At 36.7% G+C, this 144,179-nt stretch overlaps 1 protein-coding gene, 1 non-coding gene and 1 pseudogene across 2 annotated transcripts; 2 read left to right on the top strand and 1 right to left on the bottom strand.

Moving 5' to 3' along the window:
• The first annotated feature begins 43,864 nt into the window (after positions 1-43,864).
• On the top strand, positions 43,865-43,972 carry LOC120069914 (small nucleolar RNA R71). Its single transcript, XR_005479721.1, has one exon. It is a non-coding gene; the product is annotated as a small nucleolar RNA R71 (small nucleolar RNA).
• Positions 43,973-71,485: 27,513 nt separating this feature from the next.
• LOC120069910 (phenylcoumaran benzylic ether reductase Pyrc5-like) lies at positions 71,486-73,229 on the top strand (annotated as a pseudogene).
• Positions 73,230-74,475: 1,246 nt separating this feature from the next.
• On the bottom strand, positions 74,476-141,550 carry LOC120069912 (ABC transporter C family member 2-like). The gene is made up of 27 exons (XM_039021752.2): positions 141,016-141,550; positions 140,381-140,767; positions 139,936-140,114; positions 139,509-139,548; positions 133,957-134,113; positions 133,712-133,826; positions 133,552-133,632; positions 131,613-131,637; positions 123,780-123,836; positions 116,350-116,415; positions 115,040-115,114; positions 114,609-114,716; positions 111,713-111,847; positions 100,191-100,297; positions 100,010-100,103; positions 99,226-99,393; positions 96,780-96,920; positions 95,723-95,923; positions 85,115-85,213; positions 84,876-85,028; positions 83,830-84,221; positions 79,646-79,826; positions 79,063-79,386; positions 77,303-78,059; positions 77,049-77,170; positions 74,992-75,237; positions 74,476-74,898 (listed from the first exon to the last, which is right to left on the bottom strand). The coding sequence occupies exons 2-27, from the start codon at positions 140,711-140,713 to the stop codon at positions 74,740-74,742; spliced, it is 4,515 nt and encodes a 1,504-aa protein (XP_038877680.1). The 5' UTR covers positions 140,714-140,767; positions 141,016-141,550; the 3' UTR covers positions 74,476-74,739.
• Between the last annotated feature and the right edge of the window lie 2,629 nt (positions 141,551-144,179).

Below are 144,179 nucleotides of genomic sequence, written 5' to 3'. Positions count from 1 at the left end.
CTATTTTGATAACTTAGAGGGACTGAACTGTCTCTTTAGAAACTTTACAAATTATGGTTGGAACTTGTGAAAAACATGGTGAAAAAAACTGGCAATTTTAACTTTAAAAGGTGTTTCATGAATTAAGTAAACTATTAATCAAATGCGTACAAAATGGAAAACTTTTAAACAAAAATGACATTAGAGTTTTTTCTCTTGCAAAATATATGAATTTCAACAAAGGTATTAGTTAGTTAATTTGTGCACCAATTAAACTTATTTTTCTAGGATATTTAGTTTTATTGAAATAGATAAATTTCTGAAAATTTTAAATCAATTTTTTTCTTGCAAATATGATGTTGGAATAAGTTATTCAAAAGTTAATGAATTAATCAAGCTCCAATTTGTGCAAAATTTATCATAATATTTTTAATTTTTTGTTGTTTTAGTGATAGAACAAATATTTTAATCAATCAATTGGCTATATCTTATCACATAGTAAACCTTAATTTATGCGAGGCCTCTCTCTATTCAACATCTTCCATTGGAAATCAAAATAAACACATTCGAAAAATCTGACAATGTTAAAAACTAATAATAATACACCACATTTGGAAGATAATAGTGGTAATGAATTGAAGTGCTATAATTTTTTGTAAACAACATAAGCTTGGAAATAAAGTGCTCTAATAGTGAAATAAATTCATGTATTATTTATGTATGTTATAGAAAAGTACATTTTTATTGTATTAAAAATACATAGGTTAATTACCATTCTAGTTCTACTTTAAAGTTTGTTCCATTTCTGCCCATGTACTTTCAAATGTCCAATTTGAATCTTTAAATTTTAAGAGCTTTAGCAAAAAACAATGGTCTCATGACATGGAAGACTAAGAAGAAGATTGAGGGAGAGAAGAGGGGAAGGAGATAGGAAAAAAGGCTTGTGAGATTAAAAAATAAAATATAATATTAGTAAAGTTTTCCAACTCATCTAAAAATAGTCACCTCAACTTGCCATGTCGTTTTAAATTCGTCAAACTAACCGTCAAAAAAAGTTAATGACCACTTAGAACTATTTTGAAAACCTAGACCGACTAAACTGTCTCTTTAGAAACTTTATAAATAATGGTTGGAACATGGTGAAAAAAAAAAGTTTCCATTTTTTCAAATCAAGTTTCTATTTTGGCGATATTTAGTTTATCAAATGATTATGTTAGTAAGTAAGATGTCATTGGTTTGAATCCCTCATCCTTTATTGTAGTAAAAAATCTTAGGTTAATTATCATTATAGTTCTACTTTAAAGTTTGTTCCATTTCCGTCCATGTACTTTAAAATGTCCAATTTAAATCTTTAATTTTCTAAACTTTAGCAACAAACAATGGTCTCATGATACGGAAGAGAAAGAAGAAGATGTAGACAGAGAAGAGGGGAAAGAGAAAAGAAAAAAAACATGTGATATTAAAAAAAAATATATAATATTAGTAAAATTTTCCAACTCTTCTAAAAGTAGTCACCTCAACATGCTACGTCGTTTTTACATTCGTCAAACTAATGGTCAAATTAAGTCAATGACTATTTAGAGCTATTTTGAAAACCTAGAGGGACAGAACTGTCCCTTTAGAAACTTTACAAATAATGGTTGGAACTTGCGAAAAACATGGTGGAAAAAAAAATGGCCATTTTAACTTTAAAAGCTTTTGGAATGGTAAAAAAAAAAAGGTTGTTTCATGGATTAAGTAAACCACAAATCAAATGCATACAAAATTGAAAACTTTCAAACAAAAATGACATTAGAGTTTTTTCTCTTGCAAAATATATGAATTTCAACAAAGGTACTAATTCGTTAATTTGTGCACTAGTTAAACTTATTTTCTATGAAGTTTAGTCTTATTGAAATAGATAAATTTATGAAAATTTTATGTCAATTTTTTTTCTTGCAAATAAGAGTTTGGAATAAAATATTCAATAGTTAATGAATTGATCAAGCTCCAACTTGTGCAAAATTTGATCATAATATTTTTATTTTTCATTTTTTTTAGTGATAGAACAAATATTTTGATCAATCAATTGGCTATATCTTATCGCATAATAAATATTAATTTCTATGCGACCACTGATCCTCTAATGAACATCATGTGCTTATAAATTAGAAGAAATGTTCTTCATAATGACAAGTAGGTCAAATGTCTATTTTACCCCTGAGATTACCTCTTGTTCTTTAAGTCCCACTGATCTCTAATGAAAAATTGATTTGTGATATGATCAACAAACCAAGTCCCTCTTGAACCAATGAGAGTGTGAGGCCCCTTTTTCTAGACACGGAGTCAGCACTTAAGGTAACAATCTCTCTACTATCCCTAGAAATGGGTAGGAGTGAATTCCATCTTCCACCCTATGTCCCCAGCTATCTACTCGATCATATCCCTGAAATGGAGGTTTATTTAAATGGCGCAGTTGAGCCAACCCTTACCTATGCAAATTTAAGAATAATCCCAGATAAACAGGAGTTCAGATTTAGCTTAGGATTAAGATCAAGTTACCTAGGTATCGCTTTAAAGTAGTCAGTCTTCCAATTTAAAAGAGTTTTGTAATTATAACTTAAAACTTTAAAAAAAATATGGCCTCTTTTAACTTTAAAAGCTTTAGGAATGATATAAAAAAAGGTTGTTTCATGGATTAAGTAAACTATGAATCAAATGCATACAAAATTGAAAAGTTTTAAACAAAAATGACATTAGAGTGTTTTCTCTTGTAAAATATATGAATTTCAACAAAGGTATTAATTAGTTAATTTGTGCACTAGTTAAACTTATTTTTCCACGAAGTTTAGTTTTATTGAAATAGATAAAGTTAGGAAAATTTTACATCAATTTTTTTTCTTGCAAATATGAGTTTGGAATAAGTTATTCAATAGTTAATAAATTAATCAAGCTCCAATAGTTAATATTTTTATTTTTCATTTTTTGAGTGATAGAACAAATATTTTGATCAATCAATTGGCTATATCTTACTAAGTGGTAAAATTAATTTCTATGCGGCCCTACTCTATATAACATCTTCCATTGTAAATCGAAATAAAGACATTTTAAAATTCCGAGAACATTTAAAACTAATAATAATACACCACTTTTGGAATATAATAGTGGTAATGAATTGAAGTGCTATAATTTTTGTAAACAACATAAGCCTTGAAATAAAGTGCTCTAATAGTAAAATAAAGTCATGTATTATTTATGTGTATTATAGAAAAATATATTTCTTCTAATTTATGAGTACATGGATGTATGTATGTGGATCCAAACAGGGGCGGGAATGGGGAATGGATTATCCTTCCATAAAGTCTTTAAGGAGTTATCTTTTCTTCTCCCAAATATTTAGAAAAGGCATTGTCAAGAAATTTCTTTTCTAATCCTTGGTGACAAAAACAGATATTAATCTTGCAATCACAGTCCCATGGATCAGAACAATCAATGCAACTTTTGCATGGAATGTTTAGACATTTCTGGCATCTGATACGGATAATGTTTCTGAAATATTTTAATTGTTAATTGTCATACAATTAGATAATTATTGCGAAAAGAGATAAAATATTGGCTATAATTAATTAAAATCGATTTATATACCTATGGAAATTAAGAACATTAGGAGCAAGACAGCAAACTTTGTCGAGGACTTCTGCATATCCAGTCTCTAATGGGTGAGTATTATATGATTTGGAAGCTTTTGTATTTGTTTGTGTGTATTTGCATGAAAATATACCAGGATTTATAGTAAAATAGTTTAGCTTAAAATGGTAGAAAATATATGGGATAGTTGCAACAATAACAAAGGAAATTACTAAAATTGAGTCTTACCAACCATTTTTAAGTTTTGTAAATTAACATCGCAGAACAAGGAGTTAGGCTTAACCCAAAATATAAATAAAAAAAGACCAAAAAACACTAGAAAATATGGAGACACACAAAATGAGGATATCTCTCCTGTAATACTATTTTGATTTTTATTCTTTTATATACCATTAAAATGAAATTTAAAATTTGACAATATAACCTAAATCAAGGAAAATCAGGCCAATTTGAAAAAAAAAAAAAAAAAAAAAAACTTTTAGACTAAAGCAAGGGGTGGTTTCAAAATTAGAAAATTGGGTAAACTAAATATAGTAAAATATTACTACCTATCATTTATAGACTACGATAGAAATTTATGAGTGTCTGATAGATGTTTATCGCGATATATCTTCCAGTGATAGATATCTATCATAATCTATCTCTATCTACCACTAATAGGCAATGATATTTTTTTATACTTGAATTTTTTTCAGTAGTTTACCATTTAAAACCAATTACCTTTGAAACAAATCACAAAAAAATCCCATACCGGAAAAAAGAAATCAAAATGGTCAAAATAAAAAATGAAACAAATAGAAATTTAAGAGCAGGATTAAAGGGGTAAAATCTAGATATTAAAAAAGAAAAGCATTTTTTTTATATGTTAAAAAACCTAAAAAACTATTACTAAAATGATAAATATACTAATTAATTTTGCTACCCATACAATTTTCCATAATGTACGATGCATTAAAATATGAATTTCGTTGTTGATCGAATATAATAGTAAATTTAATGTCTATGTATTGTGGAGAAATGCTATATACGTATACATATGTTATGAAAGTTTTTCCTAAAATTTTATCATCTTTATTGATATTTTAGTGTTTATTGATAATAAGAACATAACCATTGAAGTTGAATATTTTGTTTAGGTAGGTTCCTAATCCGAAATTTTATATATTTTTCTTTTTCATACTATGTATACAGGGTTTTCTATATATTGCCTTTTAGATTGCATGATTCTCTTTGATGATCAAATCAAGTTTCCATTTTGGCAACATTTAGTTTATCAAATGAAATATGTTAATAACTAAGATGCCCTTGGTTTGAATCTCCCATCCTTTATTTTACTAAAAAAACTTAGGTTAATTACCATTCTTGTTCTACTTTAAAGTTTGTTCCATTTTCGTCATTGTACTTCCAAATGTTCAATTTGAATCTTTAGATTTTCTAAACTTTAGCAACAAACAATGGTCTCAATGTAGGGAGAGAAAAGGGAAAGGAGAACTCTTTTGCTCAATCTTTGACTTTCACTACCTACGTGCACGTGGCCATACTAAGTACCGTCATACCTTAAGTACTTTTGTTCAGATACCTTCTCAAAATTTGTCCTTCAGTATCGATTTGTTCGGATACCTTCTCATATGTCCTTCGGTATCGAGTTTCAAGTAAAACTAGTCATACAATGACTTTCTCTTTAACGTATAGAAAACATCTCTTTAAAGATACTAACGCATGCTTGGTGTATTTAAACATACATAAATAGTTTTTCAATAAACTTTCATACATGGCATGCGTTTAAAACATAACTCATGGTTTACTTGGAAATTACTTTGTAAAACTAGCTAGCATGAGAATAATCTTTCTTTAAGGCATGGTTTCTTTAAAACATTGTAAATATTTAGTCACTCACAACTTTTATAACTATTCCTCAAGGGTCGATATGCTTCTATTACTGGTGTCAATCCTGTGGACACAAAAGCATATATTAACTACTAGCATAAGTCTCCCTTTTAAGAGTAACCCTTAAGTAAGCTTTGTGTTTATACTTCCTCTTGAAGACTTTCACAACAATGCACCTCGCTGTAGGTTTTGACACTTAGGAATTTCTTTCATGCAAAGCTTCCAACTGCTCTTCACAAACGCAACACCATTTATGCAACCAACACTTTTCTCTCTAAGTGTTCTTACAGCTGCATATGGTCGTCCTCAAGGATGCTTATGCATATGAGACTCCATTGCAAGCTCTCCTCAGCGTATACAGAAGGTCCAACGCATGGAAAAACTGAGCCCTTGGTCTTTCCAAATGTTTCCTTCGAACTATCAGCTTACTCAACTCAAGCAGCTGCCTGCTTGTTCATAAAATTCCAGATTCATCATACGAAATTAATAACTCGAATTCTAGAGCTCATCTCAAGAAATTTCCTTCTACAAACTTATTAAGAATCAACTCAAGAATCTGACGTCAAAATTTCAGCTTCAGACTTATTGGGGTCTGTCCTAAAGACTCAATTCTTTAACAATGGCCCGGATTCACCTGAGAACAGAACCTCTAGTTCTTTTTCTCCTTCTTTGGCTTTAATCCGATGAGGACTTCTTCTAGCAGTGTCATCTCTAAATGTTGATTCTCTAAACTTTCCAACGATACCATGGGCTCTAAATTTGCACGGAGGAATTGATCACACTGATCGTTTGAAGTTTGACCTCCCTCTTAAAGTTCGCATCGTCTAGCACCGCACATTGCCGCACGATCGCCTACCACATTGCTGAGCTCCGCGCATTTGCTACACGATCGCCTACCGTATCACTTAGCTCCGCGCATTTACTACATGTCCAGCACCAGCCTATACGATCGCCTACCTCATCATGTAGTGTCGCTTACTTACTAGACGATCATATATCCCATCGTGTAGGGCCGCTCATTTGCTACACTATCGTCTACCTCATCGTGTAGCACCGCTCACTGCTACATGATCGTCCAATGAGCACAACTCCAACGCCCACCACCCATGTCCAAGCACACTTGGGGCTGCTGCATGCTTTGCTAACCTCTCAAAACATTGGCTGCCGCATGCTTTCCTAGGAATAGCTTTTCTCTTGATCACACTTTGGCTTCCTTCAACAACCAAATAACTTCTCAAATGAGCATGGCAAATGCATAACACAATACTTTGGCTTCCTTCAATCCACAAAACCATGGCTCACTATCCTCTAATAGCATAGAATAAAGAAGAATTAAATCCTAGGGTAAGATTAGGAAGGACCCCAAGGGATAAAAAGGAATGGAATACTTTGGAATTTAAACCCTAAGTGGTGAAGATGTGGTTAAGTGAAATCCTATTACAAAATTAACTAAGTGTTTAGGTTTGTGCATGCGTTGGCCATAAGGTCTTGGGAAAAAGGAGAAGTGTAGTAAGAGTAACACATGCTTTAGAAGTTAGGTCAATGTATTAGGCAAAGGATGCATTGAAGGGTGGTAGGTGGCTGAAGGATGGCATAAGGGCTGGAGGGTGGCATGCGTCGAGAAGGCTCGGCCAAATGTTCAGCCATGAGTCGAGCAGGCTCGGCCAGACGCCCAACTATGCGTCAAAGCACCTCGCCTAGCGATGCATCAAAGCGCCTCACCCAGCCATGCGTCGAAGCGCCTTGTCCAGCCATGCGTCGAGTGACCAAGCGAGCACTGCGAGCGGGCCCAGCTGCCGTGCTATGCATTGATGGGAGCGCTCATGCGTCGAGTGGCCGAGCAAACGATGCAAGCGCCCATGCGTTAAGCGGCCAAGCGAATGATGCATCGATGGTTGCGCCCATGTGCCGAGCGGACGAGCAAGCCCTGTCGAGCGATGCGTCGATGCCAAGCTACCGGCCAAGCGCCCACGCCATGCAACCCATGTAAGCCATCAGTTGATGCTAAGCCATGCGTTGATGCTAAGCCATGCATTGGAACCATGCGACCTTGCGATGCATTGGAGGTTGGTGATGGCTTGCACGAGGGATGCATTGGACATAGGCCATGCGTTGACTAGGTTGGACGCATGGTGTTGGCTCTTGCGAAGGTTAAGGGTTGCGATGGTGCTATATTGGAAATTAAGGGAAACTAAGGATTTCTATGCGTTGGAATCATACTATGCGTCGAGGACCAACTATGCATTCTAAGTGCACTATGCGTTGATACCTTAGGCTAGTTGTATGCATTAAGAATCACCCTAGTGAACGCATATTGAAGGGAATGAATGCATAAGAAGGCTGAGCTCATAAGGAAGACGTCATCCTAACATGTGGCTCGTTGAGAAGTAACCTTCAGACTTAAGGAATTGAGGTGGAGGCTTGAGGAGACATGCAAATTTAGTCTCATGCATTGACATTGTAGAAGAGAGACATCCAGCACTTGCATGGCTCAAACCTTGCGTTGGTAGACAACTCAAGCAAGAGGTGGAAGGGGCTGTAGGTTGGCAATCCTTAAGAACAACACATGGAGAAGTAGGTCATGTCGATCTTGGAAGTCTTTTCTCAAAGAGTATAAAGAGAGGAAAAATAAGAAGAGAGAAAAATTAAGTGTGGGTCGGGGATACTAGCAAGGACGCTTAGGAGCCAAACTATTTGGACAGCCGCGAAAGGCCAACTTCAATCCACTAGTTCTCCCAAACCACTTGTGCGAATCAGATGATTCTTAGACCAAACGTTTCTAAATTAAGTCTAGTTTCTGTGTGTAGACTGTCTCAGCAAAATACTAAATCTAAGGCTGTCAAAATTAAGGAAAACCGAGAGGTGCTCACCAAAAAGAAGGCAGCCAGGCCAGGAGAAGTAAATTTGATACTTAGAACTTTCGCCAAAGAATTTGGAGGCAAAATTTTAAGGTATTGTAGTTAAGAAATTTTCACACATTTTGGAAGAATGAATTGTCTTGAGATAAGGCTCGAAAGTGATAGTAATCTAAGCTTCAAACTGAATAGGATCCAACAGTAGAATCAGGGAAACCAAGTGAACTACGTGGAAAGTTCTCCATAACTTCACTATGAGTGGTTAATTCTTCCCTTGTTATTTTGAGCATATTGTAAATTAATATGCTGTTGGTTATATATGATGATTGGGATGGTCAGGAGGTCTAAGGACCTAGAACCTAATCCCAAAGTAAATCCTTACAGGATGGTCAGGGTACCGAGGAGTCTAGTGCCTGAGCTTGTGGGATAGAGAATCCTTGAGGCTTGATGGTCAGAGGACCGACGGGCCTAGTTTCTGAGCCCATGATAGGATGATCTATGTGCACATAGGCTGGTATTATTTTTATGATATTGTATGTTAAACATCTACCGTGTGTGTAGGTGGATTTCGTGAAAGCTGCATGCTTTATTGGAGGTTCACCTGTAAACCTCACGTTTGTTATGGAAGATTTATATTTGTGTTACCACTCACTGAGCTTTGTAAAAGTTCATGGTTTGTCTCTATGTTTACCTTGCAGGTAGCTGGAGAGCCAAGGTTGCGGTATTGGTTAAGGTCTACCACTAGTTGAAAAATAGCTTTAAATAAGACGGATTATCGGGATAGGGTTTCCATGTGTATTTTATAATTTGAACTTGTAAACTAGTTTCTATTAAAAGCACGTAGTATTTTCCGTTGCGAATATACTAAAAGAAACTAGTAGTTGAGCTAAAGTATTAACAGATTATATCACGCCTCACCACGTGTCACATCTCGTACCAGATTACCCTCCTAACTGAGATGGAATGGTGAATGCAACAGTTACCAACCCTTTTGCTGGCACTTACTGCCTATCTTACCTGTTAAATCTTGCTCAAACCTTGAATACATACATAATAACTCAAAACTTAACACATTTACATTATCGTGTTTCGCAGCATTATTCATACATGAATATTAGAACTTAGTGAGCCCTATCAAGATTACTAGTCACTAGGCAGAGACATGTGTACTAACTAATACAGATCTTCAATTACGCTTCCTTCAACCTGTGTCTTGAGTGGCAGAGCAGCAGCAAAAAAGTCTTTTGGGAACTGACCGCTACCTGAAAAGAAAACATTTGAAAACGTGAGCTAGAAGCCCAGTGAGTGACTTAATAAAACGTAAATCTCATGCTTAAACTGAAATCTTGAAACATAATTCTAGAACTTAAAATATACCAAGCAAACGTGTATGTAAAATCATTTAAACCAATGTATCTGAAACCTGAATCATAGCTGAGAATGAACATTAACTGCTCTAATTCCCAACGTCAAGCCAAGGCCATATGAGACCTCTACCTGTCCTGTTCATATTAAACTGTGGCTAGAAGAGATCCCTACATGGATCTCTTTAAATATATCGATGGCATCTCAAGCAACATCCTTAAAATATAAACGCTGATAAAAACTCTTAAACATCAATAATCATTCATTATTCCCTAGTTGAGAACGAGCATACACTGCTCTAGCTCCCAACATCTATTATCGGCCAAGAGACCTATACCTCGGCCACTCATTCAAACCTACTTACATACACATGGAGTTTGCTATGTACCGTCAACACCTTAGTTACATTTATTCAGATATCTTCCCTACCTTCAGTATCCCTATTCATTATGTTTAGAAATACAATGCATGTACTTTGGCAACCTTAGGTATTTAAAACGTAGTACGTCAAGCTTCATTTAATCTTAGCTTTAACCCTAACGCATGCTTCATACTTTATGAAATAAGTTGGCTTAAAACATATTGAACTAGCTTGTCAAACCACTAGCATGCATTGGACAAGGAAAACATACTTGGAAAACTCATACATTAGTAAACCTCATGCGTTGATAAACATTCATAAACATTAGAAATTACAAACTATCCTTCTAGCCTAGAAGAATATATGACAACCTTTATCCTTATTTGAGAGTGAACTACTAGTTCTAACCCTCAACCTCAACCTTACTCAGGGAGAACCCCTTTTTCTCAGTCCCTCGACGTTGTATTACCTACATGCACGTGGTTTTAACTGAGTACCATCATACCTTATGTACCTGACTAGGATACCTTCTCAATGTCCTTCAGTATCCTTAAGTAGTTGACTAGAATACCTTCTCATTGTCCTTTAGTATCCTTAGGTACTTCTGCTCAGATACCTTCTCAAACGTCCTTCAGTGTCGAGCTACTAAGATACCTTCTCAAATGTCCTTTGGTATCAAGTTGGTCTGGTACCTTCTCGAATGTCCTTCAGTACCAAGTTGATCAGATACCTTCTCAAATGTCCTTCGGTATTTGGTTGGGTGGATACCCTCTCAAATTTCCTTCGGTATCGCGTTTTAAGTAAAACTAGTCATAAACATTTAGTTGAACACTAAGGCTTAGTGCTCAAATCATCATACTAATTCATCCATCATACTAATTCATCATAAAAATGGAGTTACGTAAACATGCTGAAGGTATTTGAACAAGATAACATATTTAAATCATATCAATTCCATGGAAAACATGCTTTACTTAGCATGAGAAATAGTTTCACAAATATGTTGCTTGGCACTTCAATTAAACACTTAGCGTGAGGAATATCTTCAAGAAATCTTAGTTTCAAAATCATTAAAACAGTAAGTCATCACATAGTCTTTCACAGCTCATTGGCCTCTTAACGGATTATACGCCTCTATTAGCTCTTCTTGGCCTAAAAGAACGTAATTCCCGATTAAACTACTTAGAATTCTTAGAAAAATATCTCAAATAGTTCATTCACTAATGGAAATTTTATCATTAAAAACAACTTTACTAGTGAGATTCTTCTAATGAGCGAGATCCTCATGAGCGAGATCAAGCTTTTCCTAGCGATACTCTCTTACCAGCGATACCAACGATACTCAGCCCAATTTCTAGAGAGATTCAACCCAATTTCTACTGAGATTCCCTTTTAGAGTGAGATCCTCAACACAAAATTAGCGAGATTGCCTTCATATGCGAGATCCTTCTTCTCCATATGAGTTGTTTGCTTGTTCTTCTGAAGCAGTTGTCTACTTATGCACAGGTCCTCTGTTACAAATTCAAAAATTCATAACTCAAAATCTAGCCCTCTTTTGAAGAAACTTCTATGTACAAAAATGTTTAGAATTGCGTTAGCAACATTACCTTAAAATTTCAACTCAAAATTCTCCATCATTTAATCTAAAGATTCAAAACTTCATCATTGGCCCCAATTCAAGTAGTTGCCTACTTGTTCAATAATTTACAATTCAAACTTCAAAATTATATAACTCGATTTCCAGGCCTCATCTTAAAAAGTTTCATTCTAAAAAGTTATTTATAACTGAGTTAACAATATTACCTCAAATGTTTAGCTCAAAACGCTTCGCAATTCGTCCTGGAGCTTCAATTCTTCACTGATGGCCTAGATTCACCCGAGAAACGAACCCTTCATTTTTATTTTGCCCTTTGGCCTTATTCCGACGAGTTTTCCTTCCAGCAGCCTAGCTACAGAAAATAGACACATAGAACTTTCAAATGCCACTAGAATTACATTGTCCAAACCGACCAATGAATTTGACCTTCTTGCTTATATTATCGCCCAAAATCCAGCATGAACCCTCATTGTGCCACCTAGCCCACTATTGGTGATGAAGGGCTAGGATTTAGCAAATTTCCTTTTGCTAACTTCACTAACATTATTACTTCAGCATTACATCTCATTAGATGGCATGGTCTCATTCCTATGTTTATTATGCATTCCATCATCAAGCATGACCTTCCTTAGCCTAGTCGGGTTTTGTCCTACTTTTACACTTTGCTACCCAAGAGCCTATTTATTCTTGCTTCCATCTTCCACCCTTCCTAAGACATGACTTCATTTAGCTCATTAGGAACATCTCATTACTTACTCTTACTTAACGTAATTAGGGTTCGGGTTTTACACCATGGGCTCAAGAGCACGGGCTTGGGGCGGGGTGTGACAACTTGGTATCATAGCATAAGATTTTGGGAAAAGGGGGTTAACTAGAAAATAATATAGTAATGCTATAATAAGTCTAAATATGTGATTTATTATAGGAATCATGACACGTGGCAGACCACGCAAGCAACTAGTGGGGACTCCAGATGCTACCTCGAAAATAATGGGAAGAGACTAGGGCGGATCGAGCCATCTGCAGCCGGAGGCTGGAGCTGATGAGTAAATGATGGGAAGATTTGCTTTGTGCCTAGCTGAAAACCTAGGAGGGATTACAGTAGACCCCGAAAAGCGGTTTAGTATTGAAAGTTGAAGGCCTTAGGAGCCTCAACTTTTGAAGGAACCACGAACCCAGCTGATGTTGAAGCTTGGTTCGTGATGATAGAGAAATGCTTCAGTGTAATGTGATGCTCTGAAGATAGAAAAGTAGCCCTAGCCACTTTCCTACTCCAGAAAAGAGCAGAGAATTAGTGGCGAGTGTTTAAAGATAGAAGAAGAGGAAGCGAAGAAGTAACCTAGGAGGAATTTGGAAAAGCCTTACATGAGTAATTCTATCCTCAAACATTTCGCGATGCAAAGTGAAATGAATTTCTGAGGCTCGTACAAGGCTCACTGACAGAAGCCAAATATGAACAGAAATACACTAAGCTTAAAAAATACACCTCCTGTATAATACTGGATGAAACTCAGAGGATAAAGAGATTTAAGGAGGGGCTACGGGGTGAAATCTGGACACACGTAACTACCAGCACGGATGGGCAGGACTTTCAAAAATTAGTGGAAATGGCATTGCATGTGGAAGCTAGCCTAGAATCACTAGCAGTATCAGAACCTGCGTGGGAACGAGGAAGAAGCCAAAAATACTCCTTAGGAGTCCTAGATAGAAAAATAAATAAGACGAACTCTGGAAAGCATAAGGTAACCAACGAGCTTACTCTGGAGGAAGCATACAAACCCAACGAATCTGTAGCCAGCACCCAAAGACCGTGGTATTTGAATTGTAAGAGATATTGCTTTGGGCGTTGCTACAGAGGGGCAAGTGTATGCTACAGCAGTGGAGAAGTTGGTCACTATAGACGGAACTGCCACCAACTAGGAAAGGAGGACTCCGGCAAGGGAAAAGCCCCCACAGAGTAAAATGGATGTGTATTATTTTTCTGTTATAAATATTATATAGAAACTTTCTCTTTGTAGTGTGCTATTGTGATTAATAAATATTTTTTAACAAAACCTGTTGTTTGTTGAAATGTGTGATAGCTAGATGGGATTAATTCAGGAAAGAAACCCATCGTGCACGAAATGTGAGAGGTATCACCCTAGCGAGTGCTTAAAAGGGACCGATAAATATTACATCTATAGGTAGGTGGGGCATAAAGGAAAGCAATGGCCAGAGTTCCAATGTTTCCTCAGTCATCGAGACCCAACCCTTGATGCAACCAAAGATTTCCCCTACCATAGAAGCCATAGGAACCACCGGAGAGACCAGGAGGGAAGAGAGGGTCTGTGCCTAAAATATGAGCAACCCGGCCACCAGTGCAAGGATTGTCCAACCAATAACCCTGCCAGTAGCTCAGGAGAAAATAAACCATGGATGGACTACTGGTATTGAAGGAAGGGGGTACTTGGGGAAGGAAATGATGTACATTTTGAATAAGACAGGGTGATGAAATAAAAATGTAACACGAACCGTAAATAAATAAAAAGAATGTTTGTTTTTGCTGCCTTAAATTTCGAGGGCGGAATTTTTTTTAGGGGAGGATAAATGTAAAACCCATGATCCATTTTCCTCTAATAGCATAGAATAAAAAAGAACTAAATCCTTGGGTAAGAGTAGGAAGGACCCTAAGGGATAAAAAGGAATAGAATACTTTGGAATTTAAACCCTAAGTGGTGAAGATGTGGTTAAGTGAAATCCTATTACAAAATTTACTAAGTGTTTAGATGTGTGCATGCGTTGGCCATAATGTCTTTGGCAAAGGGAGAAGTGTAGTAAGAGTAACACATACCTTGGAGGTTAGGTCAATGTATTAGGCAAAGGATGCGTTGAAGGGTGGTAAGCGGTTGAAGGATGGCACGAGGGCTGGAGGGTGGCATACGTCGAGCAGGCTCGGCCAAATGCCCAGCCATGCATCGAGCAGGCTCGGCCAGACGCCCAGCTATGCGTCGAAGCGCCTCGCCCAGCGATGCATTGAAGCAACTCGCCTAACCATGCGTCGAAGAGCCTCTCCCAGTCATGTGTCAAAGCGCCTCGCTCATGTGTCGAGTGACCAAGCGAGCCCTGAGAGTGGGCCCAGTTGCCGTGTCATGCGTTGATGGGAGCCCCCATGCGTCGAGCGGCTGAGCGAATGATGCAAGCGCCCATACGTCGAGCGGCCAAGTGAATGATGCGTCAATGGCAGTGCCCATGTGCCGAACGAACGAGCAAGCCCTGTCGAGCGATGCATTGATGCCAAGCTGCCAACCAAGTGCCCATGCCATGCGACGCATGTTAGCCATACGTTGATGCTAAGCCATGCATTGGAGTCGTGCGACCTTGCGATACATTGGAGGTTGGTGATGGCTTGCACGAGGGATGCATTGGTCATAGGCCATGCGTTAGACTAGGTTGGACGCATGGTGTTGGCTCTTACGATGGTTAAGGATTGTGATGGTGCTATGTTGGAAATTAAGGGAAAATAAGGATTTCTATGCGTTGGAATCATACTATGCATCGAGAACCAACTATGCGTTCTAAAGGCACTATGCGTTGATACCTTAGGCTAGTTGTATGCATTAAGAATCACCCTAATGAACGCATATTGAAGGGAATGAACGCATAAGAAGTCTGAGCTCATAAGGAAGACGTCATCCCAACATGTGGCTCGTTGAGAAGAAAACTTCAGACTTAAGAAATTGAGGTGGAGGCTTGAGGAGACATGCAAATTAGTCTCATGCATTAGCATTGTAGAAGCGAGACATCTAGCACTTGCATGGCTCAAACCTTGCATTGGTAGACACCTCAAGCAATAGGTGGAAGGAGCTGTAGGTTGGCAATCCTTAAGAACAAACATGGAGAAGTAGGTGTCAATCTTGGAAGGCTTTTGGATGCTTATAAAAGGAGGGACCCCCCACTCCGACCTATACACTAAGTCTTTTCTCAAAGAGCATAAAGAGTGGAAAAATAAGAAGAGAGAAAAATTACGTGTACGTCGGGGATACCAGCAAGGACGCGGAGGAGCCAAACTGTCTGGACAGTCGCGAAAGGCCAACTTTAAACCACAAGTTCTCCCAAACCACTCGTGCGAATCAAGTGATTCTTGAACCAATTAAGTCTAGTTTCTGTGTGAGGGCTGACTTAGTAAAATGTTAATTCTAAGGCTGTGGAAATTAAGAAAGACCGAGAGGTGCTCACCAAAAAGAAGGCAGCCAGGCCAGGAGAAGTAAATTTGATTCATAGAGCTATCGCCAAAGAATTTGAAGGCAAAACTTTAAGGTATTATAGTTAAGACATTTTAACACATTGTTGAAGAAGGAATTATCTTGAGATAAGGCCTGGAAGTGGTAGTAATATAAGCTTTAAAACTGAATAAGATCCAACAGTAGAATCAGGGAAACCAGGTGAACTGCGTGGAAAGTTCTCCATAATTTCACTGTTAGTGGTTAATTCTTCCCTTTTATTTTGAGCATATTGTAAATTAATATGTTGTAGGTTATGTATGATGATTGGGATGGTCAGGGGGTCTAAGTACCTAGAACCTAAGCCCAAAGTAAATCTTTACAGGATTGTCAACCGAGGAGTCTAGTGTCTGAGCCTGTGGGATAGAGAATCCTTTAAGTGGGATGGTCAGAGGGCCGACGGGCCTAGTTTCTGAGCCCACAATAGGAGGAGCTATATGCACATAGGCTGGTATTATTTTTATGATATTGTATGTTAAACATCTAGCGTGTGTGTAGGTGGATTTTGTGAAAGCTGCATGCTTTATTGGAGGTTCACCTGGAAATCTCACATTTGTTGTGGAAGATTTATATTTGTGTTACCACTCACTGAGCTTTGTAAAAGTTCATGATTTGTCTCCATGTTTACCTTGTAGGTAGCTGACGAGCCCAGGTTGCGGTATTGGTTAAGGTCTACCTCAAGTTGAAAAATAGCTTTAAATGAGACGGATTACTGGGATAGGGTTTCCATGTGTATTTTATAATTTGAACTTGTAAACTAGTTTCTACTAAAAGCATGTAATACTTTCCATTGCGAATATACTAAAAGAAACTAGTAGTTGAGCTAAAGTATTAACAGATTATATCATGCCTCACCATGGGCTCAAGAGCTCGGGCTTCGGGTGGGGTGTGACACTTGCACCCTCGCATGCCATACCAACGTATCACCCTCAGCTGTCTTCCTTCAGCCGTATGGACGCATTCCACCATGTCTAATGTATGCCACACATCCATCAAGCCTAATGTGTTGGTCTAACCTCCAAGGCATGTGTCACTCTTGACCCTACTTCAACTTCTCCCTTTTCCCAAGTAATCTTTCCAAGATCTTATGGCCAACGCATAACAATGCTTAGTCCAACACGTCGTCAATTTCACAGTAGGGTTATACTTAACCACATCTTCATCAATTAGGGTTTATTTCCAAACTACTCAATTTCTTTTCATCACTTAGGGACCTTCCTACTCTTATCCTAGGATTTAACTCTTAGTTAATTCCTTTTATTTTATGTTATAAGGGGAAATGGGCTCTGGGTTTCACAGTTAGCCAATTTTTCAAGCTTTACCCAAGAGTAAAGCTTTCAAATTCAAACTTTTCATCTAACTTTTCACCATTTTCTCTACAATTACACATTAATTCTCACATCCACCTACTCACCACACTAGTCTCAATAGGGAATATACTTAAGTAGAAAAATTAGGGCCAAGGGTTCACAACTGTCTCTTTAGAAACTTTACAAATAATGGTTGGAACTTGTGAAAAACATGGTGAAAACAAAAAACAAAAAAACTGGCCATTTTAACTTTAAAAGCTTTAGGAATGGTAAAAAAAAAAGTTGTTTCATGGATTAAGTAAACTATAAATCAAATGCATACAAAATTGAAAACTTTTAAACAAAAATGACATAACAGTTTTTTCTCTTGCAAAATATATGAATTTCAACAAAGGTAATAAATAGTTAATTTGTGCACCAGTTACTCTTATTTTTCCACAAAGTTTAGTTTAATTGAAATAGATAAATTTATGAAAGTTTTACATCAATTTTTTTCTTGAAAATATGAGTATGGAATAAGTTATTCAATAGTTAATGAATTAATCAATCTTGAACTTGTGCAAAATCTGATCATAATATTTTTATTTTTCATTTTTATAGTGATAGAATAAATATTTTTATCAATCAATTAGTTATATCTTATCGCATAGTAAACGTTAATTTCCATGTTGCCTCTCTCTATACAAAATCTTCCATTGGAAATCAAAATTAAGATATTTGAAAAATCGGATAATGTTAAAAACTAATAATAATACACCACCTTTGAAAGATAATAGTGGTAATGGATGGAAGTGCTATAATTTCTGTAAACAACATAAGCTTGGAAATAAATTGCTCTAATAGTGAACTAAAGTCATGTATTATTTATGTGTATTATAGAAAAATACATTTCTTCTAATTTATGAGCATATAGACGTATGTATGTGGATCCAAACAGGGGTGGGGAATGGGGAATGGGTTAACCTTCCATAAAGTCTTTAAGAAGTCGTCTTTTCATCTGCCAAAACCAGAAGGGGTTAGGCTTAACCATAAATATAAATAATAAAAAAAAGTCCAAAACGCACTAAAAAATATGGGGACACACAAAATGAGGATATCTCTCTTATAATACTATTTTCATTTTTATTGTTTTGATATACCATTAAAATCAAATTTAAAACTCGAAAATATAACTAAAATCAAAGAAAATTGCACCAACTTGAAAAAAAACTTTTAGAATAAAACAAGAGGTGTTTTCAAAATTAGAAAACTGGGTAAACTATTTACAACTATAGTAAAATATTACTTCATATCACATATAGACCACGATAGAAATTTATGAATGTCTGATAGATATCTATCGCGATATATCGTCCAGTGATAGATGTCTATCACAGTCTATCGCTATCTACCACTAATAGACAATGATGTTTTGTTATACTTTAAAATTTTTTTGGCAATTTACCATTAAAAACAAATTACCCCTAAACAAATCGCAAAAAATCTCCCAAATCGGAAAAAAGAAATCAAAATGATCAAAAAAAAAAATGAAACAAAAACTCAGTCTCATGCTAGATACTCATCCATAACATTAGCATATATAATTTACTCAAAAAGATATTCTTTAAGACTTAAAGGAAAATATCACTCACCATGGTAAGGTAGGAACCTTTCTCTAGAAGTTCCTTTGGTCTTCGAGGGTTCCTCTTTTGAACCCTAAATTTCAGATACAAATTAAAGCTCAGATTACTCATTGTTCCAAGCCTTATATCGAGATACTTCCTTCTAAAAACATGCTCTACAATGTCTCAGGAAGCTTATCTTAAAATCTTAGCTCAGAACATCTCGTGGTTTTGCTGCAATTATCAAAATATCAAGACTGGCCCAAGCTTACCTAACAGCTCAGCCCTCTGTCTTTTCCTCACTCTCCAACCCGAATCCTTGGATTTTTCAGGTGCCCTATTCTGAAGACTAGACTCTCAGAGCTTTCAGGTGGCTTTAGAATCACTCAAAACGCACTAGTATTTTGGGAGAAGTCCTCGTCCCAATTCGATGCTACTTCTAGACTTCACTGTCCGACAACATCTCCTCCTTTTCGAACTTCATGACCGAGGCATGGTCTCCTCCAAATCCACCTTCTAACACTCTTCCTTATGTTCTTTGAATAGGATTTGGCTTATGAATAGAAGAAACATCTTCTGGTGATATTTATAGGCTAAAGGAAATCTAGGTTTCACAAAAAAGCAATAAAAAATATGGGGACACACAAAATGAGGATACATCTCTTGTAATACTATTTTCATTTTTATTCTTTTGATATAGCATTAAAATGAAACTTAAAACTAAAAAATATAACCTAAATAAAAGAAAATCGCGCCAACTTGAAAAAAAACTTTTAGATTAAAACAAGGAGTGTTTTCAAAATTAGAAAATTGGATAAACTAGTTACAAATATAGTAAAATATCACTACCTATCATATATATACCAAGATAGAAATTTGTGAGTGTCTGATAGATGTCTATCACGATATATTGTCTAGTGATAGATGTCTATCACAGTCTATCGCTATCTACCACTAATAGACAATGATATTTTGTTATACTTGAAAAAAATTTCAGCAATTTTCCATTTAAAACCATTTACCCTTGAAACAAATCACAAAAGTCTACCAAATCGGAAAAAGGAAATCAAAATGGTCAAAATAAAAAAATGAAACAAAGAAAATTTGAAGAGTAGGACTAAAGAGGTAAAATGGTTCAAAAACCTAAAAAACTGTTACTAAAGTAATAAATATAATAATTAATTTTGCTACCCCATACAATTTTCCAAAATATCATTAAAAGATGAATTTTGTTGTTGATCGAATATAATAATAAATTGAATTTATATGCATTATAGAGAAATTCTATATACGTATACATATGTTTTGAAAGTTTTTCCTAAAATTTTATCTTCTTTATTGATATTTTTGTATTTATAGAAAATAAGAACGTAACCATTGAAGTTTAATATTTAGTTTAGGTAGGGTCCTAATTTGAAATTTGGTATATTTTTCTTTTTCATACTATGTAAACATGGTTTTCTATATATTGCCTTTTAGATTCCACGATTCTCTTTGATGATCAAATCAAGTTTTCATTTTGGCAATATTTAGTTTATCAAATGAAATATGTTAGTAAGTAAGATGTCATTGGTTTGAATCCCTCATCTTTTATTGTACTAAAAAAACTTAGGTTAATTACCATTCTAGTTCTACTTTAAAATTTGTTCCATTTCCGTCCATGTACTTTCAAATGTCAAATTTAAGTCTTTAGATTTTTTAAACTTTAGCAACAAATAATTGTCTCATGACACGGAAGAGTAAGAAGATGTAGGAAGAGAAGAGGGGAAAGAGAAAGGAAAAAAGACTTGTGATATTAAAAAGTAAAATATAATATTAGTAATGTTTTCCAACTCAAGTAAAAGCCGTCACTTGAACATGTCACGAAATTTTTACAAAATCTTCCATTGGAAATCAAAACGAAAACATTTGAAAAATCTGATAATGTTAGAAACTAATAATAATCCACCACCTTTGGAAGATAATAGTCACAATGAATTGAAGTGTTATAATTTTTGTAAACAACATCAGCTTGGAAATAAAGTGCTATAGTGAAATAAAGTCATGTATTATTTATGTGTATTACAGAAAAATACATTTCTTCTAATTTATGAGCACATGGATGTATGTATGTGTATCCAAAGAGGGGCTGGGAATGGGAAATGGGTTAATCTTCCATAAAGTCTTTAAGGAGTCTTCTTTTCTTCTCCCATATATTTAGGAAAGGCATTGTCAAGAAATTTCTTTTCGAATCCTGGGTGACAAAAACATAGATTAAGCTTTCAATCACAGTCCCATGGATCAGAACAATCAATGCGACTTTTACATGGAATGTTTACAACATTTCTGGCATCTGGTACGAACAATGTTTCTGAAATATTTTAATTGTTAATTGTCATACAATTAGATAACTATTGCGAAAAAAGAAAAAATACTGGATATAATTAATTACAAGTTATTTATATACCTGTGGCAATTAAGAACATTAGGAGCAATAAAGAAAATTTTGTCGAGGACTTCTGCATATCCAGTCTCTAATGGGTGAGTATTATATGATTTGGAAGCTTTTGATTTCTTTGTGTATATTTGCATGAAAAATGTACCAGGATTTATAGTAAAATAGTTTAGATTAAAATGGTAGAAAATATATGGGATGGTTGCAACAATAATAAAGGAAATTACTAAAATTGAGTCTTACCTACTATTTTTAAGTTTTGCAAATTAACATCTGTAAACCCCGAACTTAGGTTCCTTAGATAAGCATGTTTATGCCAAAAGGGATGCTATATTACATATATTTTTTTTAAAGTAGATAAATATGTTGTTTATAGGGATTTTGAAGTAAGGGAAGGAAATATATTAAATGAAGGAACTCAATCATTATCTGGCAGGAGGCACTAAGAGAGGATGACGTGACAATTTATTCCTTGAATTCAGGAAGTGGCAGAGAGATTAAAAGGGAAGAGAAACTTCAAAGGCATGATTTCTACAATTGACAAGAGGAAATCTAGTAAATTCGATGCCATTTGAAAGCTAGGAGAATCTAGTTTTCGAGGTGGTCCTGTTGTAGAACGATTACGAGAGGAGAAGAACAAAGGCGGAGAATTTTCAAAAGAGGTAGAACCACGGATTAATCTGAACCTGTGGTGAAGCTTGGAAGTTCACGATTAGTCGAAGGGAATTTGATATCGGTAGTGAAAGCTCGAAAGTTGTTGAGCCAGGCATGTAAAGCATACCTAGCTCATGTGATGGTTACTCAAAGGAAGAAACTGAACCCAGAAGATGTCACAGTGGTAAATGAATTTTGGGATGTATTTCTTAAAGAACTATCGAGATTACCACCCGACAGAGAGGTGGAGTTTACTATTGACCTGGTTCCAGGAACGACTCCTATGTCACAGGCACCATATAGAATGGCGCCGACTGAGTTGAAGGAATTAAAGGTTCAGTTGCAAGAGTTAATTGACAAGGGATATATTCGACTTAGTGTATCGCCTTGGGGAGCTCCGATATTGTTTGGGAGGAAAAAAGACGGTACACTTATATTGTGTATCGACTATAGGCAGCTGAATAATGTGACGATTAAGAATAAATACCCGTTACCACGCATTGATGATTTTTTCATCATCTAAGAGGAGCCGGTGTTTTCAAAGATAGACCTGAGATCGGGTTATCATCAACTGAAAATGAGAGAAGCCGATATTCCAAAAACTGCATTTAGAACGAGATATGGACATTACAAATTCCTGGTAATGCCATTTGGATTGACAAATGCCCCTGCCGTATTTATGGATCTCATGAACAGGATATTTCATCACTACTTGGATCAGCTCGTGATAGTATTCATTGATGATATACTAGTGTACTCTGGTAGTAGGGAGGAGCATATTACCCACCTGAGGATAGTACTGCAGACGTTGCGAGATAGGCAGTTGTATGCTAAATTTAGTAAATGCGACTTTTGGTTAAATCGGATAGTATTTCTTGGTCATGTTGTTTCAACAGAGGGTATTAGTGTAGATACCTAGAAGACGGAAGCAATAGTTAATTGGGAACGACCCACAACTATTTCAGAGATACGCAATTTCCTGGGTTTGGCAGGTTATTATCGGAGGTTTGTGGAGGGTTTCTCTAAGATAGCCCTTCCGTTGACAAACCTGACCAAGAAAGGCATGAGGTTTGAATGGTCGTTGGAGTGTAAACATAGTTTCCAAGAGCTGAAACGGAGACTAGTACCACCACTAGTGCTTACCTTGCCTATTCCAGGAAAGAAATTTGAGATTTATTGTGATGCGTCCCGACAAGGATTGGGATGTGTGTTGATGCAAGATGGAAAGGTGATTGCATATGCCTCTCGTCAACTTAAGAAACACGAGGGCATTTATCCCACGCATGATCTGGAGTTGGCAGCAGTTGTTTTAGCACTGAAGTTGTGGAGACATTTACTATTTGGAGAATGCTGCAGGATATTTACAGATCACAAACGCTTAAAATATATCTTTGATAAAAAAGAATTAAATTTAAGACAATGAAGATGGATTGAATTAATTAAATATTACGACTATTCCATCAAGTACCACCCTGGTAAGGCTATTGTTGTGGCAGATGCACTAAGTAGAAAATCCTCAGGACCCAAGGCCATTGTCGGTTCCATAAGAGGAAAGCTATTGCAGAAGTTCAAGAATTCCAGAACCGCCTTATCAGTGGAACAGTCAGGGGGAATGATAGCTACTTTTAAGATAAGGTCAACCTTAGTGGAAAACCTTAAGCGTAATCAGTTGAAAGACCCTGATTTTCAGAAGATTGCTGATGATGTAAGTAAGGGCATCAGGGTTGACTTTCAACTAGGAGCAGACAATGTGCTAGAAAAGGGAGGGAGAATGTGTGTGCCTAACAAGCTACAACTTAAACAAGCTATTCTAGAGGAAGCGCATAGTTCCGCCTATGCTATGCATCCAGGTAGCACCAAGATGTATAGAACTTTGATGAAATCTTACTGGTGGCCTGGGTTGAAAAGAGACATAGCAAAATATGTGAACCGATGTATAATCTGTCAACAAGTAAAACTTGAAAGACAAAGACCGGCAGGATTAATCAATCCACTTCCTGTGCTTGAGTGAAAGTGGGAGCATGTGACAATGGACTTTCTATTTGAATTGCCTAAAACACCCTCAAGATTTGATGGTATTTGGGTAATAGTCAATAGACTGACTAAGACGGATAATTTCATACCAGTAAAAGTTACTTTTACACTAGACCGTCTAGCTAAGATTTATGTGGATAGGATAATCAGTTAATATGGAGCCCCAGTTTCGATAGTGTTGGATCGGTATTCGAGGTTCACATTTAAATTTTGGCCTAGTTTACAGAAGGCTATGGGCACTAAATTGCATTTCAGTACGAATTTTCATCCGAAAACAGATGGACAGTCGGAAAGAACTATACAGACACTGGACGATATGTTAAGAGCGTGTGTACCATAAATCAAAGGAAGTTGGGATACACACCTACCGTTGATTAAATTCGCCTATAACAATAGCTACCATTCTAGTATCGGAATGGTTCCCTATGAAGCATTGTACTGCCGACCTTGTAGGACTCCAGTATGTTGGAACGAAGTCGGAGAACAACAATTACTAGGTCCAAAATTAGTTCAACAAACAACAGAAAATGTGAAACTCATCAGGGATAATCTTAAGGCGGCTCGCGATAAACAGAAGAGCTACGCTGACAAACAAAGAAGAGAACTAGAATTTGAAGTTGGAGAACGAGTATTTCTCTGACTATCTCTATGAAAGGAATTCTTCGGTTTGGGAGAAAAGGGAAGTTAAACCCACGATACATCAGGCCATATGAAATTGTGGAACGAGTTGGTCCAGCAGCCTATAGATTGCAGTTGCCGATGGAGCTAGCTCGTATTCACGACGTATTTCATGTGTCGATGCTAAGGAAATACGTGCTTGATCTTATGCACATACTAGTAACACAACCATTACAGCTTAAAGAAGATTTATCTTACCAGGAAGAGGCCATCGAGATTTTGGACAGGAAGGATCAGGTACTCAGAAATAAGACGATTCCTTTGGTGAAGGTGTTATGGCATAATCATGGGATTGAGGAAGCAACCTGGGAACTTGAAGAACAAATGAGGAAGAAATACCCTCAACTTTTCAGATGACAAATTAGGTAAATTTCGAGGATGAAATTTCTTTTAAGAGGGAGATGATTGTAAACCCCGAACTTAGGTTCCTTAGATAAGCATGTTTTGGCCAAAATGGGTGCTATATTACATATTTTTTTTAAAGTAGATAAATATGTTGTTTATAGGGATTTTGAAGAAAGGGAAGGAAATATCTTAAATGAAAGAACTCAATCATTATCTAGCTAGAGACACTAAGAGAGGATGACGTGGCAATTTATTCCTTGAATTCAGAAAGCGACAGAGAGATTAAAAGGGAAGAGAAACTTAAAGGCATGGTTTCGACAATTGACAAGAGAAAATCTAGTAAATTCGGTGCCATTTGAAAGCTGGGAGATTGGAGGTGGTCCTGTTGGAGAACGATTGCAAGCGGAGAAGAACAAAGGAGGAGAATTTGCAAAAGAGGCAGAACCATGAATTAATCCGAACCTGTGGTGAAGCTTGGAAGTTCCAAGCCAAATTACAAGGAAGTTTAGGCTGAAATTTTAAGATAAGAAAGCTAACTCAAATATAAACAAGTTTGTAGAAGGAATTTTTTTGAAAAGAGCTCTAGATTTTGAGTTATGAATTTTTGAAATTGTACCAGGGAATTAGGCTTAAGCAGACAGCTACTTGTGAAGAACAAGCAAGCAGTTCAACGTGGAGAATTACAGGGAGACTTTGTAAGGAGGGTATCACTCTCAGGGGAAATCTAGCTAGGAATTGAGGTGAGTATCGCTAAGAATTTCACAAGAAAAGCTTGGTATCGCTCTAGAGGGTATCGCTGGTTTCGTTCTAGAGGGTATCGCTGGTGTGCTGGTATTGCTCTAGAGGGTATCGCTGGTGTCACTCTAGAGGGTAACGCTGGTGTCGCTCCAAAGGGTATCGCTAGTATCGCTCCAGAGGATTTCACCAGTATCGCTTGTGGGGATCTCGCTAGTGTCGCTTGTGGGGATCTCCCCAGCATCGCTTAGGGGGATCTCGCCAGTGAAGCTGTTTGTGTTGATGGAAGTTCTTTTAATAAATAAATTATTTGAGATAAGCTAGGAATTCTATGTAGTTTTAATCAGGAGTTATATCTTTTCAGGCCAAGAGGAGATAGGGGAAGCGTATAAACCAGTAGGAGCCTGAAAAACTGTGAGTGACTAAGTAAACTCTAAGTTTTTAATATTCACGCATATCTGATCAAGTAAAGCACAGTGACATTAATGATGTATTTACACTTCCTCAAACAACAAATTGTGGAAGAATAACTTAATGCATGTCTCCTGGTTTGTATGTGTGTAGCACAGGCCAAGGTATGTTGTGTAACCTTTACAAAAGCTATGTTCTGATTTTGATATATACTTTCTAAAGGAAGGTTACGGGAGAATGAATTCTTGTGTAAATGAGTGGCAATGGAATAACTCTTGTGTTATACTAGGCTATGGAGCTTAGTGTGTGTTACAAAATACACATTTGATATCGAAGGACTTTTGAGAAGGTATCCAACCAATTAGGTACCGAAGGACACTTGAGAAGGTACATGGCCAATTTGATACGAAGGACTTTTGAGAAGGTATCTGGCCAATTTGATACCGAAGGACATATGAGAAGGTATCATAGAAGCTCGATACTGAAGGACAAATTCGAGAAGGTATCTGAGTGAAAGTATCTAAAATATGATAGTATTTAGAGTGGCCACATGCACGTAGTCAGTTATGAATGACAGACCGAGGTATGGGTCTCTTGGCTGGTTGTAAACATTGAGAGCTGGAGCGTTTAGGCCTGTTCTCAATTAGGGAATAATAACGTTTAATGACGTTTTGAGAATGGCTTAAGCTATATTTAGGGACAATTGTTGAGTTTACCCGTTTGTGTGTTTACATGTTCATAGTATTGCTATGCTTGTTGCGTTATGACTCTATAGTCAATCACTGGGCTGTTAGCTCCCCAAATTTTTGCATTCTCTTTTCTCAGGTAGCGGTCAGTTTCCTCAAGATTGATCCTGCTGCTGCTTGCCACCAAAAGTCTCAGCTTATTAAGAAGATTTAGGTTGATAATCTGTTTATGTACACATGTTTTGTAAAAGGGACTAGGGCTTCTTTAGGAATGATTGGGCCTTCTGGGAAGTTTCCTTTTTGTTTCCTGTAAAAGTAATGTTATGGCTGTATGCGTATGTTTATAAAGTTTTGTAGAATCCTTCTGGGAGTTTTGCTGTATGTGTAGATTATTAGTGTTTGTAACAAGTTGGTATTAGATTAAAAGACTTGGTGGTAGTTGTGGGTAGTTGGGGCTAGTAAATACGACGATCATGTCCTTTTCCTGAATAAAAGAGTAATCTGAGAGGGGGTGTGACAACGTTGCAAAACTAGAAGGAGTTGGGCTTAAGCCAAAATATAAAGAAAAAAAGAGTCCAAAAAGCACTAAAAAATATGGGGACACACAAAATGAGGATATCTCTCTTATATTACTATTTTCATTTTTTTTCCTTTTGATATAACATTAAAATCAAATTTAAAACTAGACAATATAACCTTAATCAAAGAAAATCGCGCCAACTTGAAAAAAAAAATAAAATAAAACCTTCAGATTAAAACAAGGGGTGTTTTCAAAATTAGAAAAGTGGGTAAACTATTTACAAATATAGTAAACTATCATTATCTATTACATATAAACCACAATAGAAATTTATGAGTGTCTGATAGATATCTATCGCGATATATCGTCTAGTGATAGCTGTCTATCACAGCCTATCGCTATCTACAACTAAAATACAATGATATTTTGTTATACTTTAAAAAAATTTCAGCGATTTACAATTTAAAACCAATTACCTTGAAACAAATAAAAAAAAAAATCTCCTAAATCGAAAAAAAGATCAAAATGGTCAAAATAAAAAATAAAAAAAATGAAACAAACAAAATTTGTAGAGCAGGACTAAAAGGGTAAAATCTAGATATTAAAAAAGAAAAGCATTATTTTTTATATGTTCAAAAACCTAAACATATGTTACGAAAGTTTTTCCTAAAATTTTATCTTCTTTATTGATATTTTAGTAATTATAGAAAATAACAAGGTAACCATTGAAGTTGAATATTTTGTTTAGGTAGGTTCCTAATTTGAAATTTTATATTTCTTTCTTTTTCATACAATGTATACATGATTTTCTATATATTACCTTTTAGATTCCACGATTCTCTTTGATGATCAAATCAAGTTTCCATTTTGGCAATATTTAGTTTATCAAATGAAATATGTCAGTAAGTAAGATGTCCTTGGTTCGAATCCTACATCCTTTATTGTACTAAAAAAAAATTAGGTTAATTACCATTCTAGTTCTACTTTAAAGTTTGTCCCATTTCCATCCATATACTTTCAAATGTCCAATTTGAATCTTTAGATTTTTTAAACTTTAGCAATAAACAATGGTCTCATGACACGGAAGAGTATGAAAAAGATGTAGGGAGAGAAGGGGGGAAGGAGAAAGGAAACAAGACTTGTGCTATTAAAAAAATAAAATATAATATTAGTAAAGTTTTCCAACTCATCTAAAAGTAGTCACCTCAACAAACCACGTCATTATTACATTCGTCAAACCCACATCATTTTTACATTCGTCAAACTAACGGTCAAATTAAGTCAATGGCCACTTAGAACTATTTTGAAAACCTAGAGGGACTGAACTGTCTCTTTAGAAACTTTACAAATAATTGTTGGAACTTGCGAAAAACATGGTGGAAAAAAGAATGGCCGATTTAACTTTAAAAGCTTTAGGAACGGTAAAAAGAAAAAAAAAAGTTTGTTTCATGGATTAAGTAAACTATAAATCAAATGCATATAAAATTGAAAACTTTTAAACAAAAATGACATTAGAGTTTTTTCTCTTGCAAAATATATGAATGTAACCAAAGGTATTAATTAGTTAATTTGTGCACTAGTTAAACTTAATTTTTCACGAAATTTAGTTTTATTGAAATAGATAAATTTTTGAAAATTTTACATCAATTTTTTTCTTGCAAATATGAGTTTGGAATAAGTTATTCAATAGTTAATGAATTAATCAAGCTCCGACTTGTGCAAAATTTGATCATAATATTTTATTTTTTATTTTTTTTAGTGATAGAACAAATATTTTAATCAATCAATTGGCTATATCTTATCACATAGTCAACGTTAATTTCTATGTGGCCTCTCTTTGGAAATAAAAAACGAACACATTTGAAAGATCTGATAATGTTAAAAACTATGGAAGATAATAGTGGTAATGAATTGAAGTGCTATAATTTTTGTAAACAACATAAGTTTGAAATAAAGTGCTCTAATAGTGAAATAAAGTCATGTATGATTTATGTGTATTACAAAAAAATACATTTCTTCTAATTTATGAGCACATGGATGTATGTATGTGGATCCAAACAGGGGCGGGTAATGGGGAAGCTTTTGTATTTGTTTGTGTTTATTTGCATGAAAAATATAGCAGGATTTATAGTAAAATAGTTTAGCTTAATATGGTAGAAAATATATGGGATAGTTGCAACAATAACAAAGGAAATTACTAAAATTTAGTCATAGATACCATTTTTATGTTTTGCAAATTAACGTCGCACAACAAAAAATATAAATTAAAAAAGTCCAAAAAGCACTAAAAAATATGGGGACACATAAAATGAGGATATCTCTCTTGTAATACTATTTTCATTTTTATTCTTTTTATATACCATTAAAATCAAATTTAAAACTAGAAAATATAACCTAGAACAAAGAAAATCGTGCCAACTTGAAAAAAAAAAAAAAAAAGATTAAAACAAGGGGTGTTTTCAAAATTAGAAAACTGGCTAAACAGTTTATAAATATAGTAAAATATCACTACATATTATTTAGACCGCGATAGAAATTTATGAGTGTCTGATAAATGTCTATCGCGAAATATAGTCCACTAATAAATGTCTATCAAAGGCTATCGCTATCTACCACTAATAGACAATGATATTTTTTTTATACTTGAAAATTTTTACAGCAATTTATCATTTAAAACCAATTACCCTTGTAACAAATCAAGAAAATCTCCCAAATACGAAAAAAAAAAAAAATCAAAATGAAAAAAAATGAAACAAACAAAATTTGAAGAGCAGGACTAAAGGGGTAAAATCTAGATTTTAAAAAAGAAAATCATGTTTTTTTTATATGTTTGAAAACCTAAAAAACTTTTACTAAAATTATAAATATACTAATTAATTTTGCTACCCCATACAATTTTTAAAAATATATCATACATTAAAGGATGAATTTCGTTATTGATCGAATATAATAGTAAATTTAATGTATATGCATTACGGATAAATGCAATATACGTATACATATGTTATGAAAGTTTTTCCTAAAATTTTATCTTCTTTATTGATATTTTAGTGTTTATAGAAAATAAAAACGTAACGATTGAAGTTAAAAATTTTGTGTAGGTAGGTTCCTAATTTGAAATTTTATATATTTTTCATTTTCATATTATGTATATATGGTTTTCTATATGTTGCCTTTTAGATTCCACGATTCTCTTTGGCGATCAAATCAAATTTCCACTTTGGCAATATTGAGCTTATCAAATGAAATATGTTAGTAACTAAGATGTCTTTGGTTCGAATCCTCCATCTTTTATTGTACTAATAAAATTTAGATTAAAAATTCCACGATTCTACATTAAAGTTTGTTCCATTTCCTTCCATGTACTTTGAAATGTCCAATTTGAATCTTTAGATTTTCTAAACTTTAGCAACAAATAATGGTCTAATGACACGGAAGAGTAAGAAGGAGATGTAGGAGAGAAGAGGGGAAGGAGATAGGAAAAAAGACTTGTGATATTAAAAAATAAAATATAATATTAGTAAAGTTTTCGAACTCATCTAAAAGTAGTCACCTCAACATGCCACGTTGTTTTTACATTAAGTCAATAACCACTTAGAATTATTTTGAAAATCTAGAGGGACCCAATTGTCTCTTTAGAAACTTTACAAATAATGGTTGGAACTTGCGAAAAACATGGTGAAAAATCTAGCCATTTTAACTTGAAAAGATTTAAGAATGGAAAAAAAAAAAAAAAAAGGTTTGTTTCATGGATTAGTAAACTATAAATCAAATGCATACAAAATTGAAAAACTTTTAAACAAAAATGACATTAGAGTTTTTTCTCTTACAAAATATATGAATTTCAAAAAAGGTATTAATTAGTTAATTTGTGTACCAATTAAAATTATTTTTCCACGAAGTTTAGTTTTATTGAAATAGATAATTTTATTAAAATTTTACATCAATTTTTTTCTTGCAAATGGAATGATTTATTCAATAGTTAATACTAAAATTAGGCATTTGATACATGTTGTGAATGAAAGATTAGAGAAGATGAATACAGATGATGCAATAGAGATTAGAAACAAATACAGAAAGAGTGTCATCGTCTTGACACAAATCCTGAACGGAGATTGTGCTTGCCGGCGTGTGGAAGTGGTGGAGAGGAAAGCTTCCCTCTTAGGCTTGTTTTCCCAGTAGAATTGACCTTCACACAGAGCTTCAGCTACAAGAATTGGAAGGATTCTCTGCTTGGAGATTCACCTCTCGGCCTTGTCTCGTGGTTCTCCCGGATCTACTCTGGACAGTTCCTTCAAACCAGCCTCTCACTCAGAATCAATATATGCACGTCTCTATGTATACATATATAATTTTCAGTGAATTTGCAAAAGCTATTTATAGGTGAGGCTTGACTCTTTCCATTTGTGGTCCCCATTATATAGTTATGGTAGTTTCTGAAATGGCGGAATGAGAAATTCCTTCTTTTATGCAATCAACCCGTCAGAAATGCACAACTGAAAGTTGTACACTTATCAAAATCCTCTGCAAATGCGTTGCTCTTTATATCTTTGATCTATCGCCGCATACAGTGTTGTTTTTTATTACCACATGCGGTTGAAATTGCGTTGATCACTAGAGCTCTTGATCGATTGTCACATGTGCCGTCATTGCCTTGATCGTCTCTTCGTTCTTGATTGATTGTCGCAATGCGACGTAGATGCGTTTTTTATTTTATCTTTGAGTCATGAACGCATGCGGTGACTGATTTCCTACAAAACAGAAACTGAAACATTCTATTCTACCATCGCAATGGTGTTAGTGGGTATATTAACGACATTTCATAATTTTCGCATTTCTTAGCCAATTTGTATACGATCGATGCAACTTTCCTTTCTTTTTGCCACAATATCTAAATAAAACAGTATAAATAACTTCTATTTCTACAAGTTATCAATGAACTTTACATTGTTGTAATAAAATAGGCCTACTTAATCCGTTGTTGTTTGCCTCCTTGACTTAATCAGTTGGTTGTTGAATTTGTTCATTGGTATCAGAGTTATTTCCGTAAGAGTTATTAGGCAGTAAGTGTCAACAAAAGGGTTGATATCTGCTGCAGTCATGTCCTTTCCTAGGCTCAGAGAGTAGTCAGGGGCGGGGTGTGACATGTGCACATTCGGCGGGACACTGGGGTACTAACATTGTTTCCATATTCAACAATTTGGGTTGTTTGCAAAGAATATCGAAGGACTGGGATCGTATTATCTTGCCAGAACATCTAGCTGACAGGCCAGGGAGATTACATTTATTATATGTTTAGCATCGTTTTTTTGGCACTGTGTGTTTAAATTAAATGTTTCTATAATTAAACTTGATGTTCGAACATGCCACTCACTGGGATTTTAGTTCATGATTTCTCTGTTTTTTTTCCTCCCCAAGTTGCGGATGCGAAACGGTTAGGGAAGCAACTAGAGGTCTAAATAAACTCTAGCTATTCAGACGAGACTTGGATCATAATAATTGAAAGTCAATAGGGTTTAAGCGAAACATATAAAATGGCAGGCCTAAGAAATTACGTACATTATAAGTTATAGCGATCTAGTTGTACAAAAGAATAGTATTGGTTGTCTTCACTTCCTCCCCCGGATCTTGGGTAGGGATAAGATTCGGGAGAGGGCGTGACAAGAGATATCCTCATTTTGTGTGTCCCCATATTTTTTAGTGCTTTTTGGACTTTTTCTAATGTATATTTTTGGTTAAGCCCAACTCCTTCTGGTTTTGCGACGTTAATTTGAAAAACTTAAAAATGATAGGTAAGACTCAATTTTAGTAATTTCCTTTCTTCTTGTTGCAACTATCCCAATATTTTCTACCATTTTAAGCTAAATTATTTTACTATAATTCTAGTATATTTTTCATGCAAATACACACAAATAAATACAAAAGTTTCCAAATCATATAATACTCACCCACTAGAGACTGGATATGGAGAAGTCTTCGATAAAGTTTGTTGTCTTGCTCCTAATGTTCTTAATTGCTATAGGTATATAAATCAATTTTAATTAATTATAGCCAAAAAAATTTCTCTTTTCGCAATAGTTATCTACTTGTATGACAATTAACAATTAAAATACTTCAAGTCAAGCACATTCATCCAATCGAGAGAGAATCAAAGGATCAAGTACTAGAATCAAACCACATCACATCAAATCAACTTCAACATCAACATCAACTCAAGTTCAACTCCACGAAACACGATTCTCTGGAAACCTCGTGTGAACAGACTTCTTAAAGACTTTATGGAAGGTTAACTCATTCCCCATTCCTCGCCCCTGTTTGGATCCACATACATACATCCATGTGCTCATAAATTAGAAGAAATGTATTTTTCTACAATACACATAAATAATACATGACTTTATTTCATTATTAGAGCACTTTATTTCCAAGCTTATGTTTTTACAAAAATTATACCACTTCAATTCATTACCACTATTATCTTCCAATGGTGGTGTATTATTATTAGTTTTAAACATTATCAGATTTTTTAAATGTCTTTAGTTTGATTTCCGATGGAAGATGTTGTATAGAGAGGGGCCGCATAGAAATTAACGTTTACTTTGTGGTAAGATATAACCAATTGATTGATCAAAATATTGTTCTATCACTAAAAAAAATGAAAAATAAAAATATTATGATCAAATTTTGCACAAATTGGAGCTTGATTAATTCATTAGCTATTAATAACTTATTCCAAACTTTGATTTGCAAGAAAAAAAATGATGTAAAATTTTCATAAATTTATCTGTTTCAATAAAACTAAACTTCATAGAAAAATATGTTTAATTGGTACACAAATTAACTAATTAATATCTTTGTTGAAATTCATATATTTTGCAATTTTCAATTTTGTATGCATTTGATTTATAGTTTACTTAATCAATGAAACAACCTTCTTCTTCTTTTTTTTTTTTTTTTTTTACCGTTCCTAAAGCTTTTAAAGTTAAAATGGCCATTTTCTTTCACCATGTTTTTCACAAGTTCCAACCATTATTTGTAAAGTTTCTAAAGAGACAGTTTAGTCCCTTTAGGTTTTCAAAATAGTACTAACTGGTCATTGACTTAATTTGACCGTTAGTTTGACGAATGTAAAAATGACGCGGCATGTTGAGGTGACTACTTTAGATGAGTTGGAAAACTTTACTAATATTATATTTTATTTTTTAATATCACAAGTCTTTTTTCCTTTCTCCTTCCCCTCTTCTCTCCCTACATCTTCTTCTTACTCTTCCTTGTCATGAGACTATTGTTTGTTGCTACAGTTTAGAAAATCTAAAGATTCAAATTGGACATTTGAAAGTACATGGACGAAAATGGAACAAACTTTAAAGTAGAACTAGAATGGTAATTGACCTAAGTTTTTTTAGTACAATAAAGAATGGGGGATTCAAACCAAGGACATCTTAGTTACTAACATATTTCATTTGATAAACTAAATATTGTCAAGATGGAAACTTGATTTGATCATCAAAGAGAATTGTGGAATCTAAAAGGTAATATATAGAAAATCATGTATACATCATATGAAAAAGAAAATTATATAAAATTTCAAATTAGGAACCTACCTAAAACAAATATTCAACTTCAATGGTTACGTTTTTATATTCTTTAAACACTAAAATATCAATAAAGAAGATAAAATTTTTGGAAAAACTTTCATAACATATGTATACGTATATAGCATTTCTCCATAATGCATATACATTAAATTTACTATTATATTCGATCAATAATGAAATTCATCTTTTAATGCATCATATATTTTGGAAAATTGTATGGCGTAGCAAAATTAATTAGTATATTTATAATTTTAGTAACAATATTTTAGGTTTTCGAACATATAAAAAAATATGCTTTTCTTTTTTAATATCTAGATTTTACCCATTTAGTCCTACTCTTCAAATCTTGTTTGTTTCATTTTTTTATTTTGACCATTTTGATTTGTTTTTTCCGATTTGGGAGATTTTTGTGATTTGTTTCAAGGGTAATTGGTTTTAAATGGTAAATTACTGAAAAATTTTCAAGTATAACAAAATATCATTGTCTATTAGTGGTAGATAGCGATAGACTATGATAGACATCTATCACTGAATGATATATCACGATAGACATCGATCAGACACTCATAAATTTCTATCGTGGTCTATATGTGATATGTAGTAATATTTTACTATATTTGTAAATAGTTTACCTAGTTTTCTAATTTTGAAAACACCTCTTGTTTTAATCTAAAAGTTTTTATTTTTTTTCAAGTTGCCGCATTGTTCTTTGATTTAGGTGATATTTTCTAATTTAAATTTTTTTTTAATGGTATATCAAAAGAATAAAAATGAAAATAGTATTACAAGAGAGATATCCTCATTTTGTGTGTTCCCATATTTTTAGTGCTTTTTGGACTTTTTTTTATTTATATTTTGGGTTAAGCCCAACTCTTTTTGGTTTTGCGATATTAATTTACAAAACTTAAAAATGGTTGGTAAGACTCAATTTTAGTAATTTCCTTTGTTATTATTGCAACTATCCCATATATTTTCTACCATTTTAAGCTAAACTATTTTACTATAAATCCTGGTATAGTTTTCATGTCAATACACACAAACAAATACAAAGGCTTCAAATCATATAATACTCACCCACTAGAGATTGGATATGGAGAAGTCCTCGACAAAGTTTGTTGTCTTGCTCCTAATGTTCTTAATTTCCATAGGTATATAAATCGAGTTTATTTAATTATAGCCAATCACTAGAAGAAATTCGGGCTTTAATGTCGGTTGGTAACTTGTTCGGTAGGAAGATAAAAACACTACGATCTGATTATGATGGAGAGTATATAGACCTTCAATTCCATCTATATGATAGAACATGGAATTACGTTCCAATTCTTGACCTCAGGTACATCTCAGCAGAATGGTGTATCAGAAAGGAGAAACAGAACTTTATTGGACATGGTTCGGTCTATGATGAGTTAATTACTCATCTTCCAGACTCGTTTTGGGGTTTTGCAATGGAGACTGCATGCTACATTCTGAATAACGTTACCTCGAAAAGGGTTTTTGAACACCTTTTGAGTTGTGGAAAGGCCGAAAGGTAGTTTACGCCACTTCAGGATTTAGGGGTGTCCGACCCATGAGCTTGTGACTAACTCAAAGAAGTTGGAACTGCGTTCGAAAGTTTTCCTCTTTGTAGGCTACCTCAGGGAAATGCAGGGTGGATACTTTTATGATCCGAGTGAGAACAAAGTGTTTGTTTCTATAAATTCTATTTTCTTTTAAGAAGACCACATTCGGGATCATAAACCACGAAGTAAGCTTGTTTTACGTGAGAGTTCTAGTGAGACTGAGACTACTGAGGGTTCAACAAGAATTTTTTAACAGACTGATAAATCAACAAGAGTTGTTGAGGTCGGTACATCTACTCAACCAGCTCAAGAGTTGAGACTGCCTCGACATAGTGGGAGGGTTATGAACCATTGGATTGCTACATGAGTTTGACTAAAGCCCAGAACGTCATTTCTAATGAAGAAACTTTCTCACTTGTTGTCATGGTCAATTTTATAAGGATATTCCTATCCATAGCTACATTTTATGATTACGAGATATGGAAAATGGTTGTCAAGACTGTCTTTCTTAATGGTAATCTTGAGAAGACCATCTACATGACTCAACCAGAGGGGTTTGTAGTTCCAGATCAAGAGCAAAGAGTTTGCAAGTTTAATAGGTCCATCTATGGGCTGAAACAAGCATCTAGATTGTGGAACATTAAATTTGACAATGCGGTCAAATCGTTTAGCTTTGATCAGAACGTTGATGAGCCTTGTGTTTACAAGAAGATCATCAACAGCTAGTAGCTTTCCTTGTATTATATGTGGACAATATTCTACTCATTAGGAATGATGTAGGGTTTTTTACTGACATTAAAAAGTGGCTAGCTACCCAATTCCAAATGAAGATTGGGATGAGGCACAGTATGTTCTAGGGATCCAGATCATTCGGGATCGTACGAACAAGAGGCTAGCCTTGTCTCAGGCATCGTACAATGATCAAATGTTGATCAAGTACAGGATGTAGGATTCTGAAAGGGGTTTATTACCCTTCAGGCATGGAATCGTTTTGTCTAAGAATCAGTTTCCTAAGACACCTGAAGAGGTTGAGGAGATGAGAAAGATTTCCTATGCTTCAGCTATTGGAAGCTTAATATATGCGATGTTGTGTACTAGACCCAACATTTGTTATGTAGTAGGGATTGTTAGTCGATATCAGTCCAATCAAGGATTTGATCACTGGACGGCAATCAAGACGATTCTCAAATATCTTCGGAGAACGAGGGACTACATTCTCGTGTATGGAGATAAGGATCTGATCCTTACATGATACACAGACTCTGACTTTCAAACTGATAGAGATTCTCACAAATCGACATCGGGGTCAGTGTTCACTCTAAATGAAGGGGTTGTAGTGTGGCGGAGCATCAATCAAGGATCCCTCGCAGACTCCACTATGGAAGCCCACGAAGATTGTGCATCACGATGGTGTGATAGTAACGAAAATCACATCAGAGCATAACGTTGCTGATCCATTTACAAAGGCTCTCACTACTAAAGTTTTTGAAGGTCACCTGGAGAGTCTTGGTCTACAGGACATGCGGCATCTTGTCTAGGGCAAGTGGAAGATGATATTGAGGTATAGAGTATGCCCTGGTTTATTGTATATTGTACTTGTATTTATCTTGTATTGTACATTAGTCTCCCGAGGCATTAGAAGAAGTGGGAGATTGTTGGAATTGTTGTTCTACTTCTCTCAGAGTCTCGTAATTTGTAATCTGTACACATTGTTATAAATAAAATAAGAGATTTTATTTGGCATTTACTCATATCCGAAGCAGGGGTAAGTAGATAGATTGCTCCCTTAAGGGTTGATTCTGGGTCTTGAACATAGTGGCCATAGCTTCTCTTTGGAAGAGAGAACTCAATCATGGTAGGACTATGACTTATGTTCATTAGAGGGATTAATGGCTGATAACTTGTAGAAATACAAGTTATTTATACCATCTTATTTAGATTATGCGACAAAAAGAAGGAAAAGTTGTGTCGAACGTATAGAAGTTGGCTTAGAAACGCAAAAATTGTAAAGTGTCGGAAACACACCCGCTAACTCCATTGCGATGGCAAAAAGGGATGTCCAAGTCTTTGTTTTGCAGAAAACAGGTTACCGGATGCGACGATCGCTCGAATGAGAAAAAAAGAGCAACGCATACGCACTGCATGAGACGGTCAATCGAGAATGAAAAAAAGCAATGCAATTGCAGTGCATGCGACGATTGATCATGGATGGACAAATCAACGCATTAACACTGCATGCGACAATCGATCCTGGATAAAAGATCAACACATTTGCACCACATGCGGCGATCGATCGTAGATGAAAAGATCAACGCATTCACGGGGATTTTTGAAATTGTACAACTTTTCTGTTGTACAATCTGACAAAATGAACTTGGAGCAGAGCGGACGTTTCCACCAAGCCATGGCAAGAAAAAGCAGCTTTTATGAGCAGGACCATTGACGAAGGAGGTTCCAAGGTCTATAAATAGGTACATTAATTTCAAAGAGAGGAGGCTGGTCTGAAGAGACAACTGAGGGAAAATCCGGGGAGAAAGACGAGATAAGACCGAAAGGGAAGTCTCGGGAGCAAGAAATTCATTCCTATTCCCGATGAGAAGCTATGTGCAAAGATCACTTCTACCGGGAAAACAAGCCTGAGAAGGAAGTTCTCCACCACATTCCTCCAACACACCGACAAGCAAATCGTCTCCGATCGGGATCCGTGTCAAGACATTAGCACGCTTTCCTTATTTGTTCTCACTTTCTATTCATCAACTGTGTTCATTTCTTATCTTTAATTCATCCATCTTTAACAAACGTTTTATCGTTATCTTTAAATATCATTATCATATTCATCATCATTTCTCTATTCTCCACCATACATTCATCTTCCATTTCTCTCACTATGTGTAACTAATCCCCAGGGTAAGAGGGAAGGATTAAGTGAGTAAGTTAATCTTTGTTGAAGAAATCAGCTAAGTTTAGCTAATGCATGCTCAATGGCATCTTCACCTGTGAGAGCATAAGTGAAGATGTTAACAGGATTGACGAACTTATGATGTCCTTTCCCCCAACCCATTCTCTTTCTGGCGCATTTCACAAGACTTGTCACCGTATTCCATCAAATACTTTTGCACATCTTCACAGACAGCCCATTTATTTGTTGTTTATCTGTTTATTTATTTATTTATTACCGCATCGTATTTTATCACCGCAATTTATTTTATCATCGCTTTTTATTTCATCATCGCATTTTATTTTGATGGAACACGAGACATACACAGCGGAATTAGAATCTAATTACACTCTAATTGCTTTTAACTTAAAGGTAAAACATGCAATTTGAAGGAAAAAAAACAGTAATTAACTTACTTTTGAAGCTCCCGAAAACCGATTCTCCTCGCTGAATCTCGACCCGAACTCTTCTGACCCACCACTAGAGTTGACCTACTATCCTCTGGACTCAGAACCGGATTGTGGGACCCAGTGGATGAAGAAAACGAGAGAGATAAAAGAGATGGAAAATATGATAGATCTTTGGGTTGGGTTATGAATTTTCCTCAAAGAAAATAGTTTTTTTTCAGCCCAAATTTGAAAAAAAAATTTGGCAAAAATGGGTAAAACTCTTTTCATTCAAAATGAGAGCCCATTTTATAGAAAAAAACCATGCAACAGTTGCATAAAACAAATCCATAAAAACCCAACACCTATAATCCACTATCTTAGTGGGCTTAATGTCTCCACTATAAGCCAACACCTAGCCCACTATTTTGTTAGTTGAATTATCCAACAAAAGTTTGGATTTTCCCGCTAACTATAGTCAAAGGGCAAAGTAGTCATTTGGTCAAAGTCAAACTTTGACCAAAAAGTCAACATTTTGACTTTTTATGATTTTTTCCATGTTGACTAATTTTAACCTCCTGAGCATGAATCCGCATTCATTTTCTATAAATGCAAATCACATTTGAATATAAGGTCGGTCAAAGTTTGACCATTTCCATTATTTATGAGCTTCTGAATATGAAGGTATTCATATTTTTTATATTTAAATCACATTTAAATATTAAAGATGTATCTCTAAACTAAAAAACCCGACCACTATTTCACTTAGGCTTGTCGGTTTCTCTCTCTTCACCTAATTCGAACAATTCGAATTATTCTATCATACTGTTCTAAATTTATTCCATATGAGCTAATAGGGGAACCTAATGGACCTATAGATCATGGGCTCCAACGATCCGAGCTTAGCTAGCTAAACTCTTTAGACAGAGCTAATCAACATTCGTTAACTAACGGGTTATTACACTATAGTCCCGTAGTTGCACTCTCCTCACTATAGATATATTTGTGTCCATTTAATATAACCATGATTAATAAGCTAATCCTTCACAGGTTGTTCGTAATCTCAGCTGGGTCATAAAAACCGTTTTACCCCCAAGACTACATCTTGTTCCTTAAGTTCCACTGATCCTCTAATGAACAATTGGTTTAAGGTCCAACCTATAAACCGAATCCCTCTCGGGCCAAGGAGAGGGTGGGGCCCCTTGTTCAAGACCTGGATTCAGTACTAAAGGGAATAACCTATCTACTATCCCTATAACGGGTAGGAGTGAATTCCGTCTTGCACCCTATGTTCCCAGTTATCCACCCAATCTTACCCCTGAAATGGGAGGCTTATTGGGCCAGCGATGATGAGCTGCCCTCACCTTCAAAATATTTCTAAGACCTAGGGATCACAAGCTTAACCTTCAAAAGAACTTTACTCAATTCCGGGACATTGCATGATTTATTTCAAAAAGAAAACTTTTCCACCAGGGTGTCAAATGATTTTTTATCCTTGCATATTTGTTGGCATTATTATTTTTTCTAACCTTGCACTGATCCAAGTGCCTTGCCTTCGTTTTGGTTTACACCCACGTGTGTCATGCAAACATCCAACTACGAGCAATGCATTCTTTCTCAGACTAAACTCATACCTACTTGACAGTGAAGTTGCAGTCATTTTATTTATGCGTTGATCCTGGTGACTTACTTTCGTTTTAGCTTGCCCCCACGTGTGTCATGCGGACATCCAACTACGGGTAAGTACCCTTCACAACTTCACTCTTATCAACATGGGTTTCCCATTTCATTGACAGTGGAGTTGTTATTCTCAAAATTTTCCTCTTTTTTTTTAAAAAAAATAGCAACGTCGTAAATAAATACATCACCCTCAAATTTAAAATGTGGCAATGTCCTCATTGCCAAAAGATTGAAAGAAGTCATGTGATGTTCTTAGAAAGCTTCGTAAAGAAAGTTTGAAAGAAAGCTAGCAGACCCCTAACTTCTAGAAATATTTCATGAGCTAACTATCTTAAAATTAAGTTGACTCTAGTATATACGAAAGGAATAGAAATATGTTTTTCATCATTGAAATCATAATTGGAAAGAGACAGCATGCGGTAACTTAATAAATTTATCCATGTCAAATGATTGCGGTAATCAAATAGGATGCGGTGATAAAATTTTTAAAACTAAAATGCGATGCGATAGTGCAAAATTTGAAAAAAAGTGAAGGAAGAATACAACCCCCAAATTTGCATTGTCGCCCACATTGTGTATTAATGCATCCCTCTTTACAGCGATCTATCTTCTTTGGGTTGCGATGACGGAATAAAATAAGTTGCTTCTTCGTGTAACGCCTCTGCAATCCTGCGCCTCGATCGTTGCAAGAAAAACAGAGAGGGGGTCAAATAAGATTAAACAAAACAAACTTTTTTTTTTTAGAATAAAAAAGTAGATTTGTGATAATAAATAATAACAAGATGATAAAAGTTCATGAAGTATTGATGCAAGAAAAGGGATATTCAAAAGGATTGCATCCCTGATGAGGTTGAGTTATGTAGTAACTCAGGGAATGTTTATTCCAAGCTAGACTTTTCACATCCACGGTGGCTTTTCCCTCTTTTCTTTACCCTCTGGGATCTTGACTGCCTTAATCCGGAGCTTTTCCCCATGAATGTTCATTACAATCTCCCATTGCGCACATCAATTTGAGTGTGACCGGTCGAAAAGAATGGTCATCCCAATATGACAGGCGCATCTTCATCCGCTTTATAATCTAAAATGAGGAAGTCTACCGGCAAGATGAATTTATCAATTGAGATTGTGGCATTTTTCAGCTCTCCTTCAGGATGTATTCAGGATCTGTCCGCAAATAGGAGAGTCTCTATCGTGGGCGTGAATGTGCCAATATTCAATCGTTTGAAGATTCATTGCGGCATGATGTTTATACTTGCCCCAAGATCACATAGTGCTTGGCCATTGTAGACCCCTCTAATGGAGCATTGTATCGTGAAGATTCTTGGGTCGCACATTTTTTGTGGGATCATAGCATTTTGCGTTGCGGCCACTATTTCGATATTTTCTTCATCATTTTGTTTTTCTTTCAATCTTTGCGAAGCTGGTGGTAGCTAGACTTCTTCTGTCTCATGTTCTGGAGGTTTGAGAAAGGACGCAACTTCAAGGTTCATTTTCTCGACCTCTTTCGAACTATAGGTCAACAGGTCCTCGGTTGTCACCGCATTCAAGCTGGTTGTGATGGGTTCCTCCCTTACTTCCACAGTCATTTTGTCGCCCATTGTTCCTTCTTGATACCCCCAGCATTGCGAGGAAGCTATGTTGAGCTTGGCAGCGCTCCTTGCGGTCTATTTTTCAGCTCGCCCGTAATTTGTCCCAACTGAATTTCGAGATTTTGAATGGGCGTTGCTTGAGTCTGAAGCACTGATTCGTTTTTCTCGATGTACTACTTCAACAAGCTCTCTAAAGACGAAGATTGCGGTGTTTGTTAGCTACTAGCTTGATCATGCGTTGGACCATTGTTTTGCGGGAACAATCCGGATGGCCCTCCTTTTTGCGCCACTGGTTGGAAGCTCTGTTTTTTATTTTTCCACGCAAAATTTGGGTGGTTTCTCCACCCGGGGGTATATGTATCGGAATAGTGATTAGTCTTTATGAAGCATACTGACTGCAGGTTTGCTGGGCATTCTTCCATCGAGTGAGCATCTCCACAGATGACACATCTTGCAGTCATTTGAGCAATGGTGTTGACCTGCCCTTTCTTCGCTCTCGTGCTGTTAATTGCGATGCCTTGTATCAAACTCATCGTCGCAGTCATTTGATTTTGAAGAGATGCATGGCCCCATCGTTTATGTCGTCACTGTCTTTAATTCTTAATCTCTGATCGCTTTCCCGCCAATCCTCGTAATTTTTGGAAATGCGATCAAGTATTCTCTTTGCCTCCTCATATGTTTTCTCAAGCAGACCACCAGCTGCTGCCACATTGGCAGCGGTCTGCAAAGAGGGATTTAGTCCTTGATAAAAGATCTCCATCTGCAAGAAGTCTAGTAAGCCATTATGTGGACAATCTCTTACCAACCGCTTAAACCTCACCCAAGCATCGCTAAGCGATTCATCAATATTTTTGTTCAAAATTTGTTATTAATTTCCTTCTCCTGGCATTCTCGGTAGGTGGGAAGTATTTTTTCATAAACTTCTCGACGACTTGCTCCCACGAGGTTATCTCTCCCAGTTCGAGAGAATACACCCATTTTCTTGCTTGATCGCACAAGGAAAATGGGAACAGAGTTAGTCAAACTTCTTTGGTAGAGATATTTGGGAACACAAAAGTGTTGCAGATTTCTATGAAGCTACGGAGGTGGGCATGCGGGTCTTCGCTACGCCTCCCTTCAAACTGCCCAGTAGGCTGGAACATCTGCAACATTACTGGCTTCATTTTAAACCTCGATCCGTTTAACGCTGGCCTCATGATTGTTGGAGAGAAATCATAGAGGTTGGGCGACGCATAGTCCCGAATGGGTCTATTGCGGTCATTCGCCAGAAGGATGGGGTTGGCCATTATATTGTTTGTGTCCATGGCCCTTTCTGCCAGTTCTTCCGCCATTCTTGAGGTTTTGTCTTGCTATTCGTGGTTGTCTTTTAATCGTCGTTGAAATGTTCTTTCAATCTCTAGGTCATAATTCGCTAGAGATTGAGCTGCAAAGAAATTAGAAAAATCACCGTTAGCACACTGCTTTCCCGAAGTCCTCGGAACCGGTGCCAAAAACTTGATGCGTTATTTTAGTAGGTGGAATTATGGATGAAATGCGATGATGAAAATGCGTTGAGCACTCAAGTTTTCTTAGTGGAATCCAAGTGTAAACCCCACTGAGTTTTCTAGTAAGTCCAGGGTCGAACTCAGGGACTTGGAAAACAATATGCGGTGGTGGTAATTTCTCTGAAGACTTTGCGACAACCGATAACTCAAATAATTGTTTGGTTTTGTTGATTGTTATAATGAAAAATAAACAAATGCAGCAGATTTGAGAAAAGTTTGATTGTGTGATAGATGCACTGAGTATGCAGATGAACAGGTTGAGAAGGTCTTTAGCTAGCGTTACTTGGGAATGCATCAGACTATGCGATCATGCTACACCCATGCACAACGAGTCATTTCCCAATGCAAATGCGGTGCTCCTAAATATAGGACGCATGTGTTGAATGAAAAAGTGTCCATAGAGCTTATTCCTAAGTCTCTACTCTTTTCCTATGCGATGATGCAAGATGCAAAAAGGCAAGGTGACCGCACACAATCATATTCTATCTCTAGGATGCATACGATGTGTTAATAGCAAACAGTGCTTATTCCTAAGCTCTTATCTCTTGATTATACATTCTAATCTGACTCTTCCGAGCCTAGATTCTGACCTGACTTTCCCAAACCTAGATCATGTCCTTCGACTACCCTCCCGAGTATCTCTAATGGACAAATGAAGCATACATAATACAAGATAATCGCATAGAATGAAGATCCCCAGTTGTGCTAGCTAAATGTTTTTCAACCCATTCAATAGATTTAGCTACTCATGCGTGATAAACAGAGAGTGAACAGATATAGAGAAGTAAATTCTATTTCCATAAATGAGTTTGAATACACAATAACAATGGAAGTTAAAGGTAAAGAGCCTTATAGCAATCTCTTGCTGTCCAAGGCTTTACACTGGCAACTCTGTTCAGTTCAAAAGATATTCATGCTTCTGCAGGAGCTGGCCCTCTCTCTGATTTTGAACCTTCCAACACTCTCCCAAGCTTATCGGAACGATCTGTCGGCACAACCTCCTTCCCTCGCGTCCACCTTAAAATAAAAGAAAATCTAAGAACAAGGCTAAACTATGAACAGATCTTGTGAACTCGTAAGCAGCTGAACCCCTTTTCTGAAGGATGCCTTTGGTATTTATAGAGCTTCGGGGTGAAGGGCGGCTTCTCTCTTATGATTGCAGAGATGGGATGGATTTAATTCCCTGACTGATGTGCCAAATATTTGTCACCAAAAAGCTAAATGTACTTGTTATCGTTAGTGGCTGTCAACTTAATTCGGATTTGACCGTCATCAACTTTCTGTCCCATCATGATTAATTATGCCTTTCACTTAGATGCGCCCACCAAGTTGCGCCAACTCTATGTGGCAATCCTTCTTGAGCAAATGTTTGCAAACACAATCACCAAAAAGCCTTGCGGTAATGCTGCTCTCAACCAATGATTTTTTATGATCGCTATTTCTGCCTTGTGTCAACGCATATTCTGCATAAAAATACAAAAACCAACTGTTTCTATGCAATGAACACATGCGACCGCAATGTTATAGACTTAATGCTTTTGGACGCAATCTAACATATTTTATCAACATAAACCCTCATTGTTTAATAACTTAGCAATGCAATAACGTGCATTTCTACTTGTTATCAATACACTTTGCGCCCGTCCTGCAAAGATGCATTATGTTGATGGATGTGTTGCGCGAGTATATACATTGTGCCCATCCTCTGCAAATACGCACTATGTTGACGGATGTGCAGTGTTGGTAGAAATACCTTGCGCCCGTCCTCCAAAGTTGTGTTGCGTTGACGGATGTGTTATACTAATGTATACATTGCACCCGTCCTCCACAAATATGCATTTGCGATAACGAATGTATTGCGTTAACAACTAAACATTGCACCTGTCAACCCCGTACTATATTTTTCCTACAAAATTGAGTAACAAGCATGTTAAGTAAAATTATGAAAGGAGATAAAGAAATTAGGAAGATGGAGGAAGAAAATTCTAAGTGTTAGAAATACTTAGATGTGTGAGTTTTACATAATATAACAAGTGGAAATTTGGCTAAGTATGGAAGCAAAGTGTACGCATGCATTGATGGAGAAGTGTGGACGCATAAGGTTGCATATGTAGCAACCAAGGTTTGGTAGAGGCTAAGTGTTGAAGGAAAGGATAAGCTATGTGTTGGTACCAAGGGTGAACGTATAAGTGAAAGCTATGATGCGATGGTAAGCAGTCGAAGGCATGCGACCAAAGGAAATGTGTTGGTAGTTTGCGTTGATGCGAGGGCATGCAGTGCAAGGGCATGCGATGACGCAGTGCAAGGGCATGCGATGATGCGGTGCAAGGCATGCATCGATGGATGGCATGCAACAAGGAAAGCATGCGCCGTTGGAAACGGCAGTGCTATGCGATGATATGCCGTAATGGATGCGATGGACGCAATGGACGCGGCAGTGCTACACTATACGTTGGTTAGGTACTATGTGTTGGTGTTGGCGCTATGCGGCAACGCTATGCATTGGTGGTATGCGGCAGTGGTGCTAGACGATGAGCTAGACGATGGAGTATATGATACATGTTGAAGTCATGCTACGAAACGAGGAAGGCTTAATGCATGGTTGATATGATAAGAGTTATGCGTGGTCTAGGACATGTGTTGGCTTAGAAGTATGTGACCAAAGGAGGGACGCAAAAGCCTCTAAGTGAGCTATGCGTTAGTTAGACTGGGCGATACGTCGAGGAGGTATGCAGCCAGGTGGTTGCAAGTGTTGGCTTGGGAGCTGACCCTTGCGTTGATACCGATGAGGGAAAGATCATCTTGGAGATTGATCAGCTAAGCCAGTTGTCATACTCAAGTTTGACATTATCCTCTAAGGATGAGGTGGCAGCCTGATGTTAAAAGGAGAGCATGCAGCTGTTAGTTTGAAAGAGAAGCTCGACTTCAAGTAGAGGTTTAGAGAAATTCGCTTAAGAAAATGAAGTAATTCTAGAGCCATTCAAACCCTGAGTATGTCTAGTTACTCAGGTTGATATTCCGGAGGGAGATTCTAGCGGAATCGAGCTAGAGTATGAAGAATCTGGCTGGAGGTAGAATTCTTGGGTAAGCTGAGCCAGTCTTGATAATTTAAGGATTCCGGCACAACCATGAAGAATTCTGAGTTGAAATTTTAAGTTAAGCTTGTTAAGACAATTTAGAGAATTTTTTTAGAAGGAAATTTCTTGAGAAAAGGCCTGGAAAATTAGTTATTAAAATTGAAAGTTAAATATGGAATCTTGAGCAAGCAGGCAGCTGCTTGGGTTGAACAAGCAAGCAGCTTTAAGGGCTTGACGATGATGATGAGCGCATGCATTGGAGGTTGAATTGGTGCAAGGATGCACTGAGAAGCATTAGACCATACAACACATATTGAATCCATAAGTGCAAGGTTGCGTTGGATGATGGGCACAACCGGACGAACGCATGGGGCATGCATTGATGTGCCACAAGATGGGCGCATAAGCTAGACGATAGGCGCAACCGGACAAGCGCATTGGGCATGCATTGATGTGCCACAAGACGGGCACATAAGCTGGACGATGGGCACAACCGGACGAACGCATGGGGCATGCGTTGATGTGCCACAAGACGGGTGCATGAGCTGAGCGATGGGTGCAAAGGTTGCTATGCGATGGGCAGTAGGCATGAGCTGAAGGCTTGGATGCATAGGAAGCTTGAACGCCTAACATAATGCACGGACACAAGGCATGGACGCATGGTATTAACGTGGCTGCCTAGTCAAGTAAGGACCTAAGGATTTGGCTAGGTGTTCAACGCACAGTAAGCATACATAAAAAGGATTGCCAAAGATTGTGAGTGAATCTAAATGCTTTAAATGTTTTAAATAAATTGCTAATGCTTATGAATGTTTAACAATGCATGTTTACTAAAAGCTATTTATGACAACTATTCTCAAAATAGTTACCAAGCAACACATCTCACATTAATGCTATACTTATGCTATGATTTTCAATGACCATGAGGATGCGTCAGTATAGAATCTTTTGGGCAACTAAGTCGTTAAGAGATAAGAATATGCAAGTTGAGTATGAGTAGCTTAGTACTGAAGTACACGAAGAAGGTACTGAAGGTCAGCCTTAGAATGTGAATAGCTCAGTACTGAAGTACATGGAGAATGTACTGAAGCTTTGTCTTAGAATTTGAATAGCTCGATACTGAAGTACACGGAGAAGGTATCTGAGCAGTAGTACCTAAGGTATGACGTTACTTAAACTAGAATTACATAAATGAAAGAAAAGTTGTCATTGGTAGTGCCGAGTTCACTCCACATTAGCTACGGATTGACATTGAGGAATTGTGTAAAGATTCTCTTTTAATTAAGGATGCAAGTTATGATTGTAGGAAGTGGACAAAAAGGGTTCCTTCCTAGTTAAGTAGTAACGCAGTAAAGGATGATAAAGAATGAGCAAGAGGGACACTCTAGACTGATAGACAATGGCATAGTCTAACAAAGTAAGAAAAATGTTATGTGATGTTGATGATGACATGAATAATAGTTACCAAGTTTATGTTTTCAGTTAAAACTTTCAATTTTAATATGAAATTTATGTATGAACGCTATGCTTTAATGTTAGTCACTCACTAGGCTTCTAGCTCATGTTTTCAAATGTTTTCCTTTCAGGTAGCGGTCAGTTCCCAAAAGAGTTCGTTGTTGCTGCTCTGCCACTTAAAGAGTCAGGTTGAAGGAAGCTTAATTGAAGACCTGTATTAGTTAGTACACATGTGTCTGTCAAGTTACTGGTATTTTAGTCGGGGCTCACTAAATTGTAATATTCATGTATGAACAATACTGCAAAACCCTGTAATGTAAATGTGTTAAGTTCTGAGTTAATTGTTCAGTGTATTGATGAAATGTATGTATTCAGGGTTTGAACGAAATTGAACAGGCTAGATAGGCAGTAAGTACCAGCAAAAGGGTTGATAACTGCTGCAGTCACCACTCCATCCAGGTTAAGAGGGTAATTTGGGGCGGGGTGTAACAGCGCCCGTCATATAAAAATAAAAAAATGATAAAATAGTCACGAAGAGGGTAATCGAACGATTTCTTTAGCTCCCGACCGAATAATTACATAGCAGACGAAAGGACGTCCTTTCCTGCTATGTCATAATGGGAGGGGCACGGTAGGATTTTTGGATTACCAAAGCCTGCCGGAGCACGGATTGCGTTGGGCCCATCAAGGCCCAACCTATAAATCGCCCCTCCTCAGCCCGTTGGAGTTTACTTTCATTCTCTTCGCGAAAACCCTAAGAAAATCTCTCTGCATACCTTGATCGTCGTCCACCCTTTCTTCCGAGAAAAGAAAAATTTCCAACTTCTTTCCCTTAACCGAACTCATGGCCGAACACTCATCCCATTCCTCTTCCAAACCATCATCCCCTTCCCACGCCCCTGTTACCACGTGGGAGGCGGCTTTCCTTGCCGCTAGCCGCCGCCTCACCGCCCAGCCTAAGACAACCCCTAGAATCGCCGGGAAACCCAGGCGAAAACCCTCTAAAACCGCAACTTCGTCCACCCACCGTGAGGGGCCGAGCACGGAGTGTGCCTCTACCGAGGTGGCGCTTCCAATACCCTCAACCGAAAGTGAGTTGAAAAGAAAAGACGACAAGGAGGTGTTCGGGAGTATCCTGAGCCATTTAGAGAAGGATGGGGGGTTGCCGGAGGCTGGATTAGTAAACCAGCCCTTGTCGTCAGAGGAGAAGTTAGCTTCATTGAATAGTAAAAGGTACACGATTGTTGCTAAACAATCACTTAGCTCTGGGAGCATTGGTAAACAAATGAGTAAAGTATTTACTCTTTCGTGTAGACGATCACTTGGGTTTTGGTACACAATCAGTGGAGACGCGAACTTCGACCGAATGGTTCAAGACCCAGTTCGCCTGTTTGAACCGAAGACTCTTTGTTTTTGTAATACTTAGCTTTAGTTTTGAGGATTTGAGGCAATTTTTCTCGGTTCATAAACTTTTGATTAATATACATAAGATGTATGTGGTTTATATTGCATAGTGTATGACATATAGATTTAAAACCTAGCTTAGGTTGTGCAATTATTCATGCTTTATGTATTATAAGTGTTATAATATTGCTTGATGAAATTACAAGAAAGTATGTGCATGCATCATGAAATATAAGAGTTATATGTATACATTCAGTAAGCATATTCATTCATCATCTTTATATTATAAGCGTTATGTTATAAGGGTAAATGGAAGCATGTTTTGCTTGGTTTGTTGTTGTTTTGTATAAGTGTAATATAAAAAGTAGCAATGAATGAACAATGTATGAAGCATGACACTTAGGCTGTTTATAAGCGTTATGAATGCCTTTCATGTGTTTGATTTGCATTGTGGTTGATTTTGGTTGTTTCTATTATAAGCGTTATAATACAAATTAGAACTAAAATCAATAAGAAGAGTTGCATAGGGACTTAGGTAAACTCATGTTTTAAAAGGGTTTTGAAATTGGATTGAGATAGACCTAAGTTTAAAGGTTCTGATGGGAGTAGCAACCTAGTTTAATATTTTTAAATCGGTTAAATATGATTAAATTGATTGGCATAAAAGATTAAAATTGCATTATATCTATCTATAAGGGACCTTTTTTCTAAGGCAGGTTCTGTCTAGGCTAGGGTACTTAAGCTAATGGAAACGAAACACCCCTACCTAAGAACCTACCTGGAAAGGTGAATTAGATAGATTTTTTGCAAGCATGTGACAGTTGGTCAAAGACTCTATCAAAAAGTTTAATCGATGATGATCAAAAGTTGTTTCCACTATCTAAGGTAAAAGTTACTCTTGGGAAAACCTAAAAAGTCACTTAGTTAAAATTCTTAGCCATGTTTTTTCTAAGTAAACTAAACCCTAGGTTATAAAATACTAAGTGGGAGGAAGATATGTATTTGATATGTCAATGATTCCACTCACGTTTCTCCTTGAATGTTCACGCCGTGAGATTCATGCTTGGCCTCGTGGTTCCCTTGGAGCATTCCCCTTTGGATGGTGTTTGCATGAGTCAATATCAAGGTGGACGAAGAAAGTGTTTATAGTAAGAAGGTGAAAGGTGTGTGTCAAAATGTCCTACAATCTCTGTCATTGGTTTGCACCGTGAGATCATTATGTACTCCATCTTGGCTCCCTGGGAGCGTCCCCCTTTCGAAGGGTTTTATACAGTTGGTTAATATCAAGGTGAAATCTAGAAATAGATAGAGTCGCTTTAGTTTTTGCCCCAATCGGATTTTTTCCCTTTGGATTGGCGGCTTGGGGTGGAACTCTAGGGCCTAAAATGGCGGGTCTCACTTACGGGACATGGTCATTACACGTGAGATCATGGACTTGTTGCAAGGTTTGTTTGAATGTGAGTTTTTCGAGCACAAAGGGATGGATGACAAAACCAATAGTGTCAGTTCCCAAGTTAAACTCAAGGAAGATAAAGCAATTGTTGCTGACTCTATTGAATTTCATAAACGAGAAGTGTTCTCTGACATTGAAGTTGGAGCTTATTTAGGTTCTGATACTGATCCCACTACTCTCCAAAGAGAAGGATGTCTAAAGACAGTAAATATGATTTATTGGTCTTAGAGACATGTTTTGTAGAGAATGATGATTCTGCCTGGATCCTTGATTCGGGTGCTACTAATCACGTTAGTTTCTCTTACCAAGGATTCAGTTCATGTCAAAGGTTGCCACAGGAAGAGATGACTCTTCGAGTCGGTAATGGTGAGGTTGTTTCAACTATTGTTGTAGGTAGGCTAAAGTTATTTTCGGACAAGAAACGTTATTTGTTACTAGATAATGTTTTCGTAGTTCCTTATATTAAGAGGAACTTAATCTCGGTTTATTGTCTCATTGAACAAGGTTATACCATCTCCTTTTCTGAGAGTAAAGTGTTTATTTTCAAGAATGAAATGGATATTGGTTTTGGTTTAATGGAAAGTAACTTCTATGTACTAAGGCCATTAGTCATAAAAGCCTTGTTTAACACTGAAATGTTCAGCACAGCAACAATAGCTAAAAGACCAGAGCATTTTCCTAAGGAAAACGCCGGCATCTAAGGTTAGGTCACATCAACCTCAGTAGGATGGAGCAGTTGGTGAAATATGGACTTTAAAGAGTTTAGAAGAAAACTCCTTGCTGGTGTGTGAATCATGCCTCGAAGGCAAGATGACCAAACAACCTTTTACTAGAAAAAGTTACAGAGTCAAGGAAGCCTTGGAGCTCATACATTCTGACATCTGTAGCCTGATGAGTGTTAGAGCTCGAGGTGGGTATGAATATTTCATCTCTTTCATAGATGATTATTCAAGGTTCATCTCTACCTAATGCAACGTAAGTCTGAAGCCCTTGACATGTTCAAGGAGTATAAGGCTGAAGTTGAAAACTTGTTAGGTAAGTAGATAAAAACACTACGATCTATTCATCGTGGAGAGTATATGGACCTCCAATTCCAGAACTATATGATAGAACATGGAATTACATCCCAACTCTCGGCCCACGGTACACCTCAGTAGAATGGTATATTATAAAGGAGAAACTGAAGCTTGTTGGATATGGTTCTGTCTATGATGAGTTATGCTCATCTTCTAGACTCGTTTTGGGGTTTTGCAGTAGAGACTGTTTGTTACATTCTGAACAATGTTCCCTCCAAAAGTGTTACTAAAATACCTTTGGAGCTGTGGAGAAGCCGTAAAGGTAGTTTTATGTCACTTAAGGATTTGGGGGTGTCCAACCCACATGTTGTGACTAACCCAAAGAAGTTGGAACTGCGTTTGAAAGTTTGCCTCTTTGTAGGCTACCCTAGGGAAACGAGGGGTGGATACTTCTATGATCCGAGTGAGAACAAAGTGTTTTTTTCTAAAAATGCTATCTTCTTGGAAGAAGACAACATTTGGGATCATAAACCACGAAGTAAGCTTGTTTTACATGAGATTTCTAGTGAGACTAAGACTACTGAGTGTTCAACAAGAGTTGTTGAACAGGTCAATAGATCAACAAGAGTTGTTAATGTCGGAACATCTAGTCAACTAGCTCAAGAGTTGAGACTACCTCGATGTAGTGGGAGGATTATGAATCTGTCGGATCTCCATATGGGTATACTGAAGCCCAGAACACCATTTCTAATGATGGGGTCGAGGATCCATTGTCTTTTAAGAAAGCAATAGAGGATGTTGACAAAGATGTGCGGATTAAAGCCATGAACAAGGAGATGGAGTCTATGTATTTCAATTAAGTCTGGAAGTTTGTGGATCAGCCTGATGGGATAAGACCTATAGGGTGTAAGTGGATCTACAAGCAAAAGTGAGGTGTAGATGGAAAGGTGCAAACCTTTAAAACTATACTTGTGGCAAAGGGTTATACCCAAGTTGAGTGAGTGGACTATGAGGGAACTTTCTCACTTGTTGTCATACTTCTATCAGGATACTCCTATCCATAGCTACATTTTATGATTATGAGATATGGAAAATGGACATCAAGACTAACTTTCTTAATGGTAATCTTGAGGAGATCATCTACATGGCTCAACCAGAGGGTTTCGTAGTTCCAGATCAAGAGCAAAAAGTTTGCAAGCTTAATAGGTTCATTTATGGGCTGAAACAAGTGTCTAAATCGTGGAACATTAGATTTGACAGTGTAGTCAAATCGTTTGCCTTTGATAAGAACGAATTCGTAGGTCGTGGAACAAGAGAGAAAGAAGGGACCCTACCAAGACTTTGGGTTCCACTAAAGCTTCTGGGCTTGGGCACCCCCCAAATAGATTGAATCTTGATGAGTCGAAATTGCATTTTTTGGCATCCAAAAGATGAATGGGATTGTGGCACTTTACTCGCCGCCTATGCGGAAGGATGCCGGGTGGAAGCTTTCTCTCGTGCTATGGCATGCTTTTGAGCGCATTCATTGCTTTGAGGGAGGTTATGCCTATCATGACGATTACAATGACTAACTTGAGTGAAGTTCAAGCTTGGATTCGTGTTTGCCTAGTTCTTGGGCCGTACCACATTAATCGTCAGCCACAGGAGATTGTCCTACCTAGCTCTCCTTCAGAAGGCACATCGAGACTAGATTGATGCCTCAAATCAAGCTTTTGTTGCGACATGTTATGTTTTCTCCCCCATTGCTAGTGATGAACTGAGTTGTAGACATGAAAGCATAAGAACTCAACAAGATCCCCCTCGAATGAAAAAAAAGGTTATGATAAACGGGGAAAATTTGAAATCGAGCGCCTTCTACAGCCGAATAGGCCATGAACTAGATCAGAACCATTCTCAACAAGTCCATAATGGCAAAAATTGGGATACATTCTGGGAAAATCAAACATCCATCAAAGAGAAGCAAATGAAAGGACTTCATCAAAATTCTCGTAGAATCTCAGATGAATGGGGTCTTTGCTCTGCCAAATAAGGCAGATGAGTATACCATTGAAGATTTTGATGGTGGTGAGCCTTGTGTTTACAAGAAGATCATCAACAGCTCAGTAGTTTTCCTGGTACTGTATGTGGATGATATCCTATTCATTTGGGAATGATGTAGGGTTTCTGACTGACATTAAAAAGTGGCTAGCTGCCCAGTTCCAAAGGAAAGATTTGGGTGAGGCACAGTATGTTTTAAGGATCCAGATAATTCGGGATCGTAAGAAGAAGAGGTTAGCCTTGTCTCAGGTATCCTACATCGATCATTGATCAAGTACAGAATGCAGGATGAGGGGTTTGTTACCCTTCAGGTATGGAATCGTTTTGTCTAAGGATCAATGTCCTAAGACACCTCAAGAGGTTGAAGAAATGAGACAGATTCCCTATGCTTCAGCTATTGGAATCTTAATGTATGCAATGTTGTGTACCAGACCTAACATTTGCTGTGCAGTAGGGATGTTCAGTCGTTATCAATCCAATCCAGGATTTGATCACTGGACTACGGTCAAGACGATCTTCAAGTATCTTCGGAGAACGAGGAACTACATGCTTGTGTATGGAGATAAGAATCTAATCCTTACAGGATACACAGACTCTGACTTTCAGACCGATAGAAATTCTCGTAAATCGAAATCAAGGTCAGTGTTCACTCTAAATGGAGGGGTTGTAGTGTGGCAAAGCGTAAAGCAAGAATGCATCATAGACTCCACTATGGAAGCCAAATATGTTGCTGCTTGTGAAGCAAGGAGGCTGTTTGGCTGAGGAAATTCCTTACAGATTTTGAAGTTGTTCCAAATAAGAATTTTCCAATCACTCTTTATTGTAATGACAGTGGGGCTGTGGCAAATTCGAAGGAACCTCAAAGTTATCGTCGAGGCAAGCATATCGAACGAAAATATCACTTGATCAGGGAGATTGTGCATCACGGTGATGTGATAGTCACGAAGATCGCGTCGAAGCATGATAATGGGCAGAAATGCACGTTATTGCAGTGCTAAGTTATTAAACAATGCAAGATTACAATGATAAAAATATACAACATTGCGTCCAAAAGCATTAAGTTCACAATATTGCGATCGCATGTGTCCATCGCATTAAAACAGCCAACTTGTGTATTTTTGTGCAGAATATGTGTTGATGCAAGGTGAAAAATACGATCCAAAGAAATCAACGATCGAGCGCATTAAGAGATTTTGTTAACGCAAAGCTATACGATCAAATTGTGCTTGCGAATATCTTCTCGAGAAGGTTGCCACTCAAAGCCGGCGCATCTTGGTGGGCGCATCTGGGTGAAAAGCATAATAAATCACTATGGGACAGAAAGCTGATGACGGTCGATTCCAAATAAAGTTGACAAGCTATTAACGATCTACTGTAGCAAGTACCTCAACTTTTCGGTGAAATATTCGGCGCATCAGACAGAGAATTAATGCCATCCCATCAGTGCAATCATAAGAGAGAAGAATCATTTCACCCCGAAGCTCTATAAATACTAGAGGCCACCTTTAGTGAAGGAGTTCGACAGTTTGATAATTTTCTCCATAGCTAGAAGAAACCTTGTTCATATTTTTTTTTTTACTTAGAAGGTGGAGCGAGAGAAGGGAAGAGACACCACAAGATCGCCCTGGTCAGCTCGAGAGAGAACCTAGGAGGCGTGGAAAAATGGAAAGATGGCTGACTCTTGCGAGAGCAAGATTATCTTTTGAGTAGAGTAGAGAATAACAGTGTAAAAGCCTTGGGAAGCAAGAGATTGCTACCAGGCTCTTTATTCTTATTCCGCATTGTCATTCTGTATTTCGATTCTATATCTATAAAATGGAACTTGCTTATCTACATCTGTTCACTCTCTTAAAAGCACGCATGAGTAGCTAAATCTATCGAATGGGTTGATAAATAAAGTACGGTAATAAACAAATCAATAAACAATTAAATATATAAAGTGAGGACTGGTTGTGAAGATGTGCAAAGGTATCTGATGAATGCGGTGGCAAGTCTTGTGAAATGTGTCAGAAAGAGAATGGGTTGAGGGAAAGGACATCACAAGTTCGCCAATCTTGTTGAGGATGCAACTAAGATTCCGTTTTCCGTTGGCTTACACCTTTCAGTGATCGGCCGCGTTCCCATATTTCTATGGTGAAACAGGGATGAACGTGGTGAATGCAAGGTTGTTTCCATCTCTAGAAATATTTCTCACTTTAGTTAATGCATTCTTCCAACCTTCTTTCGAGAGGCGGAATAATATCTTCACTTATGCTTTCACAGTTGAAGATGTCGTTGAGCATGCTTTAGCTAAACTCAGCAGATTTCTTCAACAAAAATTAACTCACTCGCTTAATCCTTCCCCTTTACCCTGGGGGATTAGTTACACATGGTGAAGGAAATGGATTATGAATGCATAGTGAAGAACAGAAAGATGATGATGAATACGATAATGATATTGAAATCAAGATAAACGTTTGTTACAGATAATGAATGAAAGATTAGAGATGAATACAGTAGATGAATAGAAAGTTAGAACAAAATACGGAAAGCGTGTCAATGTCTTGACACAGATCCTGATCGAAGACAATTTTCTTGTCGGCGTGTGGTAGGAATGTAATGGAGAACTTCCCTCTCAGGCTTGTTTTCCAGGTAGAAGTGATCTTTACACAGAGCTTCTTCTTCAGGAATGGGAATCAATTGCTTGCTCCAGAGACTTCCCTTTTGGTCTTGTCTCATCTTTCTCCCGGATTTTCTCTAAGTTGTCTCTTCAGACCAACCTCCTTTCTTTGAATTTGATGTAGCTATTTCTAGACCTCGACACCTTCTACATCAGTGGTCTCGCTCTAAAAAGCTGATTTTTCTTTCCATGGCTTGGTAGAAATGTGTGCTCTACTCCACATGTAATTTTTCAGAATCGTACAACAGAAAAGCTGTACAATTTCAGAAGTCCTTGTGAATGCGACGCTCTTTACATCTACGATCGATCACCGCATGCAGTGTAATTGCTTTGATCTTTTTATCGATTGCCGCATGTGGTGCAGATGCGTTGATCGTTTGCGTCCATGATCGATCGTCGCATGTGCTACAATTGCGTTGTTTTTTTTCGTTCTTGATCAATTGTCGTATGCGGGGATAATTGATAACAGGCAGAAATGCACGTTATCATAGTGCTAAGTTCTTAAACAATGTTGGATTGCGTTGACAAAATATGTTAAATTGTGTCTCTTAAGCATAAATTCTATAATATTGCAGTCGCATGCGTCTAACGCATTAGAGCAGTTGATCTTGTGCAGAATATGCGTTAACGTAATACAAAGATTGCGATCATAGGAACACATTGGTCGAGTGCAACTTCACCGCAAGGCTTTGTGTTGATCGTGCTCGCAAACATTCGCCCAAGAAGAATCACCGCAACTTGGTCAGTGCAACATGGTGGGCACATCCGGGTGAAAGTATAATTAAGCGCGATGGGACAAAAAGCTGACGGCAGTCGGATCCAAATTAAGTTGACAACCGATAACGGTCACAAAGTACATTTAGCTTTATCGGTGACAATTATCCGACGCATCAGTCAGGAATTAAAGTTGTCCCATCTGTATAATTGGGAGAGAGAGAAGCTGCCTTTCACTATGGAAATTCTATAAATACCAAGTGCATTCTTCAGAGAAGGGGTTAAGTAGTCAATTACTTCATCACTTTACAAGTTCATGCCTCTGTCCATAGTTTTATTTCATTTTAAGGCAGACGCGAGGAAGAAGTGTGTCGGTAGATCATTCCAGTAAGCTTGGAAAAGCACTGAAAGCTCCAAGACAGAGAAAGGGTCGATGCCTGCAGAAGCGGGAACATTTGTAGATCAGAATAGAGATTCAGTGTAAAAAGCCTCGGTCAGCAAGGAATTGCTACCAGGCTCTCTACCTTTACTTTCCATTATCATTTTGTACTCAACTCAGTTATAAGAATGGAATGTCTTTCTCTATATCTGTTCACTCTCTGTTATCTATGCATGAGTAGCTAAATTAGTTGAAAGGGTTGAGAAGTAGTTAGCTAGCATAACGAGGAAATCTTCATCTTTGTGATTATCTTGTTTATGTATGCTTCATTCGTCTATTAGGGATACTCGGGAGGGTAGTCTAAAGGCAGGATCTAGACTTGGAAAGGTCAGCTCAGAATCTAGGTTTGAAAGAACCAGATTAGAACGCATAAGCGGGACATAGGCGCTTAGGAATGAGCACTATTTGTTATTAACGCATCGCATGCATCTTAGCAATAAGGTATGGTTATATGCAGTTACCTTGCTTGCATGCATTTTGCATCAATGCATAGGACAAGAGTAGAGACTTAGGGATAAGCTCTATGGACATTTCGCATTCAACACATGCGTCCTAGACTTAGGAACATCGCATTTATATTAGGAAATGACTTGCTGTGCATGGTTGTAACATGATCGCAAGGTTTGACGCATTCCTGTGTAACGCTAGCTAAAAGACCTTCTCAACCCGTTCATCGCATACTCATTGCATCTATCAACACAACTATCTTTCTCAAATCTGCCGCCTTTATTTACTTCTTTTTCATCAACGCAACAACACACCCAAAACTTATTTATTTACTTGGTTACCACAAAGTTTTCATAAATATTATCAACGTAACTATTTTCACAAGTCCCTGTGTTCGACCTTGGACTTACCAGAAAACTCAGAGGAATTTACACTTGAATTCCGCTGGGGAAACTTTAGTGCACAACGCAATCCATCAACACATATCATCCATATCTTCATTCAATAAAATAATGCATCAATAATGCGTTGTTCTTTCTTTGTACTCGAGCAGTTGTCGCATGCAGTGACCTGTTTCCTGCAAAACAAAGACTTGGACATTCCATTTTTCCATCGCAATGGGGTTAGCGGGTGTGCTTACGACACTTTACAACTTTTGCGTTTCTAAGCAAATTTCTATACGGTCGACGCAACTTTTACCTTCTTTTTGCCGCATAATCTAAATAAAATGGTATAAATAACTTGTATTTCTACAAGTTATCACACCCCCGAATTTAGATATATACTTGTCCTCAAGCATATCCTCGACTAAGACAATTCAGCTCAAATCCTATCCTAACTTTGCATCGATCGGCTACTCCGAATGCTCCACCTCTACATAATTTCTCAAAACTACAAATTCCTTCTATCCTTTGACATTTCTTCAACATGCTCTACTTTATTCTTATCTAGGACAAACCTCTGCCCCAAATTCTCTTCTTGTTTTGAAAAGAATGTTTTACCTATTCTTGTAAAAACAACAAAATGCACCTTTTATGTAGTGGCCTGGTTTGCATCATCCTATAGAGAACGATGAGCATGGTTACACCCTTCGTTTTGGCTTGCTCCCACGAGCATCCAACTTCGGTTGTGTACCAAGCTTCAACTTCAACTTTTGATCCTTAGCCAAGTTTTAACTTTTACTAGTCAGTGGAGTTGTCTCTTTTATTCTTATTTTCCTTTTTTGTATTGCGTCGATCTTGGTAACCTACCTTCGTTTTGGCTTGCTCTCACGTGTGTCATGCTAACATCCAACTATGAGCAGGTTCCTTTCACGACTTAACTCTTATCAGGTTGGGATTTTCCCTTGCACTGATAGCGAGTTTTTTTTTCTTTTTGATGACGAACGCATTTGCCTAATATGATCGCATCTACTCAGACCTTCCCCACCCCCAAATTTAAAGAGTCACAAGGTCCTCATTGCATTGTTTTGGACATAAAAGACAAAAAACTTAGTCAAAATTTTGAAAAGAAGGTTTGAGCAGAGTCTTGTAATAAAGAAGGTAAAGTATAGCTATTGCGATGAATTGTCTAAGTGTTAGGCAGAAAATGCAATGTATAAAGAAATTTTGCTAAGGTTACACATACTGCTCGTCATGGCAGTGCAAATAAACAACGCAAAAGAAAAGCAAAGAATTACTGCAATAAATTGACAAAGGATGATAAAAATAAAGAGGCCAATGCATAAGGAAAGAATAATCACTCACTTGTATAAAAATTGTCTAAGTACACAAAAAATTATAATGATCGCAACATAAAATTGTGAGCATGTACAGAAGAATACAAGGTATAGCTATCTATAAAAAAAAATTAATGGCCGCAAAAAGAATTCAAAATTGTGACGAAGAAGGTGGTACACCCCCAAATTTAATTTTGCGGCGGGGCCTCTTGGTGAGGAGGGTGTTGTGGAGGAGCTGTTTGCGGTGCTTCTTGAAATTGCAGAGGCTGCTGCAGATGTTGAGGCACCATGGGACCATGTAAATATGCAGTCAAGAAATTGAAGTACTCATGGTTGCGTTCGGCCGTCTGTCTTTGATTTAGGCGAATGGTAAAAATGTTGTATTGAATATTGATCATCGCCTATCATAGCTCTGCGTTACTCTCTCGCAACTCCGTTAATGAATGGTGAAAGAAGGATAGTTCTTGAGATAAGAAGCCCTGCATATCTTCTAAGGCAGCAACAAGGGATGCGGTGGAGGGTTGTGCCGTCGATGTTTCACCAGCACCGATTTGGGGTTAAGCGAAAAGGCATGTTCCCAAACCGTGTGGGTCATCAACATGTGGCGATGTTTCCGGTGAAAAGTGGGGTGGAGATGGATGGCAGGTGGAAGTTGCTAGAGATACGAGGTTGGAGTCGGGGGCAAAGAGAAGATTGGTGAATTGTTCGAGAAGAGGGGATAGGTGTTCATTTGTAGGGCTTGGTGAATGAATGACTAAGGGTAAAGAGTCCAAGGGTAATTTGGTTTGCTTTTGCAGTGAACTTCCTTGGATGATTTCCTTCCCTTTGTCATTGCAGTGCTACTTCCTGGGTCTTGGTGGTTGCAGCGCATTTAAATCAATGAGGGGTCATTTCGGTGGAAGTTCGGGGCAATGCGGTGAATCCTTGAGAAGCTTTCTCAGGATTTTGGTGTTGATGACGCCGTGCACTTCTAGCATGGGTTCTTCATCAATGCCCGCGTCCACAGATAGGCATAGGCTCGAAATAGTCCATGGGAAGAAGTACTGGCCTCTCGTTCAGCCAACAAAACCTCGAATTTGCTTTGTAAGAAGCTGGCCCACATCGATCGGAATGTCGCACGCTATGCAATATGCGGCCATAACTCAATCTCTTGAAATGGTTTTGTCATGCGATGTTGGGATGAGACGCCTCTTCACTAAATAGACCCACAGGCGCGCTTCTAGTAGGAGCCGGTTGAAGGTGAGGGTTCTTATGCCGGTTAGGGACACCGTCCACTTGGTGCACAGTTGCGTTAATACTCTCAGCGCATCCTCTATATACTCTTCTTCAGGATCATCAATCAGTTTGTTACCTGGTGTGAAATTCTTCAACTGGTAGAGTTGATTGATGTCCTCTGCGCTGAACTGCACTACCCTCCCTTCGATGATTACCGCATCTTCGGTGTCGTGGAGCTGGCCATGGTAGAAGGCCCTCACTACGGATGGAATTACAATGGATGGAGATTGGCATAAAGCTTCCCACCCATGTTCCACCACAATACTGATGATTAGATCCAGTAGTGGTGCTGACGCAGGAAAGAAGCCCATTTCCATCCACAGATCATCATTTTCCTTTTTTGTTGTTGGGTGCCTCATGGCCGATGGAAGCTCGCTACTTTCCACTTTTGCTTTCTCCTTTTCTTGAGCGAACGTAAGGTGGGATTTTTGTCTTTGGGTGCATTCATGCGCCTTACGTTGCTCTTCTTTTTCCTTTTCCCACTCTTCCACTTCTTTTCTTTTTCGCTCTCTGATGCGCTGAATATTTGCTTTGCGGCACATCTTCTTTTCCTCGTTTTCCTTCTTCTCCGCTTCTTCTTCTTCTTCTCTCATTTCTTTTTCATATTGCTCTGAGGCGAGCGCAATGTGCTGCTCATCCTCGAGCCTCCTTCTCTCCTCTTCTTCTGCCCTTGCATTGTCACGGCAAATCTTCTCATTTGAAGCTTTCTAGCCAAATCACCTGATGCGATGATTTGGTGCGCCCGTGACATTTTCACTTCCTTCTCCTCTAATTGTCTTTTTCTTTCTTCCTTCTCCTTTTTTATGTGTTGAAAAAAATTTGGGTCACTTGTGGACCCCATTCTCCTTGTGACGTCGCATTAGAGGGGAGATGTCAGGATCTTCTTTTTCATCCGACGCAACTAATCTGGAATGTGACCATGAAGCTAGTAGTTGCGCAGATGATTTAGCTTGCGCTGACACCCCCTCTTCCACCCTTGCGGTGGTTGATTCTCCGTCGACATCTAAACTTTTCGCTCTCTTCCTTCTTTCTTCCTCCTTCTTCAAGCGCTTCTCTTCTCGTCTGCACTGTTTTCTTTCACTTCTCTTCTTTACTTTTTTCTCCTTCTCCAGCCAGGCAACTTCATCTTCTTCCGCCCGTTTTTCTTCATCTTTTCTCTTCTCCTTCTCTTTAGACTTCTCCGTCTGCTTCTTCGGATCCACAACCTCCAAAACAGCCCTTATGGGTCTCTCATTGGAGTCTGTTAGGGTAGTCTCCTTACGATCTAAAATGGTCAGGGCCATTCTCCACGAAGCCACCGCTAACTCCTCCTCTGACAGTAGGGGCTGGTTCACTACTTTGGCCTCCGGCAACCCCCCACCTCTTTCTAAATGGCTCAGAATACTCCCAAATACCTCCTTGTCGTCTTTTCGTTTCATTTCACTCTCAGTTGAAGGTACTGGGAGTGCCACCTCAGGTTTGGTGGCAGGGGCACTCTCCATGCTCAACCCCTCACGGTGGGTGGGTGGTATTGCGGCTATAGAGGTTTTTCGCCTAGGTTTTCCGATGATTCTAGGGGTTAGCTTTGGCTTGGCGCCGAGGCATTGGTTGGTGGCGAGGAAGGTTGTTTCTTGTGCGGAGACGGGGGCATGGGAAGGGAACGATGGCTGGGAAAAGGAATGGGATGATTGTCCAGCCAATGGATCGGTAAAAGGAAAGTTGGAAATTTCTTGTTCTTCGGAAGAAAGTGCAGAAGGGGATGATGGTATGCAGAGAGATTTTTTCTTAGGGTTTTTCTTTCGCAAAGAGACGAAAATGAGCTCCTCGGTCTTAAGGAAGTGCAATTTATAGGTTAGGCCTTGATGGGCCCAACGCGATCGCTGCATGGCAGGCTTTGGTATTCCAAAAAGCCTGTCGCGCCCCTCCCATTATGACTTAGTAGGAAAGGACGTCCTTTCGTCTTCTAAGTAATAATTTTCTTGGGAGCTGAAGCGATTCGACTGCCCTCTCCGCGAATATTTTATCATTTTTTTATTTGTAAATTTAATAGGACGGGTGCAATGTTAAGTTGTTAACGCAATATATCCGTACATCTGTCACCGCGAATGCATATTTGCAGAGGATGGGCGCAATGTATATATTAGCGCAACACAACCATCAACGCAATGCATTTCTAGAGGATGGGCGCAAGATATTTCTACCACCGCGACATGATGCTTGATTTTATGAAATGGAAGTGTTGATGCTATGCGTTGATGGAATTGCGTTGTGCACTCAATTTTCCCCAATGGAATCCAAGTGTAAATTCCTCTAGGTTTCCTTGTAAGTCTAGGGTCGAACACTGGGACTTGTGAAAACAGATTGCATTGGTAATTTTTATAAAGAACTTTGCGGTAACCGGATAAATAAATAAATTGTTGGGTTTGTTATTTGCGTTGATGAAAAAGAAATAAATAAATGCGGCGGAGTTGGGAAAAGACAGTTGTGCGATAGATGCAATGAGTATGCAATGAATGGATTGAGAAGATCTTTAGCTAGCATTTCTTGGGAATGCGTCAGACTATACGATCATGTTACAACCATGCACAGCAAGTTATTTTCCAATGCAAATGCGATACTCCTAAATCTAAGATGCATGTGTTGAATGCAAAATGTCCATAGAGCTTATCCATAAGTCTCTACTCTTGTCCTATGCAATGATGCAAAATGCATAAAAGCAAAGTAACTGCATACAATCATATCCTATCTCTAGGATACATACGATGCGTTGATAACAAATAGTGCTCATTCCTAAGCTCCTATCTCTTGTTTATACGTTCTAATCTGGCTCTTCCGAGTCTAGATTCTAACCTGACCTTCCCAAGTCTAGATCCTGTCCTTAGACTACCCTCCCGAGTATCTCTAATAGACGAATGAAGCATACATAATACAAGATAATCGCAAAGAATAAAGATTCCCTAGTTGTGCTAGCTAAATGCTTCTCAACCCATTCAACTAATTTAGCTACTCATGCGTGAATAACAGAGAGTGAACAGATATAGAGAAGAGAATTCCATTTTTATAAATGAGTTGAGTATAAAATGAAAATGGAAGTTAAAGGTAGAGAGCCTGGTAGCAATTCCTTACTGACCAAGGTTTTTACACTGAAATCTCTATTCTGTTATAAAGATGTTCCCGTTTCCGCAGGCGTTGGCCCTCTCTCTGTCCTTGAAGCTTCCGGCATTCTCCCAAGCTTATTGGAACGATCTGCTGGCACAACTTCCTTCCTCACGTCCGCCTTAAAATGAAAGAAAACTAAGAACACAGACGATATGAACTAAGGAATGGTGAACTGATCAATTGGTCAGCTGATCAACCCATTTTCTGAAGAATGCCCTTGGTATTTATAGAGCATCCATGGTGAAAGGCGGCTCTCTCTCATGGTTGTGCAGATGGGACAACTTTAATTCCTGATTGATGCGCCGAATAATTGTCAACGAAAAGCTTAATGTACTTTGTGACCGTTATCGACTGTCAACTTAATTCAGATTCGACTGTCATCAGCTTTATATCCCATCATGCTTAATTAGTCTTTCACCCAGATGCGCCCAGCATGCTGCGCTGACCAAGTTACGGCGATCTTTCTCGGGCGAATGTTTGCGAACACAATCAACACAAAGTCTTGCGGTGAAGTTATGCTCGACCATTAATTTCCTATGATCGCAATTCTTGCATTGCGTCAACGCATATTCTACACAAAAATACAAAAATCAACTTTTCTAGTGCGCTAAACACATGCGACCGCAATATTATGAAATTGATGCTTAATGGACGCAAGTTAACATATTTCAACAACGCAATCCAAATAATTTTAAGAACTTAGCACTATGATAACCCGCATTTATGCCCGTTATCACACCCCCAAATTTAAATAATACTTGTCCTCAAGCATAAGTGATAACTTGTAGAAATACAAATTATTTATACTATTTTATTTAGATATTACGGCTAAAAAAAAGGAAAGTTGCATCAATAGTATAGAAATTGGCTAAGAAATACAAGAATTATAAATTGTCATCAATACACCCACTAACACCACTGCGGTGGTAGAATAGAATGTTTCAATTCTGTTTTGTAGGAAATCAGTCACTGCATCCGTTCATGGCTCAAAGATAAAACAAACAACGTATCTACGTCGCATTGCGCCCATCATTTAGGAATGAAGAGATGATCAACACAATGACAGCGCATGCGACAAACAATCTAGAGCTCTAAGCAATCAACGCAATCTCAACCACATGTGGCGATAGATCGAAGATGTAAAGAGCAAGGCATTTGCGAAGGAGTCTGACAAAGTGTACAGCTTTCAGTTGCGCATTTCTGACGGGTTGATTGCATAACCGAAGGAATATTCACTCCGCCATTTTAGGAACTTCCATAACCATAAAGTGGGGACCACAATTCAAAGAGTCAAGCCTCGCATATAAATAGCTTTTGCAAAATCACTGAAAGATATACATGAATAAATAAAGACGTGCATATACTGATTCTGAGAGAGAGACTAGTCTGAAGCAACTGTCTAGAGTAGATCCGGGATAATCAAGAGACAAGGCCGAGAGGTGAGTCTCCGAGCAACGAATCCTTCCAACCCCCACCGTTGAAACTCTGTACGAAGGTCATTTTTACCAGAAGAGCAAGCCTGAGAGGGAAGCTCTCCTCTCCATCACTTCCACACGCCGGCAAGCACTATCTCCATTCAGATCTGTGTCAAGACGTTGACACTCTTTCTGTATTTGTCTCTAATCTCTATTTCATCATCTGTATTCATCTTCTTTACTCTTTCATTCACACCATGTATCGAAAGCTTAATCTTAGTATTAAAGGTTATGATCATTACCATTGTCATCTCTCTATTTATTTCCGTTTATCGATAATCCATTTTCTCCATGATGTTTTCCTAATTCCTTGGGTGATTAGCAAGAATTAAGCAAGGAAATTAATTTGTGTTAAGGAAATAATTAAGTTTAGCTAAAGCATGCTCGACAGCGTCTTTACCTGTGAGAGCAGAAGTGAAGATGTTATTCCGCCTATCGAGAGAAGGTTAGAAGAATGCGTTAACTAAAGCGAGAAGTACTTCCAGAGATGGAAGCAACCTTGTGTTCATCACGTTCATCCTTGTTTCACCATAGAGATATGGGAACGCGGCCGATCACCTAGAGGTGTACGCCAAGAGAAAGCGGAACCTTAGTTGCATCTTTAACGCAATTAACAAACTTGCGAGGTTTTTAATATTTACTCTTTCTCTTTCTGCTTCATCCATAAAGATTTGCCATTGCATACCACAATTCTTTGTAAAACTTCACAGTCAGTCTCGACCTCAATATCGTGTATCTTGTATCTTGTATCTTGTATCATATTAGTTTAGGATTTTACTTATTAACGCAATTTATTTCATCACAATTTACTTTCCTGTATAAACCCAAATTCTTTATTCATTGTAAAAACCGGTCGCATGTATCACAATAGTAACACATTAACAAAAACAATCCCTGTGTTCGACCTCGTATTATTCTGACAAACTTGCATTGGAATTATACTTGGTTTCAGCGCAAGGAAACTTGTGACATGCATTACTCCATAGCATACTACAAGCATATCATTAACAACGCATATATTTAGACGTAGTATCGCATAAAGTCTTTTTAATGCATGTACTTGTTTATTCATTCCTATTCATATTTGTCCACATGCTTAAAGATATAAAAATAGCGTTACAATAAGCTAAAGATTCCTTTAGCAAGTCAACCACAATGTTCTTTTCCTAGATTTCTCAAGAATACTCTGTTCAAATCCTATATACCAGAATTTCCTTTAGTCTTATTCAAGTCTCTTCTTAAAATATTTCTAAGACCTAGGAACTGCAAGCTTACCTTTCAAAAGACTTTACTAACTTCTAGAACATCGCATGATTTATTGCAAAAAGAAAATTTTCTACCGGGGTGTCAAATGATTTTATCCTTGCATAAAAAAAATTTCTTCATTGATATTTTTTTTTTGATCTTGCGCTGATCCAAGTGCCTTGCCTTCGTTTTGGCTTGCCCCATGGGTGTCATGCGGACATCCAACTACGAGCAATGCACTCTTTCTCAAACTAAACTTATACCTATTTGGCAGTGGAGTTGTGGTCATTTATTTATGCGTTGATCCTGGTGACTTACTTTCATTTTGGCTTGCCCCCACATGTGTCATGCAGACATCCAACTACGGGTAAGTGTCTTTCACAACTTAACTCTTATCAACATGGGTTTCCCATTGCATTGACAGTGGAGTTGTTATTCTCAATTTTTTTTAAAAAAATAGCAAGGTCGGAAATAAATACTTCACCCCCAAATTTAAAATGCGGCAAATTCCTCATTGCCAAAAGATTAAAATAAGTCATGTGATGCTCTTAGAAGGCTTCGTAAATAGAGTTTGAAAGAAAGCTAGAAAACCCATAACTTCTAGAAATATTTTATGAGGTGACTATCTTAAGATTAAGTTGACTCTAATATATATGAAAGAAATAGAAGCATATTTTTCATCATTGAAATCATACTTGGCAAAGAGATAGCATGCGATAACTTACTAAAGTTATCTATGTCAAATGATTGCGGTAATCAAAGAGGATGCGGTGATAAAACTTTGAAAACTAAAATGCAATGTGATAGTGCAAAATTTGAAATTAAGAAAGAATACACCTCCAAATTTTGCGTTGTCGCCCGCATTGTGTATTGATGTATCCATCTTTGCGGCGATCTATCTTCTGTATATTGCGGTGATGGAGTAAGATAAGTGCTTCTTCGTGTAATATCTCCGCAATCCTGTGTCTTAATTGTTGTAACAAAAAAAGAGAGGGTCAACTGATTTAAAACAAAACAACAAATTTTTTTTTTTTTTTTATGAAAGTAAAAGTGAGCAAGATGCAAATAGCTAAATAATAGTAAAATTGACAAAGGAATAAGAGTTCAAAAATCAAGTAAGGGATAGTTCGGGGTTTTCAACTTCACAGAAGCTTTTTCTGGCTGGAAATCACCTCCGCAATATACCTTAACTCGCTGTCCATTGACCTTAAATGTCTGGCTGCCATCCTCAGTTATCAGCTCCACCGCACCATGTGGAAATATTTCTTTAATGATGAAGGATCCGGACCAGCGTGATTTTAATTTTCCCGGGAAGAGCTACAGTCTTGAGTTGAAGAGTAAGACCTTTTGCCCGACTTGGAGATTCTTAGTGCATATGTGTTTGTCATGCCAACGCTTGGTGTGCTCTTTATAAATCTTCATATTTTCATATGCGTTGTTCCTCCATTCTTCTAGCTCGACCAGTTGCATTTTTTTCGCTTCTCCTGCTTTCTTCAAATCAAAATTCAACTTCTTTACTACTCACAGTGTCTTATATTCCAACACCAAAGGCAAATGACACGCCTTACCAAATACCAACACATATGGAGACATACCTATTGGTGTTTTAAATACAGTCCGGTATGCCCACAATGCATCGTCAAGCTTCGTTGCCCAATCTTTCTGTGAAGGCCTTACTACCTTCTCAAGTATCAACTTAATTTCTCAATTGGACACTTCAGCCTGACCATTCATTTGCGGATGGTATGTGGTGGTCACTTTGTGGAGGATGTTGTATTTGCGCAGCAGCTCCTTGATATTATGGTTGACAAAATGGGGTCCTTCATCACTTATGATGGCACGAGGAGTGCCAAAACGACTGAAAATATTTTTCTTTAGGAACTGGGAGACTACCACCACATCACTTGCGGTGCATGTTATTGCCTCTACCCACTTAGAGACATATTCGATGGCTAATAAAATATAGTATTTACCATTCGAAGGAGGGAATGGTCCCATGAAATCAATCCCCCACACGTCGAACAATTCAAGCTCCAAGATAGTATTCATTGGCATTGCGTTTTTCCATGAAATGTTACCTATGCATTGGCACCGATCACATTTCATTGCGTAGTCAACCGCATCCTTGAATAATATAGGCCAAAAGAATCCATTTTGCAAAACCTTGGCTGCCGTGCACTGCCTTCCAAAGTGCCCACCATATGGTGAGTCGTGGCATTGTGACAATATGCGTTGTTAAGCAGCATTTGGTACGCATAATCGAAAAATCTGGTCTGCACCTCTTTTATACAGATTTAGCTCATCCCAATAATAGTGTCTGCATTCATTCTTGAGCTTCTTCTGTTGGTGATGTAATCTTCATGAAATTACTCACAAACCAAATAATTGACTATGTGCGCATACCAAGGCAATTCTTCTATATGGAATAGCTGCTCATTCGAGAATACGGCACTCACCTCAGACTCGTTGCGGTTAATTTCAGGATTTTTCAGTCTAGACAAGTGATCCGCAACTTGATTCTCTATCCCCTTCCGGTCAATGATTTCTATATCAAATTCTTGAAGAAGAAGAACCCATCTGATCGCCTTCTTAATTTTCTTATTTGATTCTTGGTGCACATAACCCTAATTATAGGATAAATATATGGATAGTAAACATATCAATTAAGAATTGAATGAATTTTTATTGGTTGAGTTCAAATTAAAGAAAGGTTTTTTCTTACCGACTTATGTTATTGATTTTTCTCTTATCCCTTGTAACATAGCAATAATAAGGAATTAATAACTCAATCAAATTGAAAAAAATACAATTATCTTCTGGAATAAAGAAAAAAAATGTTATGCTTAATATCTTAGGTGTCATCATGTATGTCTTAATTCTTTCATATATTCAAATAGTTTTTATGTTGTCAAATTGCATGTGACCTACTCAACTAACAATTATATCGAGTTAAACCATAACCATTTATAAGTATATCAATTTCTACCTTCCTCCAGATTTCTTTGAGTAATATCGTGTGAAATATCTAATTTGGAGTTAATTAAACGTCTAAATTTCCATAAGCAATTCAATTTAAGTTTTCATTACAATCAACTTAACAAATCATCTGGTTTTACAAGCATAGACGATTCTAAAAGAAAATTCAAATTAAAAATCTAAATAGATTCATTTACAAAAGTTTAGAAGTTTAATCAATACAAAAATTGTAAGTTTCACACAAGATTCTCCCAAACAGAAACGTACCTGCAAATTGTTATACTTACAAACTAAACCAAACGTGTTGTTATTTGTTGTATTGAACTATGGGCTATGGGTATATATTACAGAGATTTTTGCCTTCAGAATTTGGGAATGATGTGGAACGTGCACATATTGTTGAGCCAGCTAAATCAGTTTTTGGTGAAAAAGTTGAAATTAGAAGAGCTGTGGAAGCTGAAGGAATTCCTTATACCTTTGTTTCTTCAAACTTCTTTGCTGGTTACTTTCTTGCTGGTTTTTCTCAGCCAGAGGAGCCACAACTCCACCAACTGATAAAGTTGTTATTTTTGGGATGGAAATCCCAAGGGTAATTCCACTAATTTCCTCTTTTATTTCTTTTCAATATATATAGGTAGGTTTGTTTATCGAATACGGAAAAATGAACCAAAATATATATATATTAAAGGTATTATAGTCAAAATGTGGGGGTGGGGAATCAAACTTTGGATTTCGACGTTGATAGTACAAGCATTATGCCAATAGAACTACGCTCTTGTTGGTAAAAACCAACAACCAAAATACTTACAAAATAAAATTGCACTGATAGATACTGATAGAAGTCCATCGATATCTATCGGCGCCAATCATTGATAATTCTAAATTTTTGCTATATCTTGTAAATATTTTCAACAATTTTACCATTTGAAATAATTTTCCATATATATATATATATATATATATATATATATATATATATATATATATATAAAGAATAGGCTTATTTTTCTTTTTCTTTTTTTTTTTTTTTTTGGCAGCAATATTCAACAAGGAAGATGACATTGGCACTTATGCTATCAAAGCTGTGGGTGATCCAAGAACTTTAAACAAAATTCTATACATTAGACCTCCCCAAAACATCTACTCCTTCAATGATCTTGTGGCTCTTTGGGAGAAAAAACTTGGAAAATCCCTTGAAAAAATCTATGTTCCAGAAGACCAAGTTTTAAAGAACATCCAAGGTTAGTATTCAATTATTTAATGTTATTCCTAAGTTATGCTTATGATTGTTCAACCCTTGAAACTTATTATTTTCTTTTAATTTCTCTTTCATAATTCGTTTACTAATAATTTATTTAGACTCATTTGATAACAATCTCGTTTTCAACTTTGGAAATTTTTGTGCAGATTGTTTAATCACAATCTATTATACTTGTCATATCCATTAAAAAAACCATTAGATTCTGGGTCAAATTTGATTAAAGAAACAGTTGAATCCATTAAAGAAACAAAAAAACTTTCAAAAATTGGTTTTTAAAACTATTACATAGATAGCAAAACAAAGAAACTTATGTGTAAAAATGGTTATTAAATACGACTTTAATTTTGAAATTAGCTACATTGAATCAGTTTCTTTAAAATGATTCTATGAATTAACTATTCTAAATATATTACGATACCTATAAACCGTATTGTATTATACGTGGTAGTGTTAATAAATTAAGGGTCTATTTGGATTGATTTTCTAAATGTTTTATATATATATTGTACTTTGAAACATTTATTTAACCATTTAGAAAGTTAATGTAAACACGCTCTAAATTTAGAGATGAATATAATTGGTATATACAGATAGAAATAATTTGAATAGAAATTCAGTTAAAGCGTTTGTTTAATTTTGCAGAGGCCCCACTTCCCATAAATGTGATATTAGCAATTTGTCACTCAGTGTTTGTGAATGGAGATCATACTAACTTTGATATTGATCCATCATTTGGAGTTGAAGCCACAGAACTATATCCAGAAGTTAAATATACAAATGTGGATGAATATCTCAATCAATTTGTCTAGATCACTTGCTGGAGGGGAAAAGAAAAGATTTGATTTGCTGCTGTCTTAATTAAATAAGAGGAATGAGACTTGCTGTATTTTTATTAAAAAGAAAAAAAAAAGGTGAGACTATTGGCTTTGCCTTTGGTGTGTGTAACTCTATGAAATGAATTTGGGTTCTGTTTATGTTTTCATAAAAGTAAACTAGGAACTCTGTTTAGTGGTTCATACAAAGATGGAATATCTCCGCTTGTAATTTTACTTGTATTGAAATAAGAAATGTTTGGTTGCCTAATAACCTACTATATAAAGGTGGCGTATCAAAGATATTTGGAGCCGTTTGGGACACCAACCAGAAGTTGATGAAATGAGTTATTATAGTCCATTACATGTTTGGGACACCAATAACTTCACTAATGAGATCAACTAAGCAATCACATGCAACATAACCATGACTACAAAGGGACCTAAAACTTCACCCTTATGATTTCCACTTCTCTTTCATTTCCTCGAGATGTGTATCATTTTCACACACATGATTCTATGCACATTACTTTCATATACAAACAATGTCGAGATATGCATCTCTTTCATACACCTCAAGCCTCTCTAGGCATGCTAAGCACATCATTTTCATACACTAGAGCATTCAAACATGCACCACGTTTGTGTATTAGAGGTGAAGGACTTGTGTCTAAAAGGTCCATGAACTTTACAAAGTGTAGGAGGGGGCGGAGGACTTGTGTCTAAAAGGGCCATTAACTTGTCCAATAGGTATTTAAACTTTCAATTGTGTCCAAAAAGTCCCTTCAAAAGTATCTAACATATTTCCAAAATTATAAAAATTAATAGATACATCAAATATAAATTTGAACTTCTAGGTCTAAAAGAACCATAAACTTTAGTAACTAATATCTACTAACTAGTATCAAGAAAATAATGACATCTCTATTTAGAGAAGAAAACAAATAGGATAAGTCATATGTTGAACTGGACAACTTTTGGACTAGTATAGATACCAAAATAAAAGGACTAAAACATAACAGGTTGAACTAGTTGGTAAAACATTAAAATAACTTTTTTTTAGTTATAAAATAGAGCTAAAGATAACACTTCCGTCGTGTTCAATTCTAAGATCCCACTCGTGTAATGTAAATAATCATACATAAAAAAAAATAAAAAAAAAATAAAAAAAAATAAAAAAAAACTAAACTAAACTAAATTAATTAATTAAAAAAAGAAAAAAATTACCTTTTTAGTCCCCGAGTTTTGAAGAATACATGTATTTGACTTCTGAGTTTTCAAAATATACCATTTTAGTCTTCAAACTTTTTAAAGCAGTTAAGAATAAGGTGCCTGAAGTATTTGTTTTGTTACTTTTGGGCCACAATTATTTCCATAAGAAGTAAACATGATAGAAAAATGTTGAACCTTTGCACCACAATGTATTAGTGCAAAAAACCAATAATTCCAATACAATGTAATATCATCAAATTACAACATGAGCAAGCAATCTCTTCTATTCATCCATCTAAACGTTCTCTTCTAATTCGAACCTTTTCTCACCTTCACCTTCAAATACTAAGCTACGTAAGTATTGGGCATTAGCAGCTCCTGTACTCTGAACCATCTTTGAAAAACCACTTTCTTCATTTGATAACAGTTCTTTTGGAGTGTTATTCTCCAAAACCTAGAGTAATATTAATAGGATCAATAAACTTGAAACAATATGCCAAATAAAAGAACGTTTCTGTAATTTAAATCTTTTAGCACACAAACATACCCGACCAGCATCAAGTAGAAGGATCCGATCACAATCTATGATGGTATTCAATCTATGTGCAATAATGAGCATTGTGCAAGATTTAAACTCTTCCCTTATGGTTTTTTGAATTAAAGCATCAGTTCTAACATCAACAGCTGCGGTTGCTTCATCAAGAACCAGAATTTTTGATTTCCGAAGAAGTGCTCGGGCAAGGCTCAACAGTTGCCTTTGTCCAATGCTAAAATTCTCCCCCGACTCCGAAACCTATAACCCAAAAAAATTAACATTTCATTTAACAACTCTATTGTTATTCTGATAGTAGTATTTTTGTACTAATTTAAGTAAAAACCAACAGGAACTTTTGCCAATGTAAACTTTTGCAAAGTAAAAAAAGCTGCGGTCGCTTCATCAAGAACCGACAGGAACCTTTCAGGAAAATGGTTGTGGAAATTATGTTAAATCAGATTTGAACAAAAGAGAACCAATTTTCAAATTTAAGATGTTCTCTCTTTAATATGAAGTAAAATTTCCATTAGAAATCAAAAAGCTGTGGTCGCTTCATCAAGAACCGACAGGAACCTTTCAGGAAAATGGTTGTGGAAATTCTCTTGCATCAGATTTGAACAAAAGAGAAACAATTGTCAAATTTAAGATGTTCTCACTTTAATATGAAGTAAAATCTCCATTAGAAATCAAAATCGAACAGTTGTAACAAATCAAACGACAATACTGTATCCAAAACACGAACATTGAATTGCTACTACCAACAAACTTAGGAAGAAAAACCCTTTCATATAATTCTTTTTTTATTAACTGCTCACCACGATTTTAATGTATGATCAGTGATCATATTATAGGAATGTTATTAGCGTAATATGAGGGTATATTAGTACTTAGCTAGGGAAGTAGTTTTAGTATTTTGTAATAAATATAGGCAAGGGAAAAGGTATGGGAATCTGGAAGAAGTTTTAATTATGAGCTTGGGAAAATATAATTTAATGAAATTGGATCAGGCCCATTTACTTTCAAAGTCGGGAAAGGAGGCAGATTGGTTTTGGGACAGATTGTGTTTTTAAACCCAATAACTGACCTACTAAGGCAAGATCCTACCCACATGAAGAGAAACACTAGTTTCCGCCTCACGTGCATTGTCAACCGGTGCTGCCATTAGACGCCGCTCACCGCACTTAGCTGTCGAAGTGGCACCTATTTATGTTTTCATTAAAAAACACCTAAAAAGAGGGAGGAGAAAAGTGGGTCATCTTTTAATTGTTACTCCACCACTTCGGTATTATTCTTGTTAAACCACACCTTGAGAACACGGTTTGTTTGATGGGCGGGTAATGATGTTTGGTATCAAGATTCCTGCACTCGGAAAAATACCCAACAAAGACTAGAACAGGGATAAACTCTTCTCAAATATTGACATTCAGCGATAAATGACCAAGGATTACAATAGTAATCCCAAATATCTCAAGGAATAACTCTCAAATAAGAAAACAGATCACCACAAGAATAAGAAAAAAAAAACAAGGAACCCGGAACAAGATAAGGGCAGATTCGAGAGCGCCTCCCTCTCCAAAAGCTTCAATAAGCTCCAAATTCTTCACATCCAAAAACGATTTCCATAAACCTCTCTTAAACCCAGCCAGGTGGCCTCATGTAACCACTCTTTCTGTGCCAACATTCCCTTTCATTCCCAACTTTCCTCTTTTGCCCCCTCTCTGGTACTTGTGTATAATTGGGGGTCTTAGAAATAATAAGAATGTTACTAGGGTAACATGAAAGTATATTAGTAACTATTTTGATGAGTGATTTCATGCTAGAGAGATCTCAAAAAAGGGTGGGTCCAAGAACCTCAAACACTCGGTTTGTTTTGTATTTCTATTATCGTTTATATTTTAATAGATTGGGTTATATCACATATCCACCTAAAATTTGGCTAATAAAAGCTTGCAGAGTATTTTAATAGAAAAATGCTGATATAGGTAATTAAATTGCAAATAGACAACAGAGTATTTCATTTCATTCACATCACTAAACTCTAAATTTCATACAAAGTTCATAAGACATACCTCAGCATCCAGGCCAAAGGTATTTCTCCTTACGACATCCTTTAAATGTACTCTCTCCAAAGCTTCCCAAAGATCAGCATCGTTGTGGTTGCTAAATGGATCTAGATTAAACCTAACAGTTCCTTCAAAAAAAGAGAAAGAACATGAAAATAATAATTGGTTAGTTTATTAATGCAATTTGATTTACAAAGCAAACAAAGTTTGAAGTAGAAATGCTATGTGCTCCCTCGGGTACTATATTCTCGATGGCTTACCTGAAAAAAGAACGGGTGATTGTGGTATAATCCCAAGAATATTTCTCAAATCAAACAACCCAAACATTGCAACATCGAAACCATCTATCAATATTTTCCCCCTTTCCAGTTCAACAATACGAAACAAGGCATTTATCATGCTTGATTTTCCAGCACCAGTTCGTCCAACAATTCCAACCTTTTCATTGGGAAATATCGTAAAGGATAGTCCATGCAATACTGGTGGGAGCTCAGGCCTATATCGTAAAACAACATCCTCGAATTTTATAAGTCCAGATGATGGCCATCGCGGAGGGGGGCGGTTGCTCTCAATAATTGATGGAGCTTCTGAAGGTAAATCTATATAAGTCCCAACCCGCTCTACAGAATTTAAACTATTCTCAGCCACGCTTCCGAGCCTTAGTACACCTGTGAGCAAAGAGGTAATATTTAAAGCATAGCTAAGTAAAAGACCCATGGTGGATGCAAATGCCTGCTGGTTTTCTGCCCTGCCATTCTGCATGACCGCAAAGGTGGTTGTAAGCCATATCATAAGACCACCAACAGTTTCTAAACGGATTCCAAGCCATCGATTTCCACTCATGTTCACGAGGGTAAATCTTATATTATTGTCCATAGATTTCCCATTGATCTCAGCCATTCTATCATAAGCTTTGTATGCACGAATAGTTGAAAGCCCATTCAAAGCTTCAGTAAATTGAGCATAAACAGGAGATCTACTAATTGAGTCTAGCCGCTTTACTTCTCTAGCTGTGCTCTGTAGCAAAGGAAAAAACAAAGTTAAACCTTGAATATATACCCACCATTCAAAGCTTAAAATATAACTTTTAATAGAAAACAGAAATGGTCATTCTCATTCATATGATGAAGTCGGAAACAAAAGAAGTTCCTATCGGATAAGAATTACAAAAGAATACCACCCTTGATTAGCAAAGGTAGATAAATATAACCATATTGATGTAACTCAAAAAAGAAAAAAGGTTTGACTTGATTGAAATTTTTCTGTAAGTATGAGCATTATCAATCAATCCAAGAAGCACAAGAGTTTTCCCCTCTTCCATGGGTATGATCTCTACAATAGAAATTAATTAACTCATATGAAACACTACCTAACTAAGATTCGGGACTAATCAAATAATTTGATGACACGACATTCTGAACTGATTAGTTAATTCATTAATTAATCCTAATAAATAAAAATTAAATTTGAAATTTTTTTAATTCAAATTAATATTGATTACAAATAATCAAGATGTGCTTGTAAGTTCTGATTAATTAGTATTCCTTGACATTGAAGGTAATTATAGTCAAGATTTTCATAGAATCAACAATCATCTATTCCATTTACTAATATATATATATATATATATATATATAAAGAGAGAGAGAGAGATTTGTTAAAGAGTTACCTTAAGTATTGTAACCTTGAACAGTTTTCTAAAAATAAAAAGAAAGAGTGCGACCTAAGGCAAAAAATGTAAAAGACATTGAGGACAGTATATCTAAGAAAGTAACAGTAGTACAAATCTACCAATGTAAACAATATATCAGTAAACATAGCCCACCTACAAGGACAAGCCAAGCCTATGTAAGAACCCAACCCACTTATGGGATTTGAAGACTCGATTTAAGTTAAAAATAAGTTTTAAATATGTTCTTATTTATCAAAATTTCAATCAAACCAAGGGTTAGAAATTGAATGCAGGCAAAACAATGAAAATAAGAGAAGTTGGATACCATAAAAGTAACAACGGAATTACCTGATAGTATAAATAGGCAGCATAAAACAATAACAGAAGAGGAAGGATTGCCCACAATGATAAAGTGCTCACAACCCCTATCAAGACGAAAGTAGAAAGAAGTTGTGAAATTTGCCCCAAGAACATGTTGAAAAAGCTGGCAACATTCCTATCAATGTCACTAAGATCCTTTGAAAAGCGATTGATTATCCTCCCAAGAGGATTGGTATTGAAGAATACCATTGGAGCTTTTAAAACAGAAGTAAGCATTAGGTCATGCAACCTTCTGGCTGCATACAAGCTTGATATGATCAGCCAATAAGAATTTAACAGTGTCACCAGTACCTGACATCAAAAGTTGTGTTTATAATATAAGGAATCAAAATAAATGAAAGAATTATAACTATCATCGGTTATATAGAATATAAAGCATGAACAAATTATTAGTTGAGTATACTAACTCCACAAAATTAGTAAGGGAGGAAAAAGTGTCACGAAAAAGCCTTTGATTTCTTTCACTCAATAAAGTACAAAATAAACCAAATCATCTTCTTAAAACCACCAAAAGGATGACCCACAAATTATTAGTTGAGAATACTCATACCTGACTAAATGACAGGCCCGCATATATCGTGTTGTAGTATAACGTTTCACTTGGTCCTATATTGCCTTGGTCAGTCCATCTGCTTAACCACACGCTTCTAAAAATTCGAAGTGTTTCTGATAGAACATAGCATAAGAAGAGTATAATAACCACCCATAGGCCTCCTAATGCATCCTTGTATCTAGAAGGAGACAAAAGAAATGCATTGGATGATAGAAAAAAATGAAAAGGCAGCATGAACAAAATTAAATTAAGGGAAAACACCTTTTTGGATCTAGTTTCTATTTGGTCCCTAGGTTTCAAAATGTTACACGTTTAGTCCTTAAGTTTTGAATTTGATTTTAATTTAATCCCTAGGTTTCAAAATGTTACACTTTTAGTCCTTAGGTTTTGAATTTGATTTCAATTTAGTCCCTAGGTTCCAAAAGGTTACTATTTTACCTTAGAGGATTCAGTTTTATTTCAATTTGGTCCCTACGTTTTGAGATTTAGACTTTTGACCTTGATTTTTCCCTAAATACTCACTTTCAGTTTTTAGTGTCAATATTTATTAATTAATTTACAAGAATTTGAAGATGTTCTTCCTTAAATTCTTTAAATTCTTTAAATTCTTGCCAACCAGATTTGCCATCTCCATAAGGGATGTGGATGTTCTTCCTTCCTTCTGTTGAAGGCCATACTGCACACTCTACAAACCACCTTTCTTTGTCACAAAATTTAGCAAGATGAATAACATTTTGATCTACTATTTCCTTAAGTAAGAAGAATTCAAAAGTCAGACCACTCAAAAGTCTTTTCAAGCTGGTGTGTAGCCACTGTGCCATAATCTTTGATAAGAAGACTTTCTGACCTCTTTTCATATCTTCCACCCAAAAACCGTTATTATCTCGCCACATACAGCAGAAATGATCGAAAATGCAACAACTTTTTAACTCCATTGAATTGAAACATTAAAGTCAGAGGAAGGTGAAGACACTGGTAAGAAGGTGACGGAGAGGAGGGGGGCTCTCCAGTTGAAAATTCTTTTTATTAAAATTAATTTTAAAACTTCACTTCATAATTATATTAAATTGATTAACAGACATTGACTTCAGAGACTAAAGTGAGTATCTAGTGAAAAGTCAAGGTTAAAAGTGTAAATCTTGAAATTTAGGAACTAAATTGAAACAAAACTCAAACTTCAAAGGTAAAATTGTAACATTTTAAAACCAAGAGACTAAATTGAAACCAAACCCTTTTTTAAAAATATTATTAGAAACAAAATGGTATACCAAACTCAAAACCCTACTGAACTCAAAACTTAAGAACTAAAAGTGTAACATTTTGAAACCTAGGGACCAAATGAAAACTAAACCCAAACCTAGGGACCAAAAATATGTTTTTCCCTTAAATTAAGAAAGATAGGTTATTGACGTATTGTCTCAACTGAAAAGCCAAGGAACATTATAAACACTAACCATGAATCATGAATTGACGATAAATATGTTTGAATCCATGTATCATTTCCTTTCCAATTAATATTGATTTCTACTATTAGACCTTCTACAAATTTTCAAGCTCACAAATGAGAGAGTGTTAAAGTATCGACATAACTAAATTTACGATAACCCATCAATTTAAACTTTTGGGTTGATTGGTGATTTAACATTAATATCCTACTGTAACATAAATTGATTTAGTGAGCAAAAAAATCAATAAAGGAATAAAGTAACACAGTTAAAACAGCCAATATGTTATCATCTCAATTGAAAAGGAAAAGAATGTTATTGGAGCTGGCAAACATTTGAAGCTATTGGGTCCTATTTTGGTGGTTTAGAATCTATTGCAAATGAAACCTTGAATCTTCTTAATGTTGCTGAAGCAAAAACTCAAGTTAAAAGAAATCTACCATTGAAATTTCTGATGAGATCAGAGGAAACATTTTTCTGAATCATGGAGATATAGAGTTTTTCGACCCTCCAATCAAAGTCAAAGGTGCTCTGTTTGTTAAGGATTTTCCAACCCAATTGATTTAGTTCGATTAAAGCAAGTTATGATCAACGAGGAAATAGATTTTTCTAGTTTGATTCTAGACTGGGCTTTTCTTGCTGCCCCAGTACTCCACACAATTTTTCAAGAAATCCATTTGCGTCTTGTTCAATGAAAATTCAGAAGAATAATTTGACAGAGTCCACTGGAAAGTATCAAAAGAGATTTTACGGTGTCCCCGCCGCAGATGGAAGAGCAAGTCAGCAGAGATACAATCCGGTTAGATGTGAATACTGATAATGTCTTAATGAGGAGAGAGACTTCAGCTGTGCATCGAAGTTTTGAAAATAGTCCAAGGGAAGCTCTTGGTATTCACGCGAGTTTTTATTTTCAAAATTTGTCCGTTGATAGCCATTTGAAGAAAGCCCAAACTTTTAAGGCAACCGAATTCACAGTTGTCCCAGTCGATTACCATTCCACAATCAGCAAAACCTTGCCCAAGGATGCCTCGGTCCCAGCACATAATAAATTTTCAAATTCTAAAGCAGATGGTTCTCTCATTAATGACACGTTAGTAACTGACTGCAGCAAAAACCTCCCTCAAGGTCAGAACAAAGTTGAAAATATTCAGCAGGCAAGGGTTACCTCTCCATTGAATCTGGATTTAAAAAGAAGCATGAGCAAATATACTTCAACCTCCAAAAAACGTGCACATTTGGTGAAGCCATTCCCCAAGCACTTTGCAAGAAAGAAAACCTCCTTTTTCAACTCATGGTCCGCAATTGCAGATCTTCTTGAAGAATGTTGTGAGTTGTATTAAGATTCAGATCCTCGGTATAGTTCCTAGCAGGTCAGTATATTCAAAAGTACAATAGTGCTCTTATATTCTCTCAGATTTTTAAGTACCAGGTTCAAATGTATTCTTCGTGCGAGTTATTCCAAGTCAATCCCCATCCAACTCAAGCCCAAGGCAGCAAGACTCTGATGAAGAATCAGTTGTAAGCCCGAGCAGTGAAGAGCTCGAGAGCTCGAAGGCAGAAGTAATTCAGGAGAATATTGTTGATTTAGATGATTTTGACAAGGAATTGAACCATCTATTTCAACCAGAGGATGCTCCCGAAGCGGATAAAGTTGAATGTTTCTCTTTCCCTCCTCTCAACAAGAATGACATCCCACAGCATTTGCATTCTATTTTGGAGGTTTGTGAAATCACTCTTGGTTGATCAAGAGGTTAGTGGAGGTCAAGTTGGGGTTTTAAATTTGTGCAGGCAGTGGCTTGTTCTCAAAGAAAGTAGTATCATAGCTCACAAGAGGCCTGGTTTGTTGATGACTTGTTCGATTGTTTTTTCCTAACGTTGCCTGTCAAAGCCCTCATTTGAGTCTTGTCAACGAATAGTGTTCCTTCGTACATGATTGCTCATGAAGATTGGTTGGCTCTGTTTATGGGAAGGCTGCTTCGTTGGCAGATTTCTAGTCATTCTTGATTAGAGTTCAGTTTCAGGTTTCTTCTGCTTGCAAAGTTCTTTGTCACTCAGGTTTTCAAGATTCGTTGATTGCGAGAGTTAGTTGTCTGGAAACTTTGTTCCATAGATGTCTGTATTTTAGTTTGGTCACATTTGCCTCTAAGGATTAGTCCTTTGTATTTTATTTTGTTCTAATTGATCCTATGCTGTATTCTTTCTTTGTATGTTTCATTGTACTTTGATCTTTTGGCTCTTTTCTTTTTATCAATGAAAAAGTCTTGTTTCTGTTTCAGAAAAAAGGGGGAAAAGAATGTTATAACCACTAACCAACTACTTGCTAATGATAAGTATTCTAATAATATCTCTGATATTTCCACTACCAGGGAGAGCTTAATGAATGTTGGGCTGATATTTGGTGTAGTGAAATTCTTAAAAGTTCTTGCTATAGTTGTTTATTCTTTAATCAAGTGTTACTCTTCTGTTGTAGCTACCTTATGAGCAACAATAGTGTAGAGAAGAGACATGCACCAGTAAAAATCTGTCCGTTAATAACTCTAAAAATCTGTCCGTTAATAACTCTTCCATACAGCAAAGACCTATTCGAATGTTTTTACAAGAAATTTTCTATTATTACTTTAAATGCACACTCATTCCTGCCAAGATTTACATTCACTGGGAAAAAATAATATACACACACATATATAAAAGCAAATACAAAAATGGATAATGAGATTCATGTTAGAAAAATCTTACCTCATTAAAACATTCCAACTGACGACACCCGTTTCTCTCTCTTCCTGTTTGATAAGAACAGATTTTTGTTCTTTACGATTTTTTGAAGGATTTATGTCCTGTTTATTAAAATCATTTGTTGTCAAATTAGCAGGAAATTCGGATGATTTTTTAGTATCCACGGTGTGACTGTCTCCATTATCCTCACTAGTTTCTTCCAATTTACCTGCACTTGCCATTAACCTTTGGAACAACTTGCCATTTTCAAAAAGTTCTTCAAATGTTCCTTCCTCCTTCACCTCACCTTCATGAACCAGGATAATTCTGTCAACTTGGGAGAGAAAATGCAGTTGGTTGGTCACAAGAACTCTCGTTTTCCCTCTTAATTCTCCCCTAATGCATTTTTCAAAAACCTGTCAATGGTTGGATGACAGCATGAGAATGATACAAGCAAACTTAAACAAGAAATTACAATATGTCTCTACTGAAAGTACATATAAAAAAGAATACTGAATTCAAACAATAACATATAAACCCGAGTCTAACACCTGTTTCTATAGGGAAAACATGAAACCGAAGAACACTAAGGTTCCTACCATTGTTTACCATGGTAATAACTACTAACAATGATAAGGAAATATGTTACTCGATGAACCCTATAGCAAAACAACTATACCAGAAGGTTGGGATGAATTTACTAGTAGTATAACATAATCAAATTGTGAGCGTAACTTCAAAAGTTGAAACATCAACGGTATTTGTTGAATAAACTCTCTTAAAAGAATAATTGCTTCCAGTAATACTAACTTCAATAAAATAGGACACACTTAAGAGTCAAAAGCCAAAAACACATGAATACTAGAGCAAACTCTCCGATGGAAGAAAAATAAGATGTCAATTTAGTATAATATTATATAGGTTATAAAACCTCAACATTGTTAAGTCAACAAGATGTCAAAGACACATGAGTTTACCAGACATAGGCTATCGAAATCATCCAATTTTCATGTAAAAGACATCCTTATAAAATTAAATCAAGGATAGTAATATCATGACGTTATATCTACCTCTCTAGCCACATGAGCATCAAGAGCACTCAAGGGATCATCAAAAATGTACACATCAGAATTAGAATACACGGCCCTGGCCAAGGAAACTCTTTGCTTCTGACCGCCACTAATATTTATTCCTCGTTCCCCAATTTCAGTCAGATCACCACCCTAGCAGCCAACAAAAAGACGAAAACTCACGGCAGGATTTTAGAAATAGTTATCATCAAGGACTCTTACTATACAAAAATACCTACGGGCAGTATGTCAAGGTCAGGCTGCAATGCAGTTACATCTGTTGTCTTCTCATATCTGGCAGATTCAAAGGCCAAACCAAATAGAATATTATCACGCACCTGCAAAGAAATTTGAGGTCCATAAATATAACAAAGCCTATCAAATCCATAATATTTAGAAATTTGTTTTGGTGCTTGCTTTCTACATTATTCAATTATTTTCTCTTAGTAATAATTGTATAATTTGAGGAGCTTTCATTTTCCCTTAAAAACAATTTGTCCTTTTTGTCCTTTCTCCTAAGAATGTGTCTCCTTTCAACATCTTTAAATCTTTTCATTTACCAACGAAAAAGTTCCTCTCTTGTTCAGTATACATATTTGTGGATACATCATAAATCCCATCATAAATTGAAGTTAAGGATGTTCGTATTAGAAATGTTTGCCTCCATTTTGGTGCTATTTTTGCTTTAGCCCGTCCTAGCACGAGAAACTTCAACCATGGTTTTTATCCTTTAAAAACTTTTTCAAATTTTGTGGATATAAGGAGAATCAACCAGGTAATGGAAGAGGAAGTATACACGTTATCAAATAAAGATGATGATGGTTGATGATGGTTGCTGATGGTTGCTGATGGTTAGTCAGCTTGGTGCACGACAAGATGAATAACTCGGATGATCGTGATTCTTTAAGCTACATTAGTTAATGATGATTTATTGCATATTAACAATCAACATCCACCTTCAAGAGGTGTCAAGAATCAACGAAATATTTATTACAAATCAAGAGTTATGAATACAAGAAGGCAGTACTCTAGTTATAGAGAATTGGAAAACAAACTAATCCTAATCCAAACTAACCGAGGAAACTAATCCTAATCCTAATCCTAATTATTCAAAGAAACTAATCGTAATCATAATCAATCAAAGATTTGATTAAAATATCCTAATTTACCCTAATCCTACTATAGAAATAAAGAAGAAGACGACACAAAGTTTACGTAAAAAACCCTAGAATAGGGAGAAAAAACCACGGTAGAAAAGTCTTTTTTTATTATAATTCAACCTACATCATACAAGCCAAACCCAAGATATATATAGGCTACAGAAAACCCTAATACAAAAAGGGAAAAGTAGGGCAAAGTAAAAAGGCTAAAATGCCCTTAGGCTAACACATAACAGCCCCTTATTTTCAACACTCCCCCTCAAGTTGAAGCGTAGATGTCAATTAGACTCAACTTGCTAACACAAGTATCAAAGCTTTGCCTGAGTAATCCTTTAATGAGAATGTCAACCACTTGTTGACTAGAAGGGATGTAAGGAATACAGATACTATCACTGTCCAGTTTTTCTTTGATGAAGTGCCTATTGATCTCCACATGTCGTGTTCTATCATGTTGCACAGAGTTGTTGGCTATACTTATAGTTGCCTTGTTATCACAATAGAGCTTCATAGGAGTATCACTATCTTGTTGAAAATCATTTAAGACTTTCTTCAACTATATCTCTTCACATATTTCCAGACTCATAACTCTGTATTCAGCTCCAGCACTGGTCCTAGCAACCACACCTTGCTTCTTACTCCTCCAAGTAACAAGATTACCCCACACAAAAGTACAATACCCTGAAGTCGAATTCTTGTCTGTAACAGATCCTGCCCAATTAGAGTCAATGAAAGCCTTAATGCATCTCCTGCCATATTTCCTGAACATCAGGCCTTTACCTAGAGTAGTTTTTTAAATATCTCATAATCCGAGTTACAACCTCCATATGGTTCTCGTGAGGTGCCTGCATAAACTGACTAATTACACTGACTGCATAGGATATATCTGGTCTAGTATGAGATAAGTAAATCAATTTTCCCACTAGACACTGGTATCTATCTTTATTAACAAGTAACTCCATCAATAAAATCTCTCAACTTGGCATTGAATTCAACAGGGGTGTCAATGGGCTTACATCCAGTTCTCCCTCAACAAATCGAGTGTTCCATTGAGAAACTGAAAACCCTTCTCTTGATCTCGCCACCTCCATTCCAAGGAAATATCTTAAACTCTCAAGATTCTTAATCTCAAATTCATCCGCCATTTTCTTTTTCAGTCTGGTAATCTCAGCAGCATCATCACCTGACAGATTTACGTACACAATTAGAACAACTATCTTCCCCGATACTGACTTCTTTGGGAACAAGGTGTGATCAGAATGCCCTAAATAGAACCTTGGGACTTAACAAAAGTGGTGAACTTGTCAAACCAAGCTCTCGGAGACTGTTTCAAACCATACAGGGACTTTATGAGTTTACAAACCTGATGGTCAAATTGAGCTTCAAACCCAGGAGGTGGACTCATATAGACCTCTTCCTCCAATTCACCACTTAGGAATGCATTCTTCACATCAAGTTGATGAAGAAGCCAATCTTTGTTAATTGTTGCTGAAAGAAGAACTCGTACTGTGTTCAGCTTTGCTACAGAAGACAGAGTTTCTGAGTAGTCAATTCCATAAGTTTGTGTAAACCCTTTAGCAACCAATCTGGCCTTGTATCTATCAAGAGTTCCATCAGACTTATCTTTCACAATGAACACCCATTTGCACCCAACTATTTTATGCCCTCTAGGGAGAGCCACACGATCCCACGTATTATTCTTTCAAGGGCTTTCATCTCTTCCATGACCGCAGCCTTCTATTCGGGAACCTCCATGGCCATATGCACATTGGTTGGTATCGTTACTGCATCTAGGTTAGTAGTGAACGCCCTGAACTCTGTACGATAGGAAACTATGCATGGATTCATGGAATACTTAGTACACGACCTAGTCCCCTTTCGCAAAGCAATGGGTATATCAAGGGAGGCATCATAGTCCCTTGTTCTGCCTGACCTTACATCAGTAAAAGGACGGTGGTCACACTTAATTACCTTCAGCAAACCCTCACCCTCCTGTGAGTCTTCTGATGACTCATCATTACCTACAACTTTGACACTTTCTGGAATTATCTCATTAATTTCGTCACTGCCAATCACATCACCTTCAACACATACATCAGTATTATCAGGAGTAGAAGTACCTTGAGCTTGAGTTGGTGCCGGTTCCGATTCATGGACTGTATCCGGTGGAGCGACAGGAGGCACTATTTCCTTTCTAAGATTCTTCCTATAGTATGTTATCTATGGCACTTGATTAGTAGGAAGGATAGTGTCATTTGTACCCAAGATAGTCTCAAGAAGAAAGTTCGTAGGAACTGAATATGTGGACCAGTTAGTCTCTTCACTAGTATTCTATCCCTGAAGAGGACTAACAAGAAAGAAAGGTTTATCCTCAAGGAACGTTACATCCATAGAGACAAAGTACTTCCGTGAAGATGATGGAAACACTTATAACCACACTGGTGAAGAGGATACCCGACAGAGATACACTTCTGAGCATGAGGGACAAATTTAGCACGATGAGGGTCATGGCTGTGGACAAAAGCAGTGCATCCAAACACCCAAAGAGGAACATCAAGAATAAGATGCATGGTGAGGTAAGACTCTTTGAAACATTCCAAAGGTATTTGGAATTTGAGAACACGGGAGGACATCCGATTAATGAGATGGGCTGCAGTTAGAACGACATCTCCCATAAATAAAAGGGAAGAGAAGCAGAAAGCAAGAGGGACCGAGCAACTTTAATGAGGTGTCAGTTATTCCGTTCAACCACCCCATTTTGTTGAGGAGTATAAGCTTAATAACTTTGATGGACGATACCTTTCGAAGACAAGAAATCATGAAGGGTGTGATTAACGAACTCATAGCCATTGTCACTACGAAAAATGGCAATCTTGCTAAACTGAGTCTCTACTATGGTATAAAATTGTTGGAAACAAACGTTACTTCTAACTTATCAGTGAGAAGAAACACCCATGTAAGACGGATGTGATCATCAATAAAAGTTACAAACCAACGCTTTCCGAACGAAATAGTGATATTTGAGGGACCCCAAACATCACTATGGACAAGATGGAATGGTTGGAAAGGTTTGTAAGGTTGAGATGGGAAGGTGACCCGATGCTGTTTTGCTCGTATACACACATCACAAGACAAAGAAGACACATCCACATTATTATGAAATAAATGGGGAAATAAATACTTCATATATTGAAAGTTTGGATGACTAAGATGAAAATGTCATAACATATAATCTTTTTCAGAAATTGAAAAACAAGAAGACAACAAACTAGTCCTATAATAACTCCTAAAGGCAGCATCATAAAGGAAATAGAGTTTCCTATCGTGCCGGACAGTGCCAATCGTTGTCCCCGAGCTCAAGTCCTGAAATAAAACAGTATCAAGTGAGAAAATAACTCGACAATCCAGATCTCTAGTTATCTTACTGATAGAGAGTAAATTGTAAGATATTTTCAGGACATGCAACACATTCTGTAAGGTCAAACCCTGGATCAAAGAGAGATGACTCTTTCCTGCAACAAAAGCAAAGGACCCATCTCCAATCTGAATCCTCTCATTACCAACACTCGGAAAATATGAGAGAAATTGATCAGACGAGCTAGTTGAGTGATTTATTGCTCCTGAATCCAGTATTCATGGTTTCTTTCCCTCAATACTAAGAAGACTAAAGGACTGAGGAGTACTTCACTGGACAATCGCACCGATCCCAATATTACCAGGGTCATTCTGGTTGGCCACCTCAGACTGAGACTGTGAACCACTATCTATTGAATCACTCACAAGTGCCCCGCTCGGATCTAACTTATCATTTGGAGGGCGACGTCTGCCATTCAAAGGTCAACCATGTAACTTCCGACATTGATCATTAGTGTGCCACGGTTTCTTGCAATGTTTACACACTGGAGGAGGCTTACCATTCTGCTTGTTAACATCAAACCCGGACGATTTTGCACCAAACACAGTAGAGTCAATAGGATTGACAATAGGATTGTTCATAGCACTCGATCTGTCTTCCTCTAACCGGACTTCAAAATAAACTTCCATGAGAGAGGGTATCGATCTTTGTCCCAGTATCCGACTATGAACTGTATCGAATTTGGAGTTCAGTCAAGCAAGAAAGTCATAAACACGATCAACTTCCTCGAGTTTAGAATGCTGAACTCCACCACACAGACAATCCCAGACAATTTTCCGACATAGATCCATCTCCTGCCAGATCAAAGACAATTGTTGAAATAAGAAGTAACATCCATGGTCCCTTGTTCACACTCATGAACTTGATTCCGCAAGGTGTACAACCATGACACGTTCTGCCTCTTAGAGTACAATTTTTATACTGCATCCCAAATGTCCCGAGCAGCTGCAGCATACAGTAAGGGTTTCCCTATCTGTGGTTCCATGCTGTTAACTAACAAAGAACGGAGCAAGGAGTCTTCGCCCTTCCAAACCCGCTCTTGAGGATCTCCAGGTCAAGGTCTCGATATCTCACCGGTTAGGTACCCTAACTTGTGACGCCTCTCGAGCGCCATTTTGATGGACTGGGACCAAGAGAAATAATTTTGGTCATTCAACTTCTCCCCTATAATAAACAATATACAATTTCCCATAGATTCAGATAAAAAATTTGCGGTAGGTAAATTAGGAAAAGAAGTTACCGAATTGTTTGAATACATCAGTAGACCGGAAGATAGAATTGAATTTACGGGGTTTGACTGAGGGTTTATGGTAGTCCCAAAGGGAACAATCTGTTGTTGAAAGCTAATTCACTGCGGTTGAACCGCCATCGGAGACAAACCCGTCGAACCTAAAGAACCATGATTGGCCGACGCATATTGAGGAAGATGGATGGCTGATGTGTTCAGTTGCTGTCCACCCAGGAAAGACGGGGATTCAACCGTTTCAAACATGAAATTCTGACTGTCAATACTCACGCCGCTTGGGTGACCTTGGGAAGATCGGCGACAGATTACGGCGCATCAGACGGCTGGTTCACGCATCAGACGACTGTTGGTTCAACTGGAGCAGCGTCAGTTGCTGGGGACAAAGCATGAGTTGGGTCGAAGGTTGGGCTAGCGTGAACTGCGACTGGAGTAGCGCCGGTGCAAATTGGGCCGAAGGTTGGGCTAGGGCGAGCTGCGACTGAAGGGGCCGCCATCGGATGGAGACGCACGAATGCCCTGGTCATCATGCGACGGCAGCTTGAACATCGGGCTAAGATTGAGTGACTGGAGGTACCTGTCAATAGTGGCTTGAACAGCGGCAAACGGAACGGCAGTGGCAGTGTCTACTGTGTCAACTGTGTTTTCGTCAACGATGTCTAGGGTTTCGTCACCATGCTCTTATACATATTGAAATAAAGAAAAAGATACAAAGTTTACGTGAAAAACCCTAGAACAGGGAGAAAAAACTACGGAGTCTTTTTTATTATAATTCAACCTATATCATATAAGCCAAACCCGAGATATATATAGGCTATAGAAAACCCTAATACAAAAAAGGGAAAAGTAGCATAAAGTAAAAAGACTAAAATGCCCCGAGGGCTAACACATAACAGCCCCTTATTTTCAACACCTACTACATCATTTCTCCTTGTTTTATCAAACCATTTTTTGATAGAAGCGGTTTGGTTTTAAATAATGGAAGACAACTCTATACAGTAAATTAAGGCCGTTTTGTTGCCTAATATTCAAAATTTTATACAAGGAAAATTTCATCACTCTTCTTTCAAGGTTCCAAATCCTTCCATTTTTAAGGAGGAGGTTACCTCTTTAAATGATTCTTCAATGTCTCAACAGTTTGTGGCCTGATTGCCTCAATAAATGCAACAACTGGTTCTCTTTTGGTTCAAAATGTTTTATGGTCAAACAAGAAGTGTCTTCAAAAGACAAGTTTAGAAACTTCAGCGACTAATTCGATATTATTGAAGAAGCTTGCCTATGTTTCCTCCAGTTCAGTTAGTTGACCTGCATGAAAAGTAGTCTTTGAAGCACCAAACAAGTTATGTGAATCATCATTCTCCATTCCAGGATCAGACTTATTTCTGAAGAAAGGGGTACTAAATTTTCGATGCTCCACCATCTACATCACTATTTCCAAGAGGAGCACCATTCCAATGCATGTAACACTGATCTTTTTATAATAGTCTTCACATGACGAAAAATGTCGTAGTTTATTCCAACAAACAAGCAAGAAAACGTTCCTCAAAATAAAAGCACATCCTCATCGACTAAAAGACCAGAGATCCATTTGCATAAAGAAAAAGGTCATAAGTTCAAAAGTTCTTCAAGCTAGATGGATGGTGTCACGGTCATGCTTGTCCAGGGCCTATTGCCCAAGGCCGCATGTCGATCCAACCCCCTTCTAGCATACTTTCATATCATGTATTGTATTAGCTTAGTTAGCTTGCTTTCTTTACATTTTCATTGTAAGTGACCACTCGCTCTTTTGCATATGCAAGGGTGCCAGTTGGCTTTTTGTTCAAAATGTACTATATGGGGATAAGACTAATCATCACTTCCCCATATTTGGAGTAGTACTCTATAAAGTTGTTGTTGTTGCTTATTGCTTTCTAGCTTACTACAATCTTTCTTTCTTTATTCACACTCACAAAAACTACTTACGAAAACCTTTTCTCCAAACCCGTTTTCTAAAACCGTTTTCCCTAAAATAGGGGTGGAGGTTGCGAGAGGCACTCGGTGTGCCACCAGCAATCCGTATTCGAGTTGGCTGACTTGTTCGTGAGCGGGAACAAGTGCCGCACAATCGCTAAGAGAAGCTCCCGAAAGAGCGATTGTGACAATTGGTATCGGCAACGAAGAACCTGAACAAGTCCCATGTGGACAGGCTGGTAGAGATGGAAGAGCAAATGCTCTACCTAAGAGAGGTCTCGGATAGTATCCGTTTCCTAGAGACTCGGCTACAAGAAGTTACTGAGAAAGCCGATGGAATTGATGCGGTAGTGGGCCGCCTAGACGGATTACCCGTCAGAGAACTGATGATGAGAGTAGAGACCCTTGAGACCAAAATGGCACGGTCCGACAGCTTTGAACGTGGCGATAGCTCATCGGGCTCTGTTGCCCACATAGAGGAGCGCGTCAAAGAGTTGGACGGCTCCCAAAAAGCAATAATTCAGATGGTAACCGATTTGTCTAAAGACTTTCGGTCGGCCCTTGACGTCGTTAGAGCCGAGATAGCGGATGTAAGCGCAAGGGTGAATCTCACCATCCGAACGGAAGGGAACCAAGCCCCATCTGGGGGAGCAATGGCAGTAAGCAAAATAAAAATCCCAGAACCGAAACCCTTCTGTGGGGTGCGGGAAGCAAAAGCCCTGGAAAATCCATCTTCTTCACCATTTATTAACTGTGGCACAACGAGGAATTGGAACCCGATCAGGAAATCCATCGTAAGGATTTTCATCTTGAACAATCCTTGGCCCTCCTTTTTCTAGAAGATGTTGTACCTTCATTAAAGTTTGTGGACCAGGTTCGAGAAGATACTCCAGTAGAGTCACTCCCTTGATTCCTAAAAAAATTCATATAATCCTTCTGCATGAAATTTTATCTTATTCACCTCAAATAAAAGTTTAGTTGCTCATTCTAACTAGTTGCTTCCCCATGGCAATCCTAGTTCTTCTTTAGACACGATTATTAAATGCCTCAAGCAAATATGATGAAAATCCATCTTCTTCACCATTTATTAACTGTGGCATAGAAACAGTCAGTGAAAGCAGCGAGGAATTGGAACCCGATTAGGAAATCCATCGTAAGGATTTTCATCTTGAACAATCCTTGGCCCTCCTTTTTCTAGAAGAAGATGTTGTACCTTCATTAAAGTTTGTGGATCAGGTTCGAGAAGATACTCCAGTAGAGTCACTCCCTTGATTCCTAAAAAAATTCATATAATCCTTCTGCATGAAATTTTACCTTATTCACCTCAAATAAAAGTTTAGTTGCTCATTCTAACTAGTCCCTCAATGAAGATCCTTTCATGGCATTCTAGAGGACTTGAGAAGCTTCAAAGAGTTTAGCATTAAAAATATTTTGGTCCAATTTGATTTTTAATAAGCTATTTTTGTTGGATAACAAATGAAAATGGTTGAGTAGGAAAATGTCTTTGGAACGAAATGTCTAAAGAGTAGAGCTTTAACCGCATTAGACCATAGCAACTGAGATTTAGATATCAAAGAGGGGCCAACCAAAATCTGAAGTATGTTTTCCTATTGTATTTTAAAGCTGAAAAATGATTGCTTTGTTTGTTATTCATTGTTTTATCCTATTGTATTTTTTAGGCTTCTTTCGGATTATATTGCCTGTGTACATTCCCATTGGAACTTGTATGCTTCAACATTTTTCATCCATTTCTTATATCAATGAAACGTTGTTTCTTGTTCAACAAGTCCCATCTGATACATTTTTGGGTTCTTGTCCAATTTTATGGCTTTCTGCATTTTTGTTCTTTAGCTAGCTTATGTTTTATATTGTTTCTTTACTTTTCTCTTCTGCAGTCTACCCTTTGTAGACTCAATTTTTATCTTTTTTACTCTTCCTTTATTATTTAGTATCAGCACTATTGTCTCTTCAAAATAATAATAATAATAAAAGTTTGATCGATAATAATATTTACAGTTTTAAGCAAAAAAGGAGAGAAGTCTGCTTAATGAGCTGTCCTACTTTGAATCTAAAGCTGAAAATACAGGTTTCTCCAATCTGGAGGTTGATTTGTGCAGCAATTAAAGGGGAACTATTGGAATTCTATCTTATGGAGAAAAGGGATCCAATACAGAAATGCAAACTTCATTGGTTGCTTCTGGGGGATGAGAACACCAATTTTTTCCACAGATTCTTGGCTGCCAAGAAGAGAATCAATCTTATTTTAGTACTGCAATCAGTTCAAGGGGAGTCCCTTACCTCTTAACAGAGATAGAACATGAGGTCCTTTTTGGAGTTTCTTTGAAGAAGATGTCCCAACAACTTTGGATAATGCAGTCAAAACTCTTCTTCCTGAATTATGGTTTGAAAGAAATAGGAGAGCTTTTCATGAAGAGTATCTTCAGTGGTTCAACCATTTCGAAGTGGCAAGGCTCAATGCTTCTGCTTGGTGTTCTCTATCCAAATCTTTGCGAATTTTTCTATTCAAGATATTTATCTGAACTGGGGAGCTTTTATTTCTTCACATTGAAATTTGTCTTAGCATCAATTCTGAATGGAGGAGCCCCAGTCCCCTTGCAATCCCCTGTCTTAGCATCAATTTGTTGGATACTTTTGTGCTGCTCTTGTTTTTATTTTTACTTTTCACCTCTTATTTGCTTTTTTTCATTGTAATTTTAAGCATTAGCCTCTTTTCATCAATGAAGTTATATTTCCTTCCAAAAGAGAAAGAAAGCAATGACCAATGAATTCTATTTAGGAAGAAAAGAAAACAGTATTGAATAAGAACTAGAATTTGTTCCCATAAAATTCAAATAGGAGGAATATCATTGTATTGTTTGGTCAACATAACCTGAAAAGAAGCTAGAAAGACATATTAAACAAATATTTATTAGTAAAAGTGTTATCCAAAGTAAAGTAAATAAAACTAAAAGCGTCCCCATTTCAAAGCACATTAAAAACTTCAATCACACGTGAGATCAGAGCAGAAATGAGTGAAATATCATCTATCTAAAACATCCAATGGCAAGTTATGCCAACTTACTGTAGCATTATAAATCCATGCAACTTGTGGAACATATGCAACACTTCCCCGAATAATAACACTAGAATCTGCAACTGGTGGAAGTTCTCCCAGCATTGCTGATATTAGTGATGTCTTTCCCTCCCCCGTACTTCCAACAACTGCAACTAAGCTACCAACTGGTATGTCCAAATTAATGTTTGATAATGTGGGCTTCTCAGCCTAGTTAAAAATAACAATAAAATAACCCAAATGAAGAATTGAACCTTTGGAAAGTAGTATAAAGAAAATATGTTGAAATGAAAAATTGCATCGAGCATTTTATTCGAAAAAAGAATCCCAATTCAATAAGAAAAAAACTGTCTCCTTGGTTCTAGGCCATTTTGTAGGCACACTTCTATCAATGTTATTATTAGCTCAACTGAGATAAGAGTGTCAGGGATACGTAAGTTGTTAAACCCCAATTTATGAATTATTATAGATTTTAAAAAGATGTAAGATAAGAAACTAGCTCAACTGACTTTGTTTGCTTTGTTTCTTTCTCCTTTGATAATAAACTACATCTTGCCTACAAAACAATTCATAACATTCCTTTGTTTTGCTGTTTCTATAGTTAACAAGTGTGCTTATAAAAGTAATTGTAAGATTGAACCTCGGTCTCTAAGGATATTTTTAGTTATCCTCTTGGTCTTAAGATAGACTTGGAGCCCCTTCTTATAAAGTTGACTTTGAAACTCCTTTTGTTGAGCTATATTTCTAATATGCTCTCTTGTTGATTTTGGTATTATTTCATTTTATCACAATGAAAGTTTGGTTGCTAACAACATAATATATATACACACACACATGCTGTTTAAAAGAATTATTGTTAGAACTGAAATCAGCCCCTTTAATCAAAATGTGAAAGGTGAGTACTCCCGAGTACCTCAACTAATTATGGAGCAATAAGAATTAAAAATATTAATAACAATTTGTTTAATAAGTTACTTTATACTGAATTGGATTTAATTCATTCAAACTATTTTCGTACATCTACACAAATACAGCCAAAAAAAAAATTAGTAAAGATTGAGTGCACCTTTAAATCCCAAGAAAAGTATCCATTCTTGATTGAGATGGCTGGAAGTTTCGGATTTATTGGTGGATTTGGAAACAAAACTTTCTCTTCCGCTAGAAGTAGCTCCTCTAAACGATTTAGGGATACTTTAGCATTTACCACCTGTCAATCAATGGCACCTTAAGCAACAGAATACAAATAAAGCCATAAATCAACTGCAATAGCGTTTGCTTAGCCTCCCAGTTACCTAAAAGAAAATAACCTAATAGCCAAAAAGGACTGAAAATACAGATAAGGCCATGCATGAGTTCCAAAAGAAAAGAACCTAATAGCCAAAAAGTACATCTAAAGAAAACAAAAAAACAAGCATGTTCATACACCCCCTAGCACTACCTTCACAAATATTACTATTATTAACCCGATAAACTGAAAGTAACATGCAAAACAAGTAACCTAAGAGTAAAAGTAAAAACTATAAAGAACACTATTGGCTTAAAGCCAGTCAACTAAGCAAGCAACTACACAAGGCTATGTGCAAAGCTAGGCGCATATGGCAGAATTTTCATGAGATAACGTGGCAAGATTGAGGGTACAAACCAAAATTTATTAATTATATTAATACAAAAAAAATTATATTTGGGGTTTCTTTGTAAAGGAATTCAATGAAAAGAGATTAATCCTTAAAAATAAATTAGAAACAACACTTTTCATTGATAAAATGAAAAGAGACTAATGCTCGAATTATAAGAAAATACGAAATAACAAAAATACATTAACCTTAAAAAGAAGAGAAACTGAGAAAACAAAAGATGACAATACAATTGAGATACAAAGGAAAGAAGACAGAGAAAAACAAACACTTACAACCTAACAAACCAACTTTTGAAAAGAAACCAAAGCTAGAGAACACATAAACTGTAATTCGGATTATTGTAAATTAAATAATTATATCTAATTTTAAAAATCCATTTCACAGGATATACATGATTATACAAGGGGAAAATATCTGTTTTAGTGCACTTGGTCCCTAAGTCTTCAAAATGTACCTTTCAAGTCACAAATTTTTACAAATAGATTTAAAAGGTTATTGAAGTAAATTTTTTTTCATTATTATTTTAATATAATGATATGACATTTTAAATTAGAAAAATAATTTTTAAAAAATATATGTTCTCACTCATCCCATTTTCTTTCCTCTCTCTTCTCCCTCCACCCACCTTCCCTCCTCTTCCTCTCCCCTTACCTCTCTATTACCTAGGGTCAAGCTTGGGGCACCTACTCCCAAGTTATGTCTTTGTTTATACCTTTATGGATAAAATCACCACTCCAACTAGTTGGTACAATTGGGGCTACAAAAAACGTGAATTGTAAGTTGTTTTCTTTTTCTCAATCTTTTGTTAAAAATTTATATTAATTAACAAAAGAAGAAAAGGAGAAAAAGTAAAGCTAGCTTATTTAGGGTTTTCTTTAGATGTAGGATTGTGTTTTATAGGCAATACATACACTCAGAATCATAAGCTAATTATGGAGGAAGAAAGAGAACTCACTAAGTCAACGTCAACTCACTCTCCTCTTGATAACTTCCAATTTTCAAACCACACTTATCCCCACTCCCTATTAAACTAAGATTTGCAAAAGTTTTTGACAAAAAAAGGTTTTCAGTAATTAATTTTATTTAATTCCAAATATAATAGCTATGTTCTTTTTAATTTTTTTAACTTTTTCAATAAGTATCAAGGAGCAAGAAGAATGGTTGGGGAGAGGAAGAAGAAGATGGAAAGGTAAGAAGAAGATGGAAGGGTGGAGGTTAGAGAGAGAAGAGAGGAAATGGGAAGAGAAAAAAGAGAACTTTTTGAAATTATTTTTTCATTTAAAATGTTATATCCCTTTATTTAAAATAATAAAAAATTATTTCAAAGACTTTTTAAACCTATTCTTAAAAATCCGAAACTAAAACACGGGACCAATTAATGTTTCCATTAAAAAAAACACTTATTCCTGACTAAAAAGGTAATTTTCCCATCATATGATTATAATGAATTCTAACGAAGGATTAGTAACTAACTATGTCCAACTAAGTTTAACCAACATAATTAAAAGTCAGCATAGAAAAATGAATAAGCATTACCAAACAATTATGTCCATTTATGGAAGACAAGTGTTACTGAATGCTTTAATTAGCTGTGGCGCAGGGATTAAAAATTTCACCGTAATTGCATAGTTGTTTTTATGATAGGAGAAAGACAACATGAAGTTAGATCCTTCTACGCAAGCGTAAACATGATAATCAAGTCATGTTACATTACTACCACAAAATGAAAGGTAAAAGCGAGAAGCACAAACAAGAAACCCAGGTGTTAACAACCACAACCATCATTGTATGGCCTATATACAAAGTAAATATAAGGCTCATATCCAAGCCACAAAATGTTTAAAATTTAATTTTTGGAAAGGCACATAATAGAACCTGAGTAATTATGTTAGGAAGCATAATCAGAGGAAATCTTAGCACTGCAAATAATGAAAGGGACGTAAATGCCCTAGATGGAGTCAAGTCTCCCCCAAAAGCCGTGAATAATCCAAAAGCAGTCACGGTCACCAAAACGGGAATGCTATTCAGTATAAAACTATTTAACTGCAAAAACAAGTAATATTGTTAGAACACACCACAGGCCTAAGATTCACGAAACAAGAAGGTTAATACCTCATTCATGAGAGAATTCTACCTAGTCGCTTAGGCTACACCACTAAAAAAACAAAAAGGTTTCAGACCTTATACCTAAAGTTCACAAAACCCAGATTACCCCTACATACACAGACATAGTACTATGATACCATGTAAACAAGGTTTAAGTGCCTATAATAATCTCACGAAATCTAGGTCATTTCAAGTCATGGGTCTTGACACTTGCTACTGGTTTTTCTTGGTTGGTGAAGGGGTATTTTACTATTTTTAATTCTTCAATCCTCTTTTTTTTCTTTTGTAGGTCACTACTGCTAAGCAAGATTTTACTTCCATTTGTTTTTCACTGACAAACTCATGAGAGAGAAAGGAATTTTTATCAGTCATCAAACCCCATAGAAGAAGATGCTGAATCCATATTATTTATGAACTATAGAACAGCTTGTACCCTAACAATTCTGTTACTTCTAATGAAACTCCAGAACGTTGAATTAAAAGGTTAGGCAGGCAGCAATCTTTGGTATAACATTGTTCAGAGATTAACATTAAGAAAAAAGTTATAACGTACCGCCCCAAGAAGTGATGCCTTACGGAACCATGACAACTCATCATTCCGAATACTTTGTACTTTTGACTGGAAGCTATTCTCCCATGCATAACATCTAATCCATTTCCAACAGCCATCAACATATATTAGTAAAGTTTTAGATAATAGAAAAATAGAAGTATTTTATTCTTATACTGCATACTTCACTGTGTCCATTGCAGCTAAAATCTCATTCATGAGACCAACTCTCTTGTCTGTACGTTGCAATCCCTCTTTGGACTGTTTCTGCAATCTGCTGATTACAAGTGTCTGTAATCGCAAAACATAATAACATTAATTTTACGTAATTCTAAAATACTATAATCTTGGGAGACTTGCAAAATAATAAAAATTAATGGGTTCAGCATCATGCAAAACCTGTTACTTTTATATGTCAATGTCATTACATGAAGATAGTCATACAGATCAGAAGTACACAAAGCAATGCAAGTTATGGAGGTTGATTAAAAATTTAGAGGTACGAACTATCCCTCTTCACCTCTAGAATCTTAACACCTTGAACCTTAACACCTTCAAACTAAATGGAATTGCATGTGATGACTTCCATGGAGCAGCATTCTTTTTTTTTTCTTTTTTAAGGAAACAGAATGCAAGGAGCAGCATTGAAAATGCAAAGAAGCTCAACCTCATGAAAGTGTTAGTCAGAGTCTGAAAAGATTATCGTCGGTTCATTCCATCTACTATTTTAGTGATAGATAGATGTGTTAAATCACCAATTGACCCAAAAGATTCAGCCGATGGATGAAAGTAAATTTAATAGAATAATACATGGTGCAGCCAAAGCTCCACCCATCTTCATGCCTCCCTTTCAATCTCAAAGGAAAAATAATCTTTTTCTAAAAAAAGAAAAGTTTGCCATATGGCATTTTTGTGACTGGATAGTTGGGTCGGCTGCACAAAGATGTTGCACCGAAGTATTTATCAATTTAATATTATATCAATATTTTAACACTCACCCTAACTTGTGGCCTTGAAATGTGTAGAAGACCCAACAAGGGAAATTCAATATTAATTGGAAAGGAAATAATATGGTAGGGATTTGAATACAAGACCTCTTGGAGCTCCTACTCTAATACCATGTTAAATCACCGTTTGATCCAAAAGTTTAAGCTGATGGATGAAGGTAAATTTAACATTTTATCAAAACACTAACAAAATTTTTAATTTTTATTGTTTATATGGGCTGATGGTTCGGATATATATTTCTGGACAAGGGAAGATTGAATATCTTACTGGAGACAAAAAAACACCTCCCGAGAATATTTGTTTTACTTAGGATGCTAAAAACTCTATGGTTATAACTTGGTTGGTCAATTCCATGAGTAAGGAAATGTGTTCCAACTAAATGTGCTATTCTACTGCAAAGGACTTGTGAGACAATGTTCATCTGACTTAACAATCAATCACAAGTACTTGAGTTAACTCTCAAACTACGATCAATGGTCCTCTATTAAATTCCAAAGCTTCTCTGCTTTTGATTAATGCGGTAAAGGCTATTGTATTATAATTATGCTTGGAACAAAGCCGATGAATTTTTAATGACAAGCAACTACTGAATTTTTAATGACAAGCAACTACCTTTCAAGGATCGTTTTGAACTATTTCATTCGAAGGATTCTTTGTCCTCATTTTTGAAGTTCGAGGAATTTTCAATTCATGGTAGCAATTTGTCATTTCCTAGTGAACAAAAATTAGGATTGTAATTTTGATAATTGCAAAGTATCAAGACAAACTAGATCTCGCTCACATCTATGATACCAGTTTTTCTATTTTTAAGATTACCAGTTTTTCTATTTTTAAGATTTATTTTATAGAAAAGGAAATAAGACATTTCATAGATAAAATAGAAAGAGACTAATGCTCAAAATGCAATGACACAAGATAAAACAAAGTAATTACAACCGTTACAGCCAGATACAACTAATAATAGCACTCAAAAGAAATGTTGAAACGCTTCATTTCAACCAACCAGAGAGAACAATTGAAATAAGGATGAAAGAAGGCCCAAAATTTCATATCCCATGATGACCTTCCTAGTGCTCTTCGTAAAGGTAAATGTCAATGCACTTATCCTATGTCCTCTTTTGATTCCTATAACCATTTGTCATCGTCCATAGATTCTGATTCTCTCAAACCTAAAAGTTCTATATGGTATCAGAACCCTAGGTTTTAGGGTTTTCGTGAACTTTAGGGTTTGGTATTTAGAACCCCTTTGTGTTTCATGTAGGGTTTTGTGAAGAGATTAAGTCTGCATTTTCGTTCACCATCGGTTGCCGCCATCCGCCGCTGCCTGTACAAATTACATCACTGTTCATCGCTCTATTTTTTGCACCGTCCATTCCAACAGGGAGCCCAGCCGCTGATCTACAAAAGTGTAAAATCTGGCATCAACCTGAGCAACGTGTGAAGCTCATGCGTTGTCGTCAGCTTTTGCCCCTCGATCCATGCGTCAGCGTGTGTAGGCACATGCGTCGTCCGTTTCGAGCCGACTTTGGTAGGTTTGATCGAAATCGTGTATTCCTTCTACTTGTTTGTGTTTTTGGACTATATCTTCACTTGTTTGTGGTTTATTGAGGAAAAGTCTCTTCATTCATGATCTTCATTGTTGTGTCTCATTTTTTCATGATTATTATTTATTTCAAGATCTTACGATGAATAGGACCATTGGTAAAAGGCATGAAGTTGGAGTTGTGAAACCCGAACCCTACTTTTCCTACTTAAATATGTTATTGGTTGAGATCAGTGAAATGAGGGGTTTAATATTTGAGATAATGTGGAATTGTAGGGAAATGGGTAAAGGATAAGGAAATGAAGAAGGAAAATGCTTAAGTATTGGAGGGCTCTCGGATGTTTATAAGTTAGCCTAGCAAGAAGAAATTTTGGCTAAGTGTGGGAAGCATAAAATTTGACTAAGTATAGAATTATTCGTTGATATGGGAGCCATAGTCATTGGTCTTGTCTTCAGAGGTTAGACAAAGCCTATTTAATGGCTAAGTGTTGCCCGTGAAAATGGTGGCCAAGCATCGAGTAAACACTAGGCAAGTATCGAGTAAACACTAGGCAAACATCGAGTAAACACTAGGCACACATCGAATAAGCACTAGGTGAGCATCGAGTAAAGGCTATACATGATCGAGGAAAGGCCATCGTGCATCGAATAAAGGTCATTGTGCATCAAGTAAGGGCCATGCGCGAGCGAGGAAGCACTCGATTGCGCGCAAGGATGGGTGCAAGGCGCTAAACGCAAGGGCGTTGGGCGTGCGACTGAGGGGCTAGGCGATGCCAAAGACAATGCGACGAGGCTGGGAGTTGTGAGATAAGATTAAGTTGATGCACGCAGCAAGAGGCCTTAGACAAGAGGCTTGTGCAAGCGTTGACACAATAGCTATCTAAGGTGAGCGTTGGTATACGTTGAAGAAAGTATGCGCCAACCATGAGGCTAAGCGTTGGAAGAATAGTATGGCCATTGGACTATGCGTCGGTCTTGAGAAGTTAGTTGGACACAAGGTGGGTCATGGCAAAGGCTATGATTCTAACTGAGGCCAAGTGAGGTTAGGCGTTCAAGGAGGCTATGCGTTGACATGGGGGATGCGTTCAAGAGATGCTATGCGACCAAAGAAGAAGAGTATACGATGAATTGAGGAAACTTGGAGATTATGGCTAGCATCGGGACAAGTGGCTAAATCAAATGAAATTTGAGCTTAAGCTAGGAGAAGGTGGAAGCATATTAAGACATGCAAGAATGACCTATGCATTGGACAAAATATTGGGAAGACAACTCGAATCCATGCAAGTAGGAGGTGGAACGTGCTAAGTGTCGAACATTACATGGAGTTGACACTTAGGATTTTCATGCAATACAAGTGCCTGCATTGGTAATGTTAGAGGATGACAAGGATGATTTAGAAAGCCTATAAATATCCCGAGGGGCCTTCATTCCGAAATGCAACTCAGAAAATATCTCAAAAGGGCTTAAGAGAGAAGAGGGAGACTAAGGCGTTGAGGGAAGCTTAGCAAGCATTGAGGAAGATCCTCTAAGCATCCAAGATGTTGTCGGGGCATTGAGATTACATCCAGGCATTAGGAAAGCTTCTCACAGCGTAAGGATTGCTACACCAGATTTAAACGAGGAGTTCTCTCAAACTACTCGTGCAAATCAAGTGATTCTTAAGCCAAAATCTCATAAATTGAATGTAGTTTATGTGTAAGGGCTGCTGTGAGGAGATTCTAAGAGAGAATTGTCAAAATTGAAGGAAACCAAGAGGTGTTCACAGAATCGGTGACAGCCGAGCAAAGTGGAGTAATCTTGAGATTCTGAGCTCTTGCGATGGAGTTTGAAGCTCAAATTTTAAGGTAAGTAAGTTAACACATTCCTAAACATATTTGTAGAAGGAAGCGTCTCAAAATAAGGTCTGGAATAATGAGTAATCTGAGCTTCAAATGAATCTAGAAATTAGGGTTCAAAAAGAAAACCAAGGGAAACCAGGGAACTTGGAAAGAGAGAAAGGATTCTAGTAAAACCCTATGAGTGACTCTAAATGTAACAACCCAGATTTGTATGCATACACTACAAGAAATTAGATTTTAAATGTTAAGCCGGACGAAATTTTATTTAAAGGGATGATAAATGTAATACCCTAACCGTAATTTAGAAAGCAGGAAAACAAATAAAATACATAATTAAGAATGAAAAATATATAAATTTAATAGGAAAATCGGGTGGAAATTTAGAATTGGAAAAAAATAAGAAATTTATTAATTATCCAAAAATAATGAATAAGGGGGCAGAATCAGGAAGGATTAATTAGAAGTTGGACGCTAGCTAATTCAGGAAACAAAAGGCAGTAGATAACTTTTTATTTGGGCACTACTCATTGGAAGAATTGGAAGTGAATTAATTGCCCATATATTCTTAAAATTTGAAAGAGTTAAAAAGGGGAAGTGGAATCCACAAGCAGTGAAGGCAACCCACGTGTGAAAACTAGCGAGATTAGAGAGAAAATTGGAGAGAACGAGAGTGGAGAGAGTGAGAGTGGAGAGAAAATTGGAGAGAGCGAGAGTAGAGAGAGCGAGATTCTCAGCGAGACAGTGGGAGAGAGCGGGAGCGGGAGCAGGGGCGGGGGCGAGTGCGAGACCAGCGAGAGCGAGAGCGAGAGCCAAACCAGCGAGAAATCTCGAGAGAGCGAGATTCTGAGAACAAAGAGAGCGAGATTTGGACAAAAGCGTGGATTATGCGTTGAATATGGCCACAATCTTATAGATTATACATGGAGAACCCTAAAATTGAATACAAACAAAGGTTGAAGACGTAAGGGCAAACGTTAGCCAAAATTAGGTGTCTTATTAAGAGAAATTCTTAAACCTAAGTAATTTTAAAGAAGCCATTTGTAGGATGAGTTGTCACACTGAGAAGAGCTGAAAACCACTATAAATAGGACCCTTTACCAGAAGATTTAACCCATTCTCAAACAAATCTCAGTAACAAAGAATCGTGTGAGTGAGGAAGTTCTGTGAGGTTAGAAGAGATAAAGCTCGAGTGAGGTGCTGCCCAAATTTCCTTCTAGTTTAAGAGGGAAAGCTCTACTGATCAAACCATAAGGAATAATAAGGAATAACTAGGATCGCAGTTAAGGTAAGTAGTTATCTCACCCTCTCTTTAAGTGTTTCATGGTAGTGTACCTTTAATATGTTGCATAATTATGTTATTGTTATGTTGCATTACATGTTTAAAATACGTTTATCGACAAGGGACCCCATGCATTATGTTTGTTCATAAGATTAAATTTTAATTAGATAAAGGTTATGCTTCTAGGGCTAGCAGGGCATGTATGGTTGCACCCCTCTAGACCCAATTCTATGTCAAGTTTATGCTAGGGACTAACAGGGTATGTATGGTTGCACCCCTCTAGTCCAATCTTACGTTTATGTTAATGGTTGATGTTGGATGCGACTCTAGCCCTACTGACTGCATAACCCGCTAATCATCAGATGGGCTAGTTTCCGCCTAAGTCCTCATCTTCCTATCAGGGCAAAGAAATTTACGTTAGTGATGTTGGATGCGACTCTGGCCCTACTGACTGTATGACCCGCTAATCATCAGATGGGCTAGTTTCCGCCTAAGTCCTCATCTTCCTATCAGGGCGAAGAAATTTACGTTGGAAGCATAACCGACCACCACATGTTAGTATATGTTTTCGGTCCCAATCATATGTTTTCAGGACATGTTGCATGTGATTGTGCATTTGGTCACTACCTTATGTGAGAACTACTTACTAGGTATACTATATACTCATCCTATTTTTACAGACTTTGTAGGTAAGGACATAGCGTAGGTGGCAGAACTGAACGTCGCTCAAATGGCCAACCATCAAACTCACTATTATGGGCATATACATTTTTGTATCACTACACTAGTGTTTTATGGATCTTGGCATTTTGTAAAATAAACTTTTTATATAGTTTTCTACCTAATTAATAAAATCTTAGATATGTTCTTTTGAGATTTTTGTCCAAAACTCATCTCATAATAGAAAAGTCTAAGCATGCATGTCGTAGCGGTCGGACCATAGTATGTAAGGATCCGGTCGTTACACTAAATGCTTTAAATGTGTTACAAAAGCTTGATGAATGATTTAGCAAATCCATCTTTAGTGGCTCTAAATGCTTTAAATGTTTTACAAAAGCTTTATGAATGATTTAGTAAATCCATCTTTACTGAAAGCTTTTCATGTTAACTAGTTTTCAATAAGTTTTCCTAAGTGACGCGTATCTCTAATATTGTAAACATGTGATGAGGTATGAAGCTACTAAGTATGTTTAAGCTATGCACTTTAAGGATCAAGAATATGTGTCAATAAGAGATATCTTAAGAGAGCTAAATCTTAGTAAAGAGAAGAATGTTTCCTTAGGAAGTAGGAATAGCTCAGTACTAAAGGACCATAGATGAAGGTACTAGAGCTAGGTTCTAGATATAAGCCTTGACGCAATGTTCCCTTAGGAAGTTTGGGTAGCTCTATACTGAAGGACTAGAAGTCAAGGTACAGGAGCTGAGTCTAGATATGAGTCTTGATGATAGGATCCTGTCTACGTGCACGTAAGACAAGAAAGACTAGGTGAGGTGATGGACAAAGGTGACACACCTTAACCTAGGTTAGCATGAGGTAAGGTGGTGGACAAAGGTGACATACCTTAACATAGGTTAGCATGAGGTTATTAAACCCCCAATAATTTACACTTATAAGAGGAGGGGTAAAAAGGGAAATACACTCAGTAATTCTGTTACAACCGAATTGGCAGGGGGTGAGTTTGTTATGGGGGAATTAGTGGAGAGGGGAAACATCTAGAGGAGGGGACCTTGACGTTCCTTTAAAAGCACCAGCATGAGGAATTGAGAAGGCATGCCTTTACTGAAGATAAATAAAAGTTAGAGAGCTTTTATGGAGAGAATTCCCCAGTTCTCTCGAATTGTGTTGGGATTTTAGTTTGTTGGTCTGTTTTCTTTTGGTTTTCATCTCTGTTGTTTGAAGTTTGTTCTCTCTCTAAGTTTCAAGCTACTTGTTCTTGTATTTCCTAGGTTTTGAGTATCAATATCAATAGAAATAATCCTATTTCCATCATTTGTCATTGTGTTTGCATAAGCTTTGCTGTGTGCAGGACCGGGGCTTAACAAATTGGTATCAGAGCCCAAACAATCTTGGGGCAGACTAGAGCTATGACTCAGAAGTTGCTGGAAGAAAGCGGGAGACGAGCAAAAAGGAGATAGTGGGGTTGAAGGACGTATTGTTAGGTCTATGCAAAAATATTGAGAAGTTGACAGAGGAAGTTAGAGAGAACAACTCCTCGAAGAAGAAGGAGTCAGCGGTTTCAGAGGGAAGCAACCACAAAGCCAAAGGGAAGACGGATGAAGCCGAGTCCTCTCAATCAGTGGGGGCTAACAGCAACGACAAAGGTAAGTATAAACGCCTAGAAATTCCCCTGTTCACCAAAGAAAAACCCGAATCTTGAGTATATCGCTCTGAGTATTACTTCGAGATTCATGAACTCTCTGATGAAGAAAAGGTAAAAGTGGTTGTGGTAAGTTTTGCGCCTGATGAAGTGGATTAGTTCAAGTGGAGTAACAACCGAAAGGCCATCACTACTTGGAAAGAATTGAAGAAAAGGCTATTTGATCATTACAGGGCCATTGGAGAATGAAGCTTGGGCACACGGCTATTAAGATCAAGCAGGAGGGGTCGTATGCTGATTATGTGAAGAAGTTCGTTACCTACTCTGCACTCTTACCGAAGTTATCAGAGAATGTGCTGAAGGATGCGTTCATGAATGGCCTCGAATCGACTCTGCAAGCAGAGGTGATTAGCAGGAATCCGCATACGTCGTATAAATGTATGCGTGAAGCGCAGCCGGTGAACGACCGCAACTTAGCCCTCAAAATCGCCCTAACAGATTTGGGATACATGGGCCCAACAAAAGGGAGGCCCAATCGGGGAGGAAAGAACCCGTCACGACTAAAATGGGCTGCACCAAAAGGGTTGACGCTCCAGTGATGAAACAAGTAGCGATACCTGTGAAAAACACGCCAATGAAGAAGGATCCTCCTCTAAAGAAGCTGTGAGACTCAAAGTTTCGTGAGAGGCTAGACAAGGGTCTTTGTTTCTGATGCAATGAAAAGTACTCCCTTGGGAATCGCTGCAAAATGAGGGAAAGTAGACCGCTAATGTTGTTTATAGCCAATGAGGAAGATGACGCAGACAATGAAAAAGCCACGGGAGAAAAGGAAAAAACAAAGTTGAACACAATAGAAACCATCAGGAATGCACAGCTGGCCTTGAAGTCGATGCTTGGATTTTCAGCAAAAGGAACCATGAAACTGAAAGGGACGGTACATGGCAAGGTGGTTACAATACTCATAGACTTAGGCGCGTCACACAACTTCATCCACCAAGACACGGTAAGAGAGCTCAACCTCCCTTTAAAACAAAAGACCAAATTCGGGGTAGTGATCAGGAATGGGACATCCATCCAAGGAAAAGGAATTTGTAAGGACATGGAACTTAAACTGCCTGGGCTGCTAGTCAGAGCAGACTTCTTAGCCATTGAGTTAGGCCAGATGAACGTGGTTTTAGGGATGCCTTGGTTGTGTACCACTGGATTCATAGGCATTCACTAGCCTTCACTAACCATGTCATTTTGGTTAGGTGACTCCCAGGTTGTGCTCCGTGGAGATCCCTCTCTTACGAAAGTTGAAGCGTCCCTTAAGGCCCTGTCCAAAATATGAGAGGAGGGAGACATGGGGTTCCAATCGATTTTCAACACTTGGAGATTGAGGAAGAGAAGATGAATAATGAGTTGGAGAGACAGCAAACCGAGAAGCTACCAGTCATGATACAAGCCTTGTTAGAGGAGAGAAAACAAATTTTCGACACCCCTTCAACCTTGCCTCCAATGTGCATGGTCGATCATCGCATACTAACTGTGGAGGGCCATAAAACAATCAACGTTCAACCATACAAGTATGGCCAATCAACGTTCGACTCATTCACCTAAACACTTTGACTGTACTGACTTACGATTTCAACAAACCACATTTGCAAGGCTTCTCCTATTTGATCTGTTTTCCTTCAAAATCCCAGAGGACCTTTCATTTTCCATCAGACTGATCTTCAACTTCTTCAATGCTTCAAACTTATTGAGATAATCTTTTATCATTTCCTAGAATACCAACCAATCTTTTTTGTTAAAGCCAAAAGGAACATATATCGGTTGCTTTCCTCCTGTACTAGGCCACACAGTGCATTCAAAGGACCATCCGGATGAAAAGCGAACCTTTTTTTTTAATAAGAAACATTCCATTGCTGATTTGATCTGGTCTAATGCAATTAAACCCTTGCTTGCTGAAATTTGGTTTGAAAGAAACCAATGAGTCTTCCACGATAAATCAATCGCTTGGATGGATTGTTTTGAAGTTGCTCGGATTAATGCTTCTTCTTGGTGCACTCTTTCTAAGGCTTTTGCAGATTTTTCCATTCAAGATCTCTGTTTAAATTGGAGTGCTTTTATTTTTCCAGCTTAATGCTTTCTTGGTGTTGTTTTTCCTCTACTTGAACAATTTATATTTGCATTGCTTTGATTGTTTTAGTTGTTTGAATTTTTTTCTTTCGTATATTGTATTTTGAGCACTAGTCTTTTTTCACCACTTCTATGAAAAGAGTTGTTTCTATTTACCAAAAAAAAAAAAAAAAAAGAAGAAGAAGAAGAAGAAGAAGAAGAAGAAGAAAGGGAAGGAGGGAGAAAAGAGGAAAGAGGAGAGAGTGGATGCCATCCAAGCCGGCATTCTTTTCGGCATTCTTTTCGGCATTCCCACATTTTCGTTGTTTAAGATTTGTCACAGCTGGAAATCTATAGTTTCTTTTTCTTAAGCTTTCTGCTCCACTTGCTAGCTTTATTCTGTTTACTGGTTTAGTTTTTCACGGCTTTCACATACTGTTTTTCTTTTTCCATTCTTTTCATTGATAAAATGAAAAGAGACAATCTCTAAAAATACAAGGATACAAAATAAATAGCCCGAAAACATAGAGTACAATCCCAAAGGAACCATTCACGAGGACAAAGATAAGCCAAAAGAAAAGGGAAAAAGCCCCAAAAATACAAAAAACTTGAATAGAAAAATACATAAAATCTTAGAAAAATGGCAATAAGGGAAGGCGAATACCCTTGCAGCTTCAAAATGATAAGCCAATCGAGAATAACATAGAAATCCCTTTGAATCCTCACCAACCAAAAATATTTAAAACGAATCTCCAAAAACCAAAACAGAGGAAAAATGATGACAAAATTTCCCAATATGTTCCAATAGTGAGATACAAAAAGAGATGCCACAAAGCTGCCCGGAGAGACATGAAACATTGAAAATTTAGCAGCTTCTAACAGACTACTAAAATAAAAGTCCATGATGAAGCTTCAATTCAATCCTTCCAACCCAAGAATGCCTCTCTACCATCCTTTTCTGAATCAACAACAGATCATCCACCCCCCACTGAATGCCAGATAACTTTAATGAGAATGCCAACCACTTCCTCATTCTTTGATTCTTGGTTAAAGACAACTAGAAGATACTGATTTTAGAGAATACTTTCCGGAGCAAACATACATGAACAATCACTGAGGCCTCTTGCAATCCAAGTGGTAGTTGCTTTCTTGTACTGTTTTCTATTGCTTTTTCACTCATTTTGGAGTTTGAATCCTCGAGCATTAGTCTCTTTCTAGTCACTTTTCATTTTCTTAATGAAAACTTTTGTATCTTGTTCCAAAAAAAAAATAATAGAATACTTGTCTCAACTTGAGGGCCCTTCATCTTTTTTCAATAGTTTAATACGTTTGTTGCTTTTCAGAATTTTCTTTTTCTATTATTCTTTCTTGACTGGAGTTTATTTCTTTGAACATTAGTTGTTTTTTTTCGTACAACACCTTTTCACTCTGGTAAAATCATTTGAGAATTAGCCTCTTTTTATTAGATCAATGAAAACCCTTGTTTCTTGTCTTTTTTAAGAAAAAATATATATCATCAGACAGAGAGATTTATTTGCAATGCAACAACTACCCATGCTATCCAAACAAACACACACACACTTGTGAGAGGAACCAAAGAAAATTTTGTTAAACACATACCTGTATAGGAAATAGAAGAACTAGCAGTAACGCGCCAAGAAGTGAAGAAATTCCCAACTGCTGGTAAAGGAGAACCATTGCAATTGTAATACGAAATGGAGCTGACCATAATGTGTGCAGGTACTGGGTTATTTGCTGGATACCGAGACCAAAAGAGCAAGACACGAAATAAAATCTACTATAAGGATTAGAATTTAATATGAAAGATGACAAACAATTTTTAGAATAGAAATTCCTTCTATAGCGACATGTTCTTTCACAACGACATAAAAAATAGTACAATATTTGAAAACATAAAACGTGCAGACAAAATAAAATTACACATGTTGGAAAGAAAAATCTGTCCTATGGTTAGATCATTTTAATTCAACTCATCCCAATGCTTCTTACATGTTTCTCCCTTTCTAAATCTTATGCTGATTTTTCTATTAAAAATACTTGTCTTAATTGAAAGACAAATATTCCCATTGTAATATTGGTTTTTATGCTTTTTATTTCACTCCATTGTGGAGTTTGTATCCCTTAAGCCTTAAATATTACTCTCATTCGATTATATGAATGAAAAATTGTCTTATTAAGAGAGAGAGGGAGAGAGGGAGAGAGAGCAAAAACAACCCAACTAATAATTAACAAAAACTTCCTAATTCAAACAAATTCTTGTAAGGTGAAAACCAAAAAATATTAGAAAGACAGCAACATTGAGAAGCTTTTATTTTGCCAACTTAAACCAATCAAACAATAGTTAACGAACACGCCAAGAAGTTAAGATGAATATTATTGTAAAACTCTTAGATTTGAGAGAATCTAAATATTCTATTCCATTTACTAAAGATACATAAATATATATACATATGCATACATATATGGTATATATATATATACACACACACACATATATATTTGAAACGGAAACTAAAGATAGATATATACAAGTGTATAAGAGTAACCTAAGTAGAAGAAGGTAAAAAATAGTGAGATAACCTTAATAGTATACTTACAATAGTGAGATAACCCTAATATTAACCCTATAACACTCTCCCTAAATTTGGAGCATATATATTAATCATGCCCAACTTGTTACATAGATAATCTATACATGCTTCATTCGATGCTTTCGTGAAGATAACTCCTAGTTGTTCTCCACTCTTCACATGTCCTATAAATACCAATAAAAACACAATATCCTGAAGTTGATCTTCTATCTTCTTTAGATCCTCCCCAATTGGCAGCCGAGAAGCATTTAATATTAGTATGACCATAATCTTTATATATTAAACCACGCCCGAGGGCAACCTTCAAATAGCACAGAATTTGTTTTAATGTAGCCCAATGATCAACTATAGAATACGACATATATTGGCTCACAATTCTCATTGAATAGGCTTCTGGTAGAGCCACGGTAATATCATTATGTTTTCCCTCTAACTTCCTATATTTTTCAAGATCGTTTAGCAATTCCTTCTTTTGTGAATGGAAAGTTTGGCATCATTAGAGTACTACATGGCTTAGCCCCTAACTTCCCTATTTCAACTAGCAAGTGAAGTATATTTTCTCACTGATAAAAGTATTCCTTTCTAGCTTCTTAAGAAGTATTTCAACATGCCCAAATCTTTCGTTTGAAATTGAATATGGAAAAGGGTCTTTAGGAATTGAATAACTAATGCATCATTGCTAGTAATCACAATATCATTAACATATCAACTAACAGGAAATCACAATATCATTAACATATCAACTAACAGGATGACACCACTCTCAAATCTCTTAAAAAGACTAAATAATCTAACATGCTCTTCCATTCCAAAGTTTTCAATCACCTGACTAAATTTCCCAAACCAAGCTCGTGGAGTGGACTGTAGATGACATGCACTTTCTTGTTACAAACTTTACCCTTTAAATTAGGGCTACGCAATAATCTCAATAAAATAAGAAATATCCTTGTCTAATATAACTACAAACTCCAATGAGTGCCCCCAAGCCATGTCCATAACTAACCCATGGTTCTAGAAATCACTATTCATTAGCATTTATTTTCACAAACGCTGAAGTTCCTTTATTTACTCCTCTTGATAAGAGTGAAACTCCACAGCATCTGCATTCAATAATTGATGCTTGTGGTATCGTTCTTGGCTGAGTTTTGTTTAATCTTCATTAAAGATCCTGTCGTAGTTCACAAGAGGCTTGGGGGCATCTATAAATGGTTGGTATTTATCAATTGTTTGAAGGAATTTATTATGGTTTTGGTTGCCGCTCCATGTTCTATTCTCAGGTTAAAGTCAAGTTCAAGAGAAAATTCAGATTGGAGGGCCCGGTTGGTTGTGCTTTCTAAAGGGCTTATAATAGTAATGCTTGTCAAAATCTTTTGCTGCTTTTCTTCCCATGTCTTTTGTCCATGGTTGTTTAAGAACTATGTCTGGCTCAATTTAAGGGGAGGCTTCTGCATTGGCATCTTTCTAGTCTTTTTGGTTATGTTTTCAGCTTCAAGCATCATCCACTTTCATCTGCTTTCAAAGTTCTTCGTCACTCTTGGCTCAAGCTTCGTTCTTTGACAGCTGTTTTGCTTGTTTTGAAATTTTTGTTCTTTAGGCACTTGTATTTTAGTTTCTTTTGTTTCCAAGGATTAGTCTTTTAATTTTTGTTCTTGTTAGTTCATTAACTATGTTGTTCTCTTTCTTTATTTGTTTCATTATATTTTGAGCTTTTGACTTTTTCCATTTTATCAATGAAAAAGTCTTGTTTCATTTCGAAAAAAAATTAGCATTTATTTTAGCAAAATGCATTTCATTCAAAATATGAAATTCTGATGGCGGGAAAAATATGAATAATTAAATATGAATAATTTAAAAACAATCATTGCATATACACCACAGAAAAAATATGAAACTTAAAAATGTGCCTGAAGTGTCGTGGCATCGGTAGTTATCAAGTTGGTTATCTTTCCAGTAGGAAACTTCTTGCGAGCCTCATGAGTTAACCTCAAAGATTTGCGAAAAACAGAAGCAACCTAAAGACAGAAAAAAAAAAAAAAAAAAAAAAAAAAAACCCAGACCTGTATTAAGATAACATCTCCAACGAACTTTTCTGCCCTTAATAGAAATAATCCATTTTATTAAAGCAACAAAAAGAAATTAAGCATCTTGTGTTACAAATTGGGAGAAAATTTGAAGTTCCAATAAATTCACAAAAAAAGATAAAGAACACATTTCAGACACTGGAACGCACAAATAAAACGACCATACAAATTCTAATCTTCCCATAACATAATTGGAGTTGTACAAATCATCTTTACTGGACAAAAAGAAATAAAATGGAAGGGAAAAAGTTTACCAATGTTGACCGCAGTCGAAAACCAACACGCATCACATTTTGAAAATATTGTGCTTCACATAACACTCCAAGAAGCTGTAAAGCAAAAAGCTATTAGATATGTGCCAGACAAACTGGGGTTGTGCAATTGATATGAGCATATTGAAATATACACGAGACAAAAACAAGCAAAGAAAACTTCATATAAACAATTATGACTGGTGTGGACCAAAGACAGAATTTTATTATGACCAAAAAATGTCGAATACATGAGGGGGATTCTCTATGTATAGAAAATTAAAAAACAAAATAAAATCCTAAAAGGCAACTAAAAAGGGGGCGGCACAAAAGTGCATCTAAATGCATGCTTAATAAACTAAATTTATTTGTTGCAAAATTCTAATTGTTTTTTTTTATAAGTGCAAAATTCTAATCGGTTCCAAGTGTACTAAAAGTTAAAATGCAAAATTCAAAATACAAAATTCAAAATTAAAATAATATATAAATATAAATTATTTCAACATTCAAAATAATATAAAAATCTACCGATTGTGGGATTCGAACCCAAGACTAATATCCATAGAAACTTCTTGCGCATGCTTTCACACCAACAAACAAATGGATGGATATGGTTTTTTAAAAGGAACGTTAAAATATAAAAATCTTTAAAAAATGGAACATAGAGAAACTACTCGTAGTTTCTAAAATTTGGTTAATTTTTTTAGAAACATTCCTAAAATTTAGAAACAAAACACAAGAATACTTATCACATAAGATTGTTTCTTAAAAAATAAAAAACAAGAACAGAAAATAGGAAACAGAAACGTTATGAAATAAGCCTTTGTTTTCCTTTTTTTTTTTTTTTATAATAAGAAACAAGGTTTCATTGATTTTTTTTTTTTTATAATAAGAAACAAGGTTTCATTGATAAAGAAGTATAAACATCAAAAGAATGACAAAGGGCAGACTCAGGACGTCAATAAGTCAGTTTTACAACATGCATAGTGTATACAAATATATCTGAACAACGGGATATACCATCTTTTGAAGTAAATAACGTATATGTTATTGTTAATGTCAATTACTAAACTTCTGGAAAGAAATCTATTTGTTTACATTTTCTCTCTCCTTGAATCATATACTTTTCTAATATAGAAGAAAGATCCTCTACCAATAAGGAAAATATATTACAAATATAAATAATCATAATACTCATCTAATGTTACAAAAATGTAAGAAAATCCAGCATTATCACATACCTAATCGATATGCACAGATTTGGGAGAGAGACAAAAAAAAACAAAAAAGAAAAAACAGGATTTTGTGCATACCACACCAGCAAAAATCGAGAAAGCATATATGTAACCAATCCCAGATGAATCTCCACGCTGCATGGACTGCAGGTATTCATAAGAAATATGTGAACATCTACGGTGACACAATTCACTAGGAAAATCGCTAATAAAAGGTGCTAACAAATCCAGGCTTTCATGCTGATATAATTTTTCTTGTTTATTTTCTTTTTCATTTTTTTGGGGCAAGTCCCTATTTGGTCGTATTTAATATCTTGCTTTTTATGTTTCAGTGTATTTCAAGCATTAGCCTCTTTTTTTTAAATTTGAAAAGGAAACCATACTTTTTATTAATGCATAAAAAGAAAGTACAAGAGATGTGTACTTAAAAAAGAGTGATACAAGACAAGGGATCAGGAGATGCACCCGGGCATCTCAACTAGGTTGACACCCCCTTAGCGTCCTCATCACATCCATACAACTCAAACAAAACGAACAAAATGGAACTTACAAGAGGATTGAATACAGAGAAAAGTTGTGCTCTTTTGAGAAACATAATACATAACAAAGGAGAAAACAAGAAAATAAGTCTAACTACTTAAGTCTTCAAGGTTGGAGAGTAGTGCCCCTTCTCTTTAAAACATAATCAGCCCGAGAGGATGAAGACTTGCCAATTTAAACATATATCCTGAAGGGAGTATGCTGCAAAATGTTTAGAAAGAGAACACCATTGAGAAGCATTAAGTTTAGCAGCCTCGTAACGGGAGAACCACGTGAGTTCTCTATCTTGAAAGATTCTTTGATTTCTTTCAAACCAAATTTCAACTAATAGTGCTTTTACTGCATTGCACCAAAACAGATTTGGGGCTTTTTTGAGGATAGGACAGTGAGTAGTTGCTGAACATTATTTCTAAAAGTATTATCGAAAGCCCAGCTGATGTTGAAGGTTTTAAAGAGGACTAGCCAACAATTTCTGGCGAAGAGACAGTCAAAGAACAAGTGTTGTAAATCTTCTCCTGCTGATTTACATAAAATGCACTGATTAGGAGAAAGAAAATGGGAAGGCAGCTTGTGTTGCAGGACTGAGGCACTGCTTAAGGTTCCAAAAAGCATGATCCAAACCGTAATATTCACTCTTTGAGGGCTGTTAGTCTTCCATAGAGCTTTTAAAAGGTGAGTGTCAATAGGTGAGGCCAAAGCAAGATGGTTAGACAAAGATTTTACCGTGAATGAGCCACTTGCTTCTAAAGACCAAGATCGAGAGTCAGGTCTGATTGTAGGCTTTATGCTGGAAATCAAGGAGAGCATGTTCTGAAAATCTGGTATTTCTTCTTCTTTTAATAGCCTTCTAAAGGGTAGAGACCATGAGAGGGTTTGAGAATCCCAATGATCCAAAACAGATCCATTTTGGTTGGAGGCAACTCTGACTAAAGAGGGAAAACTGAGTTTAAAGGGTGTGTTACCAGTCCAAGAATCATGCCAGAAGGCTATTCTGCTTCCATTTCCCAGTTTGAAGACTGCCAAGGCTTCTACTTTCAACCAAATTCTTGAGATGCTAATCCAAGGGCTGCGAAGACTGCAAAATGTCTTTCCAGAAGTGTGCCATTCACCAAAATTTCTGCCATGAATACTCTTTATAACTTGTGTCCATAGAGAGGAGTTCTCTTGGATAAATTGCCACCCCCATTTGGCAAGAAGTGCCAAATTTCTTCATTTTAAACCTCCTAGAGCCAGACCACCATCCTCTATTTTTTTTTTTTAGACAACCTCCCATTTTACCAAATGATTTAGCTTCCCTCCTTTATATCCTTCCCAAAAGAAATTTCTCATAATTCTTTCTATAGAGGAAATAACCTTTTCTGGCATTAGAAAGGAAGACATATAATAAGTTGGTAAATTTGAAAGAACTGAATTGCATAAAGTTGCCCTGCCGCCTCTTGAGAGGTTATACCTTCTCCATTTGTCAAGTTTTACTCTGAAGTTTGTCAATCACCGGCTGCCAAAAGTCTACTTCTTTTGGATATCCACCCAATGGAAGACCAAGATATAAAAAAGGCAGCTGCAATAATTTACAACCTAGCCTTGAGGCCAAGGCTTCTTGCTTGGAATTTTCAATATTGATTCCCCATATTGCTGATTTTTCTCAATTTATTTTCTGACCGGAGCACCATTCAAATAATGCAAGAGTTTTTCAAAGAATCTCTAACATTCCATCATCATTTCTACAAAATAAGAGGGTGTCGTCTGCAAATTGGAGAATTGATATATGGATATTATCCTTTCCTACCACAAATCTTTCAAACAATCCTTTTTCATGAATTCTGTTGACCAAGGCTGAAAGGACTTCACTAATTAAAAGAAAAAGAAAAGGAGAAAGAGGGTCTCCTTGTCTAATTCCTCTTATTGCCATAATTCTTCCTCTAGACCTTCCATTGAAGAATATGGAGAATTTAGGATGGGATATACCGTCCATAATCCATGTGATCAATCTTGGATCTCATGGAGGATTTTTTCAAGAAACTCCCCATCAACTCTATCGAAGACTTTTTCCAAATCAAGTTTTAGTATCCATCCCTATTTCTTTTTGACTCTATACTCCTCTACAGCCTCGTTTGCTATAAGAATTGGGTCAAGAATTTGCCTTCCTTCTATGAAGGCGCTTTGTGTTGAATTTATTAGGCGAGGCATTATCACTTTGAGCCTTTCCGCAAGCACCTTAGCCATTATTTTATAAACAATGGTAGATAGGCTTATAGGTCGAAAATCTTTAATCAAGACTGCTTCCTCCTTCTTTTGAATTAAGCAAATAAAATTCTCCTTAATACATGAGTTGAGCTTACCGTTGTGATAGAATTCCTCGAAGACATCTTTAAATCCATCCTTCAACAAGTTCCAGAAATGAAGAATAAATTCCACTGTGAAACCATCTGGTCCTGGAGCCTTATTTTTTCCCAAGGCTTGAATAGTAGTTTTAATCTCTGTTGTGCTGAATTTTGCAATCAAACGAGAATTACCTTTAGCTAAAACTCTTGACCAAGCCATATTCAAAGGAATTGAATGAGTAACCGTGCATTTTGTGTATAAATTGGAAAAGAAATCCAATATGACTGTTTCTATTTCTTTGAAAGATTTGGTTGGCAATCCTTGTTCGTTGAATAATTCAGCAATAAGATTTTTCCTTCTTTTAGCTGCAAGGAAACGATGAAAGAAGGAAGTATTCTCATCCCCCAATAGTAGCCAATTCAGCTTACTTTTTTGAATTAGGTCTCTTTCCTCTACTTGATAAAGAGATAATAGGTCAGCCTTTAAAGATACTCTCACATTTTCTTCTGCTGAAAAGTTATCAAGGCTGTCGGCTTGGAGGTCTTTCTCCTTGATTTCTTTCAGTAGAGATTCTTCTCTAATTTTCTGGTCTTTTTCGTGCTCTGCCAGCCACCTTTTAACACTCTGTTTTACCCTTCTTAATCTGGAATATAAGGCAAAACCAGCCCAATCTTGCTGTCCTTTTATCGACAAAAAGTTTTCAATTATCCGACAGCATTCCTTATTTTTTAACCAACTGTTACAGAATCTAAAAGGGGAGGGACCCCACTCAAAAGCACCAGCTTCAAAAAGAAGAGGGAAGTGATCTCATATAGTACAAGCTTGTCTTGATACTCTTGAGTCTTCAAAGAATTCATCCCAATTATGAGAAACAAAGAATCTGTCAACGAGGGATCTTGATATCACTACTCCTTCTCTTGACCAAGTGAATTTTTCATTGGACATACGAATTTCAAGTAGATTTGACTCTCTAATGAAATTATTGAAGTTTCTTATTTCTCTTGATGATCTTCCTATTGGGAATATTTCTTGTCTTCTTCGGATGCAATTAAAGTCTCCTCCAAGGCACCATGGGACATCACAAGAATCTGATATGGAAGATAATTCAGACCATAGGCTGTCCCTTTCTCTATAGCAATCAATCCGTATACGTTTGTTATCCAGCAGCTTTTTCTACAAATTGTTTGACATTTTAAGGTCAAAGAGTATGATGCTTTGAAAATCTCTAAAACTGAAATTTTTCCTTCATCCCACATTGATAAAATACCTCCTGCCCTACCCGAAGCTTCCACAAAAGCCCAGCCAATTTCTTTGGAGCTCCATAAATTATTTATAAAAGGTAGATCGAAGTTGTCTCTTTTGTTTCTGGGAGAAGTACTATGTCTGGGTTTATTTTTTTCAAGAGTCTTTTGATTGCCAACCTTTTATTTCTATCACCAAGCCCTCTGATGTTCCATAAAATAATCTTCATTATTGCTTCTAAGGTCTGTGAATTATGGACAATTGGTTAACCTGGAGTAAGTTCACACTCTTCGATCAATGAATTGAACTCCTGAGGTATGCAAGTTTTGATAAATGGTGATGAAAACAGGGATCTCTTCCTTTCAACTCCCTGTTCTTCCTCTGTTTGGAAGAGAGTTTTTAAAACATCCCCACTGTCAATTAAGTCTTATGCTGAAGTTTAGTCAATTTCCTGGAAGTCTTTTTCAAGTTCTTCACTGCTTACACTTGCTATTGATACATCTTTGAAGTCATGGGAGATTCCATGAAGTGGAGATCCTTGCAAAAGAGAGATATTTGGATCTGAATCCTTGAAAGATGGATGATTAAGGGGAAAGACTGACCTTTTTGAGTTTGTTTCTGAGAGTTGAAGTCTTATGCAGTAATCCTCAATTAAATCAGAATTTGAGATGGAGGACCACGATTTAATATGTGACTTATGTCTTCCTTCAAAATGATTGGGGAAAGGTTTGAAGAGGTGTGAGCATTTTTCATTGATCGAAGTAGTCTCAAAATCATTAAATTCTCTCGGTTGCTGAAGGGGAGTGAGTTGAGAAGGGCTGGCTGTAGAAGGAATAAACTTTAATGGTTTTTCCCCTGCTGAAACTGAAATGATGGAGCCCGACTTTTCATTTGGAAGAGAGAGAGTGTGTCTGCTCATAATGACTGAGGAAGAGTCGGCTTTTTTAAAATTTTCCATTGTAAGAGGGGGGGAAACATTGAGCATTAAATCCACTGGTTCTTTCTCTTTCCTCAATAATTGTGGCCGTTCAAATTCTTCGATTAAATGCTCACCAACCGGCTGATTTATAGGTTTCTTTTGCTGTAAAAAAAGGGAAGACTCTTCGACTACCGCTGACACATTCGTGTTCTTCTGTGATGGGAGATGGTTCATATTCTTTTTCTTTTGCAGAGGTGACTCTTGGCATTCTTCTTCACGGATTTCTGAGTTAAACAAAATGGTCTGAGAATCTTGGCGCGACTCTTCATATTCTTCTGGTAATTTCTTGCAGGCTGAATGAGGATGGTGCTTCAAACTCTTTTGATTGTGATCGGGATATCTCATTAAGGTTGCATACGGATCTCTTGCATACCTCAGCTTGGAATCTGAGGAAAGAAGAAAAGACCAATCTGATCCAAGCTCTTCAATTACTGCCCCTTCATCTTTCATGGCTTGATGGATTCGACATATTTCAATTGGATTGGAGAATTGGTTAAGAAGAAGATCACCCTTGAGAATTTTGAAGGATTCAACACACTTTATATCACCAAAATTCGAAAAGATATTTCCACGCTTTTCATCTTTAATTTCTATGGTTGCTGGCATAAACCCACAAATGTTTCTTCTTACTTTTATTCTTGCTTCCGCACAATTGATGAGGTTAGGAACGTCACCTGCTATGCTTTCAAGACCTCTGAAGTATGCTCCAATTGCTTCAAAAGTGGCTCTACACCAATAGTCCAAAGGTAGGTTGTTTATTGAGATCCAACCCCCAAATCCTTTCACAACTGAAGGTCTGCCGTGCTTTTCTTTGTTCCATCTTTCAAATAAAAGATGATAAGACCCTATTGATTGCCATTTTCCAGGGGCTTCTATCAGATCTTCCAAATTCCCTTGGTTTAATTTGACTAAAGCTTTGTCTTCAAACAGGGGATTGATGATAGCAGGTGTATGAAAAGCTTGAATCAGAGTTTTTTCTATCTCCTTCCACTCATTAAATGCGAAGAGCTTGGAAATGGTCCATAACTGATTAAAATCTTCTTTGAATACCTCTTGGCTTTTCTAAACCCAAAAGGCTTGCTTGTGGCATATCATCAAGGAATCTGAGGTAGGTTGTGAGATATAATCACTTTTTTTCACTACATCTGCGAATCTTGTTCTTCTATAATTATTTCCTTTTTTCGGGGAGCTTCTTTTATCCCAACTATGTTGAAGGCTCTGTTTTCTGTCTTCTGAAACAGGGGATGTAGTCTGGGAAGGTTCTAATGAGGGCAAGGGGAAGAGGGAGTCTTTTATGAAGTCACTTACCATTGTACTGAAGTCTTGCCATCCGGATGTTCCATCACCATAAGGGATATGAATGTTTTTTCTTCCTCCCATCCACGGCCAGACCCCGCATTCCACGAACCATCCTCTGTTGTCACGAAATTTGGAGAGACGGATGACATTTTAGTCGACTCTTTCCTTTAGAAGGAAGAATTCAAACGTTGGTCCATTCAATAGCTGTTTTAGACTTTCATCTAGCCATTGTATCATTGGAGAAGAGAAAAGAACCTTTTGTCTTTTTTCCATTTCTTATATGTATATTCCATTGAACACTTTCCACATACAGAAGAAGTGTTCTCCTATGTTGCAGCTTTTCGCTTCCATGAGATCTGAGTCTGAGGTAAGTATCAGTTGGGAAGGTACCGGAGAATAGGTAGAGTAAGGGAGAAAAGAAGCAATGTGACTGATCGGAGATGTTTAGCATCAATGAGGGAGGAGGTGGGTGAGGGGGTTAGGATCGGTGAGGGAGGAGGCTAGGGAAGGAGAGGAGAGAGGGGAGAGCATTTCAGACAATCTTTAGTTGGCATCAAAACCTGGTTTGTTTCCATTTCAAGAAAAAAAATTACTTTGTCAACAAGTTCCAGTATTGGAAATTTTGTGCATCATTATGGGGCTGTTTTTCTTTTTTTTTTTTCTTTTTTTCTAGGAGGAAAACAAAGCATTTCATTGATATAATGAAAAGTGGTTAATCGTAAAATTACGCTTGAGAAGGGAGACCAAAATAAACTAAAACTAGACAATTCATACTAAAGTTCTTGGATAAATGACCAGTACATTTCCACGGTCATTGATAAGATTTGAATTATATATGATAGTTACCATTATTGCGTAGTTTTTACCTTGTCAACATGCTTCAAAATTGGAAAATTTAGCTCATCGTTATGGCTACTTTACATTTGAATTAAATATAATATTATAATATCGTCATTATTGCACAGTTTTTGTCTTCGTCCATTTCCTTATTTTCCGATTATTTGATTTTCTTCGTTTCATTTTGTCGTTGTAACTGTGTCACCAATGTTCAACCTTCATTATAGTGATGAAACACCAAGAAGAAGGGAAAAGAAGAACAAAAGTAAAGAAGGAATGGCCCACCAACCTCGAGAAGTTTATTCAAGATGACAGGTCCCACAAATTGAGACATATCATTGCCAATCTGCAAGTCCTGTAACGTGTTAGTCAAATAGTGGGGACAAAAACAAAAAAAATAAATAAATAAACATGAACCAGTTGCAATTCCAAATGAAATAGCCTCTATAATTAGAAAGAACATTTGCTGTTAATTTAAACAAATTTTTTTGAACAATTTCTTGGGATATTCATTGTTAATTGTTGAATATTAAACAAAAACCAGTGCACACATTTTTTCATAAGCAAATCAGGGATGATTTTGGGACTATCCGTTTGGTCAAGTTTAGATCTCCCCAAGCCTGGAAACTTGATTGCTTTATTTGGCCACCAAATGAAAGTAGAAAGATACTACATGTATCCGTTAGTGTTGAAAAGGTTGGTTTATTTCTTGGGACATGATACAACATTTTCTTTTAAATGTTGAGAGAAATCAGCACTCAGCTTTCATTTTTCCCAATCAAGTTGAAAGGAGACATATACCAATCGGAGCTTGTCAAAGATGATAAACTTCACAAAAACTATGCAGAATTGGTACAAAAGAACAGATGAAATGCTTATACTTCTTGGGTGAGGAAAGAAAAAACAGTGGAGCCTCAGTTTCTTTTATATCTTGGAGCATTAGTCACTTTTCATTCTCTTAATGAAAAGTTAGGTATCCTTTTCAAAAAAGAAAAAAGGAAAAGGAAAAGAAAGAAAAATTAGTGGAAATGAACTTCAATTCTATCTTGGTGATTTCTAGACTACTAGTTCACGACTCTTGGAAAGACATTCATGATACTCTGGAATTTCAATCCAAGTGTTTTTTTTTTAAAAGGAAACGAGTCTCTTTATTCATTAAGAAAATGAAGTGAGACTAATGCTCAATTTACAAGGAATTCATAAGGATCAGCAGGTGCACCCGGGCATCTCAACTAGGTTGACACCCCCTTAGCACCTCTCATCACATCCTAATTCTAGAAAAGCCTTTAAATTAAGTGATACAAAGGGAAACAATACTTGAAATGATAAAGAGAGAACTGGAAAATCATAACAAAAAGACAACTAAAAACGAAGCAATGAGAACTTCAGAAAGCTGAAGAAAGGAATGAATGTCAATTTAGACTGATTTCCTGACTAGAGTATGCTGCAAAGGAGCTTGAGAGGGAGCACCAAAGAGAGGCTTTCAGCTTGGCAGCTTCAAATCTTGAGAACCACGGGGTTTTCTTGTCTTTGAAGACTCTTTGGTTCCATTCAAACCATAACTCAGCTAACACAGCCTTAACAGCACTGACCCACAGAATTTGGTGTGATTTCTTGAGAACCAGCCCTATCAACAACTGCTGTACATTTAGGCTAAAATCTGCTCCAAAGGACCAGCACAAATTGAAGATATTGAAGAGCAAAAACCAGCAGCTTTGTGCATAAAGGCAGTCAAAAAATAGGTGTTGTAGGTCTTCCCCATTCCTTTTACACAAAGCACACATATTGAGGGAGAGGTAGCGGGAGGCAAGCTTCTTTTGCAGCACACTTAGGCAGTTTAAGGATCCAAAAACCATTATCCAAAGGACTATGTTTATTCTCCTTGGACTTTTTGATTTCCAAAGAGCTTCATAAAGTAGAGGATCAATTCGGGGGGCTTTGCGGAGAAAGTTGGTTAAGGATTTAACCAAGAAAGCTCCATTGGGTTCCAAAGACCAAACCTTTGAGTCGGGACGATCTTGCACCTTTAGGTTAGAAATGAGACTTAACAAATCTTGAAATTCAATAATCTCTTCATCTTTTAAGTACCGCCTAAAAGAGATGCTCCAAGAGTTGGTGCTGTGATCCCAATGCTCCCTCATAGAACCGTTTGGATGGGTGGCCAATCTAAATAATCTAGAAAATCTAGATGAAGGGGGAAGATTGCCAATCCAAGCATCTAACCAAAAAGCAATATTAAGCCCATTACCCAAAACAAACACCAATAGATTTTCCACCTTCAACCAAACCCTTGAAATGCTGGTCCATGGGCTTCTAAGGCTGCCCACTGCCTTACCGGATGTGTGACCCCCAAAAATCCGACTACCATGTATACTTTTGACCACTCTGCACCAAAGGGAAGAGCTTTCAAGCTGGAATCTCCGGCCCCATTTTGCTAAGAGAGCTAGATTTTTCTCTTTTAAGCCTCCCAAACCGAGGCCACCTTCTTCATGAGATTTAATCACAAGTTCCCATTTGGCTAAATGATTTAGTTTACCCCCTTTGTGGCCTTCCCAAAAGAAATTCCTCAATATTCTTTCTAAGATATGCAACACTTTATTAGGAATCAAGAAGGAAGACATGTAGTAAGTGGAGAGGTCCGAGTGTACTGACTTACAAAGGGTTGCTCTTCCTCCTCTTGAAATGTTGTATTTTCTCCATTTATCAAGAGTGCCTTGAAGTTTATCAATAACAGGCTGCCAGAAATCAATCTTTTTTTAGTAGCCTCCCAATGGAAGTCCTAAATAGAGAAGGGACAGTCGCTCTACTTTGCAATTGAACTTTTCTGCCCACTTATTCAACATGTCTTGGCCTATGTTTATACCACAAAGGGATGATTTCTCCCAATTAATTTTCTGTCCAGAACACCATTCAAAAAGGTCAAGAGTGGCCCGAAGAGACTCTAGCATATCATCATCATATTTGCAAAAGATAAGGGTGTCATCGGCAAATTGCAAAATTGAAACGTGGACTTTATCCTTACCAACCAAAAAACCTTCAAAACGATCTTTCTCATGTAACCAGCTGATTAAGGCATTTAAGACTTCTCCCACAAGGATAAAGAGGAAAGGAGAAAGGGAATCTCCTTGCCTAATTCCTCTAGTTGCAACTATCCTTCCACGAGGCCTTCCATTGATAAAGATGGAGAATTTTGGATTGGTGATGCACCCCAATATCCAAGAGATCCATTTTGAGCTGAAATTCTTCCTAATTAGGACTTTTTCAAGGAATGACCAGTCCACTCTATCAAATGCTTTCTCCAAATCAAGCTTTAGAAGCCATCCTTTCTTCCCTTTCGATCTATAGTCCTCGACTGCTTCATTTGCAATTAGGATGGGGTCTAGGATCTGTCTTCCCTCAATAAAGGCACTTTAAGTAGGGGTTGTTATGCTTGGCATGATTCTTTTTAGCTACTCAACTAGGACTTTTACTATTATCTTGTACAAAAGAGTAGTGAGATTGATTGGTCTGAAGTCTTTGACTTTCACTGCATCTGACTTTTTTGGAATAAGGCAAATAAAGTTCTCTTTAATACATGAATTGAGCTTACCATTGTTGTAGAAATCATCAAACATTTTTATAAGGTTGTCTTTTAGAAGATGCCAAAATGGATTAAGAATTCTGGTGTGAAGCCATCCGGCCCTGGTGCCTTGTTTCTTCCTAACCCTTTCACTGCTAGCTTGATTTCTAGAGCAGAAAAACTTACTATCAACTGCTCATTTTGACTTCTTGAGACTCTTGACCAGTCAAGGTTGATGGGAATGGCTCGAGGATCATTACTTTTTTAGTATAATGATGAGTAGAAGCCCAAAATGATATCTTCAATATCCCGGGTGGATTTGGTTGGAATATCTTGATCATTAAGCAATTCTGCAATCAAATTCTTTCTTTTTCTGGCAGATAGGAATTTGTGAAAGAAAGAAGTGTTCTCGTCCCCTTCTTTTAACCATTTTAGCTTGCATTTTTTAATTAGGCTTCTTTCTTCTGGTTGGTAAAAGGTTAGGAGGTCTACCTTCAAGGAGTAGGCTACTCCTTCATCACTGACCCGAGGAGATACTTCCACTGTTAGAGTCTTTTCTTTGAATTTCTATTAGTAAGCTGTCCTCTTTCATCTTCTTCTCTTTCCATGATCATGAAACCATTTCTTAAGGACTGATTTTGTTTCTCTTAAGTTTGTGGAGAGAGTAAAACCTGCCCATTTATGATTTTCCTTCCTTTTCAGAGATTTTTCAATCAATTTACAGCAGTCCTTGTTGCTCAACCAGTTGTTACAAAATCGAAACGGTGAGGGCCCCCATTCAAATGCTCCTGCTTCTAAGGTAAGAGGAAAGTGGTCTGACATGGTTCTAGCTTGTCTTACAACCCTTGAATTATCAAAAACTTCTTCCCATGTGCTTGATACAAGAAAACGGTCTATGAGAGATTTGGAAGCACCATTACCTTCCCTAGACCAAGTGAATTGGCCATTTGAGAGTGGAATTTCCAGCAGGTTGTTTAATCTGATGAACTTATTGAAGTTATTCATATCCTTTGTTGCTCTACCTACTGGATATCTCTCATGCCTTCTTTGAATATTGTTGAAATCTCCACCAATACACCACGGATCATCAAATTTCTCTGCCAGAGAGGATAACTCTGCCCACAATCTTCTCCTTTCTCGGTAATCACAAGGACCATATACATTTGTAATCCAGCAAATCTTTTTGTTTAATGTTTGGCATTTGATTGAAAGAGAGAATTCATCTTTTGAACTGCAGGAGACTAGGATTTTGCTCTCATCCCACATTGTGAGTATGCCTCCCGATTTTCCTTTAGCTTCCACCAAGTCCTAACCTACCTCTTTTGAGCTCCAAAGGCTTTTGATAAAGGAGTCCTCAATTCTGTCTTTTTTTGTTTCTTGGATAAGGCTCCTCACTGCTCACACTAGCCAACAAGTCATCATCTGAATCTTGGGAGAATGGAGAGGGGAAAATAAACTTGTTACGGCTGGGAATTTGACTATCTGTAGAGGTTTTGCCACTTCGGGTGCAGTGTAGAGAAGGAAGGATAGGACTCTCCCTATCAGGGCCCAAAGTTTGAGGATTAGCTTGGAGGTTAGCACAACTTACTTCAAGAATATCCGGGTTGGAGATGGCTGACCAGGGTTTTGAAAGGACGTGTACTTTCTGATGAAATGTCTGGGAAAAGGCCGCAGCCCAAACGATTTCGTTTTTGCAAAAGTGTAAGGCTTTAATGGCTTATTCCTTTTCACCTTCTGGAGCTGTCTGTGGGAGAAAGGGATAGAGACCGAGGCCTTCGGCTTCTCTGTGATAGAATCTTGAGCAACAGACTTCTCAAAATTGGTTGGAGACGAACCGACTTTCTGAGGAGGAAGAATCGGACCGGTATTACTGATTTTTCCCGAGTCAATTTTGGCGCCTTTGTGAGAAGAAGTTGAAGGGTCACAGCCCTCTGTCTTTTTTCCAATCATTAAGTCATTTTTTGGCGACTTTTTTAGGGGAAGTTGAAAGGTCACAACCCTCTGTCTTTTTTCCACTAATTAAATCATTATCCTCTGCAGACAGCTCTGAAAATAGCTGCTCGGGAAGATCAAAAGGCTGAGGGATGAGGCAGGAACGGGGGGGCAGCTCAGAGGATGAACGACCTCTTGACTTCTTGGCCTTGGATTCAATCTCTCTCATCTTGCTTTCTTTATTATCCACAAAGACTCCTGGACTTCTAGAGAACTTAATGTTGCGATTGAAGGGAAGGAGGAAGTTGAATTTTGAATTTAATGGATCACAATAAATGCCTTCATCACATTTAACTTCATTTAGCCGAATTAAATCAATGGGATTTGTAAAGTCAGATTCAAATAAATCACCCTTGACCTTGCTAGGAGGGTTGGATGTCGAGATATCACCGAAATTCAAGTAGATTGAGCCTCTTTTTTCATTTGAAACTTCTATTGTTGCTGGGACAAAACCACAAAGATTCTCCTTTACTTTAATTTTGGCCTCTGAGACATTGATCAAATTAAGTGTTTCCATTGCTATGCTTTCTAATCCCCCAAAGTATTTCCCAATGGCCTCGAAGGTCTGCTTGCACCAATAATCAATGGGTAAGTTCTTGATAAAGATCCACCCCCCATAACCCCTGACATAAGTTGGTCTGCCATGGATGGAGTTGTTCCATCTTTCGAATTTCAGATGGAAGGAGCCGAATTTCTGCCACTTGCCTGAAAAATTAACCAGTTCGTCCAATGAGTCTCGTTCCATTGTTACGAGAGCATTTTCTGCAAATAGAGGATTGATAATAACATTAGATTGAAAGTGGTCTTTGAGTGCTTTACAAATATGAGGCCAATTATCGAATTCAAATAGCCGTGAGACAATCCATAGGTTAGAGAAGTCAGGTTGGAGCACATCAGTTTGCTTGATAACCCATTGATGCTGCCTGTTCTGTTTTTTGACCAACGAAACAAGGGAGACAGGGGAACTCGGGTTCCTTGAGGAAGTCTGTGGCTGAAGAAGGGAACTCAATGATGGCTTGTCTACATTTGGGGGGGGGTGATTTATTCCCAGAAGAACACGAGTTTATTGAGGAATTCTTGAGGCAGCCGCTGACCATATCATTGAATTCTTGCCAGCCTGAGGTGCTATCCCCAAAAGGGATGTGAATGTTTTTCCTTACGCCCGTTGAGGGTCAGACTGCACATTCTATGTCTTCTATAAAAAACTGTGCCATTAGTGGAGAGAAAAGAACTTTTTGTCCTTTTTCCATGTCTTCTATAAAAAACTCATTGCACACTTTCCACATACAGAAGAAATGAACACCTATTTTGCAACTCTTCACCTCCATGGGGTCTGGGGCTGAAAGTTGAACTAATATCATCGGCGTGGTTTGATGCGGCAAGAGTTAAAATCCAAGGTTGGAAAACAAGGCTGAAACAAGATAGGAAAGGAGGTCGGGGGGAAGGGAAGGAGTCGGAGGGAGGGCAGAAGGGGAGGGGTGGAAGAGGCGATCAGAGGGAGGGGAGGCTAGGGAGGGCACTTCAATCCAAGTGTTTTATTAACCCTTCCATGGTACATCTTTGATGAAATTGAGTGCTGATTTTTCTGGGAGTTTGATCGCAAGTGTAGGAAAATTGGAAATTTCCACGTAAAAATTGAGAAATGGTCCCAAGCATAACACTCTTACAAAGTTGATTGAGGGATCAAGGAGGAGAGAGAAATGGTCAGAGAAGGCACAGGGACTTGTTTAGATACCCTAGAATTATCAAACATCTCAACCTACTCCCATGTACCTAAAAATTTGTCAATTAATGATTGACAAGAGTCATCATTGGGTTTATACCAACAAAATTGGCCTTTAGACAATGGTAATTCCACAAGTCTCAGCTCCGTAATAATCTGATTAAAATGTCGCATTCCCCTAGTAATCATTTAGTCCATAAACATTCATAATCAACATTCCCTTCTTTGTGATTTTAACATGCCTCGATGGTTTCTATGTGTTTTATCTAGAAATAATTGGCTATCATCAACTTTGGTGATCTTCTATTTCTTTAAAAATTTTGGATTGGAATGCTTCAAAGTTGGATAAACTTTTTTTTTTCTTTTTTCCTTTTTTTTCTTTTTTCTTTTTTTTCTTTTTTCTTTTGTGATAAAGACAATAACTTCAATTAGAAAAAAATAAATAAAGAATACAAAGGCATAAAAAAAAAATCAAGACCACGAAAGAAACCCTCATTGAAAAAGGTTGGATATATCTAAACCTTCTCTTTTCTTTCAAGTGTATAATTCATATTTTAATTGGGATGCAATTGCCCCTATAGATTCTTGTTTTCCCCTTTTCTTTTGTCCTACTTTGTTTTTCCTTTTCCCCTTTTCTTTTGCCCTACTTTGTTTTTCCTTTCTCCCTCTGGGGCCTGTATCTTTGAACAATTTTGTTCCTTTTCATTCATCGATGAGAAGTCTACAAAAAACCAATTACTCTTTACAGGATACTTTCCTAAATTGGGGTTTTAATGAATACATCAAATACATTCCTAATCTACTTCCCTAAATGTGCGCTAGTTATATCAAGTGATAGATCACATTACCTTCCAGAGGCCACCCAACCAAAACCTATAAATGAAGACGAGAGAAGAAAATTAATTATAGACAATAAAAGATTGCGCAACAAAACAAGCAATATTCCTTCATATACTAAATTGAAGTAAAACACATTCAATTCATGTTCAGTACTTTCCATATTTCAACTTTTAGTCAAATTCTATAAGATGCCTGTGATGTAAATCCCAACCTCCCAGAAGGGAATTCGTGGGACAGTTAATTTGATTTTGCTACTATATGATATACCAAATAAATATTGCAACAGTTACTGTTGGTTTATTTCTTTAAGACATTTACCGTATATAATTTATTAAGTGTATTTAAATTGTGATTGGGTAAAAGCTTTTTCCTTATGTTATTAGGTTTTCTTTTTCTTTTTTTTCTCTCTTTAAAAGAAACGTAACTTTTTATTGGGGAAATGAAAAGAGATTGATGCTCAAATTAAAAAAAAAAAAAAAAAAAACAGATTAAGCTGGAAAGATAAAAGCAACCGCTGTTACTATGTATAACGAGAAAGAATTATTTTCTGAATTATACCTTGAAAATCAGATGGACTGAATAAAATCCTAGGATACTCCTAAACCTAACCCTAACCCTAGCCCCTAATGCCGTTTATGTCATCGCCACCGATTTTTCTGCCGACTATCGACGCAGGTGTACATCAGCCATTCAATTGGAGATCAATGGTGTTTTTTGGTTCAATCATGCCTACTCGTGAATGGCATTCATGTATTTGATACATATGAATGAGTCAACTAAGGATCAAACCAAGAAGTTGTGGAGGACGATTGTATTTACCAATTTCCTTGTCGGTCTCAATGAGTTTGCAAGGTTAGCTCTAAGGAAATCTAAGAGCCCTAAACAAATTCAAATTCTGATTTGGATATTAATTTTTGGCTCCCTTAACGGTTCGGATACCTTGTAACATAAACTTCAGTCTCACCATTTATCTCCCTCCATTCACCCTCTCTGTTTAGCAAATGGTGAAGATTTACAGCACTTGGGTTGCTCGTTCTCAAGCAAATGTTGGTGGAAACTAATCTCCTGCTTTAATCTACGTTGGGTTTTTGGGCACTCATTTCATGAAAATATCTCTCAAGTCTTGGTTGGTCCATTATTATCATCTCAAGCCAAGTTACTACGGTCAAATGCAGCCAAAGCCTTGATTCCAGAAATTTTGTTCCAGCATAGCCAGAGAGTTTTCCATGACAGATCTATTATGTCTGATCATTTTGGCTCAGCTCGTCTTCTAGCTTCTTCTTGGTGTTCCCAATCCAAGTTTTGTGTTTTTTTTTTTTGGCACTGTTGCCAAGGAAGTCCAAGTTTTTTTTTGTTGACTATTCCATTCAAGATATTTGTCTAAATCAGAATACTTTCATTTCGTTATGACATCTTGTATTTTACTTCAATAGTCGTATCTTGTATTGGGATATGATGAGGGTGCTATAAGTGTGTCAATCTAGTTGATATATCTGGGCCCGCCTATCAATCCCTCATATTCGAGTTTCCCGTGCTTATTATATCTCATTATAATTCGAGCATTAGTCTCTTTTCATTTCATAAATAAAAGGTCTTGTATTTGTTTTAAGAAAAACAAGGTTATAGGTAAAATCATCAATAAAAACCCTCTCCTGTCAATGTATTTTTCTCTGAAGTTTTCAAGGAAGAGGTTCGTCGTAATGTTATTCTCCTTTGTTTTTTTGGTAGCATGTATTTTTTAGCATTAGTCTCTTTTTATTTATCAGTGAAAAGTCCTATTTCTTTTTTAAAAATAAATAAATAAAATAGAAGAAAGGCCTCCAAGAACGCAAAAATGTGATTCATAATGAGGCAACTCCTTATCAGAACAGAATAAGATAGTAACATTAATAACTAACGAAATGAGGTTTCCAATCATATATATGGTAAATTGGTAGTTTACGGCACCTCCCTCCAAGGCTACTGTTTAGTGCTCTAAGAAGCCATGGTTTGGATTTATGAGATTCTTCCTCCCAAGTTTTCTGGAAGCTAGAGAAAACAGTATATAAGATCCAAAAATAATGTGAAAAAATCAGATAATGATGCAGTGAGAGTGAGATGACCAGACTTATCGTATAATGTTTCAGTTTGATCCCACATATCCAATTTCCATATATCCTTCTCTGTAAGTGGCCTTTCGTATCCTAGCTTCATTATGTGATCCATCCATGCAAAAGTAATTTCTAGTAAAAAGTAACCACAATTAAAAAGGCAATACATATTAGCAAACTACCTCATAAAATAGCAATCTATATCCTCCACGTTTCTCCACACAAAGGTAATAATGCTGGATTTTATAAAAATAATACTTACTTGAAAATAAATTCACATGCCGCTCAGGACATATATCTTCTCCGTCAGGAAGTTTTTCGTATTCAGGAACATCATCAGATTCACTACGTAGGGGAGTATGACCAGGATAAGGATCCAAGCTAGGCATATATGGGAGCAAGAGAACACCAAATAAAGCCTACAGCAAGAATATAATCTCAGAATAAAGTTACCAAGATGGAAGAAGATGAAATCCAACTAAACACTCATAGGTTGTTTAGTTTGTTGATTTTATTGGATGGGGATACTACTGTTAATAAAAATGAACCACTCTCGAGTTTTTTATTTTCTTTTGAAAAGGAGAAAATAATTTTCAGTAATAGAGAAACTACAGAAGTAACGCAAAACAAACAATTCTACAAGGCGTAGACTTGAGAAAAGAAAAAAGAAGAAACAACCAAAGATAGAACCTAACAAAAGAACAAAGGATTGTGCAATCTTCCTCGATGGACAAAAGAACAAGGCATGTCAGCATCATGTTGTGTCTGTGTCGTGTATCAATGTTTGCACTTCATAGCAAGAAAATTTGTGTTTGGGATTTGATTTGTTTAACACGAGGTCTGAAGTATGGGTTTAAGTATTTTTTTTTATTATTATAAAGAAGTCGTGGTATGTTACATATTATATTTTGCAATTAGAAGTAAAAAGATTTATATGACATGTCATTTGATCTCCTTTTAACATTAAAAAAATGAATTCAGGCATATTTGAATTGCCCAGGAAAAAAATTGTTTTCCAAAAAGTTGTTTTCATTTAAACTGTTTAAAATAAAAACACCTATGTGTTTTGTAACATTTTAAATTGTTTGGCTTTCAATACACTCAAAGTATTTCTATTAATGTTAGATTACTATAAAAGAAGACTATTAAACGCTATGAACTAATAATTTCAAATTTGTATTTAGAACACTGAATTTTTGTGTTTTTGTTTTTGTTTGTAGATAATTGGTCAAGTTGATCATTGAAACTCCTTGGTATAATCGCTTCGAGGCAGCAAAGCTCAATGCCTCGCTTTGGTGCTCCATTTCTAATTGCTTTGAAGCCTACTCCTTGCAAGACATAATTTTAAATTGGCAATCTTTTTGTCAACTGGAAGATTAATCGAAGCATCAGAAGTAGAGACAGCAGCTTCGCTTTCTTTAGTACTCTTATTTGTCTTAGCTTCTTGATGTAATTTAGATTTCTATAGCCTAGTTCTATATTTTGTTTGGTTGCAATATTCAGATTGTATTGCTTCATTAGACTACTCTTATTTTAGCCTTTGTTGGCATTCTCAATTTGTTGGATATGATGAGGGTGTTATGGGGTGTCAACCTAGTTGAGATGCCCTGGTGCACCTACTGATCCTTTGGTTTCCTGATTGATTTCCTTGTATTTGCCTTTATTATCAAAGTACTCATCTCTTGTCCTAATTATATTGATTAATAAAGGCTGTTTCCTTTTCAAAAAAAAATTGGTCGAGTTGATCATTAGAGTTAGTCGTTGGAGATGATCAACGGAATTGATCGCCAAAGGGGGTCGTCAAAGTTGGCTGCCGAATGTAGTCATCAAAGCTAGCCACTAGAGTTGTGCGTCAGAGGTGACCATTGTAATTGATTAACAGAGATGGTCTTCCTTAGAAGTGGTCGTCGGAGTTGGTCACTAGAGCATGTCGTTAGAGTGAGGTGGTGATAGTTGCCGACGGAGGTTGTTTCTGTAGTTGGCTATTTCAATCAATGAGTTGTAAATAATGCTACTATAGCACAACAGGAGAACCATTATCCCTCATTTTCTTAACACACGCCACAAATGTTGAATGAGCTATTATAACCCACTCAACCCATTCCAAATTGGGGGCCAAACAACCTTATAAATTCATTGATTGTACAACTAACAACTATTATAATTGAAGTGGAGAAAAATATTTGCGATTTCGACCCGACTGATAAGATAACATATTGGAAGTACGACAATTTCTCTCTTCATTTTTGGGAATATCCTTTAGATCCTCCATGCACTGATCATGAGAATTTTTCAATTTTTGATTTTACAAACTCAATGGATCTTTCTTTTCTATCGAAAAGGAAACAAGCCTCTTCATTAATACAATTGAATGAGAATAATGCTCAAAGTACAAGAGAGTTATACAAAGAGCTTACAAAGAGCTTAAAGCATAAGACCTATGGATCAGGAGGTGCACCTGAGCATCTTAACTAGGTTGACACCACCTTAGCACTCTCATCAAAATTTCTATTTAAATGTGTACCAATTAAGAGCTGCTGAATGTTTCCTCTAAAATCATTACAAAAATCCCATGAAATATTGAATAGAGTGAACAATTTCCACCAACTGTTTTCAGAGTAAGGGCAAGTGAAGAGGTGTGTTGTAGGTCTTCTCCATGTTGTTTACATAAATGGCAAATGGAGGGGAATAAACAACTAGCAGGTCGCTTATGTTGCACCATCGAGGAAAAATTTATGGGACCAAATACCACTATCCACAAAAGAATGTTGACACGCGTTGGACAGCTCAGTCCATACATATTTTCTCTCCTTGTAGTCATTCGGCCCATGCAGATTTGTAACCCAACATGTCTTCTTGCACAATGTAATACACTTAACTGAAAGCAAATATCCCCCTTTAAGAGTTTCAACAACCGACAACTTTCTCTTTTCCCACAATGTCAATAGGCTTCCTGATTTTCGAAAGGATTCCACAAATTCCCAGCCAATGTTTTTAGAACTCCATAAGGACTTGATGAAACAATTATCAAACTCTTCTTTATTTGACTCCTGTATTATAACTATGTCTCGATTGTGCTTTTTCAAAAATCTTTTGAGGGCCAATCTCTTATTTACATCCTTTAAACCTCTCATATTCTAGGAAACTATTTTCATTTCAGAACTTAAAATTTCCACCGTGATTGGAGGAAGGGATTCAGCTAATCCACAATTAGCTACTATTGAGTTCAAATGAGTTGGAATTTCTGTAGACTGAGTTGGTGAAAGTTTATCAGCAATCTTCTCATTAACAAATGGTTCTTCCTCAATCTGAAATTAAACATTAAGGTCTATCACAGATAATTCCTTCTACATTATAGCCGCTTGCCCTTCCTCTTTCTCATACAGCTCAACATCTTCACTACTCACACTGAAGGGAGAATCAGCTACTAATTCGCTTTTCTTTTTTAATGAAGGCACTGGAGAAGGACTTGGTGTACCTCTCAAAAATTGCACCTTCGAATTAGGAAATGAGAACACAGAGTGATTAAATTGTTTAGATTGAGAGGTTAGAGGAGCTAACCTGCTAGATTGAATTAAGGCTTGAACTTGAGTACAACATACTTCTAACAAGCCAGGATTGCTCTCAATAACTTTCTTCTTGTTGGCTAACCTTTTCCTAGAAGTCGACTTGGATCTCTTTGTTCTTGCAAAGTGCTTGGGAATGGCTTGAAAAGGTATGGGAGTTTTCTTACTTTTGATGGGCATCTAGCCGTTGCAACACTGGAAGTTTCAACAGCAGGAGAAGTCGATGAATTCATTTGGGAAGAGGAGCAGTCATTATTTCTCTATCTGCAGAAGTTATTGCTGGTAACTGAAGCGTCAATTGAGAGAGGCTAATGGATTTGAAGATGCAGGGGACGCTGAGTTGTTGTTGATGTAACTTGGAGCAATCGAAGTGGGACCAGTTGACTATTGGGTTGCCTTCAAAGGCATTTTAATTTGGCTGAGATCAACGGATCTTTCGAGAATAAATCAAGTTATGATGGATGAAGGTTTTTCTTTGCCATCAAAGAAATTTAAGGGCAAAGATGTTGATTTTAATTTCTATTCCTTTGCATGATCAGTTGCAAAAATCAACGTTTCTTTTCTCAAGATAACCTTCACACAATCTTCTCAGTCGTCTTATTAGGTTTCAAGCCGAAACTTTCACGCCTCTAAAGCGAAAACAGATTTATTGAAGCTTACCCTCTCCATTTACTCGAAAGAAAGCCCATTCTGGTTTCCAAAAAAAATATTGATATTTTTTTAGAACAACACAACTATACGGGTAGGGGATCGAACCTCCAACTCTGGGAGGAAGGTCATGCCAATTACTTTTAATTTAGATATTTCAAGAAAAGGCTTGTGTTCAGCTCATCACTTCCTCACCAATGTAGCACTAGTCTCTTTCACAACCTTTCATCTCGTCCACTCATTCAGTGAGCACTCATGTGAGATCAAATGTTACTTTAACCAAATGTTTTTTGAGCTCTTCTAAGGATCCTTTCTCCTCTCCAATTGTTCGTGATATTGACTCTTAATGAAGCATTTAATGTTTGGGGCAATTGCAACTTTAATTTTTTAAAAAAAATGAAAATCGGGCATGTGTCTCTGGGTTTTGCTTTTTTGCAAACATGTCAAAAAACTCTCTTGATGTTTTTTTAAGTTTTTTTAAAAGGATAGTAAATGAAAAGAGGCTAATGCTAAGGATACAAAAAGAGACATAAATACTGCAAATAAGAGAAGTATGAGTAGTGAGGGAGTTGAAGCACATTTAGTTGATATAGAGATCGATAATCTCCTACCAAAGACTCTTTTGCAGAAGAATTCAAAAGTCTTTCTTCAATTGAGGATAGAAGGAATTTAGTCAAAGTTTTGCAATCACAGTATTAGTTTTAAGTAACAGTCACTTCGTCCCAAATTTCATTCCTTAATTGAGATTTGTAGACTGCATATGAAATCATGAACGAAATCATGCCCTAATCACTACAAATTATGATCTGATTGTGATTCACGGCTCCGCTATGTGCAATGCTTCTTGGTATCACAGAGACTTTGGAGGATGTTATTTTCCCGTTGGTTGATGCCTTTTCTGGAAGCCTGTGGCCCTTTTATTTTGATAGTTTGAAGTTGATCGTTGGACATTTTTTGACTTCCAAGTCCTTTAATCTTTAGTTTCTCTAGGGTCCTGCTTCCTTCGGTCTCTTTTGCTCAGAGCACATGGTGTTGGGTTTTCTCCTTTTTTTTGGTGTTTTGTTTGCATTATTATTTTTAGTTTTTCTCGAGGAGGTGTTATCTTTATTTGAATTGTAATATCCTCAATGTAGCTTTTGTATTTTTACCATTAGTCTTTTTTCATTATTTCAACGAAATTTTCTTGAAAAAGAACAAGGCAGAAGAAGCCAATAGAATAAAGAAAATTTAATCCAACAAGCTACTAGAATAACCACCAATTGTTTCAAAAAAAACAACAAACAAAATAAGCGAAAAAAAAGAACAAAAAACAAAAAGAAAAAAACATATTTCTATGTATGTATCCTATGAAACAAATATAAATATTTCATTTCTCAATATTTGTTCTGTGGCTAACCAAATAAAATAATTTAAAATTCTCAAGCACTAGTTCTTTTTTTTTTTAATAACTAAAGAGAAAAATGAAAGAATATAGGGAAAACAAAAAAAATCTCAATGTACTAGTTGCCCATGCATAATTATCAAACTCATTCAGTAACACCTATAGAGTACAAAATAATGCAAAATTGCATAACACATAAGATACAGAAAACAAACCAACCTGGAAGAAGACTTCACTGATGTACAAATATAGGACATATCTGAAATGACAAAAGTTAAACGGTGAATTTATGTTACAACTAAATGTATGCTCAAGAAACCATCCAATTTTTTTTTCCTTTTTAACATCAGAGAACTTGAGATTTTTCCATGATATTTCACAGATGCCTAAGATATACATTCAGTTGAATTTCCAATTAATATCTCAATATTAATAAATAGATATTAACATCCGCAAATCTTAGTTCCTTCCACATTTGCAAAAGACATCATGGATTTTTTACATGAAATTTTCTAATAAATAGGAAGAACAGCAGGAACAAAATGGTAAAATGAGCAGGAACAAAATGGTAAAATGTCGTCCATGTTTCATAAATGATTTTAAGAATTAAATTAAACATATACGTTGAGAAAACATTTAGAAATACCTCTTGTAGAAATCCTTCACCGATAGAATTAGGTTGAGCATTACAATATCTGCTACTAATATATAAACAACTCCAAACCTGACGATCCATCGAAACTCATAAACATAAACTTTGGTTTCAACAACAAGCATTACAAGCATTGAGCACCAAGCAAAAGTCTGAACTATCAGGGCAACCACCTAAAACAAAAGGACATAAGACTTAATATTAACGAACTCAGTTAAGAAACATAAGGTCAACTATTTGAAAGAAAAATTTGGTACAAAGTTAAGTAATATTAGAAAGTCAGAAACAACCTACAAAAAGACTTAAAAATTTTCATTTAACTAAATTGGGAAGTACAAGGTCAAAACATTCCTTTTGTTACGCTTGCAGTATGTGTGAATAATTGCAGCAAAGAAATAAAAGATCAACAATAATTCTAAGTATTCTAAGGAAATTATACCTCGAATGGAGCAAGTGCAGTCTGCGCATCTAAATTCAATACTGAAATTCCCATGATCAATTTGAGTAAAGGCTCAAATGCACAGTAAGCAGCCAATAAACACAACACGTAATTGTATATCCCTGACTTCAAACAGAACCTCTGTACTTTAAAATCCTTCTTGATCAACCATATTCTGTAGATGCACAAACCCAGAACAACCAGGTGAGAAATAACAATCACGAAAGAGTCAATGGCACATGGTGTGTAAGCGCCAAAAGCATTCGCCACTGCGTTCGTCCATACACCACCAGCAACTGGACGACAATACCAAACAAACGGCTCAAACGTCATTCTTGCTCTACTTTTTACTTTCTTGCTGCGTAGTCAGCTTCAACCAGGGCGAACCTAAGCATGAGTTACTCAATCAGCATGAACATTCTGAAACATCCCTTTGATTATTCAAAATCAATTTTTTCATACCATCCAAATTAATTTTGAATGCTTAAAAGCATATTTCTTATTTTGAACACAGACATGCTGAAACATGCTGGAAGTCCCGCATGAGATGAAAATGAAAAAAGTCCACTCACCTTAAACGAAGAACTAAAATTCATTTCTTCAAACACGAAAACAAGTAGAAAAAATCCAATTACCTCAAACGAAGAACTAAAATTCCTCGCCGTAGTTCCAACGATCATTAAGATAACAAAAGAGCAGGTAACATCCCGAGTACATGCACTTCTCCGACGAACTTCCTAATCGTTTTGTGGGCCTGAAATCGGAAACAATTTTCGAAACACGAACACTAATACTCTGTCTTCTTTTGAGAACGCGTTTTTGGTGATTTTCGATGGATTTTAACTCTGGGAATTTCGAACACAGTGATTACATTTATGAATCTGGCTACATTGTCGGAAAACCTCCATCAAGTGCACTCCTCCACTAATCGGCTCCTCTTCTTGACATTCAATAGTCTCTTTCGACTCTCAATCAAGTGGAAAAGCAAAGTCGATTGGTGAATTGATGGTGAGGAATTTGGCGAGGGACGTCGGAAGAGAAGCCTTTTCAAATACTTCTCATCGCCCAAAATGAGGACTGGTGGCTATTTGGCGGGCGACAGTGGACTCTCCGAATGGCTGAGGTTAAATCACCCCACAAAAATAAAGGAAACAAACAAACAAAACAAAATTATACAATTGACCTCCTTTTTTATTTTGGCTAAATGTCCTTGACTCAAGTATACTCTAGTTTCAGAAAAATCTTTAAACTTTTAAGCAGAAATCAAAAAATAACCAAAATTTTTAAAGTTTCAAACATATCTTAAACTTAGACATTCAAAAAAATTTAGAAATATCCAAAATCAAAACAGTAACCATTTTTCTAAAAAGTAATACCTTTTTTTAACCAAAATCATCTAAAAATATAGAAAATACTTTGAGTTGATCCTCAAAACACATGTAACATGCTTTCCAAAAGAAAATCATTTAGAGCATGCAATAATTCCAAACAATCAAACGGTAACAAACATATTTTCAAAAATATTTGAAAACTCATCAAACCACAATAATCAAAATTTATATTTTGGAAGGGATGTGAAAACTACTTGAATAAACTCTATTTTATTTAGTCTACGATGAACTCCTGTTCATCTCAATTTTTGTTCTTCATTTCTTCCATAATGAGTTAAACTTTTCTTTGGGATTCAAATATGTAAATGTCCTAAAGAAAGTAGCAAAGACCTAATATATGAAATAAAATGACTTGGCACAATTCATAGCTTAGTTCATTTTATTGAAGTCTAGATTGATCACCTAGATTAGTATAGTAAAATTGAATCTGATACTAAAAGGGTTAGGAAGATTTTGGTTTTCGTAAAATGATTTAGAAAAAGAGTCTAGAAATAAAACTCTATTTTTTTTTTTTACCCTAGATATTGGGCAAAACCTTTAGAACAAGTGATACAATGCCTCTTTACACCACTCAAGCTAAGTGAAGTTCACATTATCTGATATCTCTCTAGTAAGAATTCAATTCGGAGTTGGCTGAGAGCCTAACAAATTTTCAAAATAATGAACAACTGTGGAGGAGACGCTAGTATTAGAGGAGAGCATTAGACCATACTGAAATCAACGAGGAAATACCATTTTGAACAACTCTATGAAAGAATGTTGAGTTTTTATCCTCTAAAGATAACCATTGCACACGAGATTTTCTGATAAAGAGAAGCCTCCTCTAGACGAGTTCAAGCCCAAAACAACAAAGTTTCCTCCCTAGCACGGTATTGTAACTCAATGAAATTGGGTTTTTATACTAACCCAATATATACCAATTCATTTTCTGTCATGCCTCGACCATCTTTTTACCAATCACATCGATCAAATGACCAAACTTCCCCCACAAGTCTGGCTTCAAGATTTCAAGACCCTTTTGTAAACACACTAAGGAGGGGAAACCATCCTATCTCCTCCAACTACTCTAGACCATATCCACGAAATCAGTAGATTCAGCCCAGAAATTAAAGAAATGAAAAAAATGGGCGAACAACAAAGCAATTAACCCCGACACCAAATGCCAAAGGGCAATTATCAAACACACCTGAAGAAAAAGCATAAACCTCTAGCAAAGAAAAAGAAAAAGTGAAGAGATCGAACATTTCGACCCACTAACGAAAGCGATGGAATTGCATGCTGTCTTTTTTTTAGTATAGCAATTGGGAGTTAGGGGATTCAAACCTTCCACCTCTAGGTGAGAAGGTTATGTCAATCAACTGTAAGTGGCTTAAGCCTTAAAGAATTATACCTTTGTAGAAGCATGGTTGCAATAAAAATCTTCTTCAATGATATTCTCCTCCACGAAGTCTTCCTCTTTGTGACTCTAGCGAGGATCCGACTTGTGGAAGCCTTCATGAAAGATTGAAGGAATTGGGAGAAGAAGAAAAAAAATTTAGAGAAGATATATGAACTACTGACCAGTTTTTCTCTATAAGGTCCTATTTATAAAACCTATAGGGCACCTTAATTATTTATATTAATATTTTAATATCTCATAGTAAAATAAAAATATCTAATTATTTTAATCATATTCGAGTAATTTAGTTCTCTCATATTATATAGTTTTAATTAATTATTTAAATCATATTCAAATATACTAATTTCTCATGTAATAAAGTTTTAAATTTGAATCTCACTAAAATTAACTTTATAATAATGTATCATAATACATATCAGATACAATAAATATATTTTTCCTTCAACAATTTTGAAAATGTCAAATTTTCTTTTAATATATTTTATCCTTATTGGTTCGTTGTGAGCTACCAAGTGACCTTACGGACTTACAAATTATAAGCTCCAATGATATAAGATTAATTAATTCCAAGTAAATGGTCGTTATAAAAAAAAGTGACTATTTCGTGGTTCGGTATTATGCAAACATCCTTTGCATAGGATGCCTCCACTCACATATCTCCTTGTGAATGACTTCGGGATCACATCATCTCTATCAGTATACAAAGTGGATCGCATCCAATAGTGTCTCCAAGATGAGATACCCAATCTCATCCATATACTAATAGACCATTTTGGCTATGTACTAAAACTTGATTCATCTCTACATAAAGTTAAAGTATTCATATTATAGCTAGTTTACGTCATTTCCGCATATGGGGTTGCCTAGCACACATGCTTGAGGCAAATCCCAAGAAGTTGGAACCACGGTCGAGGTTGTGCCTCTTTGTAGGTTACCCCAAAGGTACACAAGGGCGTTACTTTTATGATCCGTCCGAAAACAGGGTGTTTGTTTCCACGAACGCTATTTT

Source organism: Benincasa hispida, chromosome 5, assembly GCF_027475165.1.
Source record: "Benincasa hispida cultivar pf3 chromosome 5, pf3_genome.v1.1, whole genome shotgun sequence".
Lineage (NCBI taxonomy): Eukaryota > Viridiplantae > Streptophyta > Magnoliopsida > Cucurbitales > Cucurbitaceae > Benincasa > Benincasa hispida.
The sequence above is the reverse complement of the archived record's forward strand: the minus strand, read 5'-3'. Positions and strand labels throughout refer to the sequence as shown.

Bases quoted from the DNA above. Each gene is read 5' to 3' on its own strand.
- LOC120069912 (XM_039021752.2), bottom strand. From the start codon at position 140,713: ATGACGTTTGAGCCGTTTGTTTGGTATTGTCGTCCAGTTGCTGGTGGT. The intron at 133,633-133,711 runs GTCTGGTCATCT...TGTTTTCTCTAG, and splicing joins ACTGAAACATTATACGATAA to CTTCCAGAAAACTTGGGAGG. The intron at 79,827-83,829 runs GTAAGATTTTTC...GTCTCCTTCTAG, and splicing joins AGTTGGAATGTTTTAATGAG to ATACAAGGATGCATTAGGAG.